The sequence below is a fragment of the Herpailurus yagouaroundi genome, unplaced genomic scaffold (assembly GCF_014898765.1).
Source record: "Herpailurus yagouaroundi ecotype Mexico unplaced genomic scaffold, PumYag 213, whole genome shotgun sequence".
In the NCBI taxonomy this organism is placed as follows: Eukaryota; Metazoa; Chordata; class Mammalia; order Carnivora; family Felidae; genus Herpailurus; species Herpailurus yagouaroundi.
The window spans coordinates 11369200-11499771 of NW_024412444.1; the positions used below are offsets into that span (position 1 = coordinate 11369200).

The window sequence follows — 130572 nt, forward strand, 5'->3', positions numbered from 1 at the left end:
TGTTCTTTAAATATCTGATAAATTTCACCAATGAAGTTATCTGGGCCTGGAGTTTTTTGTGTGTGAAATAATTTCTTTAATAGATATCCAACCAGTCACATATTCTAGTTCATCTTGTCTCAATTTTGGTAATCATATTGTTTCAAGATTTTTATCTATTTCGTGTAAGTTGTTGAATTTGTTGGTATAAAGTTGTTAATATTCTTTTATCTTTTTAATGATCTGTAGTCTCTATAGTAATATCACCTCTTTATTCCTGATATTAGTAATTTGTGTTCTGTGTTCTCTCTTTTGTTATTTTTTTTTAAAGATTTTATTTTTAAGTAATCTATACACCCAACACAGGGCTCCAACTCACAACCCCAAGATCTAGAGTTGCATGATCTACCAACTGAGCCAGCTAGGCACCCTTCTTTTATTCTTGATTAGTCTGCCTATAGTTTTATCAATTTTGTTGATTATTTCAGAAGACCAACTTTGTTTGTTTTAGATTTTATTCATTTCTGCTCTTATATTTTTTCTCTTCTTCTAACTATGATATTATTTTGTCCCCCCACCCCAACCCAGTTTCTTATGATGGAGGCTTATGTAAATTATCTAGTGCTGTATAACAAATCAACTAAAAGTGGTTTAAAACAGCAGTGTTTATTTAATACCTCTCACAGTTTCTTTGCGTCAAAAACTCAGGAGTGATTTGGATATCCAGTCCTGTCTGATAGTATCCATTAAGATTGTGGTCAGATGTCAGCTGGGGCTTCATTCATCTGAAGGTTTTACTAGGACTGGAGGATTCACTTCCCAAGTTGGTGTTGACTGTTGGCAAAAACTTCAATTCCTCTCCATGTGGGCTTTCCACAGGTTTACTTAAGTGTCCTCAGGGCATGGTGGCTGGCTTCCCCTGGAGAGAGCTATCCAAAAGATCAAAGCAGAACCCACAGTGCCCCATAACACCTAACAGTGGAGGTCACACTGGTCACTTTGTTGTAGTACAGGTCTGGTGGTGATAAATCTCTTTGTTTTTATTTATCTTGAGATGTCTTTATTTTGCTTTCATTTTCTGAGATTTTTTGTTGGATATAGAATTCTGGGTTGAAAAGCTTATTTTTCCTTTTAGCACTTTAAAGATGTTGTTTCATTGTCTTCTGGCCTCCATTGTTTCTGATGAGAACTCAGTCAAATCATATTGTTATTCCTATGTATATAATATACCATTTTTCTCTGAATGCTTTCAAATATTTCTCTTTATCTTTGGTTTTATCCATTTGACTATGATATACCTAGATGTAGTTTTGCTTGTGTTTATCCTACTGAGGTTCTTTGAGCTTCTTGAAACTATAAATTTATGTCTTTCACCAAATTTTGGAAAACTTCAGCCATTATTTCTTCAAATATTTTTTCTACCATATCTTCTCTATTTCTCCCTCTGTAATTCCAATTACACATATGCTAGATATTGTTTTATTGTCTTACAGGTTACTCAGACTCCGCTGATTTTATTTTTAATGTTTTTTCCTGTGTATTCTTCAGATCAGATCATATTCATTAATATATCTTCAAGTTCACTGACTCTTCTGGCATCTCCTATATACTGTTAAGCCTACCCAGTGAATTTCTTATCTCTCTTATTTTTCAGTAATAGAAGTTACATTTGATTTTTTTGTAGTTATTATTTCTCTGATGATGGATACTGTCTGTACATTCATTATGAGCACATTTTCATTTATGTCCTTAAGCATCTTTACATTACTGCTCTCAAAACTTGTCAGCTAATTCCAACATCTGTATCACCCCTGGATCTGTCTCCATTGATTGCATTTTCTTGTCAATATGGGACACATTTTCCAGTTTCTTCATATGTCTAATAATGTTGTGTTGTATCCTGGACTCTGTAAATGATATTTATAGTCTCCAGATTCTGTTTTATCTGTCTGAAGAATGTTGATTTGCATTTGTTTGTTTGTTTGTTTGTTTTGTTTTGTTTTATCAGTCTGTGCTCAAACTGTATCTAAGCTCTGTTTCCCTTGTGGTCGTCATCGGTTGAAATTTTTGTTCAATCATTTTAGGATTAGCTGAGATGTTTGGTGTTTTCCATGTGCATGCCAAATTCAGAAGTCATCCGGGGATTTGGGCAGAATTTATATGCAGAATTTGGGGCCTTTCCCTGTATCTCTTTCCTTCCTAGGATTCTCTGTCACTTCCTAGCTGCTGTGGTTGACTTGACCTCTCTCCTTTGGTTCCTTAAGCCAATAAGATTCTACATCCTCCCACATAGTGTTGACTGGTGCCTGATTTCAGACAAAAAGCCATAAAATGGAAAGCTCACCCAGTGCTATTTATCTCTTCTAAATGTATTTTCCCTGTTTGGGACTACTTTTCAGTACTTTGGGGTAGTTTTAAAAAACACTTTATCCAGAGTTTATAATTTGTATCTGTGGGAGGGTAGGTACAATAGAAGCTACTTCATTACTACCATAAATGGAGCCAGAAAGGCCCTTTTTAAAGGTAGAAATCATAAAGGGTAAAATCAACACATTTTACTATATGAAGCTTCATATGAGAGAAAAAAAAAAGCATCAATAAAGTCAAAATATCAAGGGCAAAATGGGGGAAATAGTTATTACACATACCAAAGAGTTATCATCTTTTAATATATGAAAAACTCTTATCATTAAGAAACAACAACTTGGGGCGCCTGGGTGGCGCAGTCGGTTAAGCGTCCGACTTCAGCCAGGTCACGATCTCACGGTCCGTGAGTTCGAGCCCCGCGTCAGGCTCTGGGCTGATGGCTCGGAGCCTGGAGCCTGTTTCCGATTCTGTGTCACCCTCTCTCTCTGCCCCTCCCCCGTTCATGCTCTGTCTCTCTCTGTCCCAAAATAAATAAAAAAAAAAAAAAAAAAAAAAGAACAACCAAAAAAATACCCTAATTAAAAAAAAATGGGCTAAGGACATGCTATGGTCTGAATGTGTGTGTCCCACCAAAATTCATATGTTGCAATCCTAATACCCCTTGTGATGGTATTAGGAGGTGGGAGCCCTTAGGAGGTGATTAGGTCATGAGGGCGGAGCCCTCATGAATGGGATTAGTTTCTTATAAAAGGTCCTGGAGAGTTCCCTAGCCCCTTCTGCCATGTGAAGATAAGGAGAAATCTGCCACCTGGAAGAGAGCCCTCACCCAACCATGCCAGTGCCCTGATCTCAGACTTCCAGCCTCCAGAACTGTGAGGAATAACTTTCTGTTGTTTATCAGCTACCCAGTCTGTGGTACTTTGTTAGACCAGCCTGAACAGACTAAGACAGACATAAGCCATCATTTCACAATAGAAAGAGCACGTATTGGCTGAAAAACATGAAGAAATAAATGCCCAACTTTACTTGAAGGAATGCAAAAAGAAACAATGAGATTCTTTCATCTGGTATGAGCCAGCACTGTTTTTGGATGCTAGGGAATGAACAAAAAGACAAAAATTCTAGAGATAGGAAACAGATAATAGAAAACAAACATAATAAACAGATATATAATGTAATAAGGCAGAAGGTAGTAAATGGGAGAGGTTGACATTTTGTTTCTTCCTCTCAGTGAGTTTATCCCTCTCTGAAATTACCTTGTTCATCACTGATATCTAGCACCTAGAATGGTGTCTAGCACATAGTAAGTGCTCTATAAAATTTGTCAAATAAATATATAAGAAAATGTTTCCCTGATATTTTTAGAGAAATTCTTTCCTACCTTTCATTTTCATCTACCATCCCCATATAAAATGGTATTATGTAAGTCCAGATAAAGTCAACTCAAACAGTAAAGATATTGGAATGTCCTTGTTGATAAAGAAGAAATTGGGGATTAGAGTTGCTTCAGTGTGTGCTGTAGGAGCATTGCAATTTGTGCACTAGGGCACTAATCTGTGGGGTTAGGATTTCAGGATCTCCACCTCCTGCACTGATGAGCCGGCTTACCTGGCTCACCGCTTCCTTTTTCCATTTTTATCACCAGTTAACATATGAGGTAATTTACTGACTTATAATTACTGTTACAAATATTGTTTGCTCCCCACCCCCACCCCACCCCATACCACTGTGAGCTTCATGAGGGCAAGGATCCTGTTCTTTCTGGTTCTGAGTAGATGCTCAGCCAATAGTGGAATGAACAGATGGATGGATGAATGTGTCGAGAGAAAGGAATCTGTGAAGATCTTGAATTCTCTCTCTTCCTCCAAGTCTTCCTCAGGGTAAGGTCACAGTCTACATTCCAAGACGCTAGAGGCAAAACCTCCATGAGGCATTAAATGTTTACTAGTTTGTTCATTCTTACAATGGCTTTACACCTGTATTTATAAACCCATCCTTCTGTGTGCCTGTTGATGTTTTGTATGTGAATCCTTTGTTCATTCTAGAAGTTGTTTAAAGAGGAATTTAGTTCAATATTTGTACCTCATGATAGGATAAAATCAGATGAAGCTGAGCTCCACCCTGTAGAGTCCATTTCCTCTATGAGTGGAGACTACTTTTCCTCTTCCCTGAAGAATTGTCTCGTAGTTGTTTAAATGCTGGATAAAGTTGAACTCTTAAATTTATCCTCAAGAAGCTACTGGAAAAAGAGGAGCCGCAGAGTACAAGGACTAAAAATATTGCAAGGTGTGCTTACTTCACAATCTTCCCAATTAGCAGCTGCATTTCTCTTTTAATTTCAAGTTTTCTTAGGAGGATGAAATGAAAATATTCTGTTCTTGGTTATTTTTCACAAATCTTATTGTCTTCGTGAAGACTTCCCAGCCCCTCAAAAAATCAACACAGGGAAATTCTTCTTTAAGAAAATACAGTGAATCATGCTCTGTTCTTTGAAACAACCCTGCTGGGAAGAGAAATTCTTCCTTTTAGTTTGAACAGTCATGCTTTTAAGTTACTTGCAGGTGGTTACATATGATCTTCACATAAACTTGTATCTGTCTCATTTAAAAGAAAAGATGAAAGAATGGAATTAGTTCATTAATTATTTAAAATACTTGGTGCAACTGTTCCTTATGAATTAATCCAGGCACTTGGAAGACAATTACACTCAGTGTTAATAACATTGCCAACCTTTTCTGGTATGCTGCACTCCAAATACCATTGTGTTTTCATTGACAACATTCACTATTACATATGCATATGAAAAACAGGCATTTTCATTGGAATTACCGTAATAGCATTAAGAGATTATTATTTTTTCCAATTTCCTTGGAAGAAAATTCACTTAAATTAGATTATTTATTACTTGACTGCTCTCCTATCTTGCCTGTGTGTTTAGGTAACTGGAGTCCATGAAAGTATAAACTTCAGAATAAAAGGCATGATTTTATACATTAATGATTTCAAATAAAAGAGGAGTGCTAGTTTGTGCATCACTTCTTTCGAGAAAGTTAAGTCTGTGTTCTGCTTAGGAGAGATAACACTTTTTGTCCCTGTAGGTGGCCCCCCTGGTGTAGCCATTAGTTGCTAATTACTTGCAAACAAATAAACAATTAACTCCTCAAGCTGCTGGCTGGGAGAGTGTTCATTGACATGCTAAAACTTTCTAAGACAGGATTTTAATTAGTGACGTTCTAAATCCAGCCCCCTTGTCAGCGGAGCCAGGAGGTGAACCACAGGAAGATCCCAGCCCTGTACACATGGGGCAGAGCCAGCCAAAAAGCAAGGAGAGGCCAGAGCCGCTGTTCTGTGCAGCCCACTCGAGGATGTCTCCCAGCCTGCAGGAAGGGGCTCGGCATGGGGAAAGCAAACCCTCGCCCTGCTCCTTTTCAATTGAGAGCATTTTGGGATTGGACCAGAAGAAAGACTGTGTTCCATCAATGAAACCCCACAGGCCCTGGGCAGACACCTGCGGCTCCTCAGGTACACCACAAGTTAATTTTTTAAATTCTTTGTTATTTCGTTTGCAGTGTTTATTTTGGCCTTTATTTCATATTACGTAGAGCTAGAGAAAAACTGCAGTTTCATCCAATTACATAACTGAAGTATCTAGGACTTTCAGTGCCTCCAGCTGAGTTCTATAGGAAATGAAAAGAGAATTGGCCTTAGATCCAAGGGAGTATAAAGTTCGTTCACAGGAAATGCCAAGAACCTGCATTTATTTCAAAAGGTCTCTTGTATTTGACACATCAGATATTCTATTTTTTCACTGAAAAAATACATGACATTCAGAGATCAAAATGTTCTCTAGCAGCAAGGCAGGATCTCCATCTTTGTTTGCTTTTTGGTTTTTGGTTGATGAGAGGTCAGTTCTCTTGTGAAACCCAGAGGAATTTCCCCAGGAAAATTAAAGACAAGTTCCTGAAATTCCTTCTTATAGAACTTTGTGGAATACAGGTTTGGACATCTAAGATGGAGTTTATTTTTCTGCTTTTAGGGAAAGATATTAACCTATGTGTACATATCCCGAGCCTTCCTAACGGGATCTCATTCCCTTATACTGTGGATCGTCCAGTGCCAGAAGACAGATTTTTGAAATATGAAAATTACTTTTCACCCTCAGAAAGACTGTCTTTGAAAAGAGAACTGAGTTGGTATAGAGGACGAAGACCAAGAACCGCTTTTACTCAAAACCAGGTGGGAAGTTTTTTCAAGCAGTAATGATAATACAAAGGTTTTAACTAACGCCCTGTTGGGCAAAAGCCCAATCACTTTGGGATCTCAGTTTAGAAGCCTTGTTAATGAAACAATAGACTCTATGGAGGTGGTTTTTTTTTTTTTTTTTTGACAGTTTCTGGATAGTCTTTTAAAAAATGTAAAAGGCATATATAGATTAATTGCCCAAGATGTAAATACAATTATTTTGTTATACGAATTAAAGCCCATTTTATAATGACATACGAAATATCAACATTTTATGTAACTATTACCTTATTCATAGATTGAAGTGTTGGAAAATGTCTTTAGAGTAAACTGCTATCCTGGCATTGATATCAGAGAAGACTTAGCTCGAAAACTGAATCTAGAGGAAGACAGAATCCAGGTAATTTTCAAACCTAGCTGTTACCTGTGATGATGGAAATGTTAAGAATAGTAAAATAATGTTCCTGAGATCTGCTTTATTTTTCCTTAATTTTAGATCTGGTTCCAAAATCGGCGTGCAAAGCTGAAAAGGTCCCATAGAGAATCACAGTTTCTAATGGCGAAAAAAAATTTCAACACGAATCTCCTGGAGTAGACGGAAAACTGACCACGTGAGATTATTTTACAATTGCAGAACCCGAGGAATCAATGGAGATATGAAATTTTAAAAAGTGTGATCTTTTCTGCATTTAATCTGAGTGTTGTCATTTTTCTTCCGAAAATATATTGTAAATATTCACTATTAAAACATGGTACCTATTATACATGGGCACTTTTAGTTACAATAAAGGCCTTTCCTATATATTTTAATAAACATTTTCAGAAAAAGCCAGCTATTTTTTAAGTGAGCAAATTTAATCTAAGAAACTAGTTCGCTAAAATCAGCAAGCTCATGACTAAGTGACTCCACAAGCTGGATTCTATTTACAGAATAATTCAAGTAAAATAATCTGGAGAATGGCACAAAGATATGCTCTGTTTCAATTAGTTTTCTTCAAGTGCATTTTGAAACATGATTATTAGCTCCTCTTAATTTCTGACATACAGCAGTGAAACTTTCTCACCACGTATCAATACAAATCCTTCTGGCATGTTTCCTTCTAACAGTTTCAAGCTGTTTTTTTTTTTTTTTTTAAGCAAAATCATTATGCCAAAGTAGAGATAGAAAGACATCAGTTGTCATATTCATACCCTTGGTATTATATTGCAAAAAGGATTGAGCTGCAAATACATGCAAATTTTAAAATATTTTCCTAGCTATTTAATGTTGTGTTTTACTTTCATTCATTAAAGGAATAATGATCATCGGGCTAATATCTATTTCTAGTTTAGTGGTTTCCAAACAACTGTATATTTTGTTGTTAAAAGTAATACGTTGACTGATGAGGTAACTGATCTGCCTTTTGTATGTGCTGCGACATAGTCGCTAGAAAAAATCAGGGCACTTTTTTGGGACAAAAACTATGTATTTTCCTTGCACTTGCCATTGTACCTATCAACTAAAGATGGGAAGGAATAGGTAAGATGCATCACAAAAAAGAAGTCCTACCACTGGAAGTCTGGGTGTTTGTTTTCTAGTTAATTAGTGGAAGGCCAGAGTGGGTATGCTCTTTGAAATGTTTGCTTGAGGACTTTGACTTGGTCTCCTGGAAACTACATTTCAGCTGTCCTCATTGAGTTGAATTCTCCCCTCCCTTTTCTTTCCTGCTCCTCTGTTCTCTTCTTTCCTAGCAATGACCACAGTAGAAGATTCTTGTTGAATTACTGAATCTATACCTACTATATACATTTTTGTTTGTTTAATTGCATGAGAAAGATGAAAAGGAGTGTGCGTATTATCACTGAGGAAAAGGAGTGTGACTCAGATTTTAGAGCTTTTAAAAGATCATTTAGGGAGAGCACATTGGGGATAGAGAGCTCTGTGTCCCAACAACTAGTCAGCAATAGACGGTCTTATTCTGTTCCACTATTGCTGAGATGGAGAGGGAGGAAGAACAGAAGGGCAGCCACTGGAAAACCAGAGGCATTACATGTTTTCCAAGGAAGTCTACTGTCAGACTGGGCCATTTTTCCCAATATAAGGAGCTGCTTTCACTAATACAAAATGTGAAGCACTATTTATGAAATATATCAGTAAGAATTCATCCACTGGGAGCTTTCTTTGCTCTTCATTAGGTTTCTGTGAAGTTATATTAAGTTGAGGACTGGAAGTCAACTGGAGTGCATTGGAGAGGAAAGTGTCACGTGATGGGTAGGCTTCTCAAACAGTCTTTTATTTTTATCCCAAACATCATATTTACATATTGTAAACAATTCAAATAATGTAGAAATAGAAGAAAATCTCTCTCAAGCCTCATCCTTCCCAGATAATCATCATTAAACATGGTTATGTCTCTTTTTCTACACGAAGGCAGGTACATATGTATACATAGATATACACACGCATTTCTATTTGTTACTTTTTTAAAAGTTTTTTAAAAAAATGTTTATTCTTGCGAGAGAGGGAGAGAGACAGTGTGTGTGCGCACAAGCTGGCGAGGGGCAGAGAGAGAGGAAGACCGGATCCAACCAGACTCCACCCTGTCCGCAAAGAGCCCGGTGTGGGGATGTGGGCTCGAACCCATGAATTATGAGATCATGACCTGAAGTCGGTCGCTTAACCAACTGAGCCACCCAGGTGCCCCTCTATTTATTATTTTTTTAAATGTCATCACACTTAACATTCTGTGCATCTTTCTGACATCTTGCCATGTCAGACATCTAGCTCTATCCCTTTCCTAATGTTTGCTTAGTTTAGAAGAGGATTTCAGCCCTGCATATTACAAGCTATTTTACAATATTAACACTTAAGTATTTTTAAAGTAGTACTTTTCACAAATTGATATTTCAGAGAGTAATCATAGTTTATCTAGAATTTACCTGAAATTAAACCTAACTGTGAAGAGTGGGAAATTTCTATATAAAGTGCTAGACTTTGAAAAAAATGAAACAATATCACATTGATTAATAACTAATAATGCACTTAAATTTATTTTTTAGTTATAAAACCTGGTCATACCTATAAAAAGTCTGGTGAGGAAAGAAACAATAACTAGAATATCATTATCTCAGAATTCTCTAGTGACCATAATATAACCTATTTACGTGGGTCTAAAATTCAATTTTATCTATCATTGAGATAAGTTGTGTTTACAACTGAAGGTACATACTTATAACTGAAATCATTTATAATAGAAACGATGCATCTATAAAAAATAACATTTGGAAGTCAGAAAAAATTTAAATAATACTAGAATTTGTAATATTAAAGAAGTAACTATGAATATAATATGCATGTTCTTTCAGATATTTCACATATTTTCAGATACTAATAACATAATATCCTTAAATGTTTTGAAGTGAGTCTGTAATATATTAAAATATTCAAAGAAGCAAAATAATATACAAGATTATAAGTGAATTTCCCCCAAAATCATTTCCAAAGATAAAGGCTGATTGATCTTGTTAGAGGAAATAATGAGTTAGTAACTTTTTTTTTTTAAAGCAATTATAACTGCTAGTACTTTGGAGTGAATATAATGATATTCAGGGAAAAAGCTGGACTTTAACTTTGAGGAAAAATCAAGCAAGGTGGAAATGGAAATGAAAACCCAAGATAGAATTGTCTTTCCCTCAAAACACACAGGCTCTAATCCACAGCTTATCTCTGCTCCTGGTAATTCCAAGCCTTTGTCTCCATTAATACCCAGGACAAGGTGAACAGTAGTAACAAATCAAACTAATGCAGTCAGGCTAATACCTAGAGCGTCTCTATTATCTGACGGCTGCCTAAATAAGGTTATTTGGTCTCCTGTAATGGCATTTGTCTCTTGTGAAGCCAGCCAGACAAAGCCCATCGCTAGAGAGTGCTGTTGGAAACAATGGCTGTGTGTGCCGGTGGTCAACTTTTGAGTTAATCAGTGTTAATAGCTGCTTTCACTCCCTGCATCTTATCACACATCACACGAATCGCATGAATCCCCCATTACCAAACCCAGCACACAGCATCAACCTGGGCCTTGCTTTTACTTCTTTCAAAGGCAGGGAGCTGAGTCCATTTACTTGATGAGGAACAGAAATCAAAGTATGACATGGTGACCTGCCCTCTCCATCTCGCTGAGCCCCATGGGACTAAAAGCCCTTCCGTGTGCCTTTGGCTGCATGTAAAGCTCATTTTGTTTATTTATTTATTTATTTTTAACTTTATTTATTGTGAGAGAAAGAGAGAGCATGAACTGGGGAGGAGCAGAGAGAGGGAGAGAGAGAAAATCCCAAGCAAGCTCCAAACTGTCAGCACTGTTAGCGCAGAGCCCAACACAGGGCTCTAACTCACACATTGCAAGATCACGACCTGAGGCAAAATCAAGAGTCGATAGATGCTTAACTGACTGAGCCACCCAGGCGTCCCTAAAGCTCATTTGAAGTGTTCTGTCTCCTGCTGGGGCAGCAGCCCACAGTGGCCAAGCAGCCAAGACAGCTCTTGATGGCTCTGACCAGTCCACATCTCATTAGACTCACGCCTTCCCATTTTTCTCTCTCTTGTTTTCTTATTCCCACCCTTTTCCTTTTCCCCTGCTGATGCCTTAGGAAGCTTGCTGGTGTCAACAGGAATTACTGGGTCCCACAACCGAACCCCAGCCCAAAAAGTTTATTGCTTACCTTCTGTCTAGTAAAGAGTTAACATTTAGGAGCTTCATGTCTGGTCTCTTCTTCCAGGCATCCTTGGATAGCCTAGTGGGCATCTCCTTTATTTAGCATTTTATGACTGGAAGTTCATATGATGAAGTAAATGATGCCACAGTTTATGTCCTATTTACCACATTACAAGCTTGCAAAGAACCATACACCTATTGTATCTGGTGTTGGTCAAGAAATTGCCTAACAGTGGTTTTACAGGACACAGCCCCTATTTGATGGTGTATTGAGCCACCAATACTACTCTTCCTTGACCTCTCTATTTCAGTCAAGTCAGTCAATCAAAAAGTACTCATTGGAGGCAGCCTAGCAATGTAGAGTCTGGTCACCCGGGTTCAAACCCCAATAGGTATTTGACTTTGGGTCAGTTCTTTAATCTCTTTGAGCCTCAATTTTGTCATCTATAAAATGGGGATAAAATGGGACCTATTTCATAGAATCATTGGGGGAATTAAATGAGATAATGGATAAGGCTTAGACTAATTCCTGGCAAATACAAAATGATCAGGAAATGTTCACTTATAGTAATGTGCTAGGGAATATAGAAGAAGTAAAGAAAGTTGTCTAGAACAGTGTTGTTATGTCTGGAACAATATGTGGCACATAGCGGGTTCTCAATCAGCAGTCTTAGAACAAATAAAAACAGGGGCGCCTGGGTGGCTCAGTCGGTTGAGCATCCGACTTCAGCTCAGGTCACGATCTCACGGTTTGTGAGTTCGAGCCCCGCGTCGGGCTCTGGGTTGATGGCTCAGAGCCTGGAGCCTGCTTTGGATTCTGTGTCTCCCTCTCTCTCTGCCCCTCCCCCACTCATGCTCTGTCTCTCTGTGTCTCAAAAATAAATAAACATTAAAAAAAAAAAAAAACCAGTTCTTGGTCTCTAGGAGCTCACTATATGATGGAGAGAAAATACTGGTTAACAGTTATTCAACAACAATTTGTTCAGTATCTGCCACGAGCCCATCACTATGTGAGACTATGGGGATGGAATGGTGAACAAGTAAAACAAGGTTTCTGCTGTTTTGGGACTTACTATACCCAGTGCCTAGCAGAGTCATGGCAAATATTTGGCATACAATATCTGGTGAATGAATGAATGAATGAAACAGTAAGACAATAACACATGGAAGCATATAATTTTTTTTTTCTAAATTTTTTTCAACGTTTATTTATTTTTTTGGGGACAGAGAGAGACAGAGCATGAACGGGGGAGGGGCAGAGAGAGAGGGAGACACAGAATCGGAAACAGGCTCCAGGCTCTGAGCCATCAGCCCAGAGCCTGACGCGGGGCTCGAACTCACGGACCGCGAGATCGTGACCTGGCTGAAGTCAGACGCTTAACGACTGCACCACCCAGGCGCCCCTGGAAGCATATAATTAAGGTCTAAATTAATGTTTGTAGATTTGTAGATGGTCAGGACTACTATAAGCTATAGGAGGGGATGGATCAGACATATGTAAAGACCAACTCTCAACTCGTTGCCTCTACATGAATAGGTCTGTGAAAAGACTAAAGCTTAATGTGGGCAGGAGCTGGGTGTTGGGAGGACGGTGTTCCAGGTGAGGAAACAATATGTAAGAAGACTCGGAAGCTGGACAGCAAGAATGGTGGCCTCTCTACAGTGATGGGTGACTGTTGGCATGGCCAACTTTGTGGGCACAATGCACCCCCTGTAGTTACACAGGACCCTGTGTTCAGAACGGCCCCATACTTGGTTTGATGCTCTGCTGCTGCCATTTTGAAAATCTTAATAATTTTTGGCCCAATAGTCCTACAATTTTAATTTGCATTGAACCCCCCAAATTATGCAGCCAGACCTGCCCATTAGGGGTGGATACAGGTTATGGAGAACCTTTGAAAAAGGCCAAGGAAGTAAAACGATGTGGTGGGAAATGGCGAACCATGTTTGTTTATTAACTAGGGTTGCACCATGGTTTAGGAAGACAGAAACAGGATGCGGGGTGAAGTTAAAGGCTGGATTGAGGGGACCCGCCTACCTATAGTTGCAATACGTATTTTTGAAGTTGTTGACCTTTACCTTACCTGGGTAAAGGTAGGGGTGGTGGAGATGGAAAGGTGGAGATTATAGAGAGAGAAGGGAAATTTGGGAGGCTTTAGCTACTATGTGGGAAAAGGAGAAGGCAGTGAATTTAAAGTACTGCAAGCTTTGGGACATTTGAAAATTACTAAATATGCAAGAACTGGATCATGTTTGGCCCTGTAACTTACACACTCAGGAGGCAGGGGACTTTACTTACCTACTTCTATTTGTTTTACTTCTGATACTGTCATGAGAAAAGGTTTTCTTAGCAATTTGCAAGTGAATCCCTGCAAATAATAATTTTACAAGTAATGATCATCCTTATGAGTAATAACAGTAACCATGCTAACAGAATTTTCCGATGATCTCTACTTTGATTGCCACATGCTAGTTTGTTCTAGACTTCAAATAGGGTCCCAAAGCTTTAAAACATTTGAAAATCACTATTACTAGGAAAAGTACATTAGAGAAAAGTGTTAGAACTATGTTAAAAAGGCAGAGAATTCCTAAAAAAATTAAATGGGATCCAAAACAATTATTTGCATGTGTGTGTGTTAGCTGTATTAGGCATAGAAATTGAAATTTAGGACAAATTTTACCTTTTTGATGTATTCTCTCAAAAATTCAAACCATGCTCAGGAAAATAAATAACAAGCTTTTAAGTACCTTCAAAGATGTCATTGTTTCTTTGCACTATTACTACAAAAATGAAAATCTTTTACTTATTTGCTTGTTTTACCTCATCCTGACTGAGTTTAATCATTTTTAGAAATACTTTTGCTAATTTTGCAGATGAAAAGTGATTTCTCATTGTTATTTCAACTTGATTTTTTGAGATTCAACTTTTGGCATGTTACCTGATAACTTTATCTTCTCATTTGGTCAATCCTACTTCACCTATTACTTTCTTGGCAGTCTGTGGTATGTTGAGTCACTGTTCAGTTTTTCATGCCCTCTGTATTTTTTTTTTTTTTTTGAAAGGGAGAGAGAGTGCAAGAGAGGGCAGACAGAGGATCTGAAGCGGGCTCTGCTCTGACAGCAGGGAGACCGATGCTGGGCTCAAACTCATGAACCATGAGATCATGACCTGAGCCGAAGTCGGATGCTCAACTGAGTGAGCCACCCAGGTGCCCCATGCCCTCCATATTTTAAAATCATACATCCATGCCCTTTGGCCTGTGGCTTTGCAGCACCACCCATTATTGAGGGCAGAATACATCTGCCATCTCCGCTGCTGTTGGGTTTGGTCATGTGATCTCCTTTAGCCAATAGAATGTGGACAGAAGTGATGCAGTACCAGTTCCAGGAAGAGGCCTCAAGAGACATTCCCCTTATCTACTTGCTCTTCTGCTATTGCCGGGAGAAGCACACACTCTGAGTACCTACTGCCCCTTTAGGTTAGCCTCCAAATTGAGAAACATGAAGCAGACCTCAACCTAACCTGCAGCCTGCAGCCAAGGCAAGCCCAGCCAAACCTGCCTATATTCTTCCAAATCCCAGGCCTGTGAGAGAGTTTCCAACCACCGAGTTTGAGGGGTTATAAAAACAGCACTGTTGTAAGCAATATAGTCTTACAGTTTTTCTTACTGATTTGTGTCAGTTCCTTATACAGTAAACATTTGATTACCATAGTTTGACTCATAATTTCTTAACATTACCTTTTAATCTTATGATTTTTACATACATGATTTGAAATATTTTTATTTTTTCAATGTTTATTTTTGAGAGATAGAGAGAGCAGGGGAGGGAGGCAGAGGATCCAAAGCAGGCTCTGTGCTGATAGCAGAGAGTCTGATGCAGGGCTTGAACTCATGAGCCGTGAGAACATGCCTAAGCTGAAGCTGGACACTTAACGGACTGAGCTATCTGGGTGTCCCTAAATTGAAATATTTTTAGACAAATCTCAGTCTTATCCTTTACGGTTATTTCCCTCTGCTTTATCTGACACCTTCCCATTCCTGTGATTACCCATTGTGTTTCTAGTATCTTAATAGGTTATTTCTATGATCTACAGATCTTTATGACATTTTTTAGCCTATCAGTATCCTTTTGCATAACAAACAATGAATTGAATGAGCCTCCTCCCCAAAGTCATAAAGATAAAAGATGATACTATTAATAAAAACAATAATTAATATCACCATTTATTAGCTGCCTACCACGAGCTACTCAATATGGTACTTCACATAAATTATCTGATTTAATTTTCACAACAGCTCTGCAGGTTGGATATAGCCAACCCACTTTAAAGATAAGAAAACCTAACCTCAGATATTTTTATTATGATGACTTATTATCCCCACTTTATAGATGAGTAAATTGTGGGATACAGAAAGACTAAATAATTTGACCAGGGCCACACAGCTAGGAAGTGGCTTAGGTATGATTCAGACTAAGTTCTGCCCAACTCTACAGTTGCCTCTTCCCCACTAAACCTTCCAGAAGACATAGTTAACAGCTCTAATGGCAATATATTAAAAAGTACACTGGGGGTGCCTGGGTGGCTCAGTTGGTTGAGAGTCTGACTTCAGCTCAGGTCATGATCTCACGCTTCGTGGGTTCATGCCCCCCGTCAGGTTCTGTGCTGACAGCTCAAAGACTGCAGCCTGCTTTTGATTCTGTGTCTCCCTCTCTCTCTGCCCCTTCCCTACTCATGCGCGCTCTCTCTCTCTCTCTCTCTCTCTCTCTCTCTCAAAAATAAACATTAAAAAAATTTTTTAAGTTAAAAAGAAGTACACTGAAGTTTTGTTTTTTTCTTTTCTTTTTTTGGAGGTAGGGGAGGTAGGGGGGCTGAGTGTTTGATAGTTAAAGTAATCAGCATCTATTAAGTTCCCAGAATTCCTTAGAAATAACATATTCTCTAAATATAAGTGGTATTTTGGCTAGAGATATGTACATTCTTGTTTATATAAATATTAAAACTTACAATTAAGATTTAACAAAATCACTAGATTTAAGTCTGTTACCCTAAAATAGCAATCAGAAATTTATAGAAGAAATCCAGATGTACTCACTCATCTAGAAGATGCCATTATTCCACTTACAATAATTCTTATTTACATAATACATGCTTATAGACTTTTAAAAATAATAGCATGTTGAGTAAAAAGAAGCAAATTACAGAATATGCATATTACAGCATCATTTATGTAAAAAACAAAAGTAAACTAAAATGACCCTAAGAGTGCTTATATGCAGGGACAAGGTCTATAAGGATATATAATAAATTTATAATAAACTGTTGAAGCTGTAACAAGTGGTTACTGTGGCATTAAGAGGTAGTCCAAAGGGGATTTTTACTTTTTTCTCTTTATGTGGTATCTGTTACAGAAGAGAGGTTAAGAGTAGGGACTCTGGGCTGCCTGGGTGGCTCAGTCAGTTAGGCATCTGACTTGATTTCGCCTGGGGTCATGATGTCATGAATGTGAGATCCAGTTCTACGCTGACTGTGCGGGGCATGCTTGCAATTCTCCCTCTATCTCTGCCCCTCCCCTACTCTCTGTCTCTCTCAAATAAATAAACAAACAAACAAACAAACAAACAAAAAGAGTAGGGGCTGTAAAGGCAGACTGGGTTAAAATCACAGGAAAGAGAAAGCCCAGAAAATGCAAATCAAAACCACAATGAAATACCACCACACGACCACTAGGATAGATATAATTTTTTACAAAGACAGATAGTAGCAAATATTGACAAGGATGTAGAGAAATGGAAACCCTCAAACATTGCTGTGGAAATGTAAAATGGTGCAATAACATTGGATAGCATTTGTCAGATCTTAAAAAAATTAAACATAAAATTACCATATTACTCAGAAATTCTAGTCTTAGATATACACTCAAACCAAAAACATGTCCATACAAAAACTTGTACATGAATATTTACAGCAACATTATTCATAAGAGTGCAAAGGTGGAAACACCTCAATTAACATTAACTAATGAATTGAAGAAAATGCGGTATAGCCATATAAGGGACTATTATTCAGCCATAAAAAAGAATGAAGTATTGATATATTCTACCATATATTCTACAATGGATAGACTTTGAAAAAAGCATGATAAGTGAAAGGAGCCAAATACAAAAGCCTCTTTTTATATGATTCCAACTCTATGAAATATCCACAATAAGCAAAACCATAGAGAAAGAAAGTAGATTAGTGGTTACTAGGGGCTGGGAGCAGAGTTGGACAATGATGCTAATGATAATGGGGTTTTTAGGGGGTGATACAAATGTTCTGGCATTAGATATGGTACTGGTTTCACAATCTTGTGAATGTACTAAAAACCACTGAATTGTATACTTTTTATTCATTTTTTTTAAATTTTTTTTAACATTTATTTATTTTTGAGACAGAGAGAGACAGAGCATGAACGGGGGAGGGTCAGAGAGAGGGAGACACAGAATCTGAAACAGGCTCCAGGCTCCGAGCTGTCAGCACAGAGCCCGACGTGGGGCTTGAACTCGGACTGCAAGATCATGACCTGAGCCAAAGTCGGCCACTTAACCGACTGAGCCACCCAGGTGTCCCTTTATTCATTTTTTTAAATGTTTATTTTTGAGAGAGATAGACAGAGCATGAGCAGGGGAGGGGCAGACACACACACACACACACACACACACACACACACACACACACACAGAATCCGAAGCAGGCTCTAGGCTCTGAGCTGTCAGCACAGAGCCTGATGCGGGGCTCCAACTCACAAACCGTGAGATCATGACCTGAGCCAAAGTTGGACGCTCAGCCAATTGAACCACCCATGTACGCCTGTATACTTTAAAAAAAACCATTCATTTATTTATTTTGAAAGAGAGACAGCATGCATGTGTGCGCATAAGTGGGGGAAGAGCAGAGAGAGGGAGAGAATCCCAAGAGGGCTCCATGCTGTCAATGTAGAGCCCAATTTGGGGCTTCATCTCACAAACCCATGAGATCATGACCTGAGCTGAAATCAAGAGTCGGATGCTTAACCAACTGAGCCACCCAGACTCCCTGAATTGTACACTTTAAAAAAATTGATTTTATGGTACGTGAATTACATCTCAAAATTTTTTTTCAATAGGGAAAGTCCACCTTAAATGTGAAGAGTCTTGGTACATCAAAGTACTGATTACAGGGAAGGGACTAAAATGTGTGCATGAGCAGCCTTTGGAAAGGGAATGCTTTTGGGGGAGAAAAGAGTAAAAAGGAAGAGAGAGGAGACTATGGTAAAAGCGGGAAAGGAGCAGAAGGGAAAAACCGAGGGATTCTGCAGGACAAAAGAAAAACAAGAACATCTATGTTAATTATGTTAATTTACTCATTTCTGTACCTGTATTGTGGTTATATAGGAAACATACCTGTCTGAAGGAAATACACACTAAGTGTTTGAGGTGATTAGGGCTAGAAGTTGGTAACTTACTCTCAAATGATTCAGGGAAAAATATTTTTTGTACTATACTTACAACTTTTGTAAGTTTCATATTGTTTAAATATGAAAAGAATCTTCAACCTGGAAATTTTTAAACCTATTAACTCTTGGGTACAGAGCGGGAGACAAACCAAAATTATCGAATCTCTGAAGACTGATAATGAAACTGTATAACAGAGTCAATTAAATAAATGTATATATAAAGTAGGGATGAGAGGAAAATCCATACCCCTAACCATATATATCATTAAAAATGAGAGTGGTAAAAAGATTCCAAGCTCAAGACATCAGAAAATAATTACAGAATAAACAAACAACAACAAAGTACAGAAATGGAAACCACAAAGATTAGATAAAATCAGAAATTAGTGGATAGAAAATAGAGAAATAGTATGTTTGAACAAGTCAAAATCGTGATTTGTTTTTGGAAAAAGTTAACAAAATAGATAAGCCACTTGCTAACTTAATCAGGCAAAAGAAGGAAAACACAAATATGCAAAATAAGAAATGACAAGGGGAAATAGTAAGAGTAATTTAAATAGAAGAAAAATTTTAAATCATAAGAGACTATTTGGTAGACCTTTAAGCAAATACATTTTAAAAACCTAGACAGGGGCACCTGGGTGGCTCAGTCAGTTAAGCGTCTGGCTCTTGGTTCAGCCCAGGTCATGATCTCACAGTTCGTGGGTTTGAGCCCTGCATCAGGCTCTGTGCTGACAGAGTGGAGCCTGCTTGGGATTCTCTCTCTCTCTCTCTCTCTCTCTCTCTCTCTCTTTCTGCCCCTCCCCTGCTCTCTCACTCTCTCTGTCTCTCAAAATAAATATATAAACTTAAAAAAAACAACAACTAGACAAAGTGGTGAATTAAGAACAAAAGAACCCCAAAAAACAAAAAACAGGGGCACCTGGCTGACTTCATGGGTAGAACACTCGACTCTTGATCTTGGGGCTGTGAGTTCAAACCCCACGTTGGGTGTAGAGATTACTTAAAAATAAAACCTTATGAAAAACCAAAAAACATAAAACAAAAAATCAGAGTTTACCAAATTTGATTCCTTTAAAGATAGAAATCTTAAATATACCAATTTCTGTGGAAGAAATAGAACATTATTCCACAAAAGAGAACCAGCTCCAGATAGTTTCACAGGGGAATTCTACTAAACCTTCAAACACCACATAGTCCCAATGCTACATAAATTATTGTAGAATGTAGCAAATGTACAACGTTGATACCCAAATCAAATGAAGTTGACTTTTAAAAGATAATAAAAAAAGAAAAGGAAAGAAAATCACAAACTATGATTGCTTATGACTATTGATACAAAAATATTGAATAAAACATTAGCAAACAGGATACAACACCATGTTAAGAGAATAATATACCATTGTCACCTGGGTGGCTCAGTCAGTTAAGCATCTGACTATGGCTCTGGTCATGATCTCACGGTTCATGAGTCCCAGCCCTGCATTGGGCTGTCTGCTGTCAGTACAGAGCCTGCTTTGGATCCTCTGTCTCCCTTTCTCTGCCCCTCTCTTTCTCTCTCTCTCTCTCTCTCAAAAATAAGTAAACATTAAGAAAAATAATATATCATGACCAAGTAGGATTTCATTCCAGGAATGCAGATTGGTTCAATCTTAGGACATCTAATAAAATATCATATTAATAGATCTTGAAAGAAAAATCATATGATTACCTCCATAGATCCTAAAGAAGCCTTTGTCAAAATTTGACATCTATTAAAAAAATGCAAGAAAATAGAAATTGATGGATATTTTCTTTTTCTTTTCATCTCTTTCTTCTTTTTTTTTAATGGATAGTTTCTTAACATATTTTATTTCTCTGGGAAACACTAGGGACATTTCCATAAAGATAAGGAACAAAGCAAGGGTATCTCTATCTGGGTATAGATAGAGCAAGGGTATACTATCAAAAATACAAAGTTCTTTTTTTTTTAATGCTTATTTATCCATCCTGAGAGAGACAGAGAGAGAGAGAGAGAGAGCATGCACACACGGTAGGGGCAGAGAGAGAAGGACAGAAAGAGAGAGAATTCCAAGCAGGCTCCATGCTGTCAGCACAGAGCTCAATGTGGGCTTCTATCTTACAAACCATAAGATCATGATCTGAGCCAAAATCAAGAGTCAGACACTTAACTGACTGAGCCACCCAGGCACTCCTTCAGCAAATTTATTTATGGAGCTAGAAAGTTAATGCCAAAGTTCATAGGGAAAAATAAAAATGAACAATAGTAAGGGAAACACCAAAAGAGAAAAATCTACAACAGCTCAATCAGACCTTAAGACATTCTACAAAAACTAAGTTAAAAAGCATAGGGCACCTAGCTGGCTCAGTTGGTGGAGTGTGTGGCTCTTCATCTTGGGGTTATGAGTTTGAGCCCCACACTGGGTACAGAGATTACTTAAAAATAAAATCTTTAAAAAAATATATAAAGTATCATACTAGCACATGAATAGATAAATAGATTTGTGGAACAGGATAGAAAATTCAGATATAGACCCAAAGACATATAGAAATTTAGTAAGTAAAATCATGGGGGTAAAGTTGGACTTTCAAATAAATAGTCCTGGGAAAACAGGACAGCCATTTAGAAAAAAATTAAATTATATTTATGTCTCATACCTTACACAAAAGGATTAGAGAGTTAAACCTTAAATAGGAGACCACACAAATATTAGAAGAAAACACCAACATGACAGTCTATATGGAAAACCCAAAAGATTCCACCAAAAAACTGCTAGAACTGATTCATGAATTCAGCAAAGTTGCAGGATATGAAATCAATGCACAGAAATTGGTTGCATTCCTATACACCAACAATGAAGCGACAGAAAGAAAAATTAAGGAATCGATCCCATTTACAGTTGCACCAAAAACTATAAAATACCTAGGAATAAATCTAACCAAAGAGGTGAAAAATCTATACACTGAAAACTATAGAAAGCTTATGAAAGAAATTGAAGAAGACACAAAAAAATGGAAAAATATTCCATGCTCCTGGATAGGAAGAACAAATATTGTTAAAATGTCGATACTACCTAAAACAATCTACATATTCAATGCAATCCCTATCAAAGTAACACCAGCATTCTTCACAGAGCTAGAACAAATAATCCTAAAATTTGTATGGAACCAGAAAAGACCCCAAATAGCCAAAGTGATCTTGAAAAAGCAAACCAAAGCAAGAGGCATCACAATCCCAGACTTCAAGCTATACTACAAAGCTGTAATCATCAAGACAATATGGTACTGGCACAAGAACAGACACTCAGATCAATGGAACAGAATAGAGAACCCAGAAATGGACACACAAATGTATGGCCAACTAATCTCGGACAAAGCAGGAAAGAATATCCAATGGAATAAAGACAGTCTCTTCAGCAAGTGGTGCTGGGAAAACTGGACAGTGACATGCAGAAGAATGAACTTCGACCACTTTCTTACACCATACAAAAATAAACTCAAAATGGATGAAAGACCTCAATGTAAGACAAGAAGCCATCAAAATCCTTGAGGAGAAAGGAGGCAAAAACCTCTTTGATCTTGCCCATAGCAACTTCTTACTCAACACATCTCCAGAGGCAAGGGAAACAAAAGCAAAAATGAACTACTGGGATCTCATCAAAATAAAAACCTTCAGCACAGTGAAGGAAACAATCAGCAAAACTAAAAGGCAACCAACAGAATGGGAGAAGATATTTGCAAATGACATATCAGATAAAAGGTTAGTAACCGAAATCTATAAAGAATTTATCAAACTCAACATCCAAAAAACAAATAATCCAGTGAAGAAATGGGCGAAAGACATGAATAGACACTTCTCCAAGGTAGACATTGAGATGGCCAACTGACACATGAAAAAATGCTCAACATCACTCATCATCAGGGAAATACAAATCAAAACCACAATGAGATACCACCTCACACCTGTCAGAATGGCTAACATTAACAACTCAGGCAACAACAGATGTTGGCTAGGATGCAGAGAAAGAGGATCTCTTTTGCATTGTTGGTGGCAATGCAAGTTGGTGCAGCCACTCTGGAAAACAGTATGGAGGTTCCTCAAAAAAATAAAAATAGAACTACCCTACGACCTGATAAAAAATTATCAGGACACCTAGGCATTTGTCCATGGGATACAGGTGTGCTGTTTCAAAGGGACACATGCACCCCCATGTTTATAGCAGCACTGTCAACAATAGCCAAAGTATGGAAAGAGCCCAAATGTCCATCAATGGTTGCATGGATAAAGAAGATGTGGTATATATATATATATACAATGGAGTATTACTCGGCAATCAAAAAGAATGAAATCTTGCCATTTGCAACTACGTGGATGGAACTAGAAGGTATTATGCTAAGTGAAATTAGTCAGAGAAAGACAAAAATCACATGACTTCACTCATATGAGGACTTTAAGAGACAAAACAGATGAACATAAGGGAAAATAATATAAAAACAGGGAGGGGGACAAAACAGAAGAGACTCATAAATATGGAGAACAAATGGAGGGTTAAGGGGAGGGGTTGTGGGAGGGGGGATGGGCTAACTGGGTAAGGGGCACTAAGGAATCTACTCCTGAAATCATTGTTGCACTATATGCTAACTAATTTGGATGTAAATTTAAAAAAATAAAAAATTAAATTAAAAAAAGACAGCAGTGAATCTCTTTATAATCTGTACATAAGGAAAGAAAAGTTTTCTAACTGATCCAAAAACCAGATTTAATAAAGTAAAAGACTGATAAATCTAATTATAGAAAAATAAAAACTTTTTTCATGGTTAAAAATAGAAGGAAAGTAAAAGATGAAAAACTAGGAGAAAATATTTTCTGCATATATAACAGGTAAATAGCTAATAACCCTTAAATATTTGAAGATAAAGAAGACCAAAGATCCAGTAGAAAAATGAGCAAAAGATATGAACAAGAAATTAAAGACATTTTAATATGGACTTTGTTTAAAGATACCAAAAAATGTCAAATTCACTTATTATAAGAGAAATGCAAATTAAAATCACACCAAGAACCCTTCAGTTCCAATTAAGATGGGTTAAACCCATTCTATTCTGTCTTCACTCTCAGAGCAAAGATAATCCTTCACTCTGACCAGAGGAACCACAGTTTGAACCATAGTTCAAAGAGCATAGAGGGAATCTCCATATCCTTTTCTTTCCTCCCCCCTCCCTCTCTTTTCTTCCTTCCTTCCTTCCTTCCTTCCTTCCTTCCTTCCTTCCTTCCTTCCTTCCTTCCTTCCTTCCTTCCTTTCTCTCTCTCTCTCTCTCTCTCTCTTTCTTTCTTTCTTGTCTGAATTCACAACCCTGAGATCAAGACCTGAGCGGAGATTAAAGTTGGAAGCTTAACTGACTGAGCCACCCAGGCACCTCATCCATTTCTTTTATTTAAATCTCCCGATCTTCCCACCACTTGGCTGCAGAAGCAGTTATAGTCATAGGAAATGCATAGCAAAGGGGAGACTAAAGCCCTGGCTGGCCAGAGGACTAGAAAGGGGAACCCCTGTGAAGTAGAGGAGAGGAGTGATCACAGAGACAAGGCTTCAGAAGGTAATCTTATAAAGTTATGAACAAATTCCTGGACTTCTCCTGTGCTGAGCACGCATCAAAATCTTTGAGAACTAAACAGGATAGGTAACTGTCAATGTATCAGCTGGCCTGTGGGTGGCACACATGCAGGATAGATATAAGGGCACCACAAAGGCAATGAAAATTAAATTGACATTGGAAATGCAGCCCACAGAACACAGATCGGGGGTGCCAGGGTGGCTCAGTCAGTTAAGCACCCAATTTAACTCAGGTCACGATCTCAGGGTTTGTGAGTTCCGTCCCCACATTGGGCTCTCTGCTCTCAGTGCAAAGCCTGCTTCGAATTCTGTCTCCCTATTTCTCTACCCCTCCCCTGCTGGCACACTCACACTTTCTCTCTCTCTCTCTCAAAAATAAACATTAAGAAAATAATAATAAGAAGAAGAAGGCAGATCAGAACTTGCAATCCATACCTAACCAGGTCAATTGCCTGCTTAAAAAAAATTATCAGGACACCCAGATGGCTCATTCAGTTAAGCGTCTGACTCCTGGGTTCTGCTCAAGTCATAATCTCGCTGTGTCGTGAGTTCAGCCCTGAATCGGGTTCTGCACTGGCAGTGCGGAGCCTGTTTGGCATATGCTCTCTTTCCCTCTGTCTCTCTGCCCCTCCCCCCACTCACACTATCTCTGTCTCTCTTAAAACAAATACATAAACTTAAAAAAATTGTCCATAGGGATGAAACAAGACTTAGAGTATCAGGGGTTCCTGGGTGTCTCAGTTGGTTGGGCGTCCAACTTCAGCTCAGGCCATGGTCTCGCGGTTTGTGAGTTCCAGCCCCGCGTCAGGCTCTGTGCTGACAGCTCAGAGCCTGGAGTCTGCTTCGGATTCTGTGTCTCCACCTCTCTCTGCCCCTCCCATACTCATGCTTTGTCTCTCTCTGTCTCTCAATAATAAATAAACATTAAAAAAATTTAAAAAAAAGACTTAGAGTATCATAACATAATATACAAATGGCCAGGATGCAATCCAAAATTACTTGACATACAAAGAAACACAAAAGTCTGATGTATTATCATGGGAAAAGAAACAGATACCATCCCCAAGATGACTCAAATACTGGAAATATCTGAAAAAACTTTTCCCCCCTTTTTAAAAAGATTGAGATATAATTAATATATAACAGTATATTTGTTTCAGGTATACAACATAATGATTCAATAGTGTATATTTGTGAAATGATCACCACAGTAAGTCTAGTTAATATCCATTACCATATATGGCTACAAATTATTTTCTTCTCATGATAATAACTTAATATTTACTCTCTTAGCAACTTTCAGATATACAACAAAGTTTTATTAACTATAGTCATCATGCTGTACATTACTTGGTAATACCAAGACATATTTATTTTACAACTGGAAGTTTGTACCTTTTCACCATCTTCACCCATTTTGCCCACTTCCTACTCCCTGCCTCTGGCAACCACCAATCTGTTTTCTGTTTCTATGAGTTCAGTTTTTTTTTTTTTTCCTTAAAGAGTCCACATATAAGTGAGACCATTTGGTATTTGTCTTTCTCTGACGTATTTCACTTGCATAATGCCTTCAAGGGCATTCTATGTTGTTGCAAATGGCAAGATTTCCATCTTTTTATGACTGAATAATATTCCATTGTATATATATTCTACATTTTCTTTGTCCATTTATCCATTGACAGACACTTAAGTTGCTTCCATGTTTTGGCTATTATAAATAATGTTACAATGAACATAAGAGTGCGTGTATCTTTTAGAGTTAGTGCTATCATTTCCTTTGGTCAAATACTCAGAAGCAGAATTGCTGGATCATATGATAGTTCTATATTTATTTTTATTTTGAAAAAGAGAGAGAGTGGAGGAGGGGCAGAGGGAGAGGGAGAGACAGAATCTCAAGGAGGCTCCATACCCAGTGTGGAGCCCAACACAGGGCTCGAACTCATGAGATCATGACCCGAGTCCAAATCAAGACTTGGACACTTAACTGGCTGAGCCAACCAGGCGCCCTTATTTTTAATTTTTGAGGAATCCCCATACTGTTTTCCCTAGTGGCTATACCAATTTACATTCCCACCAACAGTGGACAAGGGTTTCCTTTTTTCTACATTCTTGCCAACACTTTTTATTTTTTATCTTTTTGATATTAGCCATTCTACCATGTGTGAGGTGATATCTCATTATGCTTTTGATTTGCATTTTCCTGATGGCTAGTGATGGTGAGTACCTGTTCATGTACCTGCTGGCCATCTGTATGTCTTTGAAAAAAATGTCTATTTAGTTCCTCTGCCCATTTATTTAAAGATTTTATTTATTTATTCTTTTGAGTAATCTGGTGGGACTTGAATTTACAACCCCAAGATCAAGAGTCAGATGCTTCACAGACTTGAGCCAGCCAGGTGCCCACCTCTGCTCATTTTTTAATCAGACTGTTTGTTTTTTGTTACTGAGTTGTATAAGTTCTTTATGTATTTTGGGTATTAACCCTCTTTAAATATATAATTTGCAAATATTTTCTCCCATTCAATAAATTGCCTTTACATTTTGTTGGTGGTTTCCTTTTGCTGGTGCAGAAGCTTTTGGTATGATATAGTGTTCCACTTGTTCATTTTTTGTTTTTCTTGCCTTTTTTGGTGTCAAGTCCAAAAAATCATCACCAAGACCGATGTCAAGGAGCTTACCACCTATATTTTCTTCTAGGGAGTTCGATGGTTTCAGTTTCTTATAAAGTTAAACATATGTTTACCAAATAACTTAGCAATCCCACTTCTAGGCAGTTATCTCTAAAACTGTACACAAATATTTATAGAAGTTCTGCTTATAATCAGAAAAAACTGCAAACAATCCAAATGTCTTTCATTAGGTGAATGGATAAGCACACAGAGGTGCATCGGTACAGAGGGACACTGATGGGCAGTACCAAGAAGTGAACTATTGATGCACAGAGCAGTGTGGGTGACTCTCAAAGATACTATGCTAGATGAAAAAAGTAAGTCTCAAAAGGTTACATACTGTATAATTCCATTCATATGACACTGGACAAGTCACATGAGGAATGGAGAACAGATCAGTGGTGACTAGGGTTTATAGGTGAAGAGAGTGTCTGACTAAAAAGGGGTCCCATGAGTAAATTTGGGGGAGTCATGGAGTGGATTGGGAGTTCCATGTCTTCACTGTGGTTACAAGAATCTAGGGCGCCTGGGTGGCTCAGTCGGTTAAGTGTCCGACTTCGGCTCAGGTCATGATCTCGCAGCCTGTGAGTTCAAGCCCCGCATCAGGCTCTGTGCTGACAGCTCAGAGCCTGGAGCCTGTTTCAGATTCTGTGTGTGTGTCTCTCTCTGACCCTCCCCCATTCATACTCTGTCTCTCTCTGTCTCAAAAATAAACATTAAAAAAAAAAAAGAATCTATACATATGTTAAAAGTGATAGAACTGCATACCAAAATGTTTTCATCACGTACAAATTTTTTGGTGGGGCATCTGGCTGGCTCTGGCTGGCTCATGTGACTCCTCATCTTGGGGTCATGAGCTCAAGCCCCACACTGGGTGTAGACATTACTTAAATAAATAAATATGAAAAAAACTACACTGAGATACTGTGTCTTTCCTATTAGAGAAGCACTAACTTGAAAGTTTAACAAGGCATTCTGCTGGCAAGACTGTGGAGAAATAGGCACTTTCACTGGTGGTAGGTATGCAAATTACTATAACTCATTTAAGGAGAAATCTGACAATGTGTAAAGAATGACATACGGGGTGCCTGGGTGGCTCAGTTGGTTAAGTGTCTGACTCTTGATTTTGGCTCAGGTCATGATTTCATGGTTCGTGGGATCAAGCCCCATGTCAGGCTCCATGCTGACAGTGCAGAGCTTTCTTGGGATTCTCTCTGTCCTTCTCTTTCTGCCCCTCTCCTGCTTGCACAAATGCACACACTCTCTCTCTGTCTCTAAATAAATAAATATTAAAAAAAATTAAAATGACATGTGTTTTACTTTTGACTCAGCAATCCAACTTCTAGGGATTTACTTTACAGAAACATTTTCAGGGGTACTGGCTCAGTTGGTAGGGCATGTGACTCTTGATCTCAGGGTCATGAGTTTGAGCCCCACATTCAGAACACAGTTTACTTAAAAAAAAAAAAGAAAATGAAAATTTCCAATAACACAAAAATCCTTATGCATAATATGCCCTGAAGCACTATTTGTCATTGCAAACTATTGGAAACAACCGAAATGCTCATACATAGAAGAATAGTTTCGTAAACCATAGTACATGCACACAATGGAACATGACATGGCTGTAAAAAAGATTTAACATCTCTATGAATTAATAAGAAGCTATATGCAGGATACATATTATTAAGTGAACAAAGAGTAGTGCTAAAGAGTGTCCATAGTGTGAAAAGAAGGAACAGTAAGAACACATAGATATATCTGCTTATTTTTAAACAGAGAAACACAGGAAGGATAAACCAGGAAATGAGACCCCTTTGGGGGGTAGGGACGGGTGGAGAGGACAGAAGCAGAGGAACAGGGTGGAAGAGGTGGGAATAGGGGTTACACTTGTCTGAATATATATTACACATAGTTTTCTCTCAGGACTGTATTCATGTTTCGCATACTCAAAAATTAATATCAACAAGGATGGAAGAAAAAAAATCCCTTAAATTTAAATAGAAGTGGAAACAATGAACTTAGTGTTATTTCAAATGAAAAACATAAACATAGCGAAATAGGGCAGGGACAACTGTTGCACACTGTGTTTTGGCTATATCCCCTGAGACTAATGACAAAAAACTGTAAACAAATATTGAGCTCTAGTTAGTAGGCTTGCTTTTGTAGTGGTATGGATTAGCCATTCTGAAGCTATTCTCTATGCATTGTAGGTCTAAGCAAGTCAGTAAGTATGTTGAGTACAGTGGGAGCCAGTTTGTCACTGGTGGGAAAGGGAGTTACAAATATGGAAAGGAGGAAAGCTGGAATGAACCCCATGGTGTTGGACTAGAATTGGAAGTAATAGTGGGGATTCATGGTGTATGAGAGCAGAGCATTTGGTGGTAAGAGACTGTGACACTCCCGCACCCGAGAACAGCTTCTGAGAACCATAAATGGTAGGGCTGTGCCTGGCCCATTATTTATAGAAGCCCCACACCCTGTAGGATTGTAACATTGCCCATCTACATTATGAGATTGGCCTCACTATTACATTACAAAGATGACTTTATGCCAATAGCACATTTTTTATTTGGAGACTTGGAATAATAATGGAAGAAACAGTCTAAGTCCTATACATTAGTCAGGCCTCTTTCTGTTGCAAGAGAAGAAACTGAGCTCGAACTAATCGAAGCACTAAGGGGGTTTATTAGTACCTACCGTGGAAAGATTAGGAGTGGGTCTAGCTTCAGGTCCGTCTGTATCTAGGGGCTTGAATGATATCATTGCAGCTCTCTCTCTTTGTCACTCGGGCTTTCCCTGCTGGGTGGGTGTGATGGAACTGGACAGCACAAGGGTCATCTCTGGCCAGTTTAGCAAGCCCAGCAGAAAGAAAGCCTGCCTCCTAGATTCTGTCAAGAAGATCCAGGAAGGACTGTGATTGGTCCAGCTCGTGGGGTGAGAGAGATGGGGCCACCTTGACTGGTGAGCCCCAAAACCACAGGGAGTGGGGGGGGGGTTCCTGAAAGGAATCATAGGAGAGGCCAACAAAATTAATGACTCTCTATTGCTTTTCCTGCCACAGCCTCCTAGTAAAGTTCTGACTTCTGTTTATGCCCACCAGGTGGGACTAGGTAAATTCCACAACAACAATAAAAAATAAAACTACCTTAACCACTTTGCCCATGACAAGCTTCTCTGAAGGCTCACCATGAGCCCTCGTGGGCAGGCTGGGCAGACCTGGGTGTGTCTTGTGGGGTCCTCCCCCACATACCTGTGCCTAGCATGGGGGCTTGCCCTCAGCACAAGCTCAGAGAGCGTTTGTTTCATGTTTACAGTACCTTCCGCACCCTCCTGCCCCCATCATCTGTCTGTCCGACAGGGCCCTCCAGAATGCACCAGTTCTCAGGCAGTGAATGCCCAAGACAGAAATCTGAACGTACCTGCCTCGGAACTCTTCCCAGGTCAGTTTCCAAACCCAAGCTCAGAGGATGGGCTAACTTGCTGTAGGTATTTTATGTTTAATTTACCAATAGATGAATAAGTAATAGTCACCACTAAAAAATCTTCCTAGCTGAAATTTCAGCCATCATTACCTTTGGTAGAGGAACTTTGAGACCCTAACATCCCATCCTTCTGTGAGCTGCCACACCTATGTCCTTTTTGAAGCCCAGAGGATTTAGGTAGCCTCACAGGGGGCTGAGAGAGAATAACTCCAGGTATCTTCCAGAAGTGTATCCTGAACTCTCTGCCCCTTGAATATTCATCAAAAGCCAGTGCTTTGGAATAGGGACTCTCCAACATGAGTGTACATGAGAATCTCAAGTACATATTTAAAATGCAGATTCCTTGGACCCTACCGCTGGAGACTCCGAGGAACAGAGGCTGATGAGGAGCCGAGGGAAGAGCTATCTGAGCACAAGGAACAAGTGCAAAGGCCCTGAGGCAGGAAAGAGTGTTCCAGGAACTAGCAATAAAGTGAGAAAAAGACTGAGAGGCAGGAGATGAAGAAGCAAGGACCACAACAGGCAGGGCCTTGAGGCTGGGATAAGGAGATTGGGTTTTTATCTAAGTACAGCTAGGAGCCACTGAAGGTTTTAAGTGGGTAGAACTCCAGATCAGATTGTCACTTTAAGAAAATCACTCTGGCTGCTGTGTACAGAATGGATGATTGTAAAGCAAGAAGGTAGGCAGAGGGACAAGACAGGAGGCTTCTGGAGGGTGAGATGTGAGGATTCTTAGTACTAACCTCAGTCCTGGTGCATTCTTTTGTTTCTGCTTGCATCCCCTTCTGTTCCATTTATTTTATCCCCTACTCACCCCTACTACTTCAAGATGAGAGTGTTCTTTTTTTTTAAGTTTATTTATTTATTTTGAGAGAGAGAGAGAGAGAGAGTGAGCAAGAGAGAGCGCACGTGCTTGCAAAAGGTGGGGAGGGGCAGAAAGAAAAGGAGAAGGATAGAATCCCAAGCAGGCCCCTCACTGCCATCGCAGAGCTCAAACTCACGAACCCTAAGATCATGATCTGAGCCGAAACCATGAGTCAGACACACAACTGACCGAGCCACCCAGGCACCCTGAAAATGTTATTTTTATTATGAAAACAATATATTCTCAATATTTAAATGCAAACAATACAGACAAGTAAAAAAAAGAAATTAATCATCGGCAATCTCACCGCCATGAGATGTTACCGTCCTTCCAGACATTCTCTACATGAGTACACATGCATTTTGCCCAAGTAGAATCATACTACACATGCTACTTTATAATGTGTTTTCCTTACTGGATGAAGTATGATTCCAGGTGCATAGATGATGTGCATTTGATGAGGGGAAGTTGAATCTCACTCAACCAGGTTTCTTTGCTGTTTGTGCAAATTTCCTCAAAGAGAGGTTTTCAAAAGGTATAACTTTGAGTCTATAAAGTTAGAAAACACAAGTAATTTTCCTAAAAAGCGGGAAAGGGCCTAGGGGGTTTAAAAATTAAAAACCAGAAAATATACTCCAAACAGAGGAGCTACAAAATGAGTGTAGTAATTTCCTCCCAGAAGGGAATGTGATGCCTGGACAAAATTCCGTTGTTTATTTTGCATGGTCTTAACTCAAGCTACACAAAAAAACCAGAGAGCAGTGGCAGGAAGCGGCTTTTTGTGTCCGGACGGGGATGGGGCTCCCCAAGTGAAGCCTCTGGATATCTCAGGATTAGCCAAGAATCCTCAGAGCAACTTGCCCAAAACACTAATTGTATTTGTGTCTGTATCTTTGATTAGTGGCTTAGTCAGCTTTCTTGCTCATTATCATTTTAATCTTTTTTAAAAATTACTATTAAAGTAATAAGGCTAAGGCTCTAGTTTTATTTTTTATTTCCCCCCAGAGGAAAATAATTTAAATACAAACTTGAAGGTATTTTATATACTCTTTATCTCTGGTAATGTATTTAACAACCTTGATGTGGGAATGTTGGTTTTTTCCACCTTCATCATCAAATGGTTTAAACAGAAAGCAAAGGCCTCGGGATACCTGGACCCTGTCCTTAGCCATTAGTTGCTTTCCTCAGGTTGAATATCCATCCTACAGCTCAGCAAAGAAAAAAATCAAAGTAGACTGTGCATATTGGGGTTTTCATTCAGTGATCTAATGTGATAGAGCTGAATTAGCTGAATATTAACTATAGAATACAGGTAATATATATATGGTGTTCACTGTAAATCCAGATTCTAAGTTATTGTGTTACTTGTATTACTTGCTTTCATTAGCTGACAGCAAGCCTTAGTGGCAGACAACTTTCAGGAAAGGATTCTTACATTTAATGGGAGAGGGAGAGGTAGAAACTCTCAGTCATTTCTGGAATTTTTTCTAGGAAGGGCAGATACTGAGTATTTGAGTGTGTCACCTGTTTCCACAATAGGTTGTAGTCTCTTTCTGAGGATTTTGAGATTTAGTTAATGTAGTCAATGCCTTGTTTATTTAATTTTTTTTGAATGTTTATTTTATTTTTGAGAGACAGAGACAGAGTGCGAGCGGGGGGAGGGGCAGAGAGAGAGGGAGACATAGAATCTGAAGCAGGCTCCACGCTCTGAGCTGTCAGCACAGAGCCCAATGCGGGGCTCGAACTCACCGACCACATAAGATCGTGACCTGAGCTGAAGTCTGCCGCTTAACCGACTGAGTCACCCAGGTGCCCTTTGTTTGTCTTAATTTTAAAGAATATTATATAAATAACACATGAATACATTAACACTGAAAAACTGAACACATTGCAGATTAAAATTCCTTTTGAAACCCTCTCTCCACCCCAAATCTCCAGTCTTCTCTTCCCAGCCCCTGCGAAATTAAATCACTTTTTTGATTTGATATACATGCTTCCAAGTTTCATATATATATACACATATATATATGTGCTATCCAATATATGCGGTATTGTTATCTCCAATGTATATATTGTTTTATTTGTTGATTTTTCATAAATGGTATTAATCCATATTTATCATTCTATAACTAGCTTTCTCTCGCCCCCCACCCCATCAACATGTCTTAGAGCTTTTTTTCTAAGTTCTCCATAACTCTACCTTATTAAAATGAACAACCCTGATGAATTGTAAAGTGTGCCAAGTTGGCTATTCCATGCATGTTTTTAGCTATTTCTCTATTCATAGACATTAAGGTTGCTTCTGACTACTTTTTTCTTTTCACCATTAAAAACATGACAGAAAGCAAGTTTGTATATACCTACCAATATGCGAATATGACTTTTTTCCCCAAGGTTAAATATTCATAAAGCGGAATGGCCTTGCAGAAGAAATGAGAAATTCTACATATGTTTTGTTTTAATAGAAATGGCCAGTTTTCCCCACAACATTACTTTTAGTGGTCAACTCCAGAAAAAAAAAATATGTATATTTAATGCTTATTTAGTTTTGAGAGAGGGAAAGGGGCAGAGAGAAAGGGGGACAGAGAATCTCAAGTGGGATCCGTGCTGACAACACAGAGCCCAATGTGGGACTTGAACTCACAAACTGTGAGATCATGACCTGAACTGAAGTCAGGCACTTAACCAATTGAGCCACCCAGGTGCCCCAATATTTCTTTTTATTAAGCTTCAGAATGGGCTCACCCTGGGCTCCAAACAAAACAGGGACAGGAGGACTATGAACTGAGTCTTTGGCTTCTAAGAAGGCTTATGACTCATCTATGAGCCCTCATATATCAACTGGCAAAAGGAAGGCTAAACCACATGCTAAATATTAGATTAAAAAAAAGATTAGTTGAAGGTGGGTATACAGAGATGGGACATAAAGAAGGAGGGAATGGGAACAAGTAGTGGGAATGAGGTGGCTACACTCATTCTAAGTATATCTAAGCCCTTTTATGTAGTTGTGATTCTTAGAACCAGTTTACATACTCCCAGAATAAATAAATCATTCAAATCAACCAGGATGAGAAGAAAACCCAACAAGGAACACCAACAATAAGAAATCTAAGTGTATTACAAGCAAATAATATAACCACACTGGAGGAGATGGGGAAGAGAACACCTAATGGAAGTAACTGAAAAATGATATTTCGATACTATAAGACAAAAGGTGGAAGGACTGTACACGGAGATTGTAGTTTAGTCGGTAAATTTGTTCCTCTCTATGGGTCTCACAGGGGAATGAGTTAGCAATTCTGAAACTGTTTTATGTGCAGACTAGTCTGGGTCCAATTAGGAGACAGAAACCACAGTAATTTGAACAGGGAAAATTTAATAAAAAGAATTATTAACTATAGCAAGGGATTGGAGAAATGAGTGATTGGCTAGTAAGAAGCAGAGAGAACTCTAGAGAATATAGGAATAGCATATCTAAGGAGCAGCTACTTCCCTGGGCTTAGAGAGACAACCCAAGGAAAAGTCTCTTTCCTCCAGGGCAGAGACTCAGACCCAGTTGGAGAGGGGACAGCCATGGCTCAGTAAATGGCAGAGAAGTCACTGTGGTCCCATGCTATCAGAACTTGCCAGAAACCCACTCACTATGGTGCCAGGAAAACTGTTCATGGGAAGGTATCTCACTGGAGGCACTCGACTATGAAACTGTCCAAAAAGGGTGCCAGGGGGAAGCTGCCAGGCACTAGTGTTTCTGGATGCTGCATACTGCAGGAGCTGGTAGCTAGAATCTGGTATTGGAGAAGTTGTCTACACAGCAGGAACTGGACATTGGAGAAGCTGCCTACACTGCAGATGCCAGAGGAACAGCCCATACTGCGGGAGCCTACCAGAAGGAACACACCAGACCATGCCTTCCTCCTTTTTCCTGCAATGTCTCTCCATCGCCCTCTCCTGACAAAATTCAACATGGTGCCATATTTAAATGAACCAGCTCCATTTTTGCATATCAGATAATGAAGGATGAATTTGAATTTGAGATACAATAAATTGATAACTGGCTGAGTTCACGCTTTTGTCAACTCATGTTTCATATGCTACCTTTTACACACATTTGAACTCTCATGTAACAAAACCTCTCTATAATTCCACCTAACAAGTTACACCTTTTTATGTGAGAAATGAAGAGATTTTCAGGGTGCTTAGGTGGCTCAGTCAGTTGGGCGTCCAACTTAGGCTCAGGTCATGATCTCACGGTTCATGAATTGAATACCCACATTGGGCTTGCTGCTGTCCCCCACCCCGCCCCCACCCTTTCCCTGCTCACACACTCTCTTTCAAGAATAAATAAAACATTAAAAAAAAAAAAAAAAAAGAAATGAAGAAATTTTCAGCCTCTCCCCCTAATGAGGAAACAGTCCCAACAGTTATTGTATCCATCATTGACTATGTTAATTAACCCTTAAATTCAACCACAGTCTCACGGAATATTCTGTTACCTAAAATCTAAACTGTAAAGTTAGCTTCAGCAATCTGTACATAAAATAAAATGGGAAGAAGAAGAAAGAAGAAAATGGTTAGCATATACAAATAAACATATGTGTATGACAAGCAAATAAAATGTGGTTTCTATAATTGGTCATAAGGCTATAACTGGTATCTATGACTTTCTTCTTTACTACCACTCACTATTTCCCTCACCGTCAGGCAGAACCTCAGCTGGTTGGGGTGACCCAAACCTTAATTCTCAAGGACTCTAGATACTTAATTGTACCTGCTTTTCTTGGTTGTTTTGGTTTTCCATTAACCTTTACTATTAGACATGAAAGTCCTAAGAAATACCCTGGAGAACCCCTGAATATACATGGATAAAGAAATAAATATAGGTATATATATGCGTATGCTAGTACACGTGGATATATTTCCTAGCTGTGTTTGATGACACAGCCTACAAGCAAAGACACCCCAGCAGCAATGAGCACATTTAGTGTCCAGATACTGGTTTCAAAAGGTGATTCTCTAATAAAAAGAGCCAGAAATTTTCGAAGAAATTATTGGATCTAGCTAGCACTGGAATAGGGAAAATACAAGGTGATCCCAGGGCATTTTGTTTACCAGGAAGTAGGACATGCTCAAAAAATTATGGGGGCATATTGAAAGAATACAGGACCCATCTTGAAGGGGTTCTTAGTGGCCAAAGCTGGAACAATTTGAGAAAGAAAGAAAGAAAGAAAGAAAGAAAGAAAGAAAGAAAGAGGTATTAGAACAAAACCCACAAAACATTCATTAGTCCATGCTTACATAAATAATTAACTGAATAAATAAATTAATGGGAGGAAGGGGCATCTCCTTATAGGAGAATTTCAATTAACAAATGTAAAAGGAATAAGGGATATAGAAAAATCAGCATTAGAACATCCCAAAAATGATTGTTGGATGCAAGATCCACTCATGGATGCTAAAATTAGCTAGCAGAAGTTGAGGATAACAGGATATTTGTGTCATCTCAAAGTATCACCACCAAGAAATGAAGTACAAAGACAAGATAGTAATGTTACAGTGGAGACATCTGGAAGACACCATCTTAACCAAGTGATCAAAAGTAAAATAAGAGGGGGAGCCTGGCTGACTCAGTTGGAAGAGCATGAGACTCTTGATCTTGGGGTTGTAAGTTCAAGCCCCACATTGGGTGTGGAGACTACTTAAATAAATAAAATGTTTAAAAAGAAAAAAAGAAGTAAAATAAGAAGGGTGCCTGGCTGGTTCAATCAGTAGAGCATGCAACTCTTGATCTTGGGGATATGAGTTCAGTCCCCACATTGGGTTGTAGCACTTACTTAAAAAAAAGTAAAGGGGCGCCTGGGTGGCTCAGTTGGTTAAGCTTCCCATTTTGACTCAGGTCATGATTTTGAGGTTCATGGGTTTGAGCCCTGCGTTGGACTCTGTGCTGACAGCTCAGAGCCTGGAGCCTGCTTTGGATTCTGTGTCTCCCTTTCTCTCTGCTCCTCCCCTGCTCATGCTCTGTCTGTCTGTCTCTCTCTCTCTCTCTCTCAAAAATAAATAAATATGAGGAAAAAAAGAAAATAAGGGGCACCTGGGTGACTCAGTTGGTTAAGTGTCTGACTTCAGGTCATGATCTCATGGTTTGAGAGTTCGAGCCCCTCATTGGGCTCTCTGCTGTCGGTGCAAAGCCTGCTTCAGATCTGCTGTCCCCCTTTCTCTCTGCCCCTCCCCTACTTATGCTTTCTCTAAATAAATAAATAAATAAAAACTTTTTAAAAAGTGAAATAATACATAGTGACACCATGTACCCCATGATATGATACACAACATCATTTTTCTGGCATTCTTACCAAAATTTCATTAACTTGAATCCAGTCATGAAAAAACATCAGACAATTCCAAATTAAGGAGCATTTTTGAATACTCTTCAAAAGTGTCAAGATCATGAAGCACAAAGACTGAGGAACTTTCAGAGACTGGGGACTAAGGAGACATGACAACTAAATGCATTGCAGGATTCCAGATGGAGCCTGGACCAGAAATAGGACATTAGTGGACCATCGTACAACGTGACAAGAATGACACTTCAATTCTGTGGTCTTTCTCTCAGAAATCCATATCCCCATCTGTTCATGAGAAAAACACCAGACAGATTACAGTTGAGGGGCAGCCTACAAAATACCTGATCAGTACTCAAAACTGTCAAAGTCATCAAAAACAAGAAAAGTCTGAGAAACTGTCACAGCCCAGAGACACCTAAGCAGGATAACAACTAAATATCATGTGGTATTTCAGATGGGATCCTGGCACATAAAAGTGGCATTACAGAAAAAAGAAAGAAATCTGAATAACGTATGGGCTGTAGTTAATAATTACGTATTAATATTGATTCATTTATTGGGGCAAATATAGTATACTAACATAAAATGTTAATGGAAGGGGAAACTGGGTATGAGTACATGGGAACTCAGTACTCTCTTCTCAATTTTTCTGTGATTTTAAAAACAATTCTATGGGAATGCAAGCTGGTGCAGCCACTCTGGAAAACAGTATGGAGGTTCCTCAAAAAACTAAAAACAGAACTACCCTACGACCCAACAACTGCACTACTAGGCATTTATCCACGGGATACAGATGTGCTGTTTTGAAGGGACACATGCACCCCCATGTTTATAGCAGCACTATCAACAATAGCCAAAGTATGGAAAGAGCCCAAATGTCCATCGATGGATGAATGGATAAAGAAGAAGTGGTATATATATATATCCAATGGAGTATTACTTGGCAATCAAAAAGAATGAAATCTCGCCATTTACAACTACGTGGATGGAACTAGAGGGTATTATGCTAAGTGAAATTAGTCAGTCAGAGAAAGACAAAATCACATGACTTCACTCATATGAGGACTTTAAGAGACAAAACAGATGAACATAAGGGAAGGGAAACAAAAATAATATAAAAACAGGGAGGGGGACAAAACAGAAGAGACTCATAAATATGGAGAACAAATGGAGGGTTAAGGGGAGGGGTTGTGGGAGGGGGGATGGGCTAACTGGGTAAGGGGCACTAAGGAATCTACTCCTGAAATCATTGTTGCACTATATGCTAGCTAATTTGGATGTAAATTTTAAAAAGTAAAAAATTAAATTAAAAAAACAATTCTAAAATTAAAAAATTTATTTTTAAAAAGAGGACATTACGAGTAGGGAGAATGGTAAAATCCCAATAACATCTGTAGATTACACAGTAGTATCATATTAATGTTGTTTCTGGTTTCTATAATTGGGCTACGGTTACACAAGAGGTTATATAAGAGGTTAGGGGAAGCTGAGTGGAGAATATACAGGTACTCTTTGAACTATTTTTGCAACTTTTCTGTAAATTTAAAAATATTTCAAAAACATTTTTTTTTAAACGAGCTTGAAATGTTGCCAGTTTTTAAAAAAGGAATCCAATCTATGGTCTTGCACACCACTCTCAACATTGGCCTCGCAACAATATATGCATACTTTTAACGGTACAAACTATGTCGAGAGTAGCCAATGTACATATGGCTCAATTTTATGGAAAGCAGTTTGGAAGTCATGAACAAAGCTGGAAGCACAACCAAGGCAATAAATGAGACCGCCTGGAGAGTCCCAGGGAAACACTGTGAGACATTACATAATGGCAGCCAGCAGCGATGGAAGAATTTATTTTAGGTCTCCAGTTTAAGTATATATATTTATGTGCACCAGGGAAGGCCAGTGGAAGTCATCGTCTGACCTCTCCAGAGAGGGGAGGGTGAACCATTGTCCCTGACAGGGGCTGCTCCTGTCCCCACACCCCCAGCCTATGCTAATCTTCCCTCCAAGGAGTGGGGGGTCCGCCTGTGGGGCAGGGCTATGGAGCTGCCATCTCATCTGAATCCTCAGAGCTGTTCCCTGGGAGGAAGAAGAGGCCTGGCCTGGTGGGTGCTTGCAGGCCCCTCAGGGTTCTCTGTACATTTTTGTTGCTGGTGCGAGGCTGATTTCTCTTGCTCGTGAACTTGGCTCAATGCCTTGTTCTGTGTCTGTTTTTGCAATCTGTCACTCCCTTGCTCCATCGCTAGTGAAATTTAGCTCTAGAATTTCCTGCTTGAGGGCCTTAGGTTGGGAGACTAGAATCAGGGAGTGCTGTGGGTTTTTTTTTTTTTTTTTTTTTTTTTGCTCACAACTGAGAGGGACTGGTTGGCCCTATCTCCACAGTGAGGGCACACCCTCGAAGGCTCTGACACTGGGGTTGCCACCTGCTGCTTCTATTCAACTGTGCAAGTTATTCAACTGTGAGGCTCTTCCCCCACTGGCATTAACTCCAGAGGAGCAGAGAAGATGCACCCTGCAATTGTAAAATGAGCATCATGTGTTTCTTCCTTCTTTCCGTCCTGTTTCCCCCAAGTGCGTTGGGAGCCCTTGTTCCCAGCCATTTGCCCTGAACTGACTCCTGCTTAAATGTAAACTGGGGCAGCTAGGGCCTGAGCAAATACTTTGAAACACTTTTTCCCCTTGGCTTCTGTGATGGTTAATTTTATGTGTCAACTTAACTGGGTTAAGGGATGCCCAGATAGCTGGTGAAAAATTATTTCTGGATTGCGTCTGGATGTGTGTTTCCAGAAAAAAAATTAACATTTTAATTGGTGAATTGACTAAAGCAGATGGCCCTCCCCAATGCAGGTAGGCATTTTCCAACTGGTTGAAGCCCCAGTAAAACAAAAAGGCAGAGGAAGGGCGAATTCTCTCTTTCTCTGTTGAGCTGAGACATCCATCTTCTCTTGCCCTCGGACACTGGTACTCTTGGTCTCAGACTTTCAGATTCAGGTTGGGACTTATATCATCAGCCCCTGTTTCTCAGGCTTTTGGACTTGGACTAAATTATACCATGAGCTTTCCTGATTCTTCAGCTGGCAGACAGCAGATTGTGGGACTTCTCAGTGTCCATGACTGCATGAACCTATTCCTATAGGAATAGATTCCTATAATAAATCTCTTCTTATATATATCTCTACATATTCTGTTGGTTCTGTTTCTCTGGAGAACCCTAAGACCATTTCCTTTTAGCTTTCTTCCTGTTACTCTGAACGCTCTTTCCATGGTTCATTATCTACAGCTCCTCTTTACACCCTTTGAAAAGAGGATTGGGGTTCATGATGTAGCATAGTCTCTAAATAGCTGTGTGTCATTCAGGCAAACCAGGAAACCTTAGTGAGCCTCAGATCCTTCATCTATTAAGTAGAGCTCTCAGTGGCTGCCTCCAAAGCTCAGGAGGTTCTGCTAAGTGTGAGGTACTGTCCTGGAAAGTGAGTTCCTGGAGGGCAGGGACCTCATGACTTTGTGCATGTTCTATTCCAATGCCTTGCACAGTGCCTGGCCAGTGCCTGGCATACAGTAGGCACTCAATAAATGTTTGCTAAATAAACAGTTGAATATAAAAACACTATCTCTATCTCTCTCAAAAATAAATAAAACATTAAAAAAAATTTTTTTAATAAATAAAAATAAAACACTAGTCATTATGATTCTGCACTTGTATATGTCACAAGCCATATCATTCAGGTTCAAGATGGTACTGGAGAGAATAAACAAATCTGGTGATAGAAGGTAAATGGAGAATTAAAAATTATAGGTGAGACAATTTGAGAAATACAATGGCTGAGTTGCATGGTTGCTCCAGGCTGTTTATTGACCGTGTCTCATCTGAGTGGCTCAGTAGGGCCTCTTTCCTCTTGACATATGTGACCTGTCTGGGATCTTTGTTTCTAGACATTGATTACCCAGTGTGAATCCTAACCTGCTGACATAGCATGTCCATTTCCTTAAGAATAATTCTAGAGAATCCAGAAAAATCCAATTCCATTTGTAAAAGTTCACAAACTAAAAAAGGCATTTGGGAAAATAGAGGAAACTTGAATGAAACTACTTCTCAGAGAGATAAGAGAAGGAATTACTTCCTTTAAGCAAGAATAGGATGTTCTGCAAAAGGGACAATCACCAAATAAGAAAGAGCTGCTCTTGGATATTAGGAAATCTAATAAAATAAAAATTCATCAGATTTTGAAGATCTAGTTGGAGAAATGTTTTAAGGCATGGAACGAAGTGAGTAGGAGATGGAAAATAGCTGATAATAAGAAAATTGAAGGATAAACTTGGCATATCTATCAGCTAACTGAGGATTTTCATAAAAGAGAGGGGTCCCTCTGTGGCTCAGTTGGTTAAACCTCTGACTTCTGCTCAGGTCGTGATCTCACAGTTCGTGGGTTCGAGCCCTGTGTCGGGCTCTGTGCTGACAGCTCAGAGCCTGGAGCCTGCTTCAGATTCTGTGTCTCCATCTCTTTCTGCCCTCCCCCCCAACTCAAAAATAAATAATAAACATTACAAAATTAATAAAAAAAAGTTTTAAAGAGACAGAAAATAGGATTTTAGCACCAGAGAGAACAGAAGGAAAGGAAAGGAAAGGACAGCTGGGCTGGAGACCTGAAGAACCTCCAACCCTGACTCCAACCCTGGCCAGAAGCATGAGGACTCCAGGGGGAATTCTCCTGAAATAAAACCCTGAGGGGAAAAGCTAATGCCTCTGACCATGTGGAAAGTTGTATGGGAAAATTTAACAAGGGTTATATTAAAAAGGTAAATATTAAATACACACACACACAACAAAAAAAGTTGTAAGAAGAAAGGAAATATTTTTTTTAAGTTTATTTATTGTGTGTGTGTGTGTGTGTGTGTGTGTGTGTGTGTGTGAGAGAGAGAGAGAGAGAGAGAGGGAGAGAGAGAGAATCCCAAACAGGCTCTGCACTGTCAGTGTGGAACCTGATGCAGGGCTCGATCGTGAGATCGTGACCTGAGCTGAAACCAAGAGTTGGGTACTCAACCGAGTGAGCCATCCAGATGCCCCAAGAAAGGAAATATTATCATAAAACACTACTTGCCTGTAAAGTAAATGGTGTGTCATAATTATTATCACAATGATATAAATGCTGAATGTTGATTTAATCAAAATATTGTAATTTATTAGTCAGGATTCCAAAACGAAACAACTCTCAAGTGGGGTAATTTGAGGAGAACTTCATGAAAGAGGCTTTGTGCACAGGATGAAAAGAAACCAAAAAGGAAGGTGCAGTACCAGATTGGGGGGCTATTACCCACCCCGCACACACAGAGACCTGAGGTGGCAAGGGGGTGGGAGCAGTTGTCAGGAACTGGAGAGCCTGCCTGACACCAGTGCCAGACATGCAGCCCCTACAGCACCCGGACAGAGAGGTAACTGAGGGCAGAAATACTTTGGCTCTCTCCCTCCCCCAACTGCCTGCCTGTGCCCCACATTGACCCAACCCACCCTGAAGACTGAGGGCAAGAAAGTCCATTGATGAGGTCTGTACAGGTTAGAATGGCTCTGGAAGGGCAGAGGGAGACATCCAGGATAAACCTCAGTGCATGGATAGAGGAAGAGAACACAAAGAGAGCACAGTTTTCATACGTCATAAAGAGCAGGAAGTTAGGAGCCAGCATCTAAACTGGTCGGTCAGGAAAAGCAAGATCAGCCTATGATTTAAAAACATGGCACCAAATGCCGGAAAATAGCAAGAAGAGTGGAACCAAGATGCTCTGGGGAGTGAGGGTCACAAGGGACAGGTCAGAGGTTACTGTTTTTCATTTTCCATCTATTAGAACTAATGAGACTTTCAAAACTTTTTATGTATAACTTTGATTAAAGTAAAAACATAGTAATATCCAGTAATATCATGAGAGAAACATCAGACAAATCCCAATAGAGGGGCATCCTACAAAGTACCTAACCAATGTTCTTCAAATACAAGGGCAGTCTGGGAAACTGTCACAGTCAAAAGGACCCTGAGACATAGCAACTACAAGTTATGTGGTGTCTTGGATGGGATGCTGCAACAGAAAAAAGACATGAGGTAAAAACTAAGAAAGTCTGAATAAAATTTGGACTTCGGTAATGATAACGTATCAATATTGGTTTATTAATTATAATAACTGTACTATACTAATGTAATATGTTAATAATAAAGAAAACTAGGGACAGGGTATATGGGTACTCTCTGTATTATCTTCTCGATTTTTCTATAAATCTAAAGTTGTTCTTAAAAATAGTCTATTAAAGATAATAAAGGGCTTTATAGTATAAATAACCTTAAAAGACAAGAAAACTTTATGCATTTTATTTTATTTTATTTGCATTATTTAGAACTTTAGTAGGGTTGGATGCTTTTCCAGGCTTTTTAATGATTTTTGCATTCAGGACATTAAATCCCAGAATTTCAATAATGATCCTAGTAACTTATTCAGTAAACAAGTATGTATCAAATGCCTACTACACACAGGGTAGTACCCTGTGCCTGGCACTTGGGATGCAGGGACCTTTTCAAAATACAGTCCTGCCATTGCCCTTAAACCTCTCAGAAGCCGCTGGGTACTCTAAGGTTCAAACCAGGGTACAACGTCATGCCTGCCTATCCCTGCAGGCCTTTTGAGCTCACCTTGTACCATTCTTCCATATCTCTCTGCTCTTCAATCACACTGGCCTCTTTTGGTTCCTTGAAGATGCCATGCTCTCAATCCCCCAGGGCCTTTGCATATGCTGCTCCCTCTGACTAGAACATTCTTCCTGTCCTTGCTCCCCTCTCCTTTGTCCAGGTACCTCATCTCAGCCACCACTTCCTTAGAGGCAATCCATCTAATTTTAATTATCCCCCGGGCATGTAGTTGAGTAATGCCAGCATTTCCCATGGAACATTTGTTTGTTGGTTCTATGACAGCTGGGACCGTGTCTGTTGTGTACAGTATCTGATTGTTCAACTGGTTCCCAGCTTCTGGCATAATGCCTGATGTAGTGCAGGAATTCCATGGCACTTGTTGAATGAATGAATGAATGAATGAATGGTAAACAGGATATGGCCCATAGCCTTCCAGTCTAGTGCAGATCCAAACCAGGGCACTAGCTCCTGAAGGAGGTAAAAGTGCCCATTTCTCTAAGCTACTGTCTGGGTTCCAGCTGCCCCTGGGCCTGTCTGCATCAACTCCTGGTCTACTGCTTGCAATAGTAGCACTCTTCATAGCCATTTGCTTATTTCAAAAACCCACTGAGGACTTCATCCACATCATTCATTCCTGTGTGACCACTGGGAAAATTGACACTCAAAGAGTGGCTCAGTGAATTAACTGCTCAAAGCCATACAGTTACTAAAAGCCCATATTTTTTACTGAAAGCCCATATTTAACCCTGTTTTGTTACCACTTCCTGAACTCTACTTACCCCCAAAGTTAGCACCGGGTCCTCTAACAGCCAGTATTTGCACCTGCGCTGGGGCTTTTGCCCTAGAATGAAGTGCGCTCGCAGCGGCGCGGTCCAGGATTGTTCTGGCGTCTCCGATCTGGACCACGCTCGCCCCCTAGGGGTTACCGTGGACACTGGGCGCCTCGGTCCTCTTTTCCTCCTGGGGGGAAAAAATGGGAAGTGGAGGTGGAACCGTGAATTCTGTTTAGTGGCCGCAGCACGCACCGCCTCCAGCACTTTGCGGTTGCGGGTCCGCGGATTTCCGGGCGCGGGGTTCGGTCGTCTGCCCCAGGACTACCTCCAGTCCCCGTTCCGGGCCTCTGGGCACTCTTGGCGGAGCCAAGATCAGTTTGGGAAGACTGCGGGGCTCCAGAAGCAGTGTGAGGGAAGGAGGGAGGAGGAAGGCGACGAGGGAGTCAGACGAGTTTAGGACCTCCTCACTGAATCTCTGCTTCCCCATCTGTGAAGTGGACATCTACCTCCTGGGATCCAGGACTGCCCGTGGCCGGGCTAGCATCCCGGCAGCCTTAGAAGGCTAGGACAGAGGCTGGGGCTCTCAGGACCCTCCAGTTCTCCGCATACTGCTCCCCTAAAGCCTTGGGAAACTTGCACCCAAGCCTGCTGGGAGCCTGGCTGGGAACACCCTTTACCTTTAATGTCTTGATTAGTATATAAAACATACTACTTGAGCATAATACCGAAAATAAATTTGAAGCTTGGCTCAGTGATTCTAACCACTGCTTATTAAAACTGTCTTTAGTTTTTCTCTGCTAAAAATGATTCCAGGATTCAAATTATTTCCATCATCACTTTACCCTTTCTTACGTTTCAGGGGATAATTTGACTCCTAACAAAATCCAGTTTTTATATTAAGGGTTTTTCTTATCTGGTTAGGTTTTAGGTAAATTGGGGAAATATATTTACATTTCATCAACAGTTTAAAGATGATTTAATCTGTTTAATCTCCAGCTTCATTCCAAACTGGAATGGAGGCAGCATCAGTTTCTTGCCCACTAATGTGGACCAGGCAGACAGCCAGGCAGTGGAGGCAGGAGAGGTGGATCAGTCAGGGGTGGTGAGGGATGGCTGAAATTGTGACTGGGCCACAGGCAATCTTGGCTGTGGTACATGAGCCCATATGTTGTATTTGAGGAGGGCTTCATCCTTTGGTCACCTACGTACACAGCTGGGCTCCACTGTAGTCTGGAGGATGGTATGGTCCATGGAGGCCATGTAGAGGCCCAGCCCCCTCATTTTATCTCAGCTCTCAGTACAGAGATTCACTTCTTACAGTCTCACAAATACTCTGAAGGGTCCTGGGTAAAAAGAGGGGATGAAGGGGGCATCTGGGTGGCTCAGTCGGTTGAGCGTCCAACTCTGATTTCTGCTCAGGTCATGATCTCACAGTTCACGGGTTGGAGCCCTGCATTGGGCTCAGCACTGACAGCTCCAGTGGGAGCCTGCTTGAGATTCTCTCTCTCTCCCTGTCTCTGTGTCCCTCTCCTGTTCTCTCTCTCTTTAAATAAATAAACTTTAAAAAATTAAAAAAATAAAAAAATAAAATGTTCTTTAAAAAAAGGGGGGGGGGGAATGAGAGGCAAGGAATCAATGGAGAAGACCAGAATGGGGAGGATGTTGCCAAATGACAATTTACTACCTTTATTTCCTGACCAAATTTGACCCTTTGATGTATGTGGTTCTCCCCTCCCCTACCACCCACCCCCTACCCCCAACTGGCGTATGGTCTCCCTAGAAGGTAAATAGGAGGGCCTCTCAATCCTTGGTCCTGAGGGATGTCATTCTAACAAGTTTTGGAATGGACACTTAGGCCTTTTCTTTCTTGTGTCCTCTGTACTCCTTTAGAAAAGTTGGAGCACTCTGCACTCTGCAGCATGTTTTCAGAGGCTGTCAGTTGCCAGGCTGGGCAGTGAGCTGGGAGGTGGTGTGTGCGTGTGTGTGTGTGTGTGTGTGTGTGTGTGTGTGTGTGTGTGTAGACTGGAAAGGGAGCGAGCGTGTTGCTCTGCCTTCCCTGTTTACTCAATCATATGGTGATGTGAGTAAAGCCCAAGAAGAAACACTTTCCTCTCCCCAGCGCCCTCCTAAAGTCTCTCCCTTGGTCATAAGCTCCAAGTACTGCTGCCTTTCCTAGAGTCCAACCCTGGAACAAAGAAGAAATGCAAAGGGCCACTAAATACTTGGGAACATGGCCTCACTATGAATCAGAAAAGCAGTTAAGCTTGCAGTAGATATTGAGCAGTTTGGCAATTTTAAATGTGTATAATCCAGAAATTCTGATTCTAGGAATGTATCTTAAGAAAATAGGTGAATGGATGTATCGAGTTAAATGTGTGAGGATATTTTTGAATCACTGATTATAAGACAAGTCCCTCAGCAGGTGATTGGTTAATAAATTATGAAGCTTATCTAGGCTGGAATGTCATACACATTAAGGAGCTTAAGGAGCAGGCAACCTCATGGTTTCCATGGTGTTTCATTGACACCCATGTGGTCCTGGCCTTGTCTCAGCCCCTGGCGCTCCTGATATTCATGGCCAGACCTCTAAGATCCCCTGCTAAAGGAGTTGGGAACGACCCAGAGAGAAGTACCAAGAATGTCAGGGAGGTGGGCAGAGGCCTGGAAGGGAGCAGAGCACTGAAACAACAGTTCCCCCCAGAGAAGCAACGTGCTGTGTGAGGTCTATTCAGAGAAGGCTACTTTGTAGGCAACCTTCTGTGGATCCTGGTTCTTCTGGTTGACCAAAGAAGTTGCGGTTCTTGCCCTCACTGGGTCTGGCTGAATTCCTGAATATCCTGGCAGCGAGATAAAAAAGAAAACATTTCTGTCCAGTGGTGCACATGGACAGGAAGTCTCAGCACCTGGGGCTTGTGGTGGACGCTGTTGTTTGGTGAACACGGTACCCATCCTTGCTTTCTCTGGCAACAATGCCAGTTTTTCTTTGCACAACCGTTGATTTTCACTTCCAGCCTCTGGGGTTCAGATGAAGCTAGCTCTGCTCCCTGGTTCCAAAGTGGTCTTGTCAGAGCCAGTGCCCAGGACTTCTGCTAGCTGTACTGAGAAGGGTCTTCCTTCTCCACGGGGGTAGCATGCAAAGCTGGGGCCGCCTCTGTCTCCACAGGGAGTTTAAATACAAGGTATGGGCAGGGTCTGTGGAGCCATGAGGGAAACTGCAGGAACCCAGTGTTAGCAGCAACTGAGCTGTCACCACATTTAGGCCAGACAGACGAGGAGAAGAAGGGGATTATGGGCCCTAGAAGGAGAAAGTCAAGTAGAGGAGGATGCCTTGTTGGAAAGACAGAGGTGAGAGTTTGCTGGGACAAGAAGCCCAAGATGCAATTGAGTTAGCAGATCCACACTGCTGGAGCCAGGTGGTGAAGGCAGAGTGGGAAGAGATAATGTAGGGGAAGAGGAGGTCAGTATGGATTTAATGATAAATGGCCATTGAATAAATGCCACCCTGGAGGATTTTAAATCAGATGTCAGTGATCTGATTTCAGGTAGAGCGATGCATTATATACTGAGACAAAAGTGGAAGCAGGCAATTTAGCCCTTAGGAAGCAATTGTGGAGGAGGAGGTGGGGGCCTAGATGAGGGGTGGGGCAGTGGAGGAGAGTGAAGTGGTGGGATTCAGGTGCACAGACACAAGTGAAAGTGGGAAGGGGCTTGTGGTGAAAAGTCATATGACCTTGGCTTCTCCACTTCTCTGAGCCTCAGCTTCCTCTTCCAAACAGAGACACCACCTGTTTCACAATGTAAGTTTGACAAACGTAGTGACTAAGAGTATTGCTTTTGTCAGATTTGGATTTGAATCTCAGGTGGGTACCAGCTGGGTGTCCTTCTGCCAGTCAATGATAGATTGTAGCATTTATTGAGCCCTTGCTATGTGCTAACCAGTACAATCTTCCCCAAATTAGCATACTTTTGTTATTTCAGTTTGCAGGAACAGTAGCATGGAGAGAGCGAGTCATTTGTTGGAGGTCCCAGCCAGGATTTTTCTAACCATCACATTGCCCTAACTTTACTGTGCCCCCCCCCAAAGTGAGATAACAATAGTGACACTTACCAGTGTGGTTGGAAGGATTCAAGAAGAAGCCTGGCATCTGTGCTGACTGTGTGGAGCCTATTTTGGATTCTCTGTCTCTCTGTCTCTCAAAAATAAATAAACATTAAAAACAAAAAAGAGGCCTGGCAAATAGGCGCTGGTTAAATTATTACTAGAACCATTATTATTACATTCTTTGTATTTTTCCGAGTTTTTGCTGGGCGCAGGCGTCACTTGGACAAATCCTTTGGATTAAAAAACAGACCTGTCAGGTGAAGGGAAAAATGCCGCTGCGGGCTTCTGGTTGGAGGCTCGGGGTGTGGCCGCAGGGGGCGTGGACTACAGAGTGGGGTGGGGCCAAAGGGGGGGCTGGGCTAGAGGGGCGGGGCCAGGACGCGAAAGTGGAGGCTGGGGGTGGGGCCCTGAGGGAAGGGGCAGGATTCGGGAGGGCGGCGCATGCTCGTTGATGCGGCCAGCTCCGCCGCCGCCGCCGGCGCCACCGCCCACTTGGGGCTGGCCAGAGGCAGGCAGCCGGGGTGCAGAGTAGGTAGGGCTGGACAAGCGCACGGCCATGGCCCCGTGGCTGCAGCTCTGCTCCGTCTTCTTCACGGTCAACGCTTGCCTTAACGGCTCGCAGCTGGCCGTGGCCGCGGGCGGCTCCAGCAGAGCGCGGGGCGCCGACACCTGCGGCTGGAGGGTAAGGAGAAACTTCTCGCCGTCCCCAAAAGCGCGGCGGGCGCGGTGCGCACAGGTGCTCGCGGGCAGCTGAGCCGGTGCAGACGTGCCTGCCCTTCGCAGAGTCAGCGGCAGGGCTGGGATCCCCGCTGCTCCCGCCCTTCTTTCCCTCCCGGGGTGCACGTCCGCCAGCCCCGGCCCGGATGAAAGGGGCCGCCCGACCCCCGGCTTTGTGTTGCTAATGAGGCGCGGTCACTGGCTGGGGTCCGGCTCCCAGAGGGCGGGTGAGAAGGGCGTCCCGCGGCGGGCGGGAGAAGGGCGCCCCACCCTTTGTTCCCGGACCGGTACCTCCTTCGCCCCGGGTCTGGGATCCTCCGAGCTGTCCGAACTGGGGGCGCTTTGGACCCGGCAGTGGGGGTCTTCCCGCGGACTTCCGGTTCACAACTCTGCAAAGGCCCAGGACTGCCAGAGAAGGGACCCAGAGCGCAGGGGAGGGATGCGCCCCCTCTCGCGGCCGCATTGTTACTTTTAGGCTGTGCAGTCTTACCCCACTTTCACCCCAGCCCCGACTCCTGACTTGCTGGGAAATTTTGCTCGTCGTCCTTCGTCTAGAGAATGGTCTCACGGATGACCTACACCCCCTCTCCCCGTCCACAGCTTGACCTGCGGATATTTTTCTAGACCAGAGGGAGGCATGAGTTTATCACCTCGGTCAGGAGCCCCAGAGGAGACTGGAGAGGTGCACAGATTTCGCCTTGTGCTTGGAGACTTCCCCCAGTAACCGACCACTTTGATGCTGTCCCGGTGGCGGGCGTGGGGTGGGAGGCTGTGTGCGCGGGGATACTGAGTTCCCACCAGGGTTTCTGGGTTTGGGCGGCGCCAGAACAGGGAGAGTGCATCTGTCTGCCCCTCACCTCCCACTGAAGCCAGGGCGGCCCGGCGTCAGGGCACTCAAGGCCTTCAGACATGTGGAGAGGACATAGGCAGCCACGAACATGACCTTGTCTGTGCTTCGGGGGCTCCAGTTTCTTCACTTGGAAAATGGGAATAGATGGAGATTTCCTAGTTATCCCAGCACTGTTTCTCTGAGAGATGGGTCATTTACTTAGAACACCGTTGTGTTCTAAGAGGTTCTAAGCCACCTCTTCTGGGATGTTCTGAATGGCCTCAGAGCAGTCCAGGCCTAGCACCTGGCACCCTTTTAGGATCTTAGGCTATTGCTTTCAGCTCTTTTGCCCCACATTCAGAGAAACGCAGTGCAGAAAACCAAGTATGAGGCAGCAGATGGGATATCTTCAAACCCAATAGCTTCGCTATAGACAGCTATAATACACCCTTCCACCACATCATAGTGAATATAGCCTTCCTTTTTGGGTAAAACATCACCTTTTCGTACTCTGTCCCACTTTAGTAAAATATCACTATTATTATATTTTAAGATACCGAGTTTTTCCCAGTATGTAGATAAAAAAGTTTTCCTTAAGGCTGTCTCATATTGACTTACTGATCCTGATAAACTTACATTTTTTTTAAGTTTATTTATTTATTTTGAGAGAGAGTGTGTGAATGGGGTAAGGGCAGAGAGAGAGGGAGAGAGATTTCCCAGCAGGCTCCACAAGGACACAGTGCAGAGCCTGATGCTGGGCTCGAACTCAACTGTGAGATCATGACCTGAGCCAAAATCAAGAGTCGGATGCTTATCCGACTGAGCCCCCAGGTGCCCAAAATCCTGCTAAACTTTTTGGGTCTAAACAGGTATTTTGGCTTTTGAAGAACTGTAGGAGCATCACATGCATTTTATTCTGAGTTTTCATATGACAGCACAGGTGGATCAGTCCTAATTGCTGTGTTTCTGCATTGTCTAGGTGGCTTTATGTGTCAGTGCACAAAGCTTGTGAAGTCTTAATGCCTTGGGTATAATAGTGACCTAAAAGAGCCAGGCTGGCGGTTTTGTTCTCTCTGCCTGTGGGAATGTGTTTGTCTCCTAACTGTGCATTCTCCACAAGTTAATAGTGGCCCCTGGTCCAGCAGGCTTACACTCAGGCTGGCCTCTTTTCTCCCACCACAATTCCTAGTTGGGAGTGACCTTCTCAACAGCTTTTACTTTGGTCCCACTAATCCTCTCCTTGGGTCATTTTCATTCCTTCTTGAATGAGCATGGAAGTCTCTGGACCATCTCTCAGATTCTACACTCTTTCCAACCTGATACATGGCTGCTTCCCTCCTGGACTTGCCTTTTGGTACATCTGATGGAGCCACCAGCTCTCCCCAACCCCCCTTGCCTACCTGTCTTGCAAGCTCACCTTTCCAGCCTGCTCCCTAACTTTTGTGCCAGCTAAAGCTGCTGAAGCATACTTTCTCTGCTCCTAGGATGCCTTCCCCCTGGCCAAAGACTCAGCTCAGGTGATGCCACCGCAGGGAAGACCTCCCTAAATGCCATTCCCCTTGGTTTGCTTTCTCATGCAGGTCCTTGCACTTTGGTTCCCACCAGACTACCATCTCAATATTTGTTCACATCTGTGTCTTAGGATGGTTTTCCTTAACTAGATACTTCATCTTAGTGGCCTCAAAGCCTGGAGCCCTGTAAGTCTTGGCTGAGCCCAGTTAGACTCTGCAGCCTTCCTGTTAAATCCTGTATTAAGTGATATATTTTAGGAAGTGGATTGGAGAGATGAGAGCACTGAGCCCCAGTGTCCTCTCCTTAGCACACTTTTGCACATGCTGTTCCTGTCTGTGTTCCTTTTCTTTACCCCTCAGCGTCCCTTCTCTGCTCGAGCAGCACTTCCTGCAGGAAGCCTTCTCTGCCCCCACCTCCCTGCATCAGTTCTTCCAGAAGTTGCTCTGTCAGAGGACTGGCCAGTGAATACTGGTGAACAGTGACTTGGGCATTCGATTCATGTCTGAGTCCCCTACCAGATAGTGGTGTTTAGCCCGTAGATGTTGGTCTCAGTTATGAGGTTGCTTACAGTCTAGTTGGGGCCATGCAGACATACAAGAAGGGTCGATTGTGTGTGAGGCAAACAGGAGACAGTTTCCTGTGGGTCTAGGTCACATGGAACCTGAGAAGGGGACACCAGGGTGGAAAAATGAGCCCTGAAGGAGGGGCAGGATCTGGGTGCTCCCGAGGAACTGAGCAAATGACCCCCTTGATCTCCATGGAGCATTTGTTCCACGAACTCTTGCCCCTGCAGGAATGTGTATTTTCCCAGGACTTGCAAGGTAGACCGCAGCCAGCTAACCCACAGGAGCTCTGCTAACACACCTCTCTGAGGAGCCGGCCTGGTTTAAGTGGTCAGATTTCACAACCTCCCCATTATTAGTGGGACAATTAAGGGGCTGATACCATCTTGAACACAGCTCAGTGTTTTAGAAATGAGTTGTGGGCACACTTCCTCAACTGCTTAAAAAAAAAAAATCTCTTAGGGCCCTTGCCAGGTAAACTATTGGAGTAATAAATAGTTTTCCCAAAGAAGTAACAATTTCTAAAACTTCCTGAGGGGCTAGCATCCTCATTTACACTGGACCTTAACTCTTGTTTCCTGATAGTGGAATGATTGTGTTTGTGATGGGTAACTTTATGTCAATCAGTTGCTTTGAGGTCCCCCCCCCCCTTGCTGGTTGTTTGAAAAGCATTTATGGAACAAAGAATTAGGCATCAGCTTCCACAGGTTTTTATTTAGTGGCATTTTCTGCAGTGGAGAAGGAGGGAACAAGAATGCCTTCCTGGCTAGGTGAGGTACATCTTCTCTGGTCTTTTATCTCTGAAACAAATGTCTAGCCTGCAAAAAGCCTGCTCCTTCAGGAATTCAGGGAGCCAGAATGCTGGCATCGTCTTTACAATGAAGTGCAAGTTTCCCATTTAAGGCAAATAACTTCATTTCGAAAGGTAGGAAGGAATAGGGTGGTACTTGGAAAAGAAGTTCCAGCTGGTTAAAATTTAGGTCCTGATAAAAGTCCAATCCAAGAACTCTCCTTGGCTGTGGGCCCAGGCATGTTTATTTGATTCTGAATTGGATGCGTTTTCATTCACTTGCAGCTCATGGCTCCCCAGCCTGCATCTGGTCGGCCTGTCTTGCGGCCATGTCTTCCATGTTGTACATGCTCTTGTGTCTCTTACAGAATTCTTCGTTAAAAATGACTCAGCCCTGGTTGACACATTTTTCAGAGAGACGTTTTTATAAGAACTGCAGTGCTTCCCTCCGGCTTGTCTTGCCATGTTAATTGGGAATTCTGTCAGCCCAAGTCCACCTTTCTTGAACCGCCCTCCCTTGTCTCCCCTCCCCCATCCATCCCTCCGACCCCCAGAGCCCCTGCAGTGCCTGGGGCATTGTGCTAGTTATTAACAAGGGGATACAGCTGGGTGGATGAGAACAGCAAGTAAGTACCGGCTGTGGACCCTTTCCCACTGAACACGATTTCTCAAAGTGAAGTCCGGGAGCTTCCACTATCAGGATTGCCTTGGGAGCTTGTTAAAAGGCAGATTCAAAGATAATTCCTCCAGAATGGGAGTGAGATGGGGGTTCAGTTCTTCTGATGCACTCTCAATGATGAGAGCCATTGCTTTCAGAAGACCAGGCTTCCCCAGGCCAGATGAGGGAGAGAGAAGCCACATTCTAAACATTTAAAATCAGTTTGACTTTAAAGTACTTCTATGGACTTAGAGAGGAAGTGGAGACTGTCAGAGCCCCTGACCAGTGAGAAGGGTCAGGCTGGCTAAGGGGATCCTGGGGAGGCAGCTGGGCAGGTCACCCTGGTTTGGGTGGGTGCCTTTAGCCTGGGGTTGAAGGGGAGGTCACGAGTGAAGGGGACCCTGACTTCCATGGGTTCCTCCCCAGAACAGCTGGGCTTGTCTGGAAAACAGTCTTAGGAAAGAGTAGGGTAGGATCCAAATCGTATTCTCTGCAGTTCAAACCTTACAGCGTCCCTACAAAGGAAAGAACTGCTAATGCTTTCCTAAGTCTTTATTTTAAGTTGAGTATTTTTCATGCTTCATTTGGCCTAAAATGTGTGTGTGTGTGTTTAAGCTTTTAGACCCTCTTTTCCCCTTATTGGTCCCTGAGCTTTTCACACACCATGCCCAGCAGATGTCTGCTGCTGCTGGGGCCACCCCATCAGCAATTAATTGTACCTTTTCGTTTCTTACTGCCTTTACCTCTGATGGATGAGTTTTTAGGCTTCAGGAAGCTTGCCCCCACCCCCAACTCCTCAGTTTATAAGAGTATGGGCGGAGAGGCAAGGGCTCAGGTACCCCTAGAAGCTTGACAGGCTGGGGTGGAGGACAGTGCCCTCTCAGGAGACCTCTCTCCTGCACCCTACCCTGGTAGCTGAGACCTTTTCTGTTTCACATCTCCCCCAGATTTGGAGGTTCCCCTGCCCCTCAGGGGGCCTGTCTGTGCTGGTGCCACGGGCCCCATCTCCCAGCAGCCTGACTTGCTCGTCCTGTGGGAGGCAATGTCCTTCTGGGCAGTGTTTGTCTTGGCTGCTGGGACATTCTGAATGGTCCTGACACACGATTAGGTGACTGATGGCCCCACAACACATTGTCTCCTCCAGGGCCCCGGGGCCTTTGAAGCTCTTCCCTGTGGGAAGTAAAGAGACTATTTGCTCTATTAAAATGCCTTGGTATTTCCTCTGTTTAACCACAGGCCACTTCCTCTCTGCCACTCTAAACCCGGCAGGGCCACCGGCTGATTGAAAAGACACAAACCCAGGAGTGAGCACATCCTATTGAAACAGATAGTCTTACTGCAGATTAAAGCGGGGGCACATCTCTAAGAAGAAACCAAACCTAAGGGGGAAATGCTAGAGAAGCTCCTTATCTTGCTGGAAATGTAGCTTGTTGACACAATTCGCACTTCAAGTTCTGAGTACAGAATAGGGTAATTTTTGGTTTGTTTGTTTGCTTTTAAGAAGGGAAGCCAAAATTGTAACCAAATCAAAGAGTTTTTATCTAGTGTGGCAGGTTACAGGCATACAGTCAAGTGGATTTCTCATTGTGTGAGTTGGAAACTTCATTATCTGGGAAGAGCATGATGTCTTCATAGAAAACCATGCCAGGCTTATTCTCTACTTGCAGATTCTGTCTGCTGGTTTCATGTGCTCAGAAGTCAAAGTAATAAGTTTGTAGCTGAATAATACCAAAAAAGCCTCTGGAAAGACTGTCCCTCAACCTTTCCCAAGCAGTTTCTTGAGAAAGTTTAATAACACCAGGCGTGAAACTAAAAATTACCTAAGTAACAAAGGCAGAAGATTGAAACCCTGTCTATACCCTGTCTTTGTGAGGGGCCTAACTAAGGAATAACTAGCTAGTTTCTAATGGAGACTATTATTTTAACATTTGCAACTCCATTGTTCAAAGCATCTGTGATAAAAACGGCTTCTCTTTTCTTTGGTTCCTTGTTTGGAAATGTTGGGGGAAGGTGGATGTAGCTAATTAAGGCTACAACATTTAAAGGGGGGACTTAATAGGTACCAGCTGTCCTCAACAAATCACTGGGTGGATGACAAAATAAAGATGTGATGTGAACACACATGTAATTCTCTTCTAAAACGGAAGTTGGCCTATAAATTGTCTGATTTAATAGCATGAATGGAAACTAACTCCATTAAAAAACTACTGTGTGCTTTTAAGAAGCATTTATTTTATAGTAAACCTAACGGTAAAATGTCTTATTTGCATAAGGCTGGTACCTTAAGAGTTGAAAGGGCAGTAGACTGCAAGTATTGGAAATTTTATAAATTGTAATTTTACTGTATGTTCCTTCATTCCAAACCTGAACTAATAGACATTAATCATGAGGCTTTTTTAATTAAAATTACTACATTGTAGGAAAGCTTGCTTGAACTTATCAGAGATGTCCTACAAAACTGAAGCAGCAACTTTGAAAGGGAATGGAAATTGATAGCATTAATTAAATGTTTGAGTGGATATTTACATTTCACACATTAAATGAATACTTCAAATGAATCCTTTTGCAATCACAAGGGATTAGGCTTTAAATATAACCTTTTTTAGATTTAAAAAGTACTTCATTCCCTTAAAAACTAGGAGTTTTTCCAAGTGTTCTCATTTGTCAGTTTTTTTTCATTTCTCAGTTTTGTAGATTCCGCCCCCCTCCACCCCCCAGTGAATGGTCACCCTTTAAAAAATGCTGGCTGTGGCCCCAGACTTCTGTTCTGAGATGGGGATAGAGGGAAGGTTTCCTTGGAACGAAGAAGTACATTTTCCTGAGACAGGCCATATGGTTTAAAAACCCTTTCTCTGTGATTTTATTCTGTCCAGGTGATTTCTGGTTTTTCCTCTCCTGAAATGCCCCCCCCCCCCCGTCCCTCCCACCTTTCATCAGAGGAAAATGCAATGCAATCCAGACCAATGCAGGAGCGTTCAGCCCTAGCAGGTGTGGTCCCTGCTAAGTGACAGTTTATCTCTGCCTTCCTCTCAAGGTCGCTCTGGCTAGGACACAAGCATTCACATGGTTAGGAGTTATTGTAACTGCTCAATATCTGAAGTTCAAGAAGACTTACATGGAGTGAGGAGGCAAGTCAGGGTTTTTTTGAGCAGCTACTCTGTGTCAAGTCTCAGTGTGGTTCTGTAGTTACTTATGTTTTCCAGGGAAAGGACAAAGATGGTAGGACCAGGTCAGGTCCCCCTGTCTGCAGTGGCTCCCCACCCAGCTGAGGCTGCAAGAAAAAGGCATTGGGGCCTAGAGACGGGGAGGTGCAGGAAGGATTCCAAGGTACAGGGAACTCTCTGCAGCTCCCCACTCCTCCCAGAGAAACATGAACCACAGTTTCTGCTGCTTCTCATCCTAGAACATTCCAGCTTATGCAGTTGCCAGTGTGAGAAGCTGGGTAATGATGTGCCAGTGCCCGAGGCACTGCTTGGCACCCACCTTTGGAAATCTGGCTTTTTAGCCCATGTAACTCTGATCTCTTGCTCTGCCTCAGTTTCCCCTGCTTTGGAAGAGGCTCACCTTTCTGAGGCTTCTCCACACTGTGTTTTCCTCCTTCAGCCTCCCCATGTGAACATCACCTGTGCCAGAAAGCATGCATTTAGTAAAGTCAGACCCACCCCATCATGCCTCCAGATTTAGTAAGAATGCATCCAGCCTTTTGCAGTGATGCATTGAAGAAAAAGTGGAAACTTGACTTGTTTATGAAGAAGAAACTTCATTTGGATGGTTCCTAGGAGGCTTAGAAGAAGGGATTGGATGGCCAAAGGAGGCAGGCCCTGTCTGTGAGTGCATCCAGGAGGTGGGGGGATCCTTTGAAAGGAAAGTGTGGCTGAAAGAAAGAAGTGGCAAAGCTGGGGGATGGGGTGGGGACAGGATTATGTGGTGCCTTGAATTTTGCCTGTGTGCACCTGTCAAGAATGATGGGGCTTGGCAGGTTTCTCCAGCAGATGAGTGGTTTGATAAGAGTGACCCTCAGTGACCATTTCTTTATTCAGTGAGTATTTGGTGTTTTCTATGAACTGCAACTGGTTTCTGGAACATAGAGACAAGTAGAACAACAATACCAACCTGACCACCCTGTTTAAAATAGCAACCTTCCCTCTTTTCCTTACTTTGCTTTTCTCCACAGAACTTTTCACAATGAGACACACATGGTGTTTTCTGTCTGTCTCCCCCACCTCGGGGTCAGCTGCGTGAGGGCTGGGCCCGTATCTGTTTTGTTCCGTGCTGCAGCAGGAGATCAGTGGCCAGCACATCGTAGGTTCCTCCTGCTTGTTCCTTGAATGACCAAGTGCTCTTCAGGAAATTAAAATCAGCCAGGAGAGGGATGGTGGCACAAGCGGATCTCTCTGACCAGGTGGCACAGAAGGCGAGCGATTGTCATACAGATTTCCTTGGAAGTTCTGTAGTTTCTTTTCCTCAACATTAGTGCATCATGTGGCATTAGGTGCCGAGAGTTAGCATAAAATATGCTCCACTTATTCACATCATGGATTATTGGCACCATGTGCCCATCCTGGCCAATTGCTGGGCTGCCGGAAGACTGAGGTGGCGATCGGGCCGGTATTGGACGGGGATCCCACTTTGTAAAGTGTTGGTTGCCTCCAGAGAGGATGTTTGGACCACACAGTTTACACTGCACTGTGGATTAAAAAAAAAAAAAATGTAAAAAGTTACCACCCAGTGCTAACGATGCATCCTGGTTTTGGACTTTATGAAATGACGTGAATGAAATGTTTCTCACTCCCAGGCAGCAGCCCCCAGCTGGTATGAAAACCCTGTCTTTTTAACAGAGGTACAGGTCTCTTTCTGTTTCATCCCCTCTGGTTGTGAACACGTTTCATTTTCTGAAGTCACCAGACGGTCCGTCCAGAATCAAAGATGCTCTTTGCCTTCTTTCCAGGGCTGTGGGTTTGCCGGCCAGCTGTGGTAATGAGTTTTTGCTCTGCTTTGATTTTCATGGCTTGCCTCCCTGTGGGAGGAACTAGATATTTCTGATCTTACCTCTGCTCATATTCAGATCCAGCCAAGCAGTCAGTGACTTCCCGGGCTTTTTTGTGGGAGACTGTGGGAAAGGTCCTGGTTGGCTGGCTATGAATTAATGAAATCCTTAGAAGGCTTCACTAAAGATAGCTCCTGTGGCTTAAAAAAATAGCATTGCCTTTTTAATTTGAGAAAGAGGTCATGGAGTTTTACTGAAATTAAGCAGAGAAAATGTAACATCTGGTTGTGCTGCCCCAAGGCTGCTTCGGGGCGGCGGGAGGGAGCCGTGCTTTGGTTCCCAGTGTCTGACTCGCCCAAGGTGACAGTCACCCAGGTCCCTCATAAGGCTGCCTCTCTCATTGTTCTGCCTGGGTTTTGAAGTCCTTAGCAGACAGAAATTCTACCCCCACATCTTTTCACTTGAGCACATTTCCCATTTACTGAGCTTTCTTCCTTTTTACTTAAAGGGTCACACTTCTTTTTTTTTTTTTTTTTTTTAAGTGCATAGTTTTGGAGTTGGTCAAGACGAGTGTAATTATTGCTTTTATCTCATTAAAGAAAGATGAGGGTGGATAATGGGAGAGACTTTGGACGGAAAGTGGGGGGTTTTAAAGAGCTGTTCTAAGAAGTTTTTAAATTAGTAGGCTTTCTGACATGAGCAGAAAGAGAATGATAAATTGCAGGAGAGTTTTAGGGAAAGGCATAAAACAGATTTTAAAGGACCTATGACTTTTTTAAAAGTAGAAACATGAACGTCTTGAATGTCTTAAATGTCTGCTGTGCGCACATCTCCACCCCCCTTGCCCAGTGAAGTGACTAATAAGTCATGTTATGTTTTTAAATTTTTATCTTTATTCTGGATCTATGCTGTGTGACGACTTTGTGTAATTTTCCTATAAAAAACTAATATTTTGGGCATATATTTTCTGAAACTAAACAGGAAGATTAAATTGTTGCTGTGTAGGTGGGCCAGTCACTGGTGCCTGGGCTTCTCTTTACTTTCCCTCCTGTATTTTGAATTCTGAAAATTTTCAAGCCTATAGAAAGGTTGAAAGCATGGTAAAATGGACACCTATTTCCCCTTTGCCTAGACTCACTAGTTCCTTGCCACACGTCCCTCAGTTGTCTTGCATAGAGTCCTTCGTGATTTCTTTCTGAATCACATTCCAGATTCAGACAAGGATCATTCATTGCTTTTACATAGACACAGACATCCTGTCTCCTTTAATTGAGGACAGTCCTTTCACCTATTTCTTTGGTCCTTTGTAACACACACATTCTGAAGGGTCAGGGTTACTTGTGGTGTAGACAGTCCCAGTTAGATTTCTGATTGTTTCCTCATGATTAGGGTCGAGTTAAATATTTTGGCAAGATCCCTGTAAAGGTGATATGGGGACGTTGATATGTTACGTGTCAATAGGTTACAAATATGGGTGGAGTTGCAGTGATGAGCAAACTTTGGTTTTTCTACTTGAAATTGTTGCCCACAGAGACCTTTCCAATGGTTTAACACAGTTCAGTCTTGTATTGTCTTTTTTAAAAAAGCGATGCCGGGGCACCTGGGTGGCTCAGTCAGTGAAGCGGCTGACTTCAACTCAGGTCATGATCTCCCGGTTCCTGAGTTCGAGCCCCGCATTGGGCTCTATACTGACAGCTCAAAGCCTGGAGCCTGCTTCAAATTCTGTGTGTGTGTGTGTGTGTGTGTGTGTGTGTGTGTGTGTGTGTGTGTCTGTCTCTCTCTCTGCCCCTCCCCCACTGGCTCGTTCTCTGTTTCTCAAAAAAGATGAATAAACTTAAAAAAAATTTTAAAAACAATAAAAAGCTGGTGCTTTACATTAAGGCTTCCCTTTTACTTTGCTGAGAGTCCAAAATGCAGGGTGTCATGTAATCTCTTTGCTTAAAGACTATTTGAAATCAACTGTGCTCTCAGGAGTGTGATGTCTGGAGAATGTTTAAGGCTTTTGCTATTCACACAGGCTTGTTGCAAACAGTTGTAGATATCGCCCTCAGCGACTGGGAACTGAGTTCCTATTAAAACCTCTATTTGGCTCAGGCAGGTTTACGGTTGAATGCATCCTCACACCAAAATTCAGCCATTACTTTCCTTTGTGCTAAGAAAACATTGAACTTTATTTCCAGTAAAGGTCACTTCACTCAAAACATGTCCTCAAAGTCAGTTTCCAGCCCTTTGGTTCTGTGATTGCCTAGTGTCTAAATTATTTTATTAGAGTCCCTCACAGACCGTTACATTAGTTTAACGTGAATTACTATCTTCTCCCTAATTACATGGCTTTTCTTTCTTTTCTTTGTCCTTACCCCAGATGTCAGGGCGTGTAAAGTAAAAGACGTGTAAAGTTAATATTGATTATTTTTCAAAGTAAGTTAAAATGTCAGAAAGTGACCAGTTGTTATTCTTACAGGGTACCAGGAAAGCGGCAGAGACAAACCCTCCATCTTTTATTCATAAGTCCGGGGAGACGGGGAGGGCACAGGCGGGCCTGTGTGCCCGGCGTTTGTTCAGCTTTCAGGACCGGGCCTCCTCCCCTGCTGGCCGTGAAATGTCATGCCGAGTTGTAATAGTGGGACATTCAGCATGCAGAGAATGGGCCGCAGAGGTTCAACTTTGCTTTTCATTTTCTTTTCTGGCACCAGGTCCCTAGTCCCCTCCTTGGCCTGACAGTAAAAGGCCAGAAAGCAGCAGTCTGGAGGCTGGCAGGGATGCGGTGCAGCCCAGCCCAGGGCCCGGCTCCTGTGCTGGAATGCGCTGGACACAAAGGCCCGGCCAGGGTGTGCCTCAGGAGGGGGTGGCGGTTTGCCTTTGCTGAGGCTAGTGGGCTGTGGTCACAGGGGAGAGCGTTCTTGTTTCCATGGCTGTGCTGCCTCTGGTTTCGGTGGGAGAGGGGGTGCAGAGTGCTTCTGATTTTCAGAAATCACTCGGGGCTCACCATTTCTGTGCAGAGGGAGGCACTGGGGCAGAGAGCTGAGGCCGCGAGACTCCGAGGGCTCAGACCCGTACTTTGGATAAAGAGAAATCAGGCAGCATTTGCTAATAAGCAGGCCTAGAATTTGATTTAGAGCAATAGTTCTCAATTGGGGGTGATTTGGAGACTCCCTGGAGACATTTTGGTTGTCACAATGGGGAAGAGGTTTGCTACTGGCTTTTTGTGGGTAGGGGCCAGGGATGCTGGCCAAACACCCTGAAATGCACAGGCCGGCCCTCCCCAGTAAAAACTTACCCAGCCCAAGGTGTCAGTAGTGCTGAGGTTGACAGACCCTGATTTAGGGGTCCCATTTTAGCATTTGAATTTCTCAGCTCACTTAGCCTTATAACACTTTTCAACTTCCTTTCTATTTAACAGAAGCTGCTGGTTCTATAAATCTGTATTCAGGATGAATTTCTATTAAACTCTCCAAGACATATGATTTAACTATTGTGGTGCTCCTGGAAAGATATGCCCTGAATGCAACTACTATTTTAAATGCAAAAGACGATTTTTTTTTTTTGCCATAATTTGATCAAAGTAGCATAACCTGTGCCTCTGTTTTTGTTACTCACTGATGGTCTGTGGATAACATTACATTTTTTCAGCATGAAACCCAACACTTCAAATCCCTAAAGCAGTCTCAAATTTATGGTTAATAAAAGCATTTATTGTACTGGATGTCATCTGTTATATCACTCTGGGGCTAGAAACTGGCAAGCAGTGGACAGGAAATATTTTCATTTCAAATCGCTTCAATCTTATGGTCTAGGGGCAAAAGTGTCTGATTTCAGGAAAGCCACGGTGAATAGCATAGTAATGAATGCATTTTTAGTTGATTAAGCAGGCATTCTCTCCCTTTCAAACAGTCTTCTCTCTTTGGCTTGGTGGGGCTAAATAAACATGCGATGTTAAGTGATAGCATTTCTTGTGTTGGCCATGCTTTTCCTTTGATCATCTTAAACTTTTCAAAGTGTTTTCCAGGAATCCTCAGCAGAGCTGAGGCAAGCTGGACAGAGTGGCTACACTCAAGTGTTGACCCTCTTTGTAATAATTGTTTACTTTCTGAGCAGAGGACGTTTTCTGGGATGATGTTGACTCTTCCGAATTCCCCTTTAAAAATGGAATTTGGCACCTAGCCCTCGGGATCATGAATTTAGGAGGAGAAAGCAGTTTGACTTTTTTTTTTAATTTTCTATGGCTGCAATTTTATTGTAATTTGCGTCCTGATCCCCCACATCCATCAGATAAATAGTCAAAGTAAGGAGAGTTCCATCCAAAGGTAGCCCTGTGTGGTGATGATGTATCCAGGACAGGATACCTTTTGTCATGGCTGCTCAGTGCCTTTGAACATATTATCTGAATCATCGCTTCCCAGAGAACCTTGGAGGTAGGCAATTATTTCTGATGTGGTTCCTTTTTTTTTTTCCAGATGAGGATTCCATGGCACAAAGAGCCAGGAAGGGATTAGGATGGCAGGCCACGTGACTCGGAAAGGCCTCTCTCTGCCAGAAACCAGAGTCACAGGGTTCCTACCCTGCCCGTGCCCCCAGCAGCCTAGCTCACCCTGCCTTCCGATCACCCAGCCTGCGATGGATGTCTGCCATGTGCAGCAGAGCAGCTAATGGGGGTGGGAAGAGAGCAAGTCTAGATACCAGAGAGCTCTCTGCAGATAATTAGATTAAACTAGGATTCAGAGTTTACCCCAGAAGTTCCCAAACCTGGCTGAATATCAGAATCACCTAAGGAACATTTTGGGAGGGGGGGAGGGGGGGAAATCCCAGACCTGCTTAAGTGAGAGTTTCAGGAGAAGGCCAGGAATCTGAGGTTTTTTTTTTAGGAGGCTGCCAGATCAGTGGTTGCCAGGGTTTTTGGGGTGGATGCAGGATTTGACTACAAAGGGGCTGTCCAAGGGAATTTTGGGGGGTATGATGGAACTGTTTGGTATGCTGAGTGTGGTGGTGGATACACAAATGTAAACATTGATAAATGTGTAAACTCATGGAAATGTTCATCTTACAAGGTCTAAAAACACAACAACAACAACAACAACAAAAAACTGCCCAGGGGTGCCTGGGTGGCTCAGTTGGTTAAGCCTGTTATACTCTTGAGTTCTGCTCAGGTCATGATCTCGTGGTTTGTGGCATTGAGCCCTGCATCCAGCTCTGTGCTAACAGCATGGAACCTGCTTGGAATTCTCTCTCTCCCTCTCTCTCTGCCCCTCCCCTGCCCACATGTGCATTCTCTCTCTCTCTCTCTCTCTCTCTCTCTCTCTCTCAAAATAAATAAATAAATATTCTTTAAAAAATGGCGGTACCTGGGTAGCTCAGTCAGTTGTCTGACTCTTGATCTCAGCTCAGGTCATGATCTCACGGTTGGTGAGATTGGGCATCGGGCTCTGCACTGACAGCATGGAAACTGCTCTTGCTCTCTTTCTCTGTCTCTAAATAAACGCTAAAAAAAAAAAAAACCCAAAAACCTGCCCAGGTGAAACTGAGCTGTCACCTTGGTGTCAGATGAGGTGACAGATCGTGCCTGGTGACAGCTAGGAAAAGTTGTCCACCTGTGAGAGAATGACACCTGGAACTGCAGAGGCAGGTGGGTGAGTGCTGAAACCTCTTAGCCCAGTGCTGTCTAGTAGAACTTTCTGTGGTGATGGACATGTTTTTTTCTCTGCACTATGCAGTTCAGTAACTATTAATCACTTGTGGCTATTGAGCACTTGAAATGTGGCTAGTGTAACTGAATTTTAAATTTTACTCAAATTACATTTAAATAGCTACACATGGCTAGAGGCTACCATGTTGGACAGCTTGCCCTTGGAGGCGGACGTTGCCATACTGGGGGGGGGGGGGCGGCGGGAAGCTTTGGCTTGGGGCCAGGTGCACACGGAGCCCAGCGATTCTTTATGTTTGAGGGACAATAGTTAAGTCATTCTAAGTAGAGAGCGAGACAGGAACATGGACAGGATGTGTAGGTTGATAAGGACAGGGAAAAAGGAACCTTGGAATGAAGACTGATGCGGGATCTGCCCAGGCAGAGGACATGCTTGCTGAGCAGAGGAAAATGATTTTCTTTCCCTAGTGCAGATCAGATAGCACGGACTTTGGCCCACTTTCTTGTCCATCTTAAAAGATGCAGCAGTTAGTTTGGATGCTCTTTAATTGTGCTGCTGTTCGCCTGAGGTGATTGGTTATACAGGAAGCCATTGGAGGGTCCAAAGGAGTGATGTGCAGACAGCGTCAGGGAATGTCTGTGGCCTGGCTGGGGATGTGCTGGGCCCACCTGGCAAACTAGAGAGAGAGTAATGAAAAACCATGTGGGCCTATCCTGCTCCTCTTCGGGGAATGAGATCCTATAAAAATTGCATTTGGGGCATAAACCTCCATATTGGCTTATGTTCAGACACTTTTTTTTTTTAATGTTTATTTATTTTTGAGAGAGAGCATGAGAAGGGGAGGGGCACAGAGGGGGACAGAGGATCTGAAGCAGGCTCTGCACTGACAGCAGAGAACCTGATGTGTGGCTTGAACTCACAAATTGTGAGATCATGACCTATCTCAAAGCCGGATACTCAAGTGGCTAAGCCACCCAGGTGTCCCCATTCAGACACTCTTAAACTTCTCTCTTCCAGCCCCCATGGAGTTATGTTATCTTAAATAGCGTTAAATTTTCAAATGTGTTATAAAAGAGTAAGATTCTGAGAGTGTGGCCTCTGATGAGTGCAAACCAAATGGTAACAAATAATGTTCCATTTGCAAACATATTTGGTCTTAAATAAATTCACTAAATGGCTAACAAAAATTTCCTGAGGTCTGGGCTTAGGAGGTTTGGTTAATCTGATTTAAAAATAAGAATGCCTAGCATGTCAACTATACTTCAGTAAGAAAGTAAAAATAGGGGCACCTCGGTGGCTCGGTCAGTTAAGTATCTGACTCTTGATTTTGGCCCAGGTCATGATCTCATGATTGTGGGATCGAGCCCGATATTGGGCTCAGCACTAGGCATAGAGCCTGATTAAGATTCTCTCCCTCTGTTCCTCTCCCCTGCTTGTGCTTTCTTTCTCTCTCTCTCTCTCTCTCTCTCTCTCTCTCTCTCTCTCTTTCTAAAATAAAAAAAAGAAAATAAATGCCTAAACGAGGGAGAGGTTTAACATTAGTGGAGCTATTTCTTTATTTTTATATAAAAACTTTACTTCTTTGGATCCAGAAGAGAAGGACATTCTGAATCATAGGATCTTGAGGCAGGGTTTCCTTGTGTTACCTTTACAAATCAGTAACTTCAATCTAGTGGGGGGAAAAAAACAGGGCTTAATGAACATTAAATGTGGTTCTTCCACTCTTGAACACACAAATGCATCTTGCTGCAGGGTTATAAGAACTGAATTTATTTTTTATGGTTATTTTTGACTTAAATTTACTTATAATTTACTTAAAATTTTTTTTTAACTTTGTTTTTGTTTTTAGTTTCAGGTGTAAAATTTAGTGATTCAACACTTCATACAACACCCGGTGCTCATCACAAGTGCCCTCCTTCATCCCTATCACCTATTTCACCCATCCCCTGGTAACCATCAGTTCTCTATAGTTAAGAGTCTGTTTCTTGGTTTGCTTTCTCTCTCCCTTTTTTCCCAATGATCATTTGTTTTGTTTCTTAAATTCCACAGGTGAGTGAAATCATATGGTATTTGTCTTTCTCAGATGACTTATTTTGCTTAGCATAATACCCTCCACTAACTCCATCTACTTTGCTGTAAATGGCAAGGTTTCATTCCTTTTTATGGCTGAGTAGTATGCCATTATGTATATACACACGTATACATTCATCTTCTTTATCCATTCATCAGTTGATGGACACTTGGGCTGTTTCCATAATTTGGCTATTGTTGATAATGCTGCCATAAACATCACGGTGCATGTATCCCTTCAAGTTAGGTAAATTTGTTTTCTGAAGACATTTCCATGTATTGATACAGTTCACAGACATGTCACTGCCACTGGCCATATAATACTTTCATGTTGTGTGCTGGCCCTTTGCTGGCCCTTTAGCCCCATTGATGAAGCATTTCTGCCATTTCCAAAATTTTGCCATTATCAAGCTGCTTGAACATGGTCATGCAGTCTGGTTTCCTGCCTGCCCCCTTTGCCATTTTGGTTAGTTCTCTTGGCATATGTCCCCCATGGGGAAAGCTTTGTAGGTCTTACTGCATGCTTGTTTGCCAGCTTGTCCTGTATAATGACAAAGAATTGTGTTTGGGGAAGAGGGAAGATTTGGTTTTCAAATCCCATCTTTGCCATTTGCTGTCATTTATGACCTTGGGCAATTTTCTTCATTTGTAGAATGGGTTAACAGTTTATCCCCACATTGTTTTGAGACTTAATAAGATACTGTCTTTAAAACATTTCACTTTGCACCGAGCCCCATAGCAAGTGCTTAGTCATTGGTTGGCAGTCTGTTATCAGAGGAATAAGTGTGCTCATTTTTCACATCCTGGAAAATATGGACATTTATAATCCTCATTTACTCATTGTTATTTTGGGTGTACCTTATACTTGTTTTATTCTGCATTTATTAGAGAAGGCCTAAATCTTTCCACCTGATGATTTACCTTCTGAGTAAGTTTTGTTGCTTTTAAGTCTGGTAGTTTTAAGATTTCTAAAAAAATGTTTATTTGAGAGAGAGAGAGAGAGAGAGAGAGATAGTGTGAGTGGGGGAGGGGCAGAGAGAGAGGGGGATAGAGAATCTGAAGCAGGTTCTGGGCTGACAGCAGAGACCCCGATGTAGGGTTTGAACTCATAAACCATGAGATCATGATCTGAGCTGAAACCAGATGCTTAGTTGACTGAGCCACCAAGGTGCCCCTAAGTCTGGTAGTTTTAAAGTGAGGTGTGGATGAGATGTTGCTTAGTAGAGAATATTAAGGGAAGATGTTTAAGTGAACATGAGGGTTTTTTTTTTTTAAGTTTATTTATTTTGAGAGAGAGAAGGAGACAGCAAGTGGGGGAGGAGCAGAAAGAGATGGGGACAGGGGATCCGAAGCTGGCTCTATGCTGACAGAAGAGAGCCCGATGTGGGGCTCAAACTCACAAACTGTGATATCATGACCTGAGCTGAAGTTGACACTTAACCGACTGAGCCACCCAGGCACCCCTACCTGTGTGTGTGTGTGTGTGTGTGTGTGTGTGTGTGTGTGTGTATTTAAAGTTTATTTATCTTTTTTTTTTTATTAAAAAAAATTTTTTTTTCACGTTTATTTATTTTTTTGGGACAGAGAGAGACAGAGCATGAACGGGGGAGGGGCAGAGAGAGAGGGAGACACAGAATCAGAAACAGGCTCCAGGCTCCGAGCCATCAGCCCAGAGCCCGACGCGGGGCTTGAACTCACGGACCGCGAGATCGTGACCTGGCTGAAGTCGGACGCTTAACCAACTGCGCCACCCAGGCGCCCCTAAAGTTTATTTATCTTGAGCGAGAGAGAGTCTGCACAAGTTGGGGAGGGGCAGAGAGAGAGACAGAGAGAGAGAATCACAAGCAGGCTCCACACAGTCAGTACAGAGCCTGATGTGGGGCTAGATCCCATACGCTGAGATCATGACCTGAGCTGAAATCAAGAATTGGACACTTAACTGACTGAGCCACCCAGGCGCCCCAACTAACTGGAATTTAAACAGAAAAGAAATAGAGACCAAAAAAAAAAATTCTTATGCAGAAGACTTTATTTTTTACAGTGTGTGCCCCGTCAGCTGCAGTGGGCATTGTTGGTGTGCCTGTGTTGTTTACCGGGAGGTGCCCAGGGTATCCCTCTGCTTCATCTTTAGCATTTCCTGTGCACTTTCCAGTTTGTTCACATGGCCAGAGGCCCCTTTGCATCACTCGTTTTTTAACATTGCACTACTGTTAATGATTGATTTCAGCCCATTTAGTCTTCTGGGCCAGGAGCTTTTAGGGCCTAATCAATCACTGAATCCATAAACAAGGGCAGTGCCTCAGATTCCCCATGAGCTCCGAATTACATTGGGGCGTTGACAGAACCAGAGGCCTGGACCACTCTGTCAGCAACTGTCAGGGGAAGAGAGGATCCAGGGTATGTGCTGGGTGGTAGCGGGGGCAGGGCAAAGGCAGCCACAGATAAAATTGATCAGAGAAAAGAAATTGTTTGGCAGATAATCTGCATGTAATTGCAGAGCTGAGAGATTAACTTCATTTTTTGTTTCTCTTGCACCCCCATTTGTACCAGGCTGTCTTACTAAAAACACTAAAGAGGTTAGGGATTTTAAAAAAAAATTTTGTTTAACTTTTATTCATTTTTGAGAGACAGAGCATGAATGGGGGAGAGGCAGAGAGAGAGAGAGAGAGAGAGGGAGACACAGAATCCTGTCAGGACAGAGCCCGACTCAGGGCTCGAACTCATGAGCTGTGAGATCATGTCCTGAGCCAAAGTCAGATACTTAACCGACTGAGCCACTCAGGCACCCCAAAGAGGTTAGGAATTGTGACACACAGACACCCTAGCTCCTCACCCAGGGATTGCTGTCCCCCGGGATTCCTTTGGGGCCCAGGAGCTGTCATCCTGAGTGATCACCACCTACCCAGGTTGAGGTGGTGTTGCTTTAGTGGGTCCCAGGTGATGGTCCTTGGATACACTAAGAGCATTTCTGGAAGAGCTAATGTAAAAGCAACCCCTTCCTTTCCACAAAGGCGAGTCTGGGCCACCCTCAACAGACCAAGCAGGGGACCCGGACTTACAATTCATGGGTGGGGAGAGAGAGAGAAGATAAAAGCAGAGATGTGCTTGAAGAAAATAGGTAATAGGGACTATAGGGTGGTTTTAAACCAGAGGCTCCATGTGCAGCAGGTTGCAGAGCAAATAGTGTCTTAATCCCCTGTGGGAAGGCCTGAGATCGCACAGTCCCTGCAGCTTGTACCTCCAGGTGTTCTCACCCAAAGGCAGCTTGGTTGTGAACACCTCCCCTGAACCTTTGCCAACACCCCGTGAATGGTGGTCCCTTTCCTGAGGCCTTTGGTGCTCCACCAGAAGAACGGTGGGCACAGTGGCTATTCCCTTATGCTTGCGAGATCATTTGAGGGTCTCCCCGGTGTCACCAGCTGGTCATTCACTGAGTGTATTTGTGTGCTTCTGTGGCTGGGGCCAGACTGCTGAGGTGAGGCTGATGGGGCGAGGGAGGAGGTGGCCTCCTTGGGGTTCGCTCTTTGTGGGGCTCTTCCCCTTGTGCTGCCTTGGGCTGGTCGAAGATGCAACCTTTGCAGAGAGCTTGTGGCTGGGTGAAAGCATCTTGAAATGGGCTTCATGTCCCGATTGAAAAGGAGATAAATGACATAGACTGTTTCTCCTATTCTGGTGTACCTCCCGCCTCTGTACGTACAGAAATATTTAACTCCAAGTAAGTGTCTGGGGATGTAACCCTGTTCTAATCTGGAAAGGTGATGCTGGCTACTTCTGAAAGGCGCCCCTTCACCTTCATACAGGTGATGTATGAATAAGGGCTAGATTATGCTACTGAGTGCAGATATTCAGCTTACACACGTTAAGGCTTTTGGCTAAAGGGGTTTATGTGGGGGTGGCATTTTGGGGAATGCATGAGGCCTGGAGGGTCGTCATGACCTGGCAGGTCTCCACATAAGCACAGCCTTGAGTCCCCAGCCTCCTTCATGTAGGGTTCCCGGCAGCCTCAGGGATGAAGACTGTTCACCTGGAACGTGTTCTTCTGACTCCTGGGGGGGGGGGTCAGTAGGAGGGCACCCCCAGGGCTGCCTCTCTGGTGGGGTCACCACTGTCACCCTGAGGGGACTGATGAGGGTGACTTGGCCTTTGTCAGGAGTGCTGAGGAACAGTGGAGATCAGGTGCTCGGTACTGAGACAGTTCCATGCCTTTGCAAACAGAACACTTCAAAAAGGATGCCGCCTCCGCCCCTGGCCCAGTGAAAGGTGGCGGAAGGAAGCGGTGGCTGACAGCTGAGTTAAACAAACTTGAAGGTAGGTCACATTTCTGACATACCATTTTCCTCCGCCCGTACCAGCAGCTGCCCTCTACTTTGAAAGGGGGCTTAGCTGCTCATATAAACTTTGGTTCGTGATAATGTAAACTATTATTAGGATTATCTTTTTATTCACAATATGTGCCTGACTCTCTGTCTCCCTTATTTATGCTCTTTTTGAAACACTCCTTTACCTTCAGGACCCAGAGCCAGCATCAACGGCTGTGAGAACGAAGCAGCACTTAACAACAGAGTTAGATCTCTCTGTGGTTACAAAGGACTCTGGGAATGAGTCACTGGGCTGAGGAAGTTTCAAATCTCAGCAGAGCTTCCAGGTTAAAACTGGGATGTGATGTTGACAAAACATTTCAGTTAAGAAAGTTTTTGTTGTTGTTGTTGGTTTTTTGTTGTTGTTGTTGTTTTTTGTTTTGGTGGAACTTTGTCCGAAGGGTTATTGTTTTATGTTTTAATACAAAAGTACTTGATTCTCATTTGAGGATCCTTGGCTTTCAGAGTCTCTGTCCCATTTCATCACCTGGTGGAACCATTTGCCACTCAGGGCATTCTGGAGGTTTGCACAGGTCCAGAGGCTCATGCTGCCACCAGCCAGTCCCTGCCTGCCTGCAACTTTGCGGGAGACCACAGTGGTCCTTAGGTGCTCCCGTGTGGTTTGTCCATGGGCGGGGGCGGGGGCAGGTTAGGGTACGAGCCAAGAAAAACTAATAGCCCTTTCAATTTTTAATAAAATGTCTCTCCCACCCTTTGTTTCTCCCTTCACTCTTCCCTGAAAGAACAGACTAACTTTTTAGGCACATCTGGACACTTTTTGTAAAGCTCTTACCCTGAATTCCCAGAAGGAATGTATTGGCTCCCATTTTTCTAAGCAAAAATTGAAATGACTCCTTTGTTTATAAGTACTGTGCTTGCATATTTTAATAAAACTGTAAAGAAAGAAATTGCCCTGGTTTGAGGGTCCTTAGCTAGGCCAACACAATCTCCTTTATGCTTCTCTTGAAGTCTTTGAGAGGTGCTAAAAGTTTATGGTTTGGGGGGAGTTTATTTTTGGTGGGAGTAGGGAAGGGAGGTGTAGGGGATCCATATGTCCCTTTTGATAATACTTTTTCTCCTTCCTGTAGCCTTTTTGGGGCCAGGAGGCAGAGGTGTTCATAGCCTTGGTCCTTCTGTTCTGCCCTCTCTACCCATGCGTTGCCCTTATGATGAACACCATATAGATACAATCGGCTTATAATGTTCCAGATCTAAGAGCCCAGAGGTCTTGCAATGGATTCTATCTTCCCTTTATCAGATAGTATTTGTTTTCTTCTAAAAGAAGGAAATCTTCTAGAAACTTATTGCTGCTGAGAAAATAAGGCTAATCTTTCATTAATATTAGTCTACTAGTTGTTGGCATGGGGTTTTTCTAGTGTCAGGAGAATTTCAAAAGAGCTTAAATGTATGTCAGACTTAAACACAAGATATAAGAGGCGTTTGCCATGTTGAGGAACGTGTAAGATGATGTCACTCTTTTCAAACTAGTGATTGCAGGAGTTCTTTTTTATGCCTTTAAAAATCATGTTTATGAAATGAAGTTGTACCTTCAGAAGCCTGTAGTGTATGTATGTATGTATGTATGTATGTATGTATGTATGTATGTAGTGTAGTATGGTTAAGTTATGAGGATTAGGGCTTTGTTACTGCCCCAAAAATGTTCATTAGTGATAAGCATTAACCAGTGTGGTAGCTACTGCTTCTTAGAATATGATTTTCTCTTGGCCTGTCCTGAGTGTCTGGAAACAGTATAATCCTCTTCTCAGAGATGAATTAAATTTCAGTGAAGACCACACTTTGGCTTTATTTCTTTACTTTTGGGGAAGAAGGTTGTTAGCCTCAGAAGCCAAAATTGATCTACGAAACCTGTCGTTGTTGTTGGATGTGCACATGTCAAATGGCCACAAGTGTTGAGTAATGTCCAAACAGAATAGTCTGAAAATTAATATTTGTATTGGTGCCTTTGTGCAGAAATTTATCATTTTCATCAACTCAACTGAAATTGGTAATTTTGAGTCCTACTGATAATGTTCTAACTTATCTTTCCATCTTTTTTTTTTTCCTTTGGGTTCTAGGAAATTGTCAGTGAGTCAGAATGCTAGCTATTATTAAACCAGTTGGGAGTATTTGGTTAAGGAAAATGATCTGATTTAGAATGAGTGGTAAATTCAGTATTGGTTGCCTCCAAATTTTTCGGATAGCATTGTTTCAAAACCTGCAAAAATGTTTTATACATTTAACAGTGGTTCAGACTATAAAGCACTGAGCAGATCTTGGGAGGCATGGTGACTTGGTGTCCCGTGTTCTTCTCCCTAACATGAGAGTTTGGAGGCTTGTCCAGGCAGGATCTTGAGTCTGAAGGCAGCTTTGCCTGCATAGTAACTTTTACCTGCACACAAAAGCCTGACAGCAATGGTCTTTCAGTACCTTTTCCCACTGCTGTCATCACTTGTTTTCTTCTAAGTTTTCAAACATATAAAAAGATTTTATTTAGGTGGTCTTTTAAAATATGCTTTCTTTTATAGGAAACCAGGGGATGAGTCTGAATAGCAGCCAAAGACCTGGGAATTGATATGGAGGAGTGATTCTAAATGATCCATCAATATGATGATTTTCTCAGGGATTTGTATCATCAGCAAGGTGGTTTTCATGTTGAAAATATCCATCTTGACATTCTTTTACATGTAACCTATTTGATATTCTTTAATTCTGTTTCATTTTTCACTGCCTGATAGCTTTTCCTGGCTCTTCTACTTGGCCAACTTCACTTTTTCTATCTTCTTTTCCTCTTCATGTGCCCTAACTGGGTAGTCCCATAAAGCCCAATTCCTGATCCTTTGCTTTTCTTTATTCCTCCTATTAATTAGCCCACATGTCCTTAAGTTTCTGTGACGTGACTACACGCATGACTTCCTGTCTCTGAATCCCACATTTCCAAAAAACAAAATATGGTATTAGAAGATACTCTCTAGTCACCTCACGTTAAGTTCTTCTCTACATCCTCCTTAAAAAAAGAAAAGTTCTCTTTTGCAGTATTCTCTTTCTTGGCGCAAAAACCACTATTCTCCCAAGTTCCCAAAATAGGTACCTCAAGGTACCTTGGAATATTTCAGCATCACCTCTGTATCCCATTTGTCCCAAAGTCCCACCATTTTTTCTTAAAAATGCCCCTCAAGCGTGTCCTCTGTCATCTTCCCACCATTGCTGGCTGTACCCACCTCACGTCTGGACGTCTGCAGCGGCTGCCTCGCAAGCCTACCCACCTCAGCTCCAACTGACCACTCTCCTAGTTTTTCCTGCAGATGTGCTACAGCATTATTGTAATTGTGTTACTTTCCTGCTCAGAATCCTGCTAAAAAATGTGGCGAAATAGACACAACATAAAATGTACCATTTTAACCATTTTTAAGTATTAATTCAGTGGCGTTAAGTACATATACATAGTTAGGCAACCATCACCACCATCCATCTCCAGAATTTGATTTTCCTAAACTGCAACTCTGTGCCCATTAAAGAGTTACTCCGCCCTGAACCCCTCTCCCCTCCGCAGCCTCCTGATTCTATTTTATGTCTCTGTGAATGTGACCACTCTAGGAACCTCAGATCAGAGGGAATCATACAGTATCTGTCCTTTTGTGCCAATACCAGATTATTTTGTTTATTTTTATTAAATTTCTTTGTAGGGGCACCTGGGTGGCTCAGTCAGTTGAGCATCTGACTTCAGGTCATGATCTCATGGTTCATGAGTTCAAGCCCCGCATCAGGCTCTGTGCTGACAGCTCAGAGCCTGGAGCCTGTTTCAGATTCTGTGTCTCCCTCTCTTTCTGCCCCTCCCCCACTCATGCTCGCTCTCTCTCTCTCTCTCTCTCTCTCTCTCAAAGATAAACATTAAAAAAAATTTAAAAAAGTTTTTTTTGTAATGTTTATCTTTGAGAGAGAGAGAGAGAGATAGAGCATGAGAGGGAGAGGGGCAGAGAGAGACAGGGAGACACAGAATCCAAAGCGGGCTCCAGGCGGTGAGCTGTCAGCACAGAGCCCGACGCGGAGCTCGAACTCCCGAACCATGAGATCATGACCCGAGCTGAAGTTGGATGCTTAACCAACTGAGCCAGCCAGGCGCCCCATTTATTTATTTATTTATTTATCTATCTATCTATCTATCTATCTATCTATCTATTTAGAGTGGGGGAGGGGCAGAGAGCGAGGGGGAGAGAGAATCTCAAGCAGGCTCCACACTGTCAGTGCAGAGCCTGACATGGGGCTCAATCCCACAAACCCTGAGATCATAACCTGAGCTGAAATTAAGAGTTGGATACTTAACTGACTGAGCCACCCAGGTACCTTCCAATATCCTACTTATTGTATTTAGTGATTCTGGTCTTTACAAATTTTGTTGAAGAGTTGGTAAAAGCTAACAAAGGGCCTTTATTTCAGGGTCTTCTTCCTCTCTCTCTCTCCTTCCCTCCCTCCGGTCCTGCCTCCCTCTCCCCCCTCCCCCCCCCCCCATCCCTCCTTCCCTTCCTCAATGAACTCTACCTGGGAGCATGGCACTGGTTTACTCCAGCTGTAGACGGGAGTCAGGATGTGTGGGAGGGACTGGGGAAGATGGGAGGGATCCTGATGCTTCCACTCACCAGCACCAAAAGTTAGTAATTTTTAAAAAAATTTTTAAATGTTTATTTTTGAGAGAGAGACAGAGACAGAGACAGAGAGACAGAGTGTGAGCAGGGGAGGGGCAAAGAGAAAGGGAGACACAGAATCTGAAACAGGCTCCAGGCTCTGAGCTTTCAGCAGAGCCTAACGCGGGGCTCAAACTCAGAAACCATGAGATCATGACCTGAGCTGGAGTCAGAAGCTTAACAGACTGAGCCACCCAGATGCCCCAGTGATGTTTGTGGTCATGGAGGGAAGTGGATGGTGACCAGGACTCCACTTCTTCCTTCCTGAATGCCTTTCATCTGTATCATGGGCAGAGAATCAGGCCCATTCTGGAAATAAGGGGATGTGTGGAACGAGACCCCAGCTTTAGTCTTCTCTGTTTTGTCACTGGCACCTCTCGTCTGCAGGCCCTGGGGTTTGACTCATTCCATTGATTCAACTTTCTGGTCCTTTTGGTTTATCCTTTGAAGCTGCTGTTTTATTGCCTCTTTCTTCTATCTTCACTACCTGGGTCCTAGCCCATTGCCACCTTGGCTTGGATCAGGGACCCTTCCCTGAACTCCTGCCTGCCAAATCAGGCTTGTGCTCACCTCTGTAAGGACCACGGTGTTCAGGTCTCGCCTGATTGCAACATGTGCCACATGCCAAAATGAGCTCCTTTGTGCCTCCCAGCCCCTCTGGTGCCCATTCTTTCAGGCTGGTTGGGGTGTTTCAGACAGAAGCATTACTGTGTTTGTCGCTTACTCCAGGGCTTCTAGAGCAATTTGTTCTGGCTGATGAGGAAGGTTGCACGTTTACCTTGAGGTGTAATGGCCATTTACTGAATGCTTACCATGGGGGTGGTGTAGTTGGTTACATGTGCCTTTTGTATACACATTTGCTTGAAATGGTCTCTTCACTACCTACCTCAAAGCTCCCAGTGCCCTAGGATCCAGTTAGGGACCTGTCTACCTTGTGAAGACAGTTCTCTGGGGGAGCCTTCTTCTGTTCAACCCCCCCTTCTCTGAAATTCCCTTACACTTGGAGCTCAATTGCATAATAAGTGCATTCATTCTATAAGGTATAACATTATTATCTCTAATTTCATGCCTTTTAGCTTTGTTTTCAAAAATGAACTATAAACTTTTGGAGGAAAGTTATTCTCAAGCACGCAAAATGGCCTTGCCAGTGTAAAGTACATTTCTAACCTTTAAAATATCAGTTAATAAATTCTGGGACATTATCTGAGGTTATTCGTGAATAAATGAGAGAACCTTGGGGTACAGTTAAATACTGCTTTTAGATCAGGCAAAGTTTTCTAGGCAGAGATCATTCTTCTTCGATAACCAGGCTAACGCATGTGTTGTGATTTTAATCACAAATGGCACTTACAGTTTTTTTTTTAAGTTTATGTGTTTATTTTGAGAGAGAGCGCGAGACAGCATGACTGGGGGAGGGGCACAGAGCGGGATAGAATCCCAAGTAGCCTCCACTCTGTCAGTGCAGAGCCCAATGTGGGGCTTGAACTCACGAACGGTGACGTGACATGAGCCGAAATCAAGAGTCGATCGCTTAACCGAGAATTTAGTTTTAACAAGCAAATTACTTCCTCTCCACCACTCGGTCTGTAGAATCTCCCCACCCTGGCGCTCTTCCAGCTGCCTTACTCTGAAGAGTGGTGCTCCTAGATTTTTATTTACTGTGTGGGCTAGAGGATGTTGTCAGCCCTCTTCTTGGGTTTGTCAGAGTTTCCCTTTTCATTTTACCCAATTCTGTTATTTACATGAGACTAGCCAACGAATCATAAAATCCCCTAATGTTGTGTAATTTTTGAAAACTTTCAGGATGAGTTATAGTAATTGGGTTACCCGACAGAACAGCATTCAGGATACCCACATCAGCAGGTCACCTACATGTGTTGGGCACTTCACTGGGAAACCTTCTTGATATGTGTGTCCTGTTGCCTTTTCCATGTACACAACCAGCTGTGGAATAGGTGAAAGGGCCTGTCTTACTGCTTTTGAATAGTGGTGCTTTCTCTTTGTGAAAAATGGATGGATAATGAAAGCTGGCAGACCTTAAGAAACCATTTGGCCCAGTGGTCCTAATTCTTACCTCATTAGGATCTTTTGTTGTTTTTCTCATTCGTCCCACATGCTTCTCCCAAAAGGAACTGTATTCATTATTTGCTAATGGAGATTTATCAGAACAAGTGTTCTGTATGTTAGGATCTAACTTAGGTCAAGCCATACTCCATGTGACGCATGAAATAGAGACAGTCCGGAAGAGTCTTCAAAATGCTGGGGCAGGGAGGATGTTTGGGAGGGTTTTCTTTTTGTTTTTAATGTAGGTATAATTGAGATATGATAGTGTGTAATTTTGAGGTATATGATAAGTTGATTTGGTTACCTTACATGTATCAATAGGATTACCACTGAAGCCTTAGCCAACACCTCTACCAAGTCACATAATTATTTCTTTTTTGTGGTGAGAATGTTTAAGATCTGGTCCCTTAGCAATCTGGAACTATAAAGTACAGTTTTGTTGAGGTTGACTAGGGAGGATTTTCATATTCTCAGTACTTAAATTCCTTTTGCTTTGAATTTGTTATATTTACAAAAAATAAGAAAGCCCTCATCAAAAGAAAAGCCTACACTTTTCCTAGAAACTTGAAAACCCAGTCCTCAGGTGCTCTATTTGAGAACCAGGGAATATCGCACCCCTCACGGGCAGATGGGGAAGTGGCAGGTGCAACATGGTACCCATCCCACCTTCCTGCCCGCCTCGTCCTGGACAGCTGTGCCTGTCTGGGGCTTTTCCTTCTCAGCCCTCCTGTGAATTCACTGGCTCCGTGTCCACAAAACAGTGCTACTTACCTGAAGGATGGCCTTGTATTGACTCAGCTCCTCATTCTTAGATTGCAATCATTTTAGCCAGGAACTTTGACCTCCCTTTTTAATTTTAGTTTTTAAATACTTAGTCACTGCTTTAATGTTTTTTCTGGGAAGTCTCTTTCGCCTCATGACAAAATATAACAAGCTTCTAATTTACTTCCCCCATATTGCTTTGATTTTGTAAACATCTCTCACGGGAAACCTAATGAAGGGGACAAGGTGCATTGATTTCTTCCTATTGCCTGGCCAAGAAAGTGGTGTGTGCCATTTTGCTGGTCTCAGCCCCATCAGAGAGGAGCTGGAGCCCAGTACCAGGGCCACTTTCTCAGGGAGGAAGTGTGTGGTTCCACTGCCTCATCTGTCTCACGTGAATCTGCTTTCTGATTTCCTCCTCTCTATCAATCCATGCCAGGAGTCCTTGGAGAGGTAGTTTGGGGAGGCCTTCATTCCTGGGAAGTCTGTACTGCCTCCTCCACCCATGGGAAGGTTTATCTAAGTCTGAAATCAACCAAGACAGTGATTCTCCATTTTTACGTCATTCTTTGCCCTCCTTCTCAGAATGACATTTTAACTGTTCAAGGAATTTAAAACAAAGCTGAATATTTCTTGGCGAACACAATTATTTCCTGGCCTAAATCACACAGTGATTTAACTGGTATGTCACTGTGTACGTGTGTGCTTTAATGGGAATTGCATGTGGTATCATTGGGAAATTAGGAGAGTCTTGTAGATTTATTGCTTATAGTTTAAGGGCAGACTGCTGGCTTCCATCCAAAAAGTGGGGAGACGTAAGGTTGCAAAGACCATTAATGTCTGAGTATATTCTTCCGATTGCCTACTATTTTGAAATTAGCTTGGCAGAAGGTAAAAATCAGAACCAATGATGAAATACTTTACCCTTTGAAACCTGTAAAGTTCATCAAAATAAACTTGTGGGGGACTTGGTATCATAGATGTGCTGGCGTCCTTTCTCTGCTGTTTACCAACATCTTTTTGAAGCTTTGAAGGTGTTTTGGTATGCCTGGAGTAGAAGTCAAAACCATTGATTATTCTTCATTAAAAAAAAAGGGGGGGGGAGTTTTAGATTATCCTCCAGTGTGGCTCTTGGGCGAATATTTTAAAATGCATCCAAAACCTAACCCAGTTTTGTGTGTTGGCCACAGACACCACAGACTGCAAAGGCACTTGAGCAGGAGCAATCAGTTCTCCATCTTCTGGATATCATAATATGTTCCTCCACTGTTTAACTATGGCGGATGGGGGTGAGAAGTAGCCACATTGTTTGTTTTTTAACTTGATTCAGTGAAACTGACTTGACTGCAGACATGACTATTGTCACTTGTCTGAAAGGTGCTAGGCACATCTCATAATGGGCTCCTTTGCATAACAGTAGAAATACTTGCCTTTTGGGGCGCCTGGGTGGCTCAGTCGGTTAAGCGTCCGACTTCGGCTCAGGTCATGATCTCACAGTCCGTGAGTTCGAGCCCCGCGTCGGGCTCTGTGCTGACAGCTCAGAGCCTGGAGCCTGTTTCAGATTCTGTGTCTCCCTCTCTCTGACCCTCCCCTGTTCATGCTCTGTCTCTCCCTGTCTCAAAAATAAATAAAATGTTAAAAAAAATTAAAAAAAAAAAAGAAATACTTGCCTTTTATATGGCTACTTTGTAAAGTTTGTGAGTCCCAACATCCTGAACCTAGTGTTTAATTATTGAATTGTAACAAATATTGCCTATAAAGGATTATAACTGAGGAATCAATCCAAAGTTCTATTTAAAATTGAGATCTTATTACCAACCATCTTCCTCTGCCCTTTGAATTTAGCTTTTAACCACCAAAGTTTCCCTTGGATCACTGAACCACTCGTGGTGTCCTTCTACAGACCTGGTGTTAAGCTATTGATCTATGGTTAGGGCAGGCAGGTGGGGGCCCCTGAATGGATTGCATGGGTCCAGCCAGAAGCTTCCTGACATACTGTGTGCAGCTTGTGTGTTTGTACGTGTGCCACAGCTCTCACCAAATTCTCAAAGACATCTGTGTCCCCACGTAAGAAGCTGAGACCCTCTATTGAGAGGGCTGGAGGAATAAACGAGAGGATTTTAGTGATGTTGGTCCTGATGGTGTTAGTATTGCTGAGAAAAGGGAAGGTGACAGTAGGGTTGTAGCTGTGTAGCAACTTACACTTCCCCCAGTTTCAGATGTGATCAGTGTTTCAAAGCCTGGGAGTATCACGCAAACCTTCGGCACATCCTTGCATCTTGAGACCATCTTGCACTTGAACCCATGAGCACACATGAATGGGACACCTGTGCCTACAGAGATGCTGGGCTGGGTGTTACACAGCCTGGGACTCATGTTGTCCAAGCACCTTCACCTTTGTTCATTTTTTCCCCAGTTAATGTCAGACAAGTGATACAGACCTGGTATCTGGCAGGCGCTGGGTAAATGCAAGTAGCATGTTTGTAGGGGACCTGCTGTAGGAAATCACATTTGTCGACCTCTTCTGCAGAAAAGGAAGCTATGCTCACTCAACCCAGAGACTTGATATTGCTCTCAAGTAACTCAGATTCCCACAAGTCGGGGAGAACCAAGGCCTCAGAGAATTGAGTGTTTGGTGGGCTGGAGGAGTGGCGGAGGTGGGGGGGGGGGTGTTGTGGGGGAGGAGAAGCTTGTTCACATGCTTGTTAACATTTGAGGGTCTTTGACAAAGGAAGTCTAATGCCCTGCCCCGGTCAGCCAGCGATTGCCCCCCGGGAGGCCTTGTTGTGCACAGGAAGTCAGACACTAATGATGTTAGTGAGGGGACAAAGGCGCCCAGCCCGGGAAGGGCCTAATTGCTGTGTCCGGCTCCCAGGCGGCCGGCCTCAAGCTGGAGGGGGCTGGGCAGGATGCGCTAAGTGTTAACACCTGGAGCAGAGCTGCTGACTTCCTGGTGCTTTTTTTTTTTTCTCCTTCTGTGTGGCTGGGTATGCACACATACAGACACACACATTCACGAACTTTGGCTGCATCTCAGGGGGACATTTTGGGATGTGATATCTAAGAGACTAGATGGAAATGGTTCAATCTGGAGGTCACACTGAGCTGGGGCAGGGCCGAGAACAAGTTCCCCCTGAGCCCCCTCTATCTGCCCATGGGACTTGGTGATTGCTGCTTCACCTCTGGGCTGGCTGATTCCCTCCCTTCCCCCCAGGAAACCTGGGAAAGGCCAGACCTTGCAGAGAAGCAGATACAGATACGTATTAGAGGAGTCACTGTTGCTTTGGCTTGAGACATTCTAGTTAGAATTGATGGGAGAATGCTCCCAGGGGAAAGAGAGATGAGGGTCTTGACCATTGTTTTAAGCCAGCTGGGGTCCTAGGGAGGTAGGATGAATGGCAGGTTGAGGAGTGGTCGTGGGCACCTGCCAGCACCCAATGAGGGTTGCTTTCCTGTATGTATGAATCCATACCTGGGGGGGGGGGGTTGGTTGGACAGGCTGCCTCCCAGAGAGGTGGAGAAGCCCAGACGTACCTCGTAAGGTATTTCTAAGTGGGGGCTCCAGATTCTTTGTGTCTATATATGGCTTTCGACCTGGGTTCTGTGAAGCCCTCAGTGGCCTCTGGGAGTTTTGGGAATGCCCCCAAATTGTGTAAGAATGTTTTGGGGGGAAGTTGGGTAAGGAATGTTTCTCACAGGATTCTCCTATGGGTTCTAGAAACCTTTTTGCTTTAACAACAATTAAAAATGAAGACCCCCTACCTTGGCCAGTAGCCCTGCTGGGAAGGCATTAGTGGCTCACTTCTTGTGATGGCAAGTGACAGAACCGGAGCCTGGGGTCCCTCCCGTAGACCAGCAATGGGAGGCAGCTGTGCACATAGGTGGACTCACTTGGATTTTTGCAGCCAGAGACCAAGAGAGCTTAAAAGGGGTGCTTGAAGCCTGTCTCCCTCCTGGAGGAAGGGGGAAAAGCCACAAATAACTTTTGAAAAAGGGTCTAATGTTGACTTGCTGCTTCCCACTGTTATTTTAAGGAGGTTTTTCTCTCTGAGACCACCATGTGGACAGAAATAATAGGCTGACAGAAGGTCCCTTGCTTTCTAGTGTAGGCTGTGATGTTTCGATTTGCACTAAAACCTAAAAGGGCGGTCTTCCATAATTTCCAAATATGTGAAATCCACCTTGAAGGAAGCACATGTGTGGGACACACTGGGGACCTGCCTGACTGGAGGAGGCTTGGTCCCCATGGCAACGTCACAATCCCCTATTTCTGCAGGCATTTGTGCTGTAAAAGCAGGATTCCAGATGTGATACAGTATTTGGAGACTCTGTCCCGGGGCCTCGGAAACAGTATTTGAAGCGGTACAATTCAGTGCACGCTCTCTGTGTGGTCCTAAGGCTTTTTATTAGTAGTTTTGTTTTGATCCGAACATTTCCTCTGAGCTTAGGCATAACAGGCATGTGTATAGCTTGAAGTTTTCCTCTATTGTCTAATCACTGTTTTGCCCTTGCAGGGAGATACTTTCTTGAGCTTCTGGAGTGAAGTCTTTGTAACTACCTTTAACAGCTAAGTGAGAGCAAGCCGGTAGCTGGTTTGCTGGGTGGGTGTTTGGGTGGCTGGTTGCTTGCTTCCTCTTCGTACCCAGTGTTTACAGAACACCAGTTAATCTGTGTCTGCGAAGTTGTTTGTGTGTGCGTTTTAAATTGCAGATGGGCTGATAGTTACCTTACAGATGCCAGTTCTTTAACATGCCGTTCTCATTTGAGTGGATGGGAGTGCTGTGTGCAGCCAAGGGAGAGGGTCTGGCTCGCTATCCGGAGGCATGTTTTATAGCTTGCTTTTAACGTTTTGAGAACTGGAGAAATGGAACAATCCTGTCTATTTGTGAGTATCAGCCACGGGAGAACACACAGCCCAGATCCTTAACAGACTAATTGGAAAAAAGTATTTGGGCTTTTGCTTTGTGAAAACCAAGGAGACTGGAGAGCTTTGTTTTGTTTTGTTTCTAAACACAGGAGAAAAGTCAGAGAGAGAGAGAGAGAGAGAGAGAGAGTGTGTGTGTGTGTGTGTGTGTGTGTGTGTGTGTGTGTGTGTTGATATCTCTGGGCATTAACTGCATGTGTATATTCCAGTGGCAAAGCAATAAGAAAATCAAAATCTGGAGCAGGGAAAGACATTTAAAAACATACTAAATTCCATTTAGGTAATGGCCAGTTAGAAAAGTTGCTATTGCAATAAATAAATATATCAAGTCAATACATTGTATACCTTAAACTTATATATTGTATGTCAATTCTATTTCAATTTTAAAAAAAAGTTACTATCTGAGAGACAACTCCTATGAATGCCTTAACACATCTTTATCTTTAGTGAATGGATTTCCTTGGGTGTGAGGTGAGGGTGGGGGTGTGGAGGAGGGGTAAAATAGTGAAAGGCAGCTTAGTTGGAAACGAGAGCTCTCAGTTTGATAAGCAAAACACATTGTAACTTGGCATAGGTTGGCTCCATGTTCGAGCTCAGAAACAATTGTCCCTTCAGCTTTCCTTTGGGGAGCGTGAAATTAGGAACATGTGTGTGCTGATTAGCAACATGTCAGAGATGAATCATGATTACGGCTTTGGTCTGGTACACAGGCGATGCTTTGGAGTAGTGATTTCCTACCTCCTCGAGCAAATCTCTCTAATTAGCTTAAGATCTCTGGGTCTTTTTGGGCCGACGTGGTAATTGCTGGTGGGAACACACCGGCACTCCCCCAGAGCTTGTGTGTTCCCCACTAGACATCCAAAGCCTTACCTCCCCAAATCAGACAGCTGGCACCCTTCGTTTCTGAAGTTGGTTGCATCTAGTTGGAAAGTGGGAGAGAACAGCTCTCGGGAATGTGGAGAAGAATATCTTGAATAGATCCAGACCCAGGCTGGCTTTGTGATTTATTTTCCTTGTGTTTTGGGTTTGCCGGCATTCTCCTCAGCTTACATCACCTGGGGCTTCTCTCCTTTTTTCTGACTTTTCTCCCCCCCCGCCCCCCCCCCCGCCTTTTTTTAGTTAAAGGTTTGAACTGAAGTTAAGTGGGATCTGAATTCATCTGTGAAACCATCTGAACCGAACTTGTGCAGAGTAAATTGACCCCATGTTCTGCCTCTTGCCTTTACCACGTCCACTGGTCACAGGCAAAAATGTCAGTCCTGTAGTGCATTTGAAGCCTCACAGAATTGTCTGCTATCTTTTAAATCTCCTTGACACGCTGGAAACCCAAGGTGGAGGAAAAGGGAAAATAGAAAGTATAAGCTGGCCTTGGTTTTTTAAGTAGTTGTTCAGTTATCTTTAAAAACAAAAACAAAAACCCATTCTCTCAGTTCCTTATGATGGATGCTCTTATTTAAATGTTCATCCAAACTCGGGTCACTAAAACATTGCTAGCTTTCTGAGAGGCCCTTAACTGATTTGAAAGCAGTCTTGTTTAGGCCTTGTAGTTTGGCCATGCCTTCCACTGGAAAGGGGCTACTATAATTAGCACAGTCCTTTTCAAAATGCATCTTTCCAAAATGGCAGTTAAACTATTTTGGAGCTGGATTGGAAATGTTGCTCTGGGAAGGTGGTGTCGTCAATGGACTTAGAATCCCCAAGGGCCCCTCAGGAAATGGGCCTTCGGATGGCCCCTCATGGCCCGCGCTAGCTGCTCTGTGTGGGATCCCTCCCTGTGGCTGTCTTTGTGTCCAGGCCTTTGCTTCTTTGCCATATGGGTGGAGCATAGTGTGGGTTTTGAATTTTATTCCTTTAGAGCACTTATGGGTTATCCTCCCCTCCCCCTTTCCTGAGTAAAAGATGTTTTCTCCATTATGTTCCCATTTGTTGCTTCCGTCCCTGCTCACCATAGAGTGTTCATAGCAGAGCCCCAGGCACCTGGGGCTGGCTTCTCCCCTAGCATTGGAACAAATTAAAAGCTGCCCCCAAGTGCAGCAAATGAGGGTGGTTAATTAACTAAGAATGTGACACCCTAAGGCCACAGCATTGGCATTTTATAGTTTTTAAGTAACAGGCCACAAACAAGTATTCTTAATTGTAAGCTCATTAAATATCAAACCAGGTATAGTAGCTAAAAGCTTTGGATTGTTTACTGAAAAACAGCTTGCAAAACCATTCACCAGCTTTGTAAATTGCTCACCATGTTCTCGTAGTGCGAGTCCTGATTCTAAGCCCATAACTCACCCTGTCACGCAAGGCTAGGTCCTCTTGGGTTCTTGGTCTGCATTCCCTAGTTTCATCATGTATTCATTCATTCAGGCAGAAAACTAATATATATCAAGGGCTGGCTATGGGCCAGGGCCGGACTGTGGTGCAAGCTTGGAGAAGGATGAGGGAGTAGGGGGCCGCCCTGGTCACTTTGCCTCCAGTCTCTTCCCATCTGATGCAGCCTGAGCACTTACCAGTGATGGGGGTCACTGGGTTGCCCAGTTCCCACCAAGACCATGCCTTAGTCTGGTGGTTCGTGCCTCTGTCACCTTGCCCTGACCTTTCCACCCATCTGCCAGACCCCCCAGGTTTGGATGCTGGTCATATCTGGAGATGCCCCTTCCTGTGAGCGTTCCCCTGTCTACCTCACGTACTCCCACGCTGCACAGCTCTTTGCTTATTAGGGCAGGAATCTTCCCAGGAATGGTAACATAACTATTTCAATGTGTCATGTGCTGTGCAGAATACTTGATAACATGTCTTCTCATGCAGTTCCACACCGGACTTTTCCAAGAAGTTTTATTCAAACACTTTAATAGCTCACGAAAACGAGGCTCAGGAAAGTTTGGAAGCTTGTCTAAGGACCTACAGCCTGAAAGGGGGAGGTTTGAACACACATCTGTACAACTCCAGAGCCCATCCTGTTAGCCACTCCTCCACCCCAGATATGCCACAGGCTAGCCCTCAAAAGCGTGCATCCAGGATGGCAGAATCTGAAGCAACAGCTTGATGGGTCAGTGTTTCACGTCTGCCTACAGCCGGGGTGGGACAGAGGGCTGGACAAGTGATCGATCAGTCTGCCCTGGGTGTGGGAAGGGGAAAATGACAATACGCAGCACATGTGTGACACTGAGATCCGTTTCATCCATATTGCAGCTAAAGTATACGTATGTGTTAGCTTTCAATTACTGCTGTAACAAACTGTCACGATTTAGTGACTTAAAACAGCATGAATTCATTATCTTATAGTTGTTGGAGTCAGAGTTCCAAGATGAGTCTTATGTGGGGTTGAAAATCAAGGTGTTGATAGGACTGGCTCCTTCTAGAGGCTCTAGGGAGAACCCTTTTCTGCCTTTTATAGCATCTAGAGGTGCCTATGTTCCTTGGCTTATGAGCCCCTTCTATCCCCATCTTCAAAACCAGTAGTGTAGCATCTTTAAATCAATGTCTGCCTCACTGCCTTCTGCTTCTGTGGCCATATCTCCTCTGATCTTCCTGTATCCCACTTAAAAGGACCTGTGTGATAACAGTGGGCTCATCAACATGCTTTCTCCATCTCAGGTTCCTTAAACTTAATTGCATCTTCACAGTCCTTTTTGCTGTGTGCAGTCACCGCATGGGTCCTGGGGACCTGTTGTTTTGTGGGGGCTGGTATTCTGTCTACCACAAAGCATAAAGAAAACAGTAGTGCTCTGTGGGCTAGTCTGGGCACACCGTTTCTCCTGTGGTTTCTGAGGGCTCCGGAGCAGCGGGAGCATTTGGGTGCGAAGCAAGGACAGCCTGATGGAGCATCTGTCTAATGGCATGTGCTCAGAAGCCATGCCCTGGATGACTGCCAAGAGTGACAGATCTCCCAGTGCACACAGGAACTGGTACTTCTGATGGAGTTGAGCTCTGTGCTCTATTGCCTCTGAACTCAAGGATGAGGCTTAGTCACAGGGTCTTTTGGTCTCTGCTTTTTGTGTGGAATTAGAATGACCGTTTTGCATGAGCGTTAACAGAAGTGCCAGGCCAGTCAGGTTGTGAGGGTGGGTTACTGTACTCTCATCGGGTGAATATGCAGGCACACCTGTGTGTCAGGAACACTGTGTGATGGAGCTAGACGGACTAAGGCAGAAGCCCATGGGAGGAGCAGGTCTTGGCTGGTACGAAGGGCATTCTGGGATACAGAAGTGCTCCTGAACTTGTGCTGAGCAGTAATGCAGTGCCTGGAGGAGTTTGGCAGGTGGGGAGGGGAGCGGCTGAGAAGACAGGCAGGAGCCACATCGGGAATGTTCTAGGAGGGACAGGGAGCTAGTGGTGGGCTTGGAGCAGAGGAATGAGGGCAGAATTGCACATGAGGAGATCACTTTGGTGGCCAAAGCCCCTGAGATTAGGACCCAGTTCTGGTCGATGACCAAAAGTGCCCAGCCCTGCAGGGGTGGGGTCAAGGTGGAATGCCCTGTGGGTAGTGAATCGATGCTGTATGCAAGCCTCACTGTCCTTTGAGGCCACGCTCACTGGGCCCTCTTCTGAACAGCTCTGCATACAGCACAGACCTTATTTGGAAGGATTTAGGTTCTTGTCTGCAAGATATAACACATCTCACGATATTGGGCTTCTTTCCACAATGCAAGCTCATCGCAAGTGCCCAGTACATACCTGTTAAAAACGTGCTGCAGCTGGAGCCCCTGGCCAGTTCAGTCAGTAGAGCATGTGACTCTTGATCTCAGGGTTGTAAGTAGGAGCCCCACATTGGAGGTAGAGATTACTTTAAAATAAAATCTTTAAAAAAAGAAAAAAAATGTGCTGCGATGGAAATATGAGGAGAACAAGAACAAAGTGAAAAGCTGCTAGTCCTACAAGTAAGGTGACTAGTCACTGGTCACTAGAGTTCTACAGACCTCAAAGCATGCTATTAAGTGAAATGCATTTGCTTTTTGGAAAGTGCTTCCTCTACATGGCTTCACGTGGTCCTCCTCAAACTCCTGTCCCAGGGGAGAGTCATGCAAATTATCTTTTTAGGAAAATAGTTGAGGACACTCCAACCCAGTGGAGTGAAGAGGTTTGCCCTTGGTCACCAGCAGGAGGATGGAAGGATTAAGATACCTACCTTGGCCTGTAGATGTTTGCCTTCCGTGACGCTCCCTTTTCCTCTCCCTTGTAGTCCGGTTACCCTTCCTTCTTTCAAGCTTCTGGTGTGTGCTGTCCTCACCCTTGAATCATCCTTTGTGAGGTGCTACCTCATGGCATGGTAGCAAAGGTGCTACCTTATGGCATTTCATAAGCTGTATGTTTGTTTATGGCCGGCTCTTCACCTAGTTGCACCCTCCTTGTATGCCACGCTGAGGGTTCCTGGAGAGTCAAGGTGTGGTTTGAAATTTGTCTATATACCTTGCATGTGATCCACATACCCAACTAGTCTCCTTTGAAGCAATGAACTACTGTGCTCCTGAGGACAGGACCAGTGGCTGTTTTCCTCACCACTATACCTAGCATGATGTCTAGCTCATAATAGTAATTAATGGTAAGTGATTTTATATCTCGGGGGTTTTTAAGGGAGAAAGGTGTGGTTTGGGGCATTTCCTAAGGGTTTTGGAGAGAGTGCATTTTCTCCTGCCTGGTTGTGTCTGTCTGGGCTTGACCATCTGGAAGTTGGGCAGACTCTTGTGGCACATTAGAGGCCTTGTCCCTAAGGATTTACGGAGGCATTTAGGATTTTAATAAGAAAACAACCCTTTCCAAAGTGTTTTAGCTCAGGGGAGGAATTCTGGAATCTTGTGTATATGGGAAAAGGAGGATGGAAACAGGAAAGCTGGAGGAGGAAGGTGAATCAGGAAGAAAGGGAGCCTCTGTAGATCATGGGCTAGTGTACCATGTTGATTTAGATTTTGTTACTGCTTATTTCTCACTTGAATTAGAAGTGTGTGTGTGTGTGTGTGTGTGTGTGTGTGTGTGTGTGTGTGTGTCCCTTTCTGCACAGCTGTGCTTTCCTAAGGTCCATGTTTATCTGAGCTCAAGGATACGGTTTCAGTGGGCATGCCTGGCTTCAGGCTAAAAAGCGTGAACATGTCTACAGCATATGGATATGATGGGGTTGTGGCCTGAGACCCTGGGCTCCATCAGAAGTATTCTGCACATCGTGTCTCAGTGTGACAATTGCCCATTAAATACCGGGCTGCCAGCATATGGTTTTCCCCAACATCCCCTTTGTTAAGTGGAAACTTTAGCTGTGTGGTTAGAATATTTTCTCATCATTTAGCATTTCAGAATTAACTGTTTTTGGAGACTTCTGCAATTAATGCTGAATGGCACATTTGCAGATTATTACAGAAATAGTTAAACCAGAGTCGGCAGGTCTGTAGCTGCTCTTTCCCATGATGGATAAGTGGTGGGTTAGGAAAAGGCTGGGCAACGGGAGGAATCTGGTGCTCCCTCTGTGGATGCTGTAATTAAAGTGGGGAGTCTGGCGGAGTTGTTATCCCTGCTATTAAGAGTGCAGATGGCTAACGGCCACATCACCAAGAGTTAGAGTTAGCCCTTTTAAAGTCTTTTTTCTTTTTCTTTTATGACCCACCCTATATATTCCAAGCATAGGTATGGATACAGTGAAGAATTTTCTCATTAAAAGTAATGGCTTATTCCCACACTCATTCCCAGTCTTGGAATGAGAAACCTGTTTCCTTAGACTTGAGGAATTGCCTATCTGTCGTGGCTTAATAGAGCTTTTGGACGAGAGTGTCTGGTAGGCGAATTTTATAACCAATCAGTGCTCAAAGCAGATCCAAGTGGAAGGGCTCCAGCTGGCAGCTCATGATCTCTCTCCCAATTTTACTGTTAATGAATTATTATTTAACCCCCAAACACAGAACAGCATGCTCCTCTTGTCTTAGGGAAGTACGTTCTCATGATGCTGTCGGCCTGACAGTAGGAATCTCCTGGGCTGGAGGGAGGTTGGCAGTCAGTGGGGGAGAAGAGGCACAGAGTAGGCGGGAAGAGTGGTAGATACTGCTCAGCGACTGGCATGACCCTGGGTCTTTGTTATCTTGTGTACATTTTGACTCCAAGGGATCTGTGCTGGAAAAGCAAATTGGCTTTTCTCCTCATCATGTTCTCTTGTTTTCCCACAGGGAGTGGGGCCGGCCAGCAGAAACAGTGGGCTGCACAACATCACCTTCAGATATGACAGTAAGTAACTGGCTTCACCGCCGAAGAATGGGGCCCGTTCAGTGATCTAAAGCTCACACAGTCATGCTCAATCAAGGACACTTGAGGTCCTAGGGTTGAGGAATTTTCTGAACCTGCTCAGGTTTATCAATAGAGCTAAAGCAGCTGGCTGAGTCTCCATTAAGTGACTCAAGTATTTGGGAGCCTGGATAGGTCAAGTGCCCTCCATAGTGTTGGGAGAAATTTTGGATGGAGGGAGACCTCCCCTGATTTCTTCAGGATGTAGTCATGTCCTTAAGAACTAAGGCAGATGCCTGTAGGGCCCAGCATGGGACAAAGCTACCCAAGTGCAAGATGCTAGGGAGTAGCAGGGACTGTCTGGTCTGAAGGGGGCACTGGCTTCTCTCCATTCCAGCTCACGGTGGCCTTGAAATTCCCCGAGTGTGGCCAGATGTGATTTTGAAGAAGAGTAAGAAATTTGCATTTTTTGTCTAACCATTTTTTAATACTGTCATCTATTTAAAATTTTTCACACACATAGAGTGGGCCAAGTGAACGTTGCCCCAGATTTGCCCAAGGGTCTCCAGTTGGCCATCTCTGACTTCGCCTGGATTCCAGCTCTGTTTCCCTACCTGTCAGCTGTGAGCTGTGGCAGGTGATTTGACTTCAAGCCTCAGCTTTCACATCATATAAAATAAAGATTAGGTTCTTCCTCGGCATCATTTTGAGGGTTAAATGAGGTAATGCTTTTAACTGCTTAACTCAGTGGCTGGCCTACGATGTGCACTCAGTAATTGATATCTGTTAGTATTAGAAGTCATTCCAACCAGAATTGGAATACAGCATCTTTTTGGCCCTTTCTCTCAAGGAAGTGTGACTTAATCTGTCTGAATTGTTTCCTAAGGGCAGGGTGGGGTGCTTTTTCTGATTAAGCATATAGAATCTCCCCTTAGCAAATGCTGCATGCCTGAGAAGGTAATTATATGGAATTGTGAGCATTTTAGCCTTATGAGCCATAATTTATATGTAAAAACGTTAACAAGAGGGAGCTTGACTCCTATTTAAGTGACTCCTGACATTTGATTCATCTCTTGGAGAGGGTTGTGAATCCATGTAAATAATGGGTGTAGGTCACAGTGAGGCCTTTGAAATGATCACTGCTAGAGCAAGATTTTTGAGGTCATGTATACAATCTAACAATTTTAAGATACAAATATGTGTGTCAAATTTATGCCCGCAGTTGCTGACGTGAGTATTTTAAGTTAACCAATGAGGACTTACATTTGAAACAGACATTTCAAGTTAGTGGTGGGTGCCTGTTCTGGGTAAATGCTGTAATGCTAATGAAAGATTTGCAAGTCCAGAACACTTAATTCAGCTAAGTAAAGACATGTGTAAGAGATCTCTCTTTGAGCTACAAAGTTAATTTCTAATATATGCTCTTGGTCCTGGCAGATCTTGTATTACATTCAATAGTTCAAAATTTTCCGGTCAGCTGCAAACAAGTATTTGCAGCTCTAATTTAATACGGGGTTTTGTGAAAGAGGATCTGTACCTGTAAAACTTAAAAGTATCTATTGTTTTCTTCATGGGACTAAACATTTGGCCCACATGCCTGATGCCTGTCTCTTAGTCATTTCTTTCTTTCTTACTCTTCAGCATTTAATTAGAATTTAATTCGCAACTTGAATTGACTCCTGAGACATCTGAAGCTCGGTTGCATTTTGGCAAAATGTCATTTGGGCATAGTTTTTTGGTAATTAGAATCCAAAATGTTAGAGTTGCTAATAATTGGATCCAGGTTTGTGTAAAAAATTTATTCATTGTTTTCCATTGAAAAGATATTTCTTTCTCTCTTCCACAAGGAAGTTTCTGTTCTTGCTCAGTTGACTGGTTACTCATTCTGTTTGAAAGAGCTGAGAGCCAATGGTCAGGTTTTCACCAAAAGGGTTAAACTACAAAATCTTATATTTCTGCTCTTTTGCCATTTGATGTTACAAAGAAAGGTAATGTCTTGCCATTAAGTCAAAACCGAATCTCCTAGGTCTCTACGCCTCCTTTCATTTTGCATTTCTCGTTTCTTCTTTGGGCTCTGAGTAGTAATGCCTGAGTAGGTTGTAATACATTTTCTTAATTCTTTGACTTTATATTTGCATAATTATATTTATAGAAACCTGGAGAGTGCTAATTTTGGCATTAGGAATGAACAAAGGAAAAAAAAAACCCATGATTTGCTCTTGTTTTCGTGCATCTTTTCCTAACAGCTGTTTAAGTCAGAGGTTTCGAAAAATGAAAAATGTTTGAAATTGACAAGTCTGATGGTTTTTTGTTTTTGTTTTTGTTTTTGTTTTTTAATATTGGGAAGCTTGTTTCAGCCAGGGATTTTTTTCAGGCTAACCACTTCTGATTCAGAATTTACTATAGTCGTAATCTCTGTGCTGAGGCTAGAATGGCAAGAGCCCTTCATGAGCCAGGCTGCTTTCTGTCCAGACCCAGGGCTGGTCAGCAGCGGAATCCTAAGCCATCCAGCTGGCCTCTTAACTGCAAAACGTTTCCTCATTTGTACAATGTGGGTGTTAAACCAGATGTTTAAAGAAACATTTTTTTCTATTCTAAAATTCTCTTCTGCACCTAGAGAACATATGTTGTATGCTTCAAGAGTCAATTTTCATTAGAAGTAGAATTTGGTTTTATTAATTATTAACATCTTTTCAAAAGAAGTAATATTGAAATGTAGAGGTGGCTGCTTTTTAAGCAGATGGAGTTTCTGGAAGGGGGTGCAGTTAGGCAAGAAAGCAGGGCACAAAGCTCTGTGAGGGATGGGAGTTACCCGAGTGGGGGGGGGGGTGCATTGTGGTGCATGTGTTTTGAATTTTAGTAAGAAATTTTAAAAGGACTTATGTTATATGCACATTAAAAGGCTTGGAAGCATGTCCTTTAGAAGTTGATAGTAGTTATCTCCGTGGTGGGAAGGTATGGATGACTTCTATAGTTTTCTTACGTTCTTTTATAATTTTCAAGTATCGAGGGAAGGTTTTTAGTCATAAAAATGGGAAATGTATGCTACGGTGCACAGCAGGGGCAGTGGGAGTGCAGCAAACTCACTGAGCCTAGAAAATAACCCCTTACTGCTTCACCTCAAAGAAAAACACCCCAACTTTGGAGGGGTAATGAGTAGTTTTGGACATTAGATGGAACTGAGGACCTTTTGCAGCAGATACCAAAGAGAGTTTTCAAGTTTAACCATTGAGAAAGAAATGGAGATGAAGCAGCATAAAAGTTGTGAGTTGGGGTACCTGGGAGTTGTTAAGTATCTGACTCTTGGTTTGGGCTCAGGTCATGATCTCACAGTTTTTGAGTTCGAACCATGCATTGGGCTTTGTACTGATGGTGTGGAGCCTGCTTGGGAATCTCTCTCTTCCTCTGTCTCTGCCCCTCCCCTGCTCACTCGCTCGCGCGCACTCTCTCTCTCAACATAAATAAATAAAAACCTTAAAAAAATTGCCGAGGAGGGCCGATGGTTCTCCCCTGCGTCAGTGGCCAGAACAGCCCACGGTCATTGTCTGGAGTCCCATGCTGAGTCTGGCTGGAAGCTTCTGGCAGCTTTTTAGGATTCTGTAGACTTTGAAGATGTGTTTAGCAATACCAGGTGTCACAGTTGCTCACGTGGTAGTGGCACATTGACACCTGGCTGCAAGTAATGTCCTCAGGCAAAATCAGAGAATCGGGTCTTCATTGGCTGAGTAATGTGGAACTCTTTGGGTTTGGTGGGCATTGTGGATGTCTTGGATTAACACATGGTGTTTTCCCTTTGCGACGCCAGTTAACACTGGAGGTGCTTCACTCATCAGGAAGTCAGTTAGTACCTTTTGCAGGTACTAATTGGATTGTTTTAACTGTCTTGCTGTGCGCCCCTCCCCCATGAGTCTTACCCTATTACTTCCTTTCCCTGCTCACTTTGCCTCCAGGTTTCTTCTAAAAACAAGCCCCAGTATTTAGCCCTTGGTTTTGCTTCAGATCACTCTCTAATGCTGAAAACTGATAGAAGTAATGTAAATAATTCTTGATTTAGGTAAGATGTCTTAACAGTAAAAAAAAAAGTTAATGCCAGATACATAGTCCAACTCCAGACTGTATATGATCCTCCCCTAATGCTGTCCTAGAAGTTAACTTGTGGGGGGGGGGGTGGTGGGGTGGTGGTGATGCTATAAGTAAATTCCACGACTGCATCTTACAGTTTCCCAAATAGTCACACTTTACTGTCATATTTGGGCTTTTGAGGCACACATCTTTAAACAGAACGGCTTTGGCTGCCTCCGGATGGCTCTGTGTAATTTGAGAAGATGAACCTGGGAATAAAAAATTGTAAAATTTAAAGTTTTAATCTAACTGTTTTTGTTCTCACAACTGTCTAGACTGCACCACTTACTTGAATCCAGTGGGGAAGCACGTGATTGCTGATGCCCAGAACATCACCATCAGTCAGTATGCTTGCCATGAGCAAGTGGCAGTCACCATTCTTTGGTCCCCAGGGGCCCTTGGTAAGTGGTCAAAATGGAGCCCAGCATGTGGCCTGTGTGGGTGGTGACCAGTGCAAGGGTCCCAGTGTGACAACCTGCAGGGGCCAGGCAGGTCTTGACATACGTGTAGCTTAGGTGTGCTTGGGCACAGATATGCTTCCTGCTTCATTGCATGTACTTCCTGGGCATGTACAGAGCTCAATACTGTACCCCATGGCTCATCTTTTGTTCCCTTGGCTGTTACTGAGAGAGATGTGGGTTTGAAGAATAATGGTGTATGGCAATAAATCGTGCTGAGGCCTTAGCCTTTGGGTCTAAGCAGTAGCCAGGGGACAGGTGACCTGTCCAAGGGCATAATGGCTTTAGCGTCCAGCATTGGCCATCTGTATGCCCACATGGATATCCGGGCACAGCACTGGCACGTGTTGTGAGTTTACAGGAATATCTCAGGGCTCGTAAGAATCCATAAAATCAATAATTTAAGAAAAATGTTTTTTTTTTTTTTTTGAGAGAGAGCAAACAGGGGAAGGGCAAAGAGAGAGGGGACAGAGAATCTAAGATGGGCTCCATGCTGACAGCAGCAAGCCCGATGCATGGCTTGAAGTCACTAACCATGAGATCATGACCTGAGTCGAAGTCGGATGCTCAACTGACTGAGCCACCCAAGTGACTCTAAAGTCAATAGTTTTTAAATCTTGGCAACTAACTGAATTTATGTGAACTATGTGGGCTGAAAAAAATTCAAAATGAAGAAACAGAAAAAAAGCAAACCCACATTATCTGGTCAGATTCAGATTAGGGCAGAGTTTGCTTGTCCTCTTTAATGAGTTGATGATATAAGAGAGCATGGGACAGCTGGGTGGGGGACATGGTCAGAGCCCATTTGTTCAGATGGGCCTGGGTGTGAACCCAGATTCTACCTGCCGCAAGAGGCTGCTAAGCCTTGCTGAGCCCTGGCTTCCCCATCTGTGATGTGAAGATGACTGACAGCCTCCTGGTTTTTGTAAGATTTCCACACACACGCGCACGCACGCAGTATTTCTAGAAAGGGTTCTTTTATTTTTTAAGTTTTTATTAAATAATCTGGGTACCCAGCGTGGAGCTCAAACTCATGACCACTGAGATCAAGAGTCATCCAACTGTGTCAGCCAGCCATCTCTAGAAAGAGCTCTTAAAATTTAAAACAGTGGCTATTGGGACACATGGCTGGCTCAGTTGGTAGAGCATGCAACTCTTGATCTCAGTTGTGAGTTCAAGTCCCATGTTGGATGTAGAGATTACTTAAAATCTTTAGGGGCACCTGGGTGGTTCAGCTGATTGAGTGTCCAATTCTTGATTTTGGCTCAGGTCATGATCCCAGGGTGGTGGGATCCAGCCCTGCATTGGGCTCTGCACTGAGCCTGGAGCCTGCTAGAGATTCTTTCTCTCCTTCTGCCCCTCTCCTCTGCTGTGCTCCCTCCCTCTCTCTCAAATAAAAAAAGCATAATGATAAAATCTTTAAGAAGAAAAAAAAATGGCTACTGTTATCATCATCAAAACCTGGTCCTCAAACCTGTTTCTTTGACATTGCCACTGAATCTTAGAATTAAAAAAAAGAAAAAGAAATCTGGATAAGGGAAAAGTAACATAAAGTCTGGATTTCTTAATCTGAACAGGATAATTCTCAGAAAAACCAGACTGCAGGAGAGGTGAGTGCAGAGTGAGGGAGGAAGGATTAGATCCATGGGCCTGACTCATTTATCCGTGTAAATACTGCTGGGTCTGAACCCAGTGGGTTTTCCAAAAATAACATTATCTTAACATTTAAAGATAAAAACATTCTCTGTGGATCAACAGGAAGTGGTCATTCCATGTAAGGCTATACGGTTGAGGGGTTGGCCTGACAAATTGCAGTCTCCTTTAGAATGCAAGTAAGGGATGGAAGCTAGGTGGTTGGAAAACTAACAGGTGGAGTGGTGAGGGCAGAATGTGGTGCTTTTCCTGAATGACGATTTGTGGGTGGACAGGTTCTATCTGTTTCTATCAGGTTCTATCAAGGAAACTCCTGGGGAGCCTGGGTGATTTAGTGGGTTGAGTGTCCAACTTCGGCTCAGGCCATGATCTCTTGGTTCGTGAGTTTGAGCTCCGCGTTGGGCTCAAACTGTCAGTGTGGAGCCTGCTTCAGATCTTCTGTCTCCCTCTCTCCCTGCCCCTCCACCACTTGTGTTCTCTCTTAAAAATAAATATACGTTAAAAAAAAAAAAAGACTCCTTGGGTGACAGAAAAGCATATGGGTTAAGAGCACCAGCTTAGAAGGGTGTCCAACTTCAACTGAGGTCATGATCTCACGGTTCGTGGGTTTGAGCCCCACATCGGGTGCTGTGCTGACAGCTCAGAGCCTGGAGCCTGCTTTGGATTCTGTGTCTACCTCTCTCTCTGCCTGTCCCCTATTCGTGCTCTGTCTCTGTCTCTCAAAAATAAACAAACGTTAAAAAAAAAAAAAGTGTACCAGCTTAGAGCCAGACACTCCTGGGTTTGAATCCCACATCTGCCATTTAATTCCTGTGTGATCCCGGATAAGTCAGTCACTGTCTCTGTACCTATGTCCTCATTTGTAAAATGAGGACAATACCTTCCTCCCATGGATGCCAGGAGGATTAATGAGTTTTAAATGATGAGAAGGAGTAAATACGTCCCTTCATGGGAAGTTGCTCTGTAAAGTTGTTAAACGTGTAACTAAAAGGAATTCAGAGCGTTGTGATAAAGGCGTTAAGGTTTACATTTGCTGCTTTTACCCCCACCTGCCAGACTTGGCATAGTGGTTTTTCACACTAACCTCTTAAAAATTAGAACTAGGGGCTCCTGGGTGGCTCAGTTGGTTAAGCATCTGACCCTTTTTAAAAAAAAAAATTTTTTTTAACATTTATTTATTTTGGAGGGGGGGGGGAGAGAGAGAGAGAGAAAGAGAGAGAACAGGGGAGGGGCAGAGAGAGAGGGAGACACAGAATCAGAAGCAAGCTTCAGGCTCTGAGCTGTCAGCACAGAGCCCGACGTAAGGCTCGAACTCCCGAGCCGTGAGATCATGACCCAGGCCGAAGTCGGACCCTTAACTGACTGAGCCACCCCGGTGTCCCAAGCATTTGACTCTTGATTTTGGCTCAGATCATGATCTCACAGTTTGTGGGATTGAGCCTCGCGTCGGGCTCTGTGCTGACAATATGGAGCCTGCTTGGGATTCTCTGTCTCTGTCTCTGTCTCTCTCTCTGCCCCGACTTGTGTTCTCCCTCTAAATAAATAAACTTGAAAAAACATTTAAAAAATAAATAAAAATAAGGACTAGAACCACCTACTCCTACCTCAGCTGATGAATTTTATGAAACTGTGAGGTGCGCAGTCTTTAATTATATGAATCATCCAGCTTTTGTTAAACAGGAGTTCTAGGGACATGACATGAATTAAATCTTAGTTGCTGGTCAGAGACTGTGGCTCCTGTTGTGTCTGAATCTTGGGCTGTGGGTCAGGTGGCTCTCACCCCCCCCACAGGAAGCTTTAAACTTGAAATACAGTACAGCAGAGTCAGTGCCTGCACACTGTACCCCGTGACCCCTGAAAATGTGAAGCTCTAATTGTAACTCCTTTGCCCTACTCACCATAAAATACGTGTTCTTCATCAAATAATTATAGGATTAAAGAACCTTTTCGAAAAAGATTTCCCTGTCCTTTGCCATCGGTACTTTTTCCACCTGGTTAATTGCATCCTATGTCATTACTTCTGCCCCGGGAGGGGAAGGGTTGAAATTGTCTCCTTGTCTAGTGTTCAGAAAGAATGCGAAATCAATACCGTGCCAATTGAGGCCGGCTTTGGGGATCTCCAGCTGCAGTCGGACCGCTCCAGTCTCCAAATGACGAAGAGCACTGGTACTGGCTCTTGTGATCAGCGGAGCTTAATCCTCAGGTGGCGGGAGGCTGGGCCGGGCGTCTTTCAGTGGCACTGTGGGCGTCTCGGGGCCTCTGAGGGCTGTATGAAGAGCGCACACTGGGCAGCCCTTGGGTGTCTGCCTTTCAGGCATGATTAGAGCAAGAACTTTGTAAATCACATGGGCGTCCTGAGCTATTTAATCCCAAACCTAGAAACCCCTTGGGTGTAGACACACACTTTGTTGGGAATTTTGTGCATTACTTGGATGAACCATGCCAGCAAAATATAGGACGAAAACTTAAAGCAGAAACATGGTTTACAGGAGTCCCTAGTCAGCATTGGGAATTACCATCAGCTGACACTCTGTGTCAGGACCTAGAAATTGTGTATTCCACTGTAGACTTTTAGGATCAGTTGTGACTTGAGTCTATATATTTGAACCCTAATGTCACAGAGGCAATGGGCATTTGTGAAGTAGCTGGCTGGATTAGAGCTAATTAATTAGTAATGATGGGATGGAGGCAATCACCTGGCCTGTACCAGAGGAATGCGGGGTATGTGGTTTTCCTTTCTGTAAGACTCAGATGTGCTAGCCAAAGTAAGAATTCCTTTACCTCCGTTGTGTAGGTGGAAAGGATGGTAATCTTGGAGGAAGGAAAGTGTGTTCAAAAGTAATTAGGTCGGCTTTTAATAAAAGCATTCTGCTCTGCTTAGGCATCGAATTCCTAAAAGGATTTCGAGTAATACTGGAGGAGCTGAAGTCAGAGGGAAGACGGTGCCAACAACTGATTCTAAAGGACCCAAAGCAGCTCAACAGTAGCTTCAAAAGAACTGTAAGTCACACGCGGGGAATGTGCCCCTGGAGACACGCCATTGTTCTGGGCGTCTGAATGGTCTATTGAATGTCTGTGAAACTGGAGAAGGAGGGGCTGTGGGGTCCACCCCTCCTGCCAAGGTGGGCGAGAAACAGCTCGGCAACACCCTGAGCCTGCTCCACACCCAGAGAAACCCTCCAGCACCTCTTGCTGGTAAACACACCTCTCAGGTTACATGTCCTGGAAGGTGGCTTTGTGCACTCAAGAGCACACAGACTCCTCCCCACCAGCTTTGAGGTTCCGCATTCACCACCTAGGGCTTCTTTGCCAGAGCACAGGCAGCATTGTCAGTCTTTATTTTGGTTAGGGATCCAAACCTAAACTTGGTCCAGAAAATAGCCCCTAGCTCTGGAGCGGTGTCTGGGTGACTGTCAGAGAGGACTGAAGGTCCTGTGTGTAGGTGTAGGGGTGGGTAATTTCTTCATGATATCATGTCTGTTTTTATTCCCTTTTAGGGAATGGAATCTCAACCTTTCCTAAATATGAAATTTGAAACGGATTACTTTGTGAAGATCGTCCCTTTTCCTTCCATTAAAAATGAAAGCAATTACCACCCTTTCTTCTTCAGAACCCGCGGTGAGTATGGCCTTTCTTGCCTGGTTCCCATGATGAGACTGCTCCTGATTCTAATGACTTTTTGGAGAAATATACCAAATACTGGTATGACACCAGCATTGTGAGGAGAAAAGCATCCAGGAAAAGTACCCAGAAAAGCAATTCTTAGAATTAGGATTTGGCCTAGGCAGTATTCACCTAATACTGCCTACGACACCCATTTCACGCTTGTTCAAGAGTAGATGTTGATGCTTGATTTCTTTTTTTTTTCTTTTTTTTTAAAAGTGCTGTCAGACAGCCATATATTAAAACCATTTAGGAAAAAAGAAGAGCAGGAATAAACAGTAGAAGTTGATTTTTTGGGGTGAAGGGGAGAGCGTGAAATAATCCATCTTTTACCTGTCATCAGGAAGGTGGCTTCTGTGAGTGATTGCCTGTTTTCAGGATTACATTAAGAAAATTAAGCAACAACCCTGAGATTGCCTTTTTCTAGAAAGTTTGTTTTTTTAATCTTCACGTGTCAGGTCCTGTGCTCTTTTTTTTTTTTTTTTTTTTTAATGTTTGTTTATTTTGGAAAGAGAGAGAGAGAGAGAGAGAAACAGAGCATGAGCAGGGGAGGGGCAGAGAGAGAGGGAGACACAGAATCCAAAGCAGGCTCCAGGTTCTGAGCTGTCAGCACAGAGCCCGACGTGGCGCTTGAACTCATAAACCTCATGAGATCATGACCTGAGTTGAAGTTGGATACTTAACCAACTGAGCCACCCAGGGCACCCCTAAATGCTTTCTAAACACTGACTCAGTTTACCCCCATTCCAACCCTTCAAGAATTTAATCCTCTCATGTCCACTTATTACATGTGCAGTGATACACCCAGAGATTAAAGAGCCTGGTGGGAGCTGGGATTTGAACCCAGAAGTCTGACTCTGGAGTCCACACTCTCCAGCCAACCATGCTGACCAGCCAACCCTTTTCCGTCCGTTCTGTGCACGGTGTGGTGTGTCTTTCTTCAGCCTGAATCGCTGCTTTCAGATTTGGTGCCGAGGCATCCTGACACCTGCAGCCATTCCCTCTTGCCTTCCCGTCCAGTCTCTCTGTCCGGCATACCAGACCCCTGATGGTCAGCTGTCAGGCCAACTCAACAGCCCTTCCTATGTGGCCCAGTTGCCGTCCTCCTCCTCTGTGATGTTTTTGTTCTCAGTTGCAGCATTCACACTCTGGTTGTTTCTTTTTGCCTTTCTTTTCTTTTCTTTTTTTAAACTGTGTTTCCTGTGCAGCACAATTATTTTATAACAGTTTGGTCTCATTTTCTTAATTAAAATATGATTCCATAGGGCAAAGACTATGTGCATTTTACATCTCAGTGCCTTACACAGAACCAGTTAGAGGATTCAAATATGTTTAAGAAAAGCTTGCCTTAATCAGAACTAGCATAATTTAAGATAAAGTCTTCCCATCAGAATCATTGTGTCTATCTGGGGGTGAGGCAGAGGCGGGAGATGTGTTTATCACCATTTCCGTGCCCTGTGATCGTGATGCTGCCTTTGATTTTCTTGGCAGTATGTGGACATTTTCCAGAAGGTTCTCCCTGGGTTAGCAACATGGCATATTGGACTAGCTGTTTGGCCCCTCTCGTGTTTTTATCACATTTAAGTCCTGTTTCAAAACTCTACAGCCTAGTTTTCAGTGCTGGTGCCACTATTTAGTAATGCCTGCATGCCATTTTTAGACTCCATCAAAAGGATTTTAAAATGTTTATTTATTTATATATTTATTTTTGAGAGAGAGAGAGAGAGAGAATGTGTGTGTGCATGTGCATGAGTGGGGGAGGGGCAGGGGGAGAGAGAGAGAGAGAGAGAGACAGAGAGAGATACAGAATCTGAAGCAAGCTCCACACTGTCAGCACAGAGCCTGACTCGGGGCTCGAACTCACGAACCCTGAGATCATGACCTGAGCTGAAATCGGACATTTAACTGACTGAGCCACCCAGACACCCCCAAAAGGATTTTAAAACAGAATGCTGGCAAATGTGGAAACAACCCAAGGCAGTTACTAGGATCACTCCAAAGTTCTCTTGCGCCTAAGCACCTGTGCAGTGGAGCAGGGCTGGCGTCACTTCTGTTTACAGCTGAAACAGAGCCTCCATGTGGCCGTGGGCTGAACACAGTCCCACTGGCCTTGAAACTATGTAATGCTTGACAAGCTTTAAAAGGTTGGGTGACTTTACACTGTTTCCGTTTATTTGGCACAAAATGAACTGCATTAATATTTTTATATTGTACAATTTAAATTTTCATGAGATATGACTGCACTGTACCGGAAATCATTGCTCAGTTGATCTATTTTATACTTTGACCAGCAGTACCCAGCGCCATATATTTACATCTTATTGAATTATTGCATGAGGAAAATGTCAGACTGTACTATAACTAAAAATACACATCTTTCTTAATAGCCTGCGACCTACTGCTACAGCCGGACAACCTGGCCTGTAAACCCTGTGAGTATAGCCGTTCCTATCCATCAAGTCTTTGCAGCACAGTGGTGTCGGGGTGGCCTCTGGGTGCTCATCCGGGTCCTTCCTCCTCCCAGTCTGGAAGCCTCGGAACCTGAACATCACCCAGCACGGTTTGGACATGCAGGTGTCCTTCGACCACGCACCACACACCTTTGGCTTCCGTTTCTTCTATCTTCATTATAAGCTCAAGCATGAAGGGCCCTTCAAGCGAAAGACCTGTAAACAGGTGAGCTGCTATGTGTACATTAAGGAATACTACATGTTTTAAATTTTTTTTAATGTTTATTTTTGAGAGAGAAACAGAGCATGAGTGGGGGAGGGGCAGAAAGAAAGAGATGCAGAATCTGAAGCAGGTTCCAGGCTCTGAGCTGTCAGCACAGAGCCTGACACAGGGCTTGAACTCACGAACCATGAGATCATGACCCGAGCCGAAGTCAGACACTTAACCGACTGAGCCACCCAGGTGCCCCTGGAATAGTACATGTTTTAAAGTGACCCCTGGGCCCCTGGAATCTGGTTCAACATGAACATTAGGCTTTGACTCTCAGCAGTTGGTAGATATTCCAGCATAGTCTCAGGGATATCCTCACTCCCCAGTTACCTACACCCCAGCTATCCCCGTGGTGATGTAGCCTGGGAAAGGTATTACCAAGGAGCCAAAAGAATGAAGTATTTCTAGTTCCTTCTGCTACATTTTAAACATTAATTGGGTGCTCACTGTGTGCCAGTCACCGTGCTTTATGCTCACTGAATCATTACAACTCTATGCAACAGAGGCTGCTGTCACCCCACTTTACAGATGGGCAACCTGAGGCTCAGGTGGTCACCTAGCTTGCTCAAGGTCACACAGCTAGTCAGTGGAAATGCCACATCTAGGAGCCAAACCACTAGGATTTTAGGGGCCTACTGATTTTACACATAGGCCAAAGTCAAGTAGAAGCTCAGCAGCCAAGTTCTTAAACTGAGAGTGGCCAGCAAGAGGGGAAGATGTCTGGTGCAAGTGCACAGGACTGCTAGATTGCCTCTAGCGAACACCAGGAGAGGGTTTGGGTCAGGGTAGCAGAACTTAGTGCCTTCCTGGACGTGCTCCTATATTGTTGAGTTTTGTTTTCCTGTGGGCTCTCATCTGTGTCATTGATTTTCCTTGACCTTCTGCTCGAGTTAAAATTACAGCACATAAAACATGCACAAACATGGGCGGGTAATTTCTTTCCTCACCCTTTCAATAAGTCAAGGGTATTCTAACTAGTTTCTTTGTCTTCAGATGAAATATGCCTGCTGAGGGCATCACCAGCTAAGTTTAGACTATGGGGGGTCGGGGGTTGGTCCTGGGCTCTCCTGGGCCTTTTTATCAAAGTGAAGTTCAGATAACATGTAGCAGATACACATGGTTGCTTTCTGCCCTAACCAAAGTGTTCTGAACGTGGTTAAGGCTGGTGGCAAGTCTCCTTCAGCTCTAGGGGGAAAAGAGCAGTCCAGATGACCTTTATCCAAGAAGTGAGTTGTTTTTTGTTGTTTTTTTTTAATTTTTTTTTTCAACGTTTATTTATTTTTGGGACAGAGAGAGACAGAGCATGAACGGGGGAGGGGCAGAGAGAGAGGGAGACACAGAATCGGAAACAGGCTCCAGGCTCCGAGCCATCAGCCCAGAGCCTGACGCGGGGCTCGAACTCCCGGACCGCGAGATCGTGACCTGGCTGAAGTCGGACGCTTAACCGACTGCGCCACCCAGGCGCCCCAAGAAGTGAGTTTTAAAAGTGTTGTTTTGTTTCTTTGCAGGAGCAAAATACAGAGACAACCAGCTGCCTCCTTCAAAATGTTTCTCCTGGGGATTATATAATTGAGGTACGTATAACTCAAGAAAGCCCTATTATTAATTCTGCAGAATGAATCTAGTTCATGTAGAATTCCCACTGTTTAAAACACTAAAATTTCAAGCCATTGAGGGTGTGTACAATTATATTTTTACATGGTCCTTAACATGCTTTTTAAAAAGTTTATATGTAATCAATCTTTGATTTTTCTCATTCATTATTTCAAATATTTCATATAAATATTTTAATGAAACCATATAGTCCATGATTTAGAATTTTTAGACAGTATTCCTTTGTAGGGGAGGAAGAAATCTCCTTCTTTCCTTCCTGGGTTCTTCTAGCTGTTTTAGGAATTAAATTGACATGAGACAGATTATGGGGAGAAAAAAACCAGAGTCTTACTGAGTGGGCACAAAGGCCCAATAATGAAATTGAGACCCAAAGAAATGACAAAGGCAGGTGTAGTTTTTATACTTTTTAAACAAAGAGATACTAAATTAGTGAGGAGTTGACAGGATAAAGAAAATAGATGTTTGGGAGCTTTACTTAATAAGGAATTCTAAGTGGAATTTAGGCTGAGGTAATAAATTAGAAAAAAAATAACAAGGTTTGTTTCTACAGCTTTCTCGACTTTCAAGTCCCTATCTCAGACCAGAAGGATGTCGTTTTTACTTGTTCGTATAGTGAGAGTATTTGTTATATGGGAGATCTGTTTCCTGCTTTCGGGGGGACAGAAGGGAGGGTCTGAGTGTCCTTGCTTGTTCCCCAAGTAACTTCATTTCAAAGTATTTATCAATAGGCCATTGTGATACCTACAGGGACAACCTGCCCTGGGCCCCTACATCTTCATACTACAAAAATATGTTTTTAAAAATTTAGATTTAAAAATTATTTAGTGGGACGCCTGGGTGACTCATTTGGTTGAGCGTCTGACTCTTGGTTTTGGCTCAGATGATGATGTCACAGTCCTGGCATCGAGCTCTGCACTGATAGTGTGTGGAGCCTGCTTGGGATTCCCTCTCTCTCTCTCTCTCTCTCTCTCTCTCTCTCTCTCTCTCTGCCCCTCCCCCACTCACACGCTTGCTCTTTCTCTCAAATAAAAATAAAAAATAAAAACTTTTAGTAATAAAACAGCAAAAGTGCTGTCCATTATATCTGCCTATCCCTCTCTAGGTTTCTGCTGACATTTTCTGTATTAATATATATGAAGTTCTAAATACCACAGAAAAAAGCATGCAAGGGATATATATTTTTCTTCTTTATTTTAGATTACTTTTTTACTATCAAACATACTACAAAAAATAGGAGTCAAACAAAAATAGAAAAAAAGAAAAATAGGAAATGAAATTAAAAATTTGCCCATAGCCCCACTCTTCAGAGAAACCAACATGTTTCAACATTTTAGGAGAAACACTGGTTGTATGACTTGGTAGCAGTATGTGGTTTTAAGAGGGTTTTAAACCCTCTTAAAGCATTAATGGGGGCCTCATAAAATTAGTGGTAGGATGCCGTTGTAATTGAAGATTGTTAGAATGTGGAACTCACCAGCTGATTCATCGATGAGTGAACCACGTTTGATTCATGAAAGGAAAGGTGATGAGGTTGAGGGTTTTGAGTTGGTAAAGCAGAGATGGAGCTGATGTAATGTCTAGTCCTGGCTCATTCGTGATCATAGACAGCAGCTCTCCTTCCTCCTACCCCCCACTGTCCACATATGGAAACATGGACGGAATCTGTTGAGATGTTGTCACTTTTATAAAATAATGATACAGCATCCTCTGTTTCGTAGCTGGTGGATGACACTAATACAACAAGAAAAGTGATGCATTATGCCTTAAAGCCAGGTATGATTTTTTTTTTTTAAATTTCTGTGTGAAATGTTGGCACAGGACTACAGCAGACCATGCTATTTGATAACATTCTATACTTCATGTTTTACAAAATCAAAACACAGCATTTGAGCTCCTGTCTTTTAAAATTTTTTTTTCAACGTTTTTTATTTATTTTTGGGACAGAGAGAGACAGAGCATGAACGGGGGAGGGGCAGAGAGAGAGGGAGACACAGAATCGGAAACAGGCTCCAGGCTCCGAGCCATCAGCCCAGAGCCTGACGCGGGGCTCGAACTCACAGACCGCGAGATCGTGACCTGGCTGAAGTCGGACGCTTAACCGACTGCGCCACCCAGGCGCCCCTGAGCTCCTGTCTTTTAAAAAGATGTTCCATCAGAGGTGCCTGGGTGTCTCAGTCGGTTAAGCATCTGACTCTTGATTTCAGCTCCGGTCATGATCTTGGCTCACCTGGCTCAGGTCATGATCTCACAGTTTGTGAGATTGAGCCCCACATCCCCCCAAGTCAGACTTCACTGACAGTGCAAAGCCTGCTGGGGATTCTCTCTGTCTGCCCCTCCCCCTCTCACATGTGTGTGCACACTCTCTCTCAGAATAAACTTAAGAACAATAAAAAGAAAAGCTATCCCATCAAAGCTGACTTTCCTTCCATCCTAATGTCAGTGTCTGGAAAACTGACGCCAGTGTGGTTGGTGTGTATTTGTGTGTAGCTGGGACTAAATAGTCACTTGTCCTTGGAAGAAAAGTGGTGGGAGGTGAGGTTTCCTTGGGCAGAATTCCCACTCATAGGTATTTACTGTTCCGGCAACTCTAACTGTGGTATTGTATCCTATAACCCTTTAAAAGGAATCCTTTTATAATCACCAGACCAGTACTAGAGAAATGTGGTCAAGAGGTTCTAGAATCTGTTATGCAGCTTGTGTTTAAAAAGGTAGGGGGGAGATTTCCCTTTGACCTTGTGCTGCTTAAGTTTCAAGCCTCTTGTCTTTGAAATTTCCCAGCACATTCCCCGTGGGCGGGGCCCATTAGGGCTGTTGCCATCACCGTGCCTCTGGTTGTCATCTCCGCATTTGCCACCCTCTTCACCGTGATGTGCCGCAAGAAGCAACAAGGTATCTCTCTGTGTGGTGTGTTCCCCCCAGGTTGGCAGGACCACAGCCAACAGAGGGAGCCTGGGAGCCCTTGGTCCCACCCAGAGTGGGCATCTGGGAAGCCACATAGCTCCTGTAGTTCCTGGCATTAAAATGCTTGATTTTTAACCTCAGGAGCCATGAACACGAAGCTGTAATTCTGTTCTCAAATTTAAGGTAGTAAATTCAAGAACATAAAGGAAGTTTAAAGGTGTAAGGGCAGAGGTAAGGCGTGATCACTTATAAAAGTCAGGTGTTGGGAAGGAACTTCCTGGGGGAGCTTGGAAATGTTTCATACCTTGATCTGAGTGGTGGTTGCACAGGTATATATTTGGATAAAAGTTTGTTGAGATGTACTCTTGAGTTATATACTTTATAAGTTATACCTCAGGAAAAGGGTTTTCTTTCCTCCCACCCACCCCTTTTGTTTAAGAAGCTCAGCTGTCAGTGCTCAATTGGTCTGGTAGTTAACACCTGGAGCACCAGCTGCTTCTGGGTGCTCTCTGCTGGCCAGGGTGGTCCCTGCAGTTTTCCCAGCCTACTTGAGGTCAGTGTCAGGCGAACAACAAATCTTGGCCATTTGTTGCTCCGCTGGAGAAATCAGCTGTCCCATTCCCGGGGGGGTCCCCCGGGGGGGGGGGGGGGGGGGGCACTGGGCACATGCTCAGGCAGACATGTCAACTGTTGTTTCTTGAAGATGGCATTAGGTCCTGAGTCTCAGGGAACAGGACAAAGCATTGCTCATAGGCATCAACCTTATCTTCTTTTCCAATTTAGAAAATATATATTCACATTTAGATGAAGAGAGTTCTGAGTCCTCCTCGTACACCACGGCACTCCCCAGAGAGAGGCTCTGGCCTCGGCCGAAGGTTTTCCTCTGCTATTCCAGTAAAGATGGCCAGAATCACATGAACGTTGTCCGGTGTTTTGCCTACTTCCTCCAGGACTTCTGCGGCTGTGAGGTGAGGAGTCTGAAGTCTCTTCTGTTCCCCTGGGCAGGACACATGCTGCCATGCTCCTCACCACCTCCCTGCCTCCTTTGGTGACTCTTGCCTTCCACCAGGGGCTGGCTTCCAAATCGGGGTCAGCCTCACACTTCTTCAGTCTGTCCTACCCATCGCCAGCACTAAATGTTTCCTAATGCTTAGTCCTAACCCTGAAACACTCCTGCTCAAAAGCCTTTAGTGGTGCCTACCTGGAAGGAAGTTTTATAAACATCAAAAAGACCATGCAGTTGCATGGAGGGAAGCAGCATGTGCCCTGGAAACATGCAACAGGAGTGTTGGGGGGTGGTCACTCAAAATATCCTGGTGAGCCTTGAAAGGTCTAAGAGAACATGAAAAGTAAAGCATTGGGTTTAGACAGCTCTTTGGAGAAGTTTTGCTAAGAAAGAACAATAATTTGTGAAGTACTCAAATGGTCCACTCAGGTTTCTTGCCTATTCTTTTGAATTAAGCTCTAAATATGTAGCTTTTCTATAATGTCATAGTGCTAATTTTAGAGTGAAGTTTGAAGCTCTCATGGAAGGCACACTCTCTTTCTTGCCAATGCAAGAATTGTACAGTAATTGTGTAATTGAAGTTATTTGTGCTTTGATACTCTGCCTCCTGGTGGGTTTTAGTCTTTTCATGTAGCGAAGCTGCCCCCTAGTGTCAGGAACACCTATTTACAAGGCTGACACATGAAGCTACAGAGATAGGCTGATTGGCCTGTGTACTAAAAAAGCAATTACAAGCTCTAGCGGGTGCCACACAGTCTTTAGACACAGACAACCCATTTGCTCTACTTTGTAACTAGCCTCGGGTGGAAAAAGTCTCCCAATTATGAGGGTAATGCTTACTGTAGAAAATTTGCAAACACTAAAGGATGACAAAGAAAAAAAAATGGCCTGTAATCTCAACCTGGAGAAAAGAGGACCCACAGCTAATACTTGGTGTATTTCCTTCCAGTTCCTTTCTACATAGATGAAGTCATGCATACAGTTTTCCATTTTGGGGTGATTGGAATGATTTTTTTCCTTGTCTCTTCATTTAATAACTTTTTACACTATTGAAAGTTCTATGTAAACTATAATTTTATTTCATTACTTTTTAAGTTTGTATTTAAATTCCTGTTAGTAAAACATACAGGGTAATATTATTTTCCAGTATAGACAGTAGTGATTCAACACTTCCATACAACACTTGGTACTCATCAGGACAAGTGCCCTCCTTAATCCCCATCACCTATTTCACCCATCCCCCACCCACCTCCCCTCTGGTAACCATCAGTTTGTTCTCTATAGTTAAGAGTCTGTTTCTTGGTTTGCTTTCTCTCTCCCTTTTTTCCTAATGATCATTTGTTTTGTTTCTTAAACTCCACATATGAGTGAAATCATATGGTATTTGTCTTTCTCTGACTTATTTTGGTTAGTATAATCTTCTCTAGCTCCATCCATGTCATTGAAAATGGCAAGATTTCATTCTTTTCTATGGCTGAGTAATGTCCCATCATGTGGGACGTATATGTAATATAATGTAATAATGAAATATATATAACATCTAATGTATAATATATAATATATACATGCCACATCTTTTTTTTTTTCATTGTCGAGTTAGCTAACATACAGTGTAGTCTTGGCTTCAGGAGTAGATTTTCATGATTCATCACTTACATACAATGCCCAGTGCTCATCCCAACAGGTGCCCTTCTCCATGCCCATCCCCCACCCTCCCAATCCCCCACCCCCATCAACTCTCAGTTCATTCCATGTTTAAAGAGTCTCTTATGGTTTGCCTCCCTTTCTGTTGTATCTTATTTTTCCTTTCCTTCCCCTCAACTCATCTGTTGAGTTTCTCAAATCCCACATATGAGTGACATCACATGATATCTGTCTTTCTCTGACTGACTTATTTCATTTAGCATATTACCCTCCTATTCCATCCACATTGTTGCAAATGGCAAGATTTCATTCTTTTTCATCACCAAGTAGTATTCCATTGTGTATATAAACCACATCTTCTTTATCGATGGACATTTGAGCCTTTCCATAATTTGCCTTTTATTGATAATGCTGCTATAAACATCGGGGTACATTAGCATTTTTGTATTATGTGGAGAAATACATAATAGTACAATTGCTGGATCATAGAGTAGTTCTAGTTTTGACTTTTTGGGGAACCTCCATACTGTTTTCCAGCATGACTGTACCATGCAACTTTAGCCACATGATCCATAATATCAATTTACTATAATTGAGTTATTTCATATTGATTGATCCTTTCTAATGATTGATCCTTTCTAATGATTTTCCAGAGATAGAAGCCAGGAAGTGGAATTGCTGGGTCAAAGATGGGAAAATTTTTAAAATGCTTGGTATATATTTCTAGTTAGCTTTTAGAATGTATAATGCTAGTGAGAATTAAGGAAACATAAGATGATTTAGGATTATTTTCAGCAAGTGAGTGAATGCTGGGGACCTTCTTCCCTTTGATAACACCTTAGAGCCAAAAAGGAAGAAAATCATTTCAGAACACCCTTCCTCATAAGAGACAGTGGCTCCTGCACTCAGGCATAGCCCCTGGGAATTAGTTTCCTTTTTTTTTTTTTTAAGTTTATTTATTTTTGAGAGAGAGAGAGAGAGCAAGCAAGCACGTGCACAAATGGAGGAGGGGCAAGAGAGAGGGAGAGAGAAAATATCCCAGGCAGGCTTCACACTGTAAGTGCAGAGCCCAATGCAGGACTCGAATTCAAGAACCATGAGATCATGACCTGAGCTGAAGACTTAACTGACTGAGCCACCCAGGCACCCCCGGGAATTAGTTTCTGAGCCACAGAAAGAAAGGTTGATACAACTGCCAAGAGACGTTTTCAGCAGAATCACATGAAAATGGTCAGAGAAGGTGAAGCCCTCTGAAGGGGACCTGCGTGCCTGGTTTTCCTTCCTTTGTCAGTGCCCCTCCCCCCAAATGCCCTCCCAGAGGCTCCTTGGGGTTAAAGGCCTTCTAGGGATATGACCCCATAGATTGCCATGAAGTCATGGGGGGAGGTGCCAGTCCTTCACTAAGTGCATTAAGGAGAGTGGCTGTGTTACTACAGTCCACCACCCTCTCTTCTCTGGCCATTGACTGGTAAACAGCGTGGCTGACCTTGGGGCCAAGGAGGTCTTTGTCAGTCATGCTCTCTAGATGTGAGTCAGTCAGCATTGTGGGCAGCTCTGGCATCCAGATGTGAGCCCCATTTGCTGCCTACTTCGGGGTCCTTCACCCAGATCCTTCCATCATCACCTTCCAGATTTCTCTTCAGGATCTTCCCTCATAGGGCGAGTGTGTTAATGGCCCCACGTTAGGCTAAAACAGGGGCACAATGCAGAGGGCCTGGCATGTGACCATCACCCACAGAATGTGAGCTGTTCTCAAAGCCCAGCAGCTCTGAGCCTGCACACAGCAGTGCTGATAATACTCAAGGGATGTATGATGTGACCTTCTTGTAACACTCTTGTTTTTGTTACCTGACCTGACCCCCCCCCACCCCCCACCCCCGGCGGTTGGGGTGAGTGAAGTCTGTGATCTATTTCCAGGTGGCTCTGGACTTGTGGGAAGACTTCAGTCTTTGCCGAGAAGGACAGAGAGAATGGGTCATCCAGAAGATCCATGAGTCCCAGTTCATCATCGTGGTGTGTTCCAAAGGCATGAAGTACTTTGTGGACAAGAAGAACTACAAGCACAAAGGCAGCGGCCGGGGCTCCGGGAAGGGCGAGCTCTTCCTGGTAGCTGTGTCCGCCATCGCTGAAAAGCTCCGCCAGGCCAAACAGAGCTCCTCAGCCCAGCTCAGCAAGTTCATCACCGTTTACTTCGACTATTCCTGCGAGGGAGATGTTCCCGGCATCCTGGACCTGAGCACCAAGTACAAACTCATGGACAACCTTCCCCAGCTCTGTTCCCACCTGCACTCCCGAGACCACGGTCTCCCGGAGCCCGGGCAGTACCCCGAACAGGTGAGCAGAAGGAACTACTTTCGCAGCAAATCAGGTCGGTCCCTTTACGTCGCCATTTGCAACATGCACCAATTTATCGATGAGGAGCCCGACTGGTTTGAGAAGCAATTCATTCCCCTACGCCCTACCCCACTTCAGTACCGGGAGCCAGTGCTGGAGAAGTTTGACTCGGGCTTAGTGTTAAATGATGTCATGTGCAAACCAGGCCCTGACAGCGATTTCTGCCTCAAGGCCGAGGCCGTCCCTGGGGTGCAGGCCGACTTGCCCTCGGAGGGCCAGCCCTTGGGCCTGGACCCAGACGTGGAGGCGGGGCCTGGGCCCGGCAGCGGCTCGGTCCTGCGCCCCCTGCTGCACGTGGTGAAAGCCCCCAGCCCCTCGGACATGCCCCGGGACTCGGGCATCTACGACTCATCCGTGCCCTCCTCGGAGCTGTCTCTGCCTCTAATGGAAGGACTCTCAGCGGATCAAACAGAAACATCTTCACTGACGGAGAGCGTGTCCTCCTCCTCCGGCCTGGGTAAGGTGCAGGAGAGCCCAGAGTGTCTTTGGGTTGGGTTCCTGATGCAGGCCACAGCCTTTGTCCCTAATTCCCAAATCCATGCAAGGGTTTTCCTAATTTTCGGGTGGAGTTATTGGCAATGAAACCTAATGGGAAGTAACCCAACTCCATTGGTAGTCCCGATTTATTCCAGGCACTGGGAGTGTTCATGGGAACTGCAGAAATACTGATGCTAAGTTACAGTGAGCTTGCCCAGGCCCCACAAGTGGTGTTATGTAACATGCAGTGTGTGCATTATATCACCTTCCTGAACTCCACAGACATCTGACTGCCAAGACAGCTTGCCCCAGGGGTATCGGATGAGGGGCTGTGGACCTGTATCTTTGTTGGGATTTGAGGTGTTCACCACCCCTCACCAATGCCAGTGCTTTGAAAGCCACATCTTGTGATCCAGGGGTTGATGGACACGATGTTCTCTCCATCATATCTCAGCACAGGGCCAGGTGGGAGGGCTCTGTAGAAGAGTCCTACCTCCCAAGGGAGCACCAGCAGGATGCCATCTGGGACTGCTCCTTACGGTCCCTGTGGCCAGCGGGAGTCATGCATGCAAACCCTTGACCCTGGGCTAAGGGAGCCCGCCACCAGGATGAGAGTGCCCTGTCTTGAGCTGGTTGGTATGCCTGCCTCGCTTGTAAAGCCCATAGTCCCAGCCCAGATGCAGCCACACTCTGGCCTTAGCCCCCAGCCCAGGAAGTGCGATGACGTGTCTCTGCCCTGTCTTCTTTCCTTAGGTGAGGAGGATCCTCCCGCCTTCCCTTCTAAGCTCCTCACCTCTGGGGCGTGCCGAGCAGAGCCTGGATGCTGCAGCTACACTGGTGAACTCCACGCAGTCGCCCCTTTGTAACAAAACAGAAGAGTCTACGCATTGCCACTTTAGCTGCTGCCTCTCTCTGGTCCCCCAGCTCTTCTCTCTGGTTGAGCAGTCGGCTTGGAGCTGAGGTCTCCTACAAGTATATTTGGAGTGGAATTCGGGCCAGTACTTGCTCTCCTTGCCCCATCCCTCTACCTGATATCTTGGCAAAGTCTCCAATTTTCTAAAACCATATGGATATCTGGAAGGCATGTCCACAAGGTCTGACGGCAAGCTGGTCACATTAGGTCAGACCTTGGATTAGAGCCAACTCTGGGAGGTCGGGAGGAAACATGCACAGAGAAACAGGAAAATACCTGCACTGCTCATTCAGATTTTATTTATCTCTTCCGACTTTGCCCATTCGCTGTTGGCTACTTTGATTGGAAATGCTTTGTGGGAGAAGCACTTTTAGTACCATTACAGCCACAGAAATCAAGTGCCAGTCTATCTGGAATCCATGTTCTTACAGGTGACGTTCTTGTCTGTTTTGGGTGTAGAATTTACAATGGCTTGGATGTTAAAAAAGCTCTGAGTCAAAGGTCAAGGAAGTGACTGTATATCGTATCACCTTTCATAATACGAGTCTTTATGTGTTCGTGGGTGCCATGGCACACTGAGGTGGGGGCTGCAGGGTCAGGCTGACCATCTAGACAATTCTTTCTGACATAGGTTGGTCAATGTCCAGAAAGCAGCAAAACTCAGGACACAGGACCGCCTCTTGGTTTGAGTAGGCTTCGTGTGGGGGTGGGATCTGCCCACCAAGTTTCCCGGGGTTACATTTACTGCGCAGTATCTTAGATGTTGCTGCCTGGAAGTTTATTTTTAAAAGACTAATACCCAATTGGGCTGGATTCCTGGAAGCCGGAGTCCGTGCTTCATTTGGCTTCTGATCTAAAGCTGTGTCCAGAATATCAGGGATCAGAATCCATTGAAATATGGCGATGTGCAGGTGGCAGCCACTTAATCTGCTGAACTGGTTTTGACTAATGATAAATCTCATTTTAAGAAGGTGGAGGGGAGACTGTCACAAAGATGAGTTTGCTCTTCTAATATCATCTGAAGAAGACATGAGACCTGAAGTCATTCAATTCTTGAATCTCAAAGTACTCCCCCCACAACTCAGCCTGTGAATCATGTTTCGCTGTGTGTTTCTGTTGTATTTACCCAGTGAAAGATTGGTCTCTTGTGCTCCTACCAAAAATAGGTACTTAGAGTTTAGGAGGAAAGAATTTGTTTTAAAAAAGGAAAAGTAAATGTTGTTTTTAATGAATGAAGTTTCTACAGAATTTCTCCTTCCGAGGGGAAAACGGTTGTTCAAATCCTGCTTGTCTATTAGCATGTGTGTGATGATGTCTTTGTGGAATCCCTTCTCCCTGTGTCCTTGAGGGGTTGTGAGCATCTTTCTCCACCCTTTCCGTGGGTGCTGTTGGCTTCGGGCACCCTGCTTTTACTCAGCACTACACAGGCGACCCTGGGTTTTACTCCTTTAGCAGGTAGGACCAATATTAAGGGAGACACTGAGAAATGTCTCAAGGAGGGGTTGGGAGGTAGAATGAGGCAGGACTTTCCATCCAAGCACATGCCCAGCAGGTGGGAAGGGAAGGTTTGCAGCCTTGCTGCAAAGAAGAGGTTTGTGTGTATTTTTGATGCAAATGCCACACTCCATGCTCTGTAAAGGCAGCTGACGGCTTCTTGGGGGAAGAACGTGTTTGTCTGTTCTCTGGCATCGAGTTTCCTGCAGCTGCTCTGCAGGGGAGACAAGTGAGCCTCACAACCACCTCCCCCACAGAACCAGGCATCCGGTTGGAGAAGAGATGTTCCATGATACTGGAGAGTCTGGGACAAGTGCAGAGCTCCTGCCCACATATGCCTGCCCTGCCCTTCCACCGTCAGGATACGTTCTGCAAGGGAGATTGGTCAGTCCAAACTTGCTAACGTGAAAATTCACTCTGGAACAGTATCAAGAGAGATTGAAGCCAAGAAATGGTACGTGCTCCAAAGGAACCCCGAGGAGCTACTTTTAGGTTAGATATTCAGCTTTGCACAGAAAATGAGGCATCTGTGAGAAAGTGACCCCAGGAACAGCACAGAGGACTGGCAGAGGGTGGGGAACATCAACTGAGCTCCATGCATGTGGGCAGAGAGCTTGCTAAATGAACTTCCTTCTTGTGAAAATGCAAGGGAAAAAATGTGCTAGACCAAAAATCAGGTAAACTTTTCGTTTGGATTCATGGTTTGAATACTTATTTTCAAATACTAATGTTTCTTATGTTCAACACAAGCAGACTCTAACATACCAAGTAGCAAAACCACAGTGTTGAGATGTCCCAACTTCGTGGTTTTGCCTTACTAGTTTCACTTTTTTTTTTTTTTAAACCTCCCCATCTTGTGCTGGGAATGAGAACAGTTGCCTTGTAGATTAAGGCAAAACATCTGTTTTAAGCAGACCTGCAGTTTTTGACTGATACATTGTTCCAGGCAATGGAAATGATAACACGGAATTCAGATAAAGATTCTACTGAATCACAGGCTTCTTGAAATTGGGGAAACAAGAATTAGAATATAAGGATGATCTCAATAAAAAGCCTTGGTCCTGAGAATAAGAGGCTTGTGTGGCTAAGTTAGCTGGTGTTCTCTGGGCAGGACACCTGGAGTAGGTCCAAGGACCCAGGTAAGCAAATCTTGAAGGTAGTTGAAGGTAGGGAGCTAGGTATTCATCTTAACTCCCTAGTGCCCTACAGAAAGGACTTAGCATCTGACATAGTCAGCTTTGTCCAGGGATGGATTGGGGAAGTGGAAGCCCAGGTAAAGGTGTGTTTTTCTCCCAGAGGTTGGCCACGAGCAACAAGAACCACCTGGACAGACCCAGTCCAGCCACACAATGGACAGAGCGTCCTGCAGGAGATCCTCCAGAGGGCCAAATCCTGGGCCTTTGAGGCACATTGATCTCCAGAGAGAATCAGAAGACATTGAGGTCCAGGTCCAGGCCCAGGCCCTCAGGTTGGGGAATAGCATTTTGAACCAAAAATGAGATGGGGCCTTAAAGTCATGAGACCATTTTTGGTTAACACATTAGTAATAACTGAAGACAGTCCCAGAGCAGAAGTTCAAAAATGTCTTTAGCAACTATGACATCATCAGAATCAATGGGTCATAATTTGAGGTCGTGCGTGTTTGTATATTAAAGTTCAGTCTTGCAACTTCATAGCTGCAAATGTGGGGTGTTTTTTTTTCTAGCCAAGCCCTCGTCTCAGGTTCCCTGACTTAAGCACAAATAAACAGGAAGACTGTTCCTCCAAAAATGTGGAGTTACAGGATTTTCAGAACTTTTCCTTTTTTCAGAGTTGAGCATCTTTTAAAAGAAACAAATGAAGAGAAAGCTATTTTACTCCTAGAGAAGAAACGACACACCTTCCTCTTACGAAAGAAAACCCCATGGTCCCCAATAGCCTCAATGCTAATTTGGTTCTTAGGGGAGAGGAATCCTTCCTTGTGTCTTTATTGGAGAGATGTGGACAATAACAGTGTGAAGGTTGTTAGCCTTTCTTGTTTCATATCGTTGGTGAAGACTGCCGCTTTTATTTAGCGGATGCTGTGCCTTCAGGAGGTGCCAGTGCAGCGGGCCAGGACGACAGATCAATGAAGTGTGGTGATAAATGGCAATGACCTACCTTCTCAGTGTCAGAGAGACCATAGGGCATGGTGGGGAGTGTGGCAAACTGAAGTGCTCCGTGTCCCACCCATAGGTGGGCAGCTACTCCAGCCATTTGTGGCCATGTGGTGTCTCCTGATCTTCCCATTTTTCAAGAGAAGCTGAGAATCTGGAATTTGATAGGAAAGTTTCTAATTTTCTAAAGTATTGGCAACTAAATTAAAAGAGATTTTTTTTTTTCAATTCAGATTCAACAGAACACATGAGTGGGCCTGATTTGGCCCACTAGATGCCAGTTTGCTACCTCTGCCTTGTAAGATTTGAAATGAAAAGTGTTCATGGTAATTACAGATGTCTGGTACCACCAGAAAATGCTCTTGCTAAATGCAGCTGGTGTCTGGATTGCTTCTTCCCCACCTTGCCTCCCCCAAGGTAGTTTGATACGATTGTGAATGTATTTGAAATGTTTGAGGGCTTCTTTATGTTTCATGGTGCCTTAAGAGAAAGGCAGGCCAGTTACTAATTTCAAAATCAGATTTATGTTCCCCAATTTAAAAAGCATAACACTTGGAACAATTTTCATTTAAACTCCACAACCTAAAGGGCCTTATTTATAGTTTTAGTTCTTGGCTTCATAATTTTTTAAATGATGTGCAATTCTGAGCTTAGGCCAAGACTTAATGAGAAAAGCAGGCGTTGTGGGGAGCGGGGCAGGGAATCCCCGAGTGTCCACTAGAGCCAGGTATTTGCATTGTCTTCTGTTTTAAATGATCTGTGAAGTGACTGTGTTTTGGAGATGTGAAACAGTATCCAGACAAAAGCTTTTCCTGATACCGAGAGATCAGTTAGGAGTCCTCCTGGGGTGTTGGGTCATCCTTTCTGTGTCCCCTCCTTTCCAGGCTCAGAGTGAAAATAAACAAAAGGAAGTCTGACTGTAAGCCAATAGCTTGGATTCCAATTTCAGAGTTTTGGAGCTGGGAGAAAGTTTGGATTATCTAGGATGTCTCCCCTGCCGGTGTCAGCCAGGGCTGAGCCTGAATTATTTCAGACATATGGCTATGGATGGGATTCTGGATTTTCAGTGAGGGAAATTCTGTAACCTGCCCTGCTGATCAGATAGTTCTTTGTACATCTTACAGAAATTCAAACCAGCCTTCTTTTGTTCTGCATGTAGTGGAAAAAGAACAGCTGGTTACCTTCCGTGTATTTGAAAACCACAGTGAAGTCATCCCCCTGGTGTTTTTATTTCAGTGATAAATAATCCCACCTACTTAAACCATTCTTCATAGCTCTTGTTTTCCAAGGGCTTAATAATTTTCACTGCTCTTCTGTTTCCCAGCTTCACACTCTGTTTGGTTGCCGAAACAGAATGTGGTGCCATCTTCGCATTGGTGCCTTGTGACGGCCAAGCTCAGGATGGGGATTACAGGGAAATTCTCGTGTGCCCAGCTTCTCTAACTACTTACAAATACAATGGCACTTTTTAAAAATGGTATATCGCCTGCATTCATTTTGAGGATTATTTGGTCGCCCCATCCATTCCTCCCCAACAATCGTCTTCTATTGTGTTTTCTTTTCCCCTCTTCTGGTCAGACACTTGGTGCTTATTCCTGATGTGTTTGATGTCATTCCTGAGCTCCAAAATTCTCATCAAGACCAACTCTTACCTTCTGAGTGGTAGCTACCTCTCCCTCCCAATTCTGGATTCTATTTTACATACCTCTAGACCTTGCCTTTAATTCATGACTCAATATTATTAGATGGTTCAGACTTCAGCTTAATCACCGGCAAGATAGCAGCTGCTAAGGGCTAACTTGTAAGGAAGGTGAGGGACAACCTCTTGGGAATTTTGGCCAGTTGTCCCCCCTCCTGCTCTTTGTTTCCTGCCTGAAGTTCAGCAGGGACCAGACTCTTCCAGGAGCTTTCCTGTGTTCTGAAGGGCTGGGGCCATGGCTCTGAAATGACCTAGCACTGTGTTTTGCACAATCAGAAGTCTGAGAAAAGCAAACTATTATGACTGCATCTCTGACATTTGTATCAAATAAAATGTCAGTGGAGAATATTCAAAGAAGCATTCTTCTATTTGTACATGCTGTAGACAAAGTTGGCTGCTCCATCTGTTAGACAAATTCCTTTGGGTTATTACACTTAATGTGTAATTGTTATGTAAAACTTGTGTGTTTTCTCTCAAGAAAAACCATGGTGAGTCTGGACAAAGCAAAAACTTTTGTAAAAACCACATGTTCATTTAGAGAGTAGGTAACTTCTATTTTTACTATTTTTTTTTCACTTCAGAAGCTCCCTGTGACTACGATCTAGGGGGGGAAAGCCTGTGGAACATTGGAACATGGTGGTTGTTGCCATTGTCTTTGTTTCATCTTTAAGTTTGTCCTTTGTGGGGTTTGGTGGAATAGCAGGACTGTAGCAGTGTGCTATATTTTTACCTTGAAAACAATGTCTTATCTGATTTGTACATAACTGTAAATAGGTGACAGTAGGTCACAGCTGACATTTGCAAAATGTTTTTGTACCTTAGGATTTCTGCATCAAATAAAATGTTTTAAGATTGCAGTGGTTCATGATTCTAGATCCTCTTTCCTGTTTCCCGAGTAGCTGGGTTCCTAGCACAGCTTTCCGAGGGCTCTGCCTCTGGGAAGGAGGAAGAATATCCAGGGTGAGGAGGTGAGGGTAGCCAGTATGTCTTTCTTGCACATGAAACCTGCTGCCGTGGCTGTTTGCCTTGCCCTCCGGTGGGCAGTGATGTGTTGCCTGTGTGGAGTCAGGAGCAGGGATGCTCCTATCAAGGAGAAATTTGACTGTCAGAACAAATGGGCTTTCTTTTCAGAAATTTGAAAAGAGCCACTGAAATGTGGGAGCCACAAACTTCCTGCCATCCAATAAGACAAAGAAGTGCCTTTTTATTTCTTCCTATAGACATTATCCCACCTCCTGTGTGCCAGCACTCTGTGAGTTAACTTCTTGGTGCCCATCAACTTTGGGGTGAGTTCCCAGCTCTGTTTCTGCCACTGTGACCCTGTGGCTGCACTTCTGGGCCTCAGTTTCTCATCTCTAGAATGGGCCAAAGGCCCTCCCTCAGGATGGTGAATGTGAAGTGCTTACTGGCACATAGTGCTCAGAAATGACAGGTATCCAGGACAGGACAACAAGTGGTAAGAAACAGCAGGGACACAGGATACAAGCCTCCTGGCCATTGTCTGAAAAGAATATGGTGGACGAGTTGGGTCTTGGGAACATTGGGTTTTCCTTGTCCGCTGGTTCTTCCCCCTACCCTTCCCCACAGGACTGTTAAAAAACAAAACAAAAAACCGCTCTGAGCGAAGCACTGCTGAGGCGGAAATTCAGCCATGTTCTTGCCTCTGATGCTTGGCATAGCCTGCAGTTTTCCTGTTCATATTCACCCAGGAGACTGCATGTTTTTCCCCATTCATTTCCTCTTTCCCATGCTCCCTGCCATTTCCCCACATTTCTAAGAGCCAACCTTTGAGCGCCACATGCTTTACACGCCATCATCTCATGTGGTTTCACAGATACTCTGCTACATGGGTAATCGTACTGTCCCCATTTTACAGAGGCTTGGAGAGGCTGTCCCTTACTCTTGATCTCACAGCTAGCTAGTAGCAGAGCTGGGATATGAGCTACAGCAAACCCTGCCGAGGCTGCTCACAGGTCCCCTTGGTAAAGGTCTGGCCGCCCAGGTAGGTGGGGGAGGACTTGCAAGTGTACGTGTGGCCAAAGGCAGTAGAGTGCTTTCCCATAACGTTAGTGGGGACAGCAAGTGAGGACAGACAACCACAGGATGTTAGTTCCCACTCTGAGTGCTCTTTGTGTCTTTCCTCACCACAACCCAATACACAAGATACTACTAGCACTCTCATTTTTGAGATGCTGAAATCAGGAAATCCGTTAGCTTTGCCAAGAGCACAGACAAGGGATTGGCAGCTCAGAGATTTGTACATCGAACTGAAGCATCCTCATCCCTAACCAGTAGGCTGAACTGTCCCTCTGTATAGCCGATAGGCTGAAGGAAGGACCTGGAGTGCCAAGTTATGGTGGCTTGGTTCCCTTATCCAAATATTGAGAGTAGATTTCTTTCACAGGTTAAGCAAATAGATCTAAAAGGACTTGATTGGAAGAATCTTACTGGGCAGTTGGTGCAGTAAGTGAATTCTTACCTATTAGGAAAAAAATCCTCTTTGGACAGCAGAGAAACCCTAATTTTTACCACAGTGTTAGAAAATAGAGCCTGTTTTTACAGCTGCATAGGGTTTTTTTTTCTTTTTCCTCTTTTTAGTTTTAAAGTAATCTCTGCACCCAATTTGGGGCTCAAACTCATAGCCCCAAGATCAAGAGTAACATGCTCTACTGACTGGGCCAGCCAGGTGCTCCTGTTTAGGGTTCTTATAATCACCAGCATCTGTGGGGCCTCAACACTGGCTTTACTTTGTTTTAGAAACGCAAACTTTAAAGGTAGCAAACACCAGCTTCCCTTGCAGGCTTTAATTAGAATTTCATCTGCTTTAATTGAATAAGAGACTACTAACAGTAAGCTAAGCAGATGGTGGAAGGAGACATAAAAATATATCTTTGCTGTCCTGGGCATAGTGGGCCTTCAATAAATGTCTGTTTCCCACCCCTGGCCCCAGTATACCCTGCCCTCACTATTCACAGGAACAAAATCGGAAGTGGTCCAAGAATACGATAAGGTAGAGGATGCAATGAAGGAGGGAAGGACACAAACCTGAGGTGAGACCTTTTGCAATGAGACAAAATTCAAATAGGGTCTTTGGGATTAAGGGAAAGTAATGCAAGATCAGTGAGCTCGGCTCCCGGGGCTCTTTCTGGAGAGGATGTTGCACCAGCTGTCACATTTACCGATGATACAATGCTCTTACAACATTCACCTGAGAGTCTAAAGTGTGTACTGGCAACACAGTAATGGGCAAGATGCACACACGATCCCTTCCCTTCTGAGTCCGTCTCTTTCTATATATGGGACTGTGGGCAAATCACCTAATTGCTCTGAGCCTGTTTTTTTCATCTGCAAGCTGGGACTAATACCCACTGCATAGGGGCTATTGTGAGGATGAAATGAGATGGGGTTTATGAAGCACCCGTGGTCATGCTTGGAAGTGCCTGGCACTTGGTAAGTAGTGGTTTATCAGTCAGTCTGTGGAAGAGCAAGACTTGGGTTCTGTGGGGGTCAGATGGGGATGGGAGGGAGACAGTTACCTGCTGATAGGAGCTTCAGCCCAGGGACTTCATCAGGTGCTGAGTTAAAGCATCTTATCCCCCGAAAGAAGAGACAGGGTTCATGCCTGGTTGTTTTGATGGTGGTCTAGGAAGGAAGGGATGGGAGTTGGGGAGGAAGGATGTGTTCCTAGCAAAATTAAATTAGGACAGTAATGCTGGTTTTCTTGATAATTGAACGTATGTAGCCTGTGCTAACTGACCGGGAACTCAGATCTGCTCATGTTCCATTCACCAGCCTCCTTTTTTCCTAGTCACCTGCCAGCCGTGAGAGAGAGACTTTTTTCTGGACTTGGTGCTTCAAGGACCCTGTGCCAGGCAGATGGACACACCCCACTCTAGATGTGAAGAAAAGCTGGGAATTTTTCTTTTTTTTCTTTCCTCTGTCTTTTTAAATAACATTGATTTTTCTTTTAGGTAATATAATTTTTTTATATAATGGTCTTGCTTAAAGGAGGAGAACTCTTTTTTTTTTTTAAGTTTATTTATTTATTTTGAGAGAGAGCGTGCGTGTGAGTCAGGGAGGGACAGTGAGAGAGAGAGAGAGACACAGAGAGGGAGAGAATCCCAAGCAGGTTCTGCTCTGTCAGCGCAGAGCCAGACATGGGGCTTGACCTCACAAATCGTGAGATCAAGAGTCTTGACACTTAGCTGACTGAGCCAACCAAGCACCCCTGGGATTGTTTCTCTGACTATGAGGAAAAGATTAGGGAATTCTCTGCTTTACAAAGTTGGAGGGGACAGAGAAGTGGTCCTCCAGGATGATTGGTCCTGCCTGGTGGTGCCCCCTCTGGCTGGTCAGAGACATTCCAAGAAGTGGGCGGGTGTCAGCTTTCAGACAAATCATAGACACTTCCCACCAGTGTGGGCCAGGCCAGGCCACGGAGAAGGAGACCTCACAGCAAAGAAAGGCCGGCACGCCTGGCAGCAGAATGCAAACACAGGCACGTCCTGCCTTTGGTTTTTGCACTGAAGTTAGATGTACTTACAGACGCTACGCACCTGTGTATGTGTCTATTCTCATTGTTACGATGAGAATCCTTGTGATTAAAACGGAGCCTTAATGGGGCACCTGGGTGGCAGTCGGTTAAGCATCCAACTTCAGCTCAGGTCATGATCTCACTGTGAGTTCCCCTCTGCCTGTGGGGAGGTGGTCCCCTGGGGCAGGTTAAGGGATGTGTGGCTATAAAGAGGGATCCCTTAAATGTCTGCCTCAGCCTGGCTGGGGTGGCTGATGGGCTAGAAACTGACATAAATTCCTATCTCTTGGAGGTCTTAGTTCCAAGAGTGACTGGCAATGACCTCTATGAGAGATGGCTACTTGATCAGGAGGTCACTTCCTGCTTGAAACTGCCAGTGGCCCTGGAAGTGACCTCTGATGTTCTGATCTGGCCCTTTGCCAATCTCTTCTCTGTGTGTTCCTTTTTTCTTCAGGGCCATCCCAGGGTTTTTTGAGATCCCTCACTCATGTGTCCCTGCCTTGGAACTTCGCGTATGCCATATCTTCTGCCTGGAACACTCTCTCTCTGTTTCCATCCCTCCTTTGCTGTCAAACCTTCCCTGACCACTGTTCATTATGGTCTAGGTCCTGACATTTGCCTTCAGGAGCACTTAGCTCAGCTTGTGTGATTATGTGATGGTTCCTCTTGCCCACAAGAATGGCTGCTCCTTGAGGGAGGGCTGTGTCATTTACAGTAGGCCTTCCTTCTGGGTTGGGCTCAGATTCGATTTCTTGAACCAGCTAGAGACCCCAGCCCTACCACTCAATTGTCACTGGGGCAAGACACCTCATCTCTCTGGTCTTCAGTTTCCTCATCTGTTGGATGGGGGTAAAAATGCATCTGACTTATGGGGTTGTTGTAAGGATAAAGCAGGTAGAGGGCGCAGCATGGTGCCTGGCACATAGCAGGTGCTCAAAACCATTAACATTTGTCTCTGATGTCATCAAGAGTAAGCAGTAACAGTTACTAGTAAATTTTAAAAGGTTTCCTGGAGGAACAACATTTATTCCTTTCTTTGCAAATTGAAATGAGGTCACTATTCATTTACCATTACCATGATCCCCAGAGCTGAGAGTCACTTGAATGGCTTGTACTGTCTCAGGGCTTCACTCCCTGTGGGACTTAGATTCCTGTAGACACGAGATTAGTCAGTGACATGGTACATATTAGAATCACCCCTGTGAGTCGGATGGCTGCTACTGTGTCAAGCATTATGCCATTGCCTGACTACATCACATCCTCCTAATGGAACTTTGGAGCTTAGGTGATGTGCTCTACCCCAGGGTAGGACCCAGGTTGGATTTGAACTTGGGCGTTTTCTACTCCAAAGCCCCTCTCTCTCTTTCCACGCCACTGCTCAAGCTTGCTTCTCAGGTTTTCCTTTAACCAAGATTATGAGAACAGAAGGGGTCTGTTTTGAAAGAAATGGTGTGGCCACTTGCAGAGCATTGCCGAGGCCTGAACAGTAAGACCAATACCTTAATCCTTCCACAGGTATCCCCATCCCCTGGGTGGGGACTGTACCAGATTAGTGTCACTTCAACTGGATGCTCCCCATCTTTCAACAACGCCCCTCCCCCACCAAAAGGGAGAGGGCATCTGTCTGTACAGTGCTGCCTGCAGAAGAGTTGAGTGTCTTTCCCTGTGACCCCACTTACAGGTTTGTCTTTTGGAAATAACCAGATATGTGTGCCAACATTTATTGTGTGTGGGTTTTCATTAGCAAGCGTTACTTATCCCAGATACTGAGAAATGAGAAGCACACCAAGTACTGGTCAGACTGATTCTAAGAAGAGGGCACATTCATACAAGTGGCTTTTAACAATCATATTGCGGAAGAGTATTTCATGACAAAGGGAAAGACTCACAGTAGGTTAAGCGAAAATAATGGGCACAAATTAACAGTGGTTATCACTAGGTGGTGTGCTTGTGTGTGGGTTTTATCTTATTCTTTAAACCTGTCAGTATTTTTTCTACATTTAAAAAAAATTATTTATTTATTTATTTATTTATTTATTTATTTATTTATTTATTTATTTTCAATACTCTGTAAACACGCTTTTTTGTGCCAGCCAGGCTGTCCCTCTGCATTGTTTTACAATGAGTGGTGTTACATCATCAGAGGGTTTTTTTTTTTAATATTTATTTATTTTTGACAGAGAGAGAAAGAGAGAGAGACAGAGCACGAGCAGAGGAGGGGCAGAGAGAGAGGGAGACAGAATCAAAAGCAGGCTCCAGGCTCTGAGCTGACAGCTCAGAGCCTGATGAGGGGCTTGAACCCATGAACCATAAGATCATGACCTGAGCCGAAGTCGGATACTCAACCGACTGAGTCACCCAGGAGCCCCTCATCAGAGGGTTTTGAATGTAAGGTTGCACACAATAGTCAGTGCCCCGTGGTACTGAGTGGGCACCAGGAGGACGGGGGAGTGGTCTCAAATGTGTCATTCTTGCCCTTGTCCTTGGTGGTGCCTTCACATGTGGTCACTTTCCTCAGCTGTGCTACCTGGCACCTCACCTTGGCCCTTTTCCTGCCATTGCTTGTTAGTTGGGATCAGTGATACCGCAACATCTGCCCTTTCTGCAGGCCATGTGGGGGCCTCCTGCAGACACCCGGCTTTCCCAGTTGATGAGTTAGTAAGGTGACTGCCCTGGCCCCATTTCATCCTGTCTTGGAGAGTTGGAGGAGATGGGGCTGAATTCAAGAACAGGCCCTCCTGAACTGTTTCAAGGAGAAAAACCAGCTCACCATCAATGTCTTCTGGCCTGTTTGCCAGTTTCAAAACTTGGTGGATAGAAACCCACATTTCTTGCCATCCCTCCCCCACCCCACCCCCACACCAAAGGACTCCCTTTGGGTGTATCATCTGTTCCTCCAAAGAGTCCTAACATGAGTCTAGGAACCAAGTCCTTTCCCCTGTCCCCTGCACGGGGCCGAGCATGGTGTGGGTGGGAGGGGATGGCATGCTGAATATAAGCCCTTGTAGGATTAAGTTGATTTGTGTGTGTGTGTGTGTGTGTGTGTGTGTGTGTGTGTGTGTGTGTTTAAGTAGCTTCATGCCCAGAGCAGAGCCCCCGCACAGGGCTTGAATTCACAACCCTGAGATCAAGACCTGAGTTGAGATCAAGAGTCAGACGCTTAATCAACTGAGCCATGCAGGCACCCCTAAATTGATTTCTTTTAGCCTACATATCCTACCTACAGATCTGTTCTGACTTCTGGAGACCCTGAATAATAAAACAGGAAGTCAAGGAGTTTACCTTTAGCAATAATAATAACAATGCACATTGCCTTTGCTGTGTACAGGAGACTTTCCCATGAGAAAGTCACATTCAGCAGCAATGGGACCATTTCTCAGCAGCCGAAGGACCTCATCACTTATGCCTGCACCTTTCAACAGTTAAGGTCTGGTGTCTCACCCTGGCCATCAAGGCCTCTCTAGTCTCATTCCTCCCAGACCTCACAGACGTGTGCCCTGTGCTCTCCCACCTCTGGGCTTCTGCATCTCTGGTTCTGCCCTCCCGGCTGGTTTCCCTGCCTGGTCAAGGGTCAGCTGAGGCCCACTTCCTGAAGGAAGTCTTTCTATGCCTGAATCAGGGCCAGCTCTTCCTCAGGTGTGTCTCTTCCCGCATCCTGCTCCCCATCTGCCTGGTGAGGGTCTGGCTGTTCCTGCATCACCTGCAAGCTCCATGGGGTCAGGGACTCTGTCCTGTTGAGATTCACTACTGTTCCCCAGAGACCAGCACAGTGTGTAGCGTGTAGCAGATACTCAAATCATTGTTAAGTGGAATCTAATGGAAATAAAACTTTTATTTCTGATAAGGCTGCCTGAGTAGAACCCCAGGTGTTGGCTTGTGCATCTGAAGTTCCTGCTGGGTTAATGGGGGAGTGGAAGCTGTTTATTATTACTTTATAAACAGTCTGGTTGTAGTAGGGATCTTCTTCAGTGTGGAAGGGGTAAAGGAGAGAATAACAAAAGAGGTTTGGGGGAATAGGTTGAGGACTAGGAGTCTGGATATAGGTTTTGCCCTTGGAAATGGAGTACTGCATAGGCTACCTGTTCTTTGAACAAGGAACAGGTGGGTAATGAGGCACTGGGTTTGGGGTCAAGGAGTCCCTTTAAAGTTGTAGTGGAATGAAGTTGCAGCTGTTGAAATGAAAGTTAGTTTGCTCAAGATGCTTAGTTTCTGGCCCCAAAGGCAGGCTGTCGGCCAGGAAGAGGCCACCCAGCACTAGGAGGCTGAGTGCCTTCAATAATACACAGGGGCTTCAGTGAAGAGTCTCAGCTTTGCTAGAGCAGTTCTGAACACCTCCCGTGGGGCCTGGGGGTCTGCGCTGTGAGGTCGGCTTCCCAGAGGCTGCTGTCAGGACAGGTGCCTCCCAGCGAGCCTTCACCAGCCCCCTCTTCCTGTGAATGAGGGGGTGGTGGTTATAGACCGAAGGGGTCCACTCAGAGGCTGTTCTTGCCATTTAGCGGAAGGTCAGTCTGGCAAGAGCCATAATTCTTGGGCTGACCCTCTTTTCTCTGACCTGGGGGCTGGCTTCACTTTTTCAGTTTCTTCATCTGAGAAGTGGGCCCACACAACTCTTATACCTCACGAGGCTGTTGTGAATGTTAAAATAGATCAAGCGCTTAAAAGGCACACCTGGATTATGAGAGCAACTAATGAATTTTCGATTTTTATCACGATGGTTTACTTTTATAAGAGCCATACAGTGTATGGCATTTTTTTTTAACGAGAGAGGGGGGGAAGAGAGAGAGAGAGAGAGAGAGAGAGAGAGAGAGAGAGAGAGAACAAGTAGGGGAGAGGGGCAGAGGGAGAGAGAGCGAGCCAGCCTTAAGCAAGCTCCACGCTCAGCTTGGAACTGGACACAGGGCTCCATCCCAAGACCCTGGGATCACAGACCTGAGATGAAATAAAGAACTGGACACTCAACCAAATGAGCCACCCAGGCATCCCTGTAGGGCAGTCTTTGTATCTCCCCCCCGCCCGCCCCCAATTTATTTTGAGAAAGAGACGGGGAGAGAGAGAGAGAGAGAGAGAGAGAGAGAGAGAGAGAGAGAGAGAGCGCGCGAGCAGGCGCGGGGAGGGGGCGGGGGCGGAGGGGCTGTCCGCTCAGCCAGCGGAGCTCGAACTCACAAACCGTGAGATCATGACCTCAGCCCAAACCAAGAAGCTGGCGCTTAACCAGCTGAGACACCCAGGCGCCCCCATTCTTTATATTTCTGATTGTATGGGATCCTGAGGGCCGCAGGCGGTGGTCTACTGAATGAATGAATGCAGAAAATAGTTTTAGTTGGATTCCCACGTCTATTTCCGCGCGGTGACCCAGGCCACTGCAGGCTGCTGCTCTTTGTGGCTCAGCACCCGCCCACAAACCCCGCGATTCCTGAGGGCTTGGTGGTGCGGGGATTCGCGCAGCTCTGGCTCGTCCTCATTCCGACCCTCACAGTCCAGGAAAGGGAGGTTTGGACAAGACCCGACGCGCCCCAGGTCAGCCTAGCAGCGGGGTGGGGGCTCCACACACAGGCTCCGGCCCTCGCCGTCAGGGCAGCCCCCTAAGTCGCCACAGTCCCCTCCTGATCCGATACTTAACCCCGTGAGCCTACTCTGGGCTGTCCGCAGCGCCTTCGCCGCAAGAGCTGGGGCCGGGAGGCACACCCCTTCCCCGACGCTGTAAATTCTCTCCGCCAGGGTCTGGATTAGGTGGCGGGGGAGAATGCCTCAGGGCCCAGATCCCTCCCCAGTCTTCTCAGGGACCCCGGCGGGGCTAGCGGAGGGGGAGTGCCGAGCAGCAGCCGGGCGTGACTGCGTCCGGGTCCCGCGCCACCCGGCTCCGGCGCCAGAGGGGGTCCCCCGCCCGCCTCCCGCCCACGTGGCCGGCCCGGGCTCCCCGCCCCCGGCCCCGCCCCGCCCGGGGGAGCGGCCCCCGCCGCAGCCGCCACCGCCGCGGTCGCCGCGGTGCGCTCTCCCGCTCCTCTGGGCCGAGCCAGCGCTGAGCACCGAGGTGAGTGAGGGCGGCTGGCCGCGAACCCCGCCCCTCCGCTAGACCCTCCCTGGCTGGACACCCTGCTAGGCGCCCGGGAGCGGGCACTTTCCGGG

At 43.6% G+C, this 130572-nt stretch overlaps 3 protein-coding genes across 6 annotated transcripts in view; all 3 read left to right on the forward strand.

The window, feature by feature from the left end:
* Positions 1–5655: 5655 nt before the first annotated feature.
* Positions 5656–7893, forward strand: HESX1 (HESX homeobox 1). The gene is made up of 4 exons (XM_040454915.1): positions 5656–5868; positions 6383–6582; positions 6887–6988; positions 7085–7893. The coding sequence occupies exons 1-4, from the start codon at positions 5712–5714 to the stop codon at positions 7181–7183; spliced, it is 558 nt and encodes a 185-aa protein (XP_040310849.1). The 5' UTR covers positions 5656–5711; the 3' UTR covers positions 7184–7893.
* Positions 7894–49746: 41853 nt separating this feature from the next.
* IL17RD (interleukin 17 receptor D) lies at positions 49747–120769 on the forward strand. 2 transcript variants are annotated; one of them, XM_040454716.1, is made up of 13 exons: positions 49747–49957; positions 90964–91021; positions 95416–95541; positions 100133–100251; positions 100749–100869; positions 103302–103346; positions 103439–103590; positions 105144–105209; positions 106968–107022; positions 108028–108138; positions 108955–109118; positions 112718–113651; positions 114425–120769. In XM_040454716.1, the coding sequence occupies exons 1-13, from the start codon at positions 49832–49834 to the stop codon at positions 114535–114537; spliced, it is 2190 nt and encodes a 729-aa protein (XP_040310650.1). In that variant the 5' UTR covers positions 49747–49831; the 3' UTR covers positions 114538–120769. The 2 variants fall into 2 exon arrangements, with proteins under 2 accessions (XP_040310650.1, XP_040310649.1); XM_040454715.1 differs by having other exon boundaries at positions 49748–49957; positions 108934–109118.
* An 8963-nt stretch (positions 120770–129732) lies between these two features.
* ARHGEF3 (Rho guanine nucleotide exchange factor 3) overlaps positions 129733–130572 on the forward strand; it is a 307785-nt gene continuing 306945 nt past the window's right edge. Inside the window, exon 1 of one of the 3 annotated variants that reach the window (XM_040454717.1) lies at positions 129733–129963. In XM_040454717.1, the coding sequence (XP_040310651.1) occupies positions 129748–129963 (216 nt within the window). In that variant the 5' untranslated portion in view covers positions 129733–129747. Of the gene's footprint in view, positions 129964–130382; positions 130478–130572 lie in introns of those variants that run through there. The other 2 variants (XM_040454720.1, XM_040454719.1) reach the window with 2 other exon arrangements.

Coding starts and splice junctions, on each gene's coding strand:
- IL17RD (XM_040454715.1), top strand. CDS start 49,832: ATGGCCCCGTGGCTGCAGCTCTGCTCCGTCTTCTTCACGGTCAACGCT. Junction 105,210..106,967: donor CTGGGGATTATATAATTGAG/GTACGTATAACT, acceptor TCTGTTTCGTAG/CTGGTGGATGACACTAATAC. Junction 109,119..112,717: donor AGGACTTCTGCGGCTGTGAG/GTGAGGAGTCTG, acceptor ATCTATTTCCAG/GTGGCTCTGGACTTGTGGGA.
- HESX1 (XM_040454915.1), top strand. CDS start 5,712: ATGTCTCCCAGCCTGCAGGAAGGGGCTCGGCATGGGGAAAGCAAACCC. Junction 6,583..6,886: donor CCGCTTTTACTCAAAACCAG/GTGGGAAGTTTT, acceptor CCTTATTCATAG/ATTGAAGTGTTGGAAAATGT. Junction 6,989..7,084: donor TAGAGGAAGACAGAATCCAG/GTAATTTTCAAA, acceptor CCTTAATTTTAG/ATCTGGTTCCAAAATCGGCG.